Source organism: Globicephala melas, chromosome 14 (assembly GCF_963455315.2).
Source record: "Globicephala melas chromosome 14, mGloMel1.2, whole genome shotgun sequence".
Lineage (NCBI taxonomy): Eukaryota > Metazoa > Chordata > Mammalia > Artiodactyla > Delphinidae > Globicephala > Globicephala melas.
The window spans coordinates 58,780,104-58,924,282 of record NC_083327.1 but is presented as its reverse complement, the minus strand read 5'-3'; the positions used below and the strand labels follow the sequence as shown (position 1 = coordinate 58,924,282).

Below are 144,179 nucleotides of genomic sequence, written 5' to 3'. Positions count from 1 at the left end.
CACCTCTGGGAGGGAGCTGTGAAGGAGGAAAAGTTTCCACACACTAGGAAGTGGTGGAGACGGAGGGTGGGCGGTGGGGCGGGGGGAAGCTTCAGAGCCATGGAGGAGAGCACAGCAACAGGGGTGCAGAGGGCAAAGCAGAGAGATTCCCGCACAGAGAATTGGTGCCGACCAGCACTCACCAGCCCGAGAGACTTGTCTGCTCACCCGCCGGGGCAGGCAGGGCTGGGAGCTGAGGCTCGGGCTTTGGAGGTCAGATCCCAGGGAGAGGACTGGAGTTGGCTGTGTGAACACAGCCTGAAGGGGGTTAGTGTGCCACAGCTAGCTGGGAGGGAGTCTGGGAAAAAGTCTGGACCTGCTGAAGAGGGAAGAGACCATTGATTCTGGGTGCCCGAGGAGAGGGGATTCCTGCTCTGTGCACCCACAGAAGGCAGAGCACTGCCTAAGCGAGCTCCAGAGAGAGGCGCGAGCCACGGCTATCAGCTCGGACCCCAGAGACAGGCATGAAACGCTAACACTGCCGCCGCTGCCACTAAGAATCCTGTGTGCAAGCACAGGTCACTATCCACACCCCCCTGGAAGCCAGTGCAGCCCACCACTGCCAGGGTCCCATGATCCAGGGATAACTTCCCCAGGAGAACACATGGAGCACCTCAGGCTGTTGCAGTGTCACGCCAGCCTCAGCTGCCAAAAGCTTGGCCCGCACTCCAGTTATGACTACCGTACCCCTCCCTCTCCCAGTCCTGAGTGAGCAAGAGAAACCTAATCAGCAGCTGCTTTAACCCCCTCCTGTCTGGGCAGGGAACAGACACCTGAGGGCGGCCTACAAGCAGAGGTGGGACCAAAACCAAAGATGAACTCCAGGATCTGTGCGAATAAAGAAGAGAAAGATAAACTTCTCCACGCAGCCTTAGGAGCAGTGGATTAAATCCACACAGTCAACTTGATGAACCCCGCATCTGTGGAATACCTGAATAGACAACAAATGTTCCCTAAGCTGAGGAAATGGACTTTGGGAGCAACTGGAGACTTGGGATTTGCTTTCTGCGTCTGATTTGTTTCTGGTTTTTATGTTTAACTCAGTTTAGTTTTTAGTGTTTGTTATCATTGGTGGATTTGTTTATTGGTTTGGTTGCTCTCTTCTTTCTTTCTTTCTTTATTTTTCTTTTTTCTTTTTTTTCTGAGTGTGTATATGTGTTTCTTTGTGTGATTTCGTCTGTTTAGGTTTGCTTTTACCATTTTTTCTAGGGTTCTGACGGTTCGTTTTTTGTTGTTGCTGTTTGTTTGTTTGTTTTCTTTTTATGAGTGTGTGTGCATATGTTTCTTTGTGTGGTTTTGTCTGTTTAGTTATGCTTTTACCATTTGGTTTCAGGTTCTATCTGTTTCAGTTTTTTTTTCTTCCTTTTCTTCCAAGCTGTGTTGCTGGCAGGGTCTTGGTGCTCCGGCCGGGTGTCAGGCCTGAGCCTCTGAGGAGGGAGAGCCAAGTTCAGTACATTGGACCACCAGAGACCTCCCAGCCCCACGTAATATCAATCGGCAAGAGCTCTACCAGAGATCTCGGTCTCAAATCTAAGATCGAGCTCCACCCAATGGCCAGCAAGCTCCACTACTGGATGCCCCATGCCAAACAGCTTGCAAGACAGAAGCACAACCACATCCATTAGCAGAGAGGCTGCCTAAAGTCATACTAAGTTCACAGACACCCCAAAACACACCACAGGATGCAGTCCTGCCCACCAGAAAGACAAGATCCAGCCCCACCCAACAGAACACAGGCACCAGTCCCGTCCAACAGGAAGCCTACACAAGCCACTGAACCAACCTCACCCACTGAGAGCAGACACAAAAAACAACAGGAACTACGAACTTGAAGGCTGCAAAAAGGAGACCCCAAACACAGTAAGTTAAACAAAATGAGAAGACAGAGAAATATGCAGATGAAGGAGGAAGGTAAAAACCCACCAGACCAAACAAATGAAGAGGAAATAGGCAGTCTACCTGAAAAATAATTCAGAGTAAAGATGATCCAAAATCTTGGAAATACAATGCAGAAAATACAAGAAATATTTAACAAGGACCTAGAGGAACTAAACAGCAAACAAACAATGATGAACAGCACAATAAATGAAATTAAAAATTCTCTGGAAGGAAGCAATAGCAGAATAAAGGACAGATGAAGCAGAAGAAAGGATAAGTGACCTGGAAGATAAAATAGTGGAAACAACTGACGCAGAGCACAATAAAGAAAAAATAATGAAAATAATTGAGGACAGTCTCAGAGACCTCTGGGACAACACTAAATGCACCAACATTTGAATAATGGGGGTCACAGAAGAAGAAGAGAAAAAGGAAGTGTCTGAGAATATATTTGAAGAGATTATAGTTGAAAACTTCCCTAATATGGGAAAGGAAAGAGTCTGTCAAATACAGGAAGCACAGAGGGTCCCATACAGGATAAAACCAAGGAGAGACATGACAAGACACATATTAATCAAACTATCAAAAATTCAAATCAAAGAAAAATTATTAAAAGCAGCAAGGGAAAAGCAGCAAATAACATACAAGGGAATCCCCAGCAGATCTTTCAGCAGAAACTCTGCAAGCCAGAAGGGAGTGGCAGGACATATTTAATGTGATGAAAGGGAAAATCCTACAACCAAGATTACTCTACCCAGCAAGGATCTCATTCAGATTTGACAGAGAAATCAAAAGCTTTACAGACAAGCAAAAGCTAAGAGAATTCAGCACCACAAAACCAGCTTTACAACAAATGCTAAAGGACGTTCTTTAAGTGGGAAACACAAGAGATGAAAAGGACCTACAAAAACAAACCCAAAATAATTAAGAAAATTGTAATAGGAACATACATATCGATAATTACCTTAAATGTGAATGGATTAAATGCTCCAACCAAAAGACACAGACTGGCTGAATAAATACAAAAACAAGACCCATATATATGCTGTCTACAGGAGACCCACTTCAGACCTAGGGACACATACAGATTGGAAGTGAGGGGATGGAAAAAGATATTCCATGCAAATGGAAATCAAAAGAAAGCTAGAGTAGCATTTCTCATATCAGACAAAATAGACTTTAAAATAAAGACTATTAAAGAGATAAAGAAATAGTGATCAAGGGATCAATCCAAGCAGAGGATATAACAATTGTAAATATTTATGCACCCAACATAGGAACACCTCAAAACATAAGGCAAATGCTAACAGCCACAAAAGGGGAGATCGATAGTAACACAATAATAGTAGGGGACTTTAACACCCCACTTTCACCAATGGACAGATCATCCAAAATGAAAATAAATAAGGGAACACAAGCTTTAAATGACACATTAAACAAGATGGACTTAGTTAGTATTTGTAGGACATTCCATCCAAAAACAATAGAATACACTTTCTTCTCAAGTGCTCTTGGAACTTTCCAGATAAATCATATCTTGGGACACAAAACAAGCCTCAGTAAGTTTAAGAAAACTGAAATCATATCAAGCATCTTTTCTGACCACAATGCTATGAGACTAGATATCAATTACAGGAAAAAAAACTGTAAAAAATGGAAACACATGGAGGCTACTAAATAACCAAGAGATCACTGAAAAAATCAAAAAGGAAATCAAAAAATACCTAGAAACAAATGACAATGAAAACATGACAACCCAAAACATATGGGATGCAGCAAAAGCAGCTCTAAGAGGGAAGTTTATAGCAATACAATCCTACCTCAAAGAACAATAAAAATAGCAAATAAACAACCTAACCTTACACCTCAAGCAATTAGAGAAAGAAGAAGAACAACAACAAAATAAATTTAGCAGAAGGAAAGAAATCATGAAGATCAGATCAGAAATAAATGAAAAAGAAAAGAAGGAAACAACTGCAAAGATCAATAAAACTAAATCTGGTTCTTTGACAAGACTAACAAAATTGATAAACCACTACCCAGATTCATCAAGAAAAAAAGAGAGAAGATTCAAATCCACAGAATTAGAAATGAAATAGGAGAACTAACAACTGACACTGCAGAAATACAAAGGATCATGAGAGATTACTACAAGCAACTATATGCCAATAAAATGGACAACCTAGAAGAAATGGACAAATTCTGAGAAAGGTACAACCTTCCAAGACTGAACCAGGAAGAAATAGAAAATATGAACAGACCAATCATAAGCACTGAACCTGAAACTGTGATTAAAAATATTCCGACAAATATATATATATATATATATATATATATATATATATATATATATATATATATATATTCCGACAAACAAAAGTCCAGGACCAGATGGCTTTACATGTGAATTCTATCAAACATTTAGAAAAGAACTAACACCTATCCTTCTCAAACTCTTCCAAAATATTACAGAGGGAGGAACACTCCCAAACTCAATCTATGAAGCCACCAACACCCTGATACCAAAACCAGACAAAGATGTCACAAATAAAAGAAACTATAGGCCAATATCACTGATGAACATAGATGCAAAAATCCTCAACAAAATACTAGAAAACAGAATCCAACAGCATATTAAAAGGATCATGCACCATGATCAAGTGGGGTTTATCCCAGGAATGCAAGGATTCTTCAATATACGAAAATCAATCAATGTGACACACCATATTAACAAATTTAAGGATAAAAACCATATGATAATCTCAATCGATGCAAAAAAAAGCTTTTGACAAAATTCAACACTATTTATGATAAAAACCCTGCAGAAAGTAGGCATAGAGGGAACCTACCTTAACATAATAAAGGCCATATATGACAAACCCAGAGCCAACATTGTTTTCAATGGTGAAAAACTGAAACCGTTTTCTCTAACATCACGAACAAGACAAGGTTGCTCACTCTCACCACTATTATTCAACATAGTTTTGGAAGTTTTAGCCACAGCAATCAGAGAAGAAAAAAAAAATAAAAGGAATCCAAATGGGAAAAGAAGTAAAACTGTCACTGTTGGCAGATGACATGATAGCATACATAGAGAATCCTAAAGATGCTACCAGAAAACTACTAGAGCTAATAAATGAATTTGGTAAAGTAGCAGGATACAAAATTAATGCACAGAAATCTCTTGCATTCCTATAAACTAACGATGAAAAATATGAAAGAGAAATTAAGGAAACACTCCCATTTACCACTGAAACAAAAACAATAAAATACCTAGGAATAAACCTACCTAAGGAGACAAAAGACCTGTATGCAGAAAAGTATAAGACAGTGATGAAAGAAATTAAAGATGATACAAACAGATGGAGAGATATACCATGTTTTTGGATTGGAAGAATCAATACTGTGAAAATGAATATACTACCCAAAGAAATCTAAAGATTCAATTTAATCCCTATCAAACCACCAATGGCATTTTTCACAGAACTAGAACAAAAAATTTTAGTTTGTTTAGAAACACCAAAGACCCCAAATAGCCAGCACAATCTTGAGAAAGAAAAACGGAGCTGGAGGAATCAGGCTCCCAGACTTCAGACTATACTACAAAACTACAGTAATCAAGACAGTATGGTACTGGCACAAAAACAGAAATATAGATCAATGGAACAGGATAGAAAGCCCAGAGATAAACCCATGTACATATGGTCACCTTATCTTTGATAAAGGAGGCAAGAATATACAATGGAGAAAAGACAGCCTCTTCAAGAGGTGAGGCTGGGAAAGCTGGACAGCTATATTAAAAGAATGAAATTAGAACACTTCCTAACACCATACACAAAAAATAAACTCAAAATGGATTAAAAACCTAAATGTAAAGCCAGACACTATAAAACTCTTAGAGGAAAACATAGGAAGAACACTCTATGACATAAATCACAGCAAGATCCTTTTTGAAGCACCTCCTAGAGAAATACAAATTAAAACAAAAATAAACAAATGGGACCTAATGCAATTTAAAAGCTTTTGCACAGCAAAGGAAACCATAAAAAAGACGAGAAGACAACCTTCACAATGGGAGAAAATATTTGCAAATGAATCAATAGACAAAGGATTAATCTCCAAATATATAAACAGCTCATGCAGCTCAATATTAAAGAAACAAACAACCCAATCCAAAAGTGGGCAGAAGACCTAAATAGACATTTCTCCAAAGAAGACATAGAGATGGCAAGAAGCACATGAAAAGCTGCTCAACATCACTAATCATTACAGAAATGCAAATCAAAACTACAATGAGGTATCACCTCACACCTGTTAGAATGGGTATCATCAGAAAATCTACAAACAACAAATGCTGGAGAGCGTGTGGAGAAAAGGGAACGCTCTTGCACTGTTGGTGGGAATATAAATTGATACAGCCACTATGGAGAACAGTATGGAGGTTCCTTAAAAAACTACAAATAGAACTACCATATGACCCAGCAATCCCACTACTGGGCATATACCCTGAGAAAACCATAATTCAAAAAGAGTCATGTACCAAAATGTTCATTGCAGCTCTATTTACAATAGCCCGGAGATGGAAACAACCTAAGTGCCCATCATCGGATGAATGGATAAAGAAGATGTGGCACATATATACAATGGAATATTACTTAGCCATAAAAAGAAATGAAATTGAGTTATTTGTAATGAGGTGGATAGACCTAGAGTCTGTCATACAGAGTGAAGTAAGTCAGAAAGAAAAAGACAAATACCGTATGCTAACACATATATATGGAATTTAAGGAAAAAAATGTCATGAAGAACCTAGGGGTAAGGCAGGAATAAAGACGCAGACCTACTAGAGAACGGACTTGAAGTTATGGGGAGGGGGAAGGGTGAGCTGTGACAGGGCGAGAGAGAGTCATGGACATATACACACTAACAAACGTAGTAAGGTAGATAGCTAGTGGGAAGCAGCCACATGGCACAGGGATATTGGCTCGGTGCTTTGTGACAGCCTGGAGGGGTGGGATAGGGAGGGTGGGAGGGAGGGAGACGCAAGAGGGAAGACATATGGGAACATATGTATAACTGATTCACTTTGTTATAAAGCAGAAACTAACACACCATTGTAAAGCAATTATACCCCAATAAAGATGTTAAAAAAAAAAAAAAGAAGTTGCGGTACATATATACAATGGAATATTGCTCAGCCATAAAAAGAAACGAAATTGAGTCATTTGTTGAGACGTGGATGGACCTAGAGACTGTTATACAGAGTGAAATAAGTCAGAAAGAGAAAAACAAATATCGTATATTAATGCATGTATGTGGAACCTAGAAAAATGGTACAGATGAACCAGTTTGCAGGGCAGAAGTTGAGACATAGATGTAGAGAACAAGCGTATGGTCACCAATGGGGTAAAACCGTGGTGGGGTGGGGATGGTGGTGTGCTTAATTGGGCGATTGGGATTGACATGTATACACTGATGTGTATAAAATTGATGACTAATAAGAACCTGCAGTATAAACAAGCAAACAACAACAAAAAAACAACTAATAACAAACTTTCTTTGGGTTATTTGTATGGAAATATGTTAATATAAACGTTTCAGACATTACATGAAATTTCTAAAAATCTTATATGTTCTGGTATAATGTTATAAGTCATAATTCTAGTTATTACTCTAAAATGTGTATCTCAGAAATAATTAAATTTCCTTGTCAATTGCATTATTACGAACTGTCATCAAATCATTAACCATGGTCATTTTTAAGTCTTTTGTCATTTACAGACAGTTCTGGGTGTACTCTGATGCTTTTGCAAAAATGTTCATAAAAGGGTTTCATCTTCAAGGAATTCATGGAAAAGACTCTGACAAGTACAAGTTTCTGGTAACTGACTATACTGCTGAACTGAATGAATAAGCATTTTCAGAACTCTAATGGAAAACTGGTAAATTAATAAAAGTGCTAACAGAAGATCAAGATAAAAAAAATTAATTACATGGGACTGAGTGAACTGATGAGGATGATTATAATTTTTGTGACTTTCTGTTTGAATAAAAAAAAATTCCCACAAGGACTCAGAGGCAAAAAATATACAAATCAATTTTCACTGCAAAGTAAAGGAGCTGTTACAGTGGAGGATTACTGGACTGAATGTCAATATTATGACATAGTATGAGTGTGTTTCATGTTTGGTAATTGCAATCATTGTTGCTTTTGTTGTGGTCATCCATTTACAATGCTTGGTGTCAGTCTATTTATCTCTTGTAAAAATAAAATACAGTGTGTGTGTGTGAAAAAAAGTCATTTGTATAACTGATTACTTCCTTAAAAATAATGGAATTTTTGGGTCAAGGAATGTGTTTTTTTCTGCCTTATGAAATATATTACTACATTATCCTCCTGAAAAACAAAACAAAACAAAACAAAACTCAGGAAAAACAAACAACCCAATCCAAAACCGGGCGGAAGACCTAAACAGACATTTCTCCAAAGACATGCAGATTGCCAAAAAACAGATGAAAGGATGCTCAACATCACTAATCATTAGAGAAATGCAAATCAAAACCACAATGAAGTGTCACCTCACACTGGTCAGAATGGCCATCATCAAAAAATCTACCAACAATAAATGCTGGAGAGGGTGTGGAGAAAAGGGAACCCTCTTGCACTATTGATGGGAATGTAAATTGATATAGCCACTATGGAGAACAGTATGGAAGTTCCTTAAGAAACTAAAAGTAAAAAAAAAAAAAAAAAAAAAAGAAACTAAAAGTAGAACAATCATATGACCCAGCAATCCCACTACTGGGCATATACCCTGAGAAAACCATAATTCAAAAAGACACATGTACCCCAATATTCATTGCAGCACTATTTACAATAGCCAGGACATGGAATCAACCTAAGTGTCCATCGACAGATGAATGGATAAAGAAGATGTGGCACATATATACAATGGAAAATTACTTAGCCATAAAAAGAAACGAAATTGAGTTATTTGTAGTGAGGTGGATGGACATAGAGTCTGTCATACAGAGTGAAGTAAGTCAGAAAGAGAAAAACAAATACTGTATGCTAACACATATATATGGAATCTAAAGAAAAATGGTTCTGATGAACCTAGGGGTAGGACAGGAATAAAGAAGCAGATGTAGAGAATGGACTTGAGGACACGAGGAGGGGGAATTGTAAGTCGGGACGCAGTGAGAGAGTAGCATTGACATATATACACTACCAAATGTAAAAGAGATAGCTAGTGGGAAGCAGCCGCATAGCACAGGGAGATCAGCTCGGTGCTTTGTGACCCCTCTAGAGGGGTGGGATAGGGAGGGTAGGAGGGACTGCAAGAGGGAGGTGATATGGGGATATATGTATACATACAGCGGATTCACTTTGTTATACAGCAGAAACTAACACAACATTGTAAAGCAATTATACTCCAATAAAGATATTTTTAAAAATCTATTATTTCCTTATAGTAAATATTACTCTATACAAATGTGTGTATTACATAGAATATATTATAGGCTACCAAAAAAATTTAATACATATCATATTTGTAGAGATTTATTAACTGAGTCCCTGAGATATGGATTGGATGGTTTAACTCAATTGGGGGAAATTCTTGGTAAAGATATATTTTGAATTTTGATGAATTAGATGGATCCAAATTAGTAGAAAGATGAGACGAACTATTTAAACATGGGAGATAGATGCACAGATGTGAATAAAGAATATGAAATAGAAAAGAGAGTGTTCAATGCAAAGCATAGGGCAGGAGCATCCCTGGCCAAAGAAATGACAGATACGGCTGAAAGAATGAGCAGCATAGCTAAGTGACCACAGAGACACATCTAGTGCCATCATGAGTCAGAGTTACTCAAGTGACATCTTGGTAAGATGGCTTTTTGGAAATAAATTGCCCATACATTTTCAATTAATTTTTATTTATGTAAGGCAATTAGGTTAGAACCTTGCTATTCAAAGTATGGTCTAGCAGGAACCAGCCATATCAGAATCACCTAGGAGACTGTTAGGAAGGCAGAACCTCTGGCCACGTCGTCGACCTACTAAATCTCAAGGTGATTCTTGGGAAGCAGTGCACCTGTGTCCTAATGCTGATTTGGTTATTTCCTTAGCATGTAACTCTAGGCAAGTGCTTTCATCTCTAGACCTAAATTGCTCATCTCTAAAGTGGAAAGGATTCCTGCCACGTTAATTCAGGGGGTTGATAAAAGGATCAAATGCAATGAACTATGTAAAAGCACTTTGAAAGCTATAAAGCACCACTAGAAATCTCCCCTAAAACAGGCGTCTGTGTTCAAGGAAAATCCAAGGGGCCAGGGCTGGTGCCTGGAATGTCTTGGCCACGTCCCTCACAGCTGCCTCCACTATCCCTGTATATAAACAAAGCCTCAGAGAAACATCTCACTTGGTAAAATAAATACTCAGGTTTATGAAAGTGTCATGGAGCTGAGTTACCCCAGGAGATTCATAGGGTGATGCCTGACCCAGCTGCTCTCCAAATCAAGCCAAGGAATTTGCCCTCGTGTCAGTGCACCTGTCACCGCTCTGTGACGTTCCTGGTTACTCCCTTTCTATTTTTCCCATCTCTTATCATCGGAGGACTATGGGATGGCTGAGGAAACAAGGCAAGGCAGGAGCTGGGATCTTCTGAGGAGTAGCATGTCAGGTAAAAAGTTGACAGGCTCAGGGCGCTCTCCAACCATGAAAGCAAACTGTCACGCAGCAGATCTTCCAGTCCCCTGAGAACTGTCACTTGGAACTTTCTAGTTCAGCAAGTGTCCTTTAACAAAAGTTTTAAAGTTATTAAAAATGAATATTTCATTGTTAAAAATTGTTTTCCACAAGACCCTGCTCCTGGAGGTGTTTAAGAATTCTGAGCTCAGGTAAACTGGGGAGGCTGATCCCCACCCCGCCTCCTGGAGGAGGGGCACAAAAAGAATCCGATTTAAATTTGCCTAATCAGCATTCTCCAAACTTACTTGACTGCAGAACACTTCCTTGCAGTATTGCCTATTAATACACTGCAGTTTAAACAGTAGTTCCACTAAGAACGCATCTTGAAAATCACTGTCTTTTTTTGGTTATAATATTTAATGTAATCTTAATCGCATAGCACTACTTTTGTGGAAATGAAATATTCTAGCCTGGAAACTTCTTGACTACAGGAGCTGTTGTTTTTTACTCTCCAGCACTTAGCAGAGTACAAGGCATTTAGCCAATTCTCAGTGAATGTTTGTTAAATTTTAAAAATCAAAATAGAATCCATTTTTCTTTTTGCATGAGAAAAGCTATTCTCACTCTATACCAAAAGGATATGACGAGTTTTTATGTGTGTTTGTTTGTTGAGGAACAAGAGCCCAGTTTGTTTATTCGATCATTTCTTGCATTTGACATACTCCTCGGTGACATCCTTGGCCTGAGCCTCTTTGCCATTGTCCTTAACCACCACACAACTGCAACCAACCACTTTACGGGGTTTTCCCTCTCTGTCAGTTTTACAGAGGCCTACCCATTCCCCTAGTTTCTTGTCATCAACCTTAATCAGGTTGATTTGGTGCTCAGCACAAAGGGCCTCCACCAACTCGACATACATAGGCTCATCACAGTTGGATGCAAGCACACAGAGCTGGGCATGTGCTAGGCCATCGCGGATGAAAGCGGGCCTCAGCACCTCTTCCAGAGCAGTATTAACGTCCATTACACCCCCAGCAGCAATGCCTTCCTTGGCCATGGAGGTGGGTTACAGGTGGAGCTGAATCTTGAGTGCACCCGCGCCTCTGCCTCCGCGCGACTCCGCGGCGGCAGTGAAAGAGCTATGATGAGTTTTTTAATGGGTTTTATGTGATGGATATGTACATTCAAATAACTTATTTGGGCTGATTATTTGCTACTGTAAGTAACAAATAAGGAAAGGCCATCCTAAAAAGGAATTTATACATAAAAATACTGTCAACCATCATAGTTTTTCAACATTTATAACATATCATGTTTCAATTTTTCTAATGAACCAGAAGTTACTTTTTTTAAAAAGGCAGGAGCTAGTGTCATTCTCTATAAAATAGTGTGGAAGGTGAATTGTAAGCCTGACAGTCTACGGGGACTTGGAATCACCGTTCAAAGTTTATAGTCCTTAGTTATCAAACTGCTGGTAAAGTATAAAAATACATCCAGGGGGTCTTGATTGTTCTAAATCACCACTGGTGGTTCAGCATCACATCCCAGACCTCTGCACTGTGTCCTGAGAGAGGCATTTTGAGTCTGCAAAACTATCAGAAAAAAAAAAAACAAAAAAAACAACAACAACAACAACAACAACAAAAAAAACAGGAAGGGAAGGCTGAGTGGGGAGGAGAAATGAGCATTCTAAACTAAAAACAGAAATATGGATGCTGACGCTAACAGAGTTTCCTCAAGGAGAGAACCCTAGGTAAGCATGCGTAACTTTGAAGTGACCCACAAACTTCTCCCCTTCAAGAACCTTGTCCATCTTACCCAGATTGTATTTCCCATAACGGGAAATACAAGCCCTTTGGGTTCTGCTCAAGTGGATGATTTGCTGCAATCACAAGACCAAGTGACTAAATATTTCTAGCAAGCCCGTGTATTTATTGAATCTTGCTTTTAGAGATTTTTTTCAAACCTTGGCCTTAGAAAGATGAGAGAAATACAACCTGGGAGCAAAAATCTGGTCTTCCTGAGCTCAAAAAAGGATTTGACATAAATTGCTCTATTAACAAAATGCCCTTTGTTACAGCCCGAAGGAAAAAAAAGAGGTCATCCTGTGCAAAAGCATTTTCTAAAGGTTGTCCCAAGGACCCTATTGGTTTCTCACTAAATCTCAAAAACTGCCTGAGATTATAGCCCCTCTCCCATTTGTTTAACCTTCTATAATATTATTTTCAAATGTTTCTTTGATGCTACTAACAATTGAACAATATTATTTTTAGTCTCAAATTTCAAATCTAGCATTTCTTTAGTATTTTTATATGTTAAATCAGATTTTATACACTATTTAGGTAAGCATTTGTATGAATACACACACACACACACACACATATATTTACACAAAACCTTTCAAACAATGGTGTTGAGAACCGGTTTTAGATTTTTAGGTATACCTGTTATCACTGTAATATTCATACAAGACAAATAAAATGGAGAGAAAAAATCCAAAGGAGGCTCAATAAAATATGCATTAAGAACATGGCAGATACTTAACCTCTTGAAACCTCAGTTTCTTCAGCTGTAAAATGGAGATAATATTGATAACCTACAATCATAAAGTGCTTTAAGGATAAAAAGAGGGTATATTTAAAACAATTAGCCTTATAAATATTAGCTAATATTACTGATGTTGCTGTTGTTGTTTTTTATTATCACTATTATTTTAAACTTCTTAAAATTAAAATTATTTTTAGTGAATCCCTATAGATTGTTATTCAATAGAAATTTACCAATGCTAAATATGGAGAAGCAAAAGAATACGGCTAATGTTACAGCCTAAATTAGAACTAGGAACAAGGTTTTCTATCTGAGTTCTGAGCCTATTCTGAGTTCCATGCTGATCTCTTTTTAGAATTTAACCAACACCGACAAGTCAGCACTTTTGAAAGGCAAATATAAGGGAATCCACCAAAAAGTGAGTTACACAAGTTTCCTGGTGACCAAAATTGAGTCATTCATATATATATTGGATTCATCCAAACCATTGTTTGAATTTGACATTAAAATTCATATAAAATACAAAATTATTAAATATGTTGTATATTTATATTCATTGTACATTATTGTGACTTTCAAGCAGAAAAAAGACAAAAATAAAAGAAAAAATGTAAAAAGGAAAAATGTATATATTTCCTCTCATACATGATCTTTGCTTTATTCTGTTGAGAAAATCAAATAAAAATATTAACAATATTCCTAGAATAAAAGTTTCTCATTTTGTTTTGTTGTTCTGTATCTAAGATTCTGGAATATGAGAAACTTTCACACAATTATTTTGGTAAAATAAGCACAAAGAACTTTCTTAGAGGCTTTAACATCATATTTTACATTCAACAGGATTCTCCCAAGATTTTAGACAAAATATCAAATCTTCCATATAGTACACAAACTTGACACATAATAAGTTCTCAAGATAATATACTTGTTAAAATAGAGAATAACAATTTATTATGAAAGCGCCTATCAGAGCGCCTATACTCAATAGGCCCTCAATAATAAATGATTGTTGGATCCGAATGTTATCACTTCTGCACCAAAATGACAGCACAGAATTGTAATTAAAGGATTATAAAAAGGTTGACCATCCCTCAAGTGGAAAACCTTCTAAACTGTATTAAATTTTATGCTGTGATAGGAAGGTTCATAAGTACTCTAAATGGGCCTTGAAGGGCAAATTGGATGAAGTGGGCTTAATGGTATTTCTTTAGTGCAGAATGTTACATTAAGACCTTCCTGAAAACCCCTCTTTGAAATACACTGCCCCACCATCCTCATAATAATCTTGCATTTATCAGGCCTTGATTCTGTGGTGTAAAGAGTTACATTTCTTACCCCATATTACACATGACAACTTCTTTTGGCTAGAGACAAAAGTGATCTCAGGTATATTTAAAGCAAGTGTATAATGAGAGTGATAATGTACAACAACTGATAAATATCATGCCCAACACATTTATTAGATGTCCTTACATATCTCTTGAAAGTACTAATGTTGGAATGGGTGATAAATTGACTTAAGGTTGAACACTAGTGTGAAAATTGAGAAGTCCTGGATAGAACTGGAGAGCAGGGAGCTTTGAAAGACTAGAGAAGAAAGGATGAATGAGAAATACAAATATACAGGACTTCCCTGGTGGCACAGTCGTTAAGAATACGCCTGCTAATGCAGGGGACACGGGTTCGAGCCCTGGTCCGGGAAGAACCCACATGCCGCAGAGCAGCTAAGCCCATGCGCCACAACTGCTGAGCTTGTGCTCTAGAGCCCTCAAGCCACAACTACTGAGCCTGCGTGCCACGACTACTGAAGCCAGCGTAACCAGAGCCCATGCTCCGCAATGAGAAACCACCACAATAAGAAGCCCACGCACCACAACGAAAAGTAGACCCACTCGCCGCAACTAAAGAAAGCCCATGCGCAGCAACGAACTCAACACCGCCAAAACTAAATAAATAAATGTATATATTAAAAAAGGAAATACAAATATACGATGGAGTTTTCTAAAAATAAAGTAATAAGAAAAATATAAAACCTACAAAAGAGCTTGATAAAGTCAAAGGGATGCCTAAGGAGACAGAGTATCAGAAAGCTTCAGGTACCATCCTAAACTTGAGAGTTAGGCTTGCTCTCTACAAGCTATGGCTATCCGAATTTAGTAAAGCCACATGGTGGAAACGATCCTAAATCAACTGGCATAGTGGATATTGATTATAGCAAAACCCTTGATACAGTCTTTCAGGATAAATTTGTAGATGAAATAATGATCACAGACCATGTTTTATTTTTTCCCAAGACCTATCATATTGCCTGATATATAGAAGGCACTTAATAAATTGAAAGAATCAGGAATGTGACCTAAGGAATACAACGCTAAATGGATTCATTGCTGGCTGGAATATATTTATCAATCAGCGCATTACTAACATCCCTATTGAACTCTAAATAGGGCAGAGACCATGTAATATTCTTTATCTTTGCATCCCAAGGCTGAGCAGAGAATGCACAATAAGTATTTTCAGATCAGCTGAACTTTGAGGGAGATGCTCAGTGGCTCATCACAGAACTCAAATGCTCAATGTTTTTATCTGTGATGTGAATGAATACCTTAGAGGTTTAAGCTAGTCAAATGTGCAGATGATACAACTTTTGGATGGTTATCATTACATAAAATGCTCAAATACTTTATTATCAATAGAGCATCTTAATACATATTAAATATAGCAGTTAATGGGGTGGTAGCAGCAATATTAATTGAGTAAAGTCAGAACCATTAGAAACAACTAGATCCAAAGGTAAATTTAGGGAAAACTGTGTTACCTACTCTCAAACAAGATTACTTTATTTTCCCCCTCTGGATGCCATTTAAATAGGTAGTGAAAATTTGAAATAGAGTCTAATGTAAATATGTAATATATTTAATTATGTCTGATTTAAAATTTTGGGTGAGTTTGAAAAAAAGGTTTGAAAACTTGATCTGAAAGCATTTAAAGGAGCCATTTCATGACAGTGCCCAAAAAGTAATTTGGCAAAAATAACACTTATTGAGTGGTCACAAAAAACATGTGCTGAATGATCATCTAATTAAAAACAAAAATTGTTAAAATTACAGCATAAAATAGGTTGTGAATAGGCCCTTGGCTGGGAATGCACCAAATTAGAACACAGGGTCCATCTGGCAATCTCTGAACCTGAGCCAGGGCCATGAAAACCAAGAGACTCCGCCCTACATTTGGCGGCAGTTCTACTTCCTAAGCAAGAGGATCTCAGGAGGCCTCTGAATCTGTAGGGCGATGGGGACCAAGATGTGGGGACAGTGTTCCCGGGCCATGATTCAGCGAGGAGAGCCCATTTCACATCACACGAAGATCACAACAGTAAAGATGATGGTCCTAGCCTCCACATTTTTTTTTTGTTTAAACAGTTTCTTTCCTGCCATTTCCCACAAAATAAAAAGATGTATTCAGAGGTAAATTTCTATAGTAGAAATTTCTGACATATGCAGAAACGTGCACAGAGTTAGATTCTGACTGTGTAATTTTATCCTGTCTTCAGCAAGAAATTTGGAATTTTCTCCAAACTCATAATTTTTTGAGAACGCTGTCATCTCACCATGACAGCAACTTGAAGGAGTAAAAAAATTTGAGGGAAGGAAAATTAAAACATTATTTTAAAAGACTAAGGATTGCTATGGAGCAGTCGGAGGAGTTTAGAAAAATAGTCCAGTGACTAGCATTTTGCCAGATCATTTGCCAAAATGTTGACATGAAAGTTCCCTGAAATCTTTGTCTTAGGTTTCCGAAAATTTCTCTGAGGAAATTGATAAAAGAATAAACAATCAGTTCAATTGCATACAGTGAAGAATAAAGTCCACATCCAATGTGCATATTCTGTTTATAGCTGGGAAGAATTTAAATTACTTGCCTAGCACTCCTTTTTTCTTTTCAAGTATAAACTAACTCAAAAAATTAAGTAAAAATTGATGATCTAGCAATGTTTCTCTGGCTGCCATACAGTACGGGCAATGAGTTCTAGACTCCAATTTATAGGTTTGTCAGAAAGTTTGGTTATTTTCATCAATTTAGCTTTACATTTAACATTCCTCCACTTAATTGAAACCATGCGGACACATTTGGTTAGCATCCACATTCCTACAAAAGTAAAAAGGGTACTTTGTTTCAAATTCTGCACAGTTTACTAGTAAATTCTATTTTTCTTGCAGTAACAATTAAACACAGTTGGCACTTAATAGCGAAAGCCTCCTAATCCCTATTGTCAATGGGTACAACTCAGCTTTAGCAAATATCCAGTCAGGTGGAGGAAAAAGCATTATCCATAACTTTGTCTTAATAATTGAATAAATGATTTTCCAGGGACTAATCCCAGGGTTTCAAAGCATGGCCCTTGGAAAATTATAGCAGTTTTGAAGTTTATTTAACCCCCATTCTCTACTTCTTGCCCTCCTGGGATCCTGCACCAAAGTGCTAGCTGAAGGATGGGATCTGAAGGGTAAGCTAGTAAGTGCTACGCTTCTTTACTGACTGTTCTTTCTTTCTCAATCCCATTGTGGAAAATGACTCTGGATTGGTTTATGAAGCGAGTTTAGAGAGTAACAGGTTTCTAGGATTTGTACTTTCTCTGCTTTGGCAAAGTAATTCCAAAAAGCCCAAGATACAACAGCAGGATAACATGCATCGCTAAAATAACAATATTTTGAGGTTGACTAACTAATGAAAAAATGATGTCCAACCGCCTTTCCCTGTTAGGAAATATGCAAAGAATAAGGAGAAAAAAAGAGAAGAAAGTATGAATTAAAATGACTCCTAATTGACAATGACAAGGTTGTAGCAGTTAGAATTACCCTCGGGTATTTACGGATGGGTCCACTGTTGCAGGCAGAGCTCTCCTTCTTTCAGCAAGTATTTGCTGAGCACCTACTATATACTACTCCCCTAGACGCTATTGCTACACGTTGCCACTTCTGTAGCCACAAAGAGATGGACATGACCTGCCCTCTCACATCTTACATTAGAGTCACCTCCACCCTCTCCCTCCTCTTTCTCTTCTTCCTCAGGCACCCATGTGACCAGGCACTGAGACCAGTGCATCTTTCTTGCCAGAGACAGGAGCAGGGAGGCCACACCTGATGTGAAGAAAGCCAATAAGACCTGAGTGGCTAAGCGAGTCAAGAGAGGTCCAGGGGGTCAAGAGAGGAAGGAGTCAGGGAGAGTGCCAACTGCAAGAGTGAGGACAGAAGACAGGCCACCTGTCAAGGTAACAGTCTTCACTAGTGAACCCACTGGCTGGCCTCCTGTCTCTGACTTGCTGGACTTCTCCCCTTTGCACAAAACCAGAGCTCTTCCGGTGTGTGAATACAATCCTGTCACCCTTCCTTAAAATATGTGATTTCCTATTCATTGTCCCAAAGATAAAATAAAAATCCATGGCTTACAACGCCTTTATGACCAGAGCCTTTCCCGTTGCTTCCACCCTTGTACTCAGTACTGCAGCCGTTCTGAACTTCTCTCCCTTAACTTCTGTGCCTTTGCCCACAATGTTCCCTCTGAGAAGAATAATCTTCTACTCCATTCTGTTCTCTCCATCTCCTTGCCTACAGGAACTAGAATTTCACATCTTGGTTTAAATGTTACTTCTTCTAGATGACCTTCCCTGACCCTCCAAATCAGAGTTTCTCAGACAGCAGACCTGCAGTGGTTGTATAAAATATTTCTGTGTCCACTCCATGTTAACTGAATCAAACTCTCTGGGCTGGGGTCCAAGAAACCACATTTTTAGCAAGCATTCCACTTATTCTAGTGCATATTAATGTTTCAGGACCAATGATTTAGACTCTGGGATGATATAAATAATAATAAACAACCCACACAGCACAATTAATTCTCCACCAATCAAAATGGACATACTGGGCTTCCCTGGTGGCGCAGTGGTTGAGAGTCCGCCTGCCGATGCAGGGGACACGGGTTCCTGCCCCAGTCCGGGAAGATCCCACATGCCGCGGAGCGGCTGGGCCCGTGAGCCATGGCCGCTGAGCCTGCGCGTCCGGAGCCTGTGCTCCGCAACGGGAGAGGCCCGCGTACCGCAAAAAAAAAAAAAAAAAAATGGACGTACTGGCCAATCAGGACAGATGCCATGACCAGTCAAAGTGGACTCTGGCTATCAGACTCTCATATGTACTAGTCTGTAGCAACAATAATCGGCTGGCCCATGCTCTGCTTCACTGCACCCCACCTTTCCTCTGGGCTGGAATATATTAGCTGATACTTACCGAGTACTTCCTTTGTGCCAGGTATTGTTCTAAGCACTTTTCTTACATCATTTCAATTAACTTTCAAGATAATCCTATAAATTAGGTGCTATTATTATTTTCTTTCTTTAGAAACTGTTTATTTTCCATCAACCTGTTTCCATTTTGAGTTTGTGGAAGAGCAGCTTAAGACCACTCAGCGGTTGTTCCTGCCCATTCAGTGGCCTGAGCAGTGGTGGGCTGAGCACTGCAGTCTCCAGTGGGAACTGCAGAATAGGCCCAGAGGGCACCTGCACACCTTCGGACCCGTCCACCGCCTCAGGCTGAGGAGCGGTGAACTCAGGAGCTGGAGCAGCCCATTCACCCTGAAATTCCTCCTTGGTCACAGCCTTCTCAGCTGCCACCTGCTCTTCCTTTTCAACCTCTTCAGGATCTCTGTAGAAGGAGACATCAGGCATGACCTCCCATGGGTGTTCACGGGAGATGGTGCCACACGCATGCACAGAACCTCCCGGGCAAGCATCCACCACATCAGACCCAATGAGTGCGCTCCCTTGTTGTTGCACAGGATGGCAATGTCCACATAACACAGAGGAGAGTCTGTGTTACACAGAGCAATGGTAGGCAGGTTAACGTAAGAGGCCTCTGTGAGAGGCTGGTGGGCAGCCCTGGGATCAGTAACCACTGGAAGTCTTGGCTCCCGGAAGGCTGCCTGGATCTGGTTAGTGAAGGTTCCAGGAGTGAAGCAGCCAGCAATAGGAGTGGCTCCAGTGACAGCAGCAAACTTCAGCCCAGCTCGCTGGCCAGTATTCCTGGAGGATACGACACTGACATCAGCTGGGTTTTCAATGGCAACAGTGGCACGAGCTGCCAACAGAAGCTTCTCCCAGGTCCTCTTCAGATTTATGATGTAGATGCCATCACTTTTCCTTTTGTAGATGTACTGTTCCATTTGGGAGTCAAGGTTGGTGCCACCTAAGTAGGTTCCTGCTGCAAGGAATGAGGACATCCTGCTGCTTCATTTTCAGGACATCAAGAGCTCTGGACATTGTGAGAGCTTCCCTTTAAGTTACAATGAGAATGCAGAACAAGCCATGTGGACCCCTGTCTGGGTAGTGTGGAAAGGCGGTGCTATTATTATTTTCATTTACAGATAGCAAAACTGAGACACAGAGATGTTAAGTTACCTGGCCAACATTACACAGCCAGTAAGTGGCAGAGCTAGAGTTCAAATGCAGTCTGGCTCCAGAGCCCTAACCTACACTGCACCTGTCATGGTATGTATGAGGCTTTATTTTATTGTCAGTCTGGTTATTTGACTTTCTCACTACCCTGTGTTCTCCATGGGGGTAAACCTGATACATAATAGGCTGTCAATAAAAAGTTGGAGAATAAATGAGATCATGCTAATTTAGTTTAGGATCAAGAAGAGGGGACAGTAGAAGCCTGACCAATTGCTTACATTATCTCCTAGGGTTTTGAGGCTTGCTTTTAAAGAACTTCAAGGACAAGAAGCTTGGGAGCTTGCAGGAATTATGGTGTGGCAACCATCTGAGGCCACTGAAATCCATGCACCTAGAAAGCCCCGGCCATAGAATTGGTTTTCCTGCTCCAAACATTTTCAACCAAAGTGATGAATATAAAACTGACATGCATACTCTTGGCAAGTAAAATCATGTCAGAAAGATTAGAACCAACAGAGAGAGAGGTGACAGGCCTCAATATTCCATGGAGTTAATTTCTTAGAAAAACCTTTTCAGAATGCCTGTTAGTGGAGCCAGCTGGAGCCCAAAGCCTCAGTAATGAAACTAGCTGTGTCATGCAGATTCATCACACAAAACCAAGACACTGAGTTGCTTTCTCCAAATGTATAAAGTCGGTTTCTTCTCCCAGGGTGGAGCACTATGATGGTCACTCCCCAAAACCCAGATTATTTTTTTTTTTAATTTTTATTGGAGTATAGCTAATTTACAATGTCATGTTAGTTTCTGCTGTAGAGAAAAGTGAATCAGTTATACATATACATATAACCACTCTTTTTTAGATTCTTTTCCCATATAGGTCATCACAGAGGTTTAGGAAATTTACCTGTCTAGCAGAAATGCAGTTTGGCTTGGAGAGTAGCAAAACTGGAGTCAGGGAAGCCATTGAGGAGAAATCCAGGTAGGGTGACAAAGGCCTAGGGAAGGTAAGATGGGTAAGAGGATGAAGCGAGGTAGCACTTTTTTGGTGTTGCAGCAGTTTTGAAAGAAAGGTTCAACACAGGACCTCAGTTACGAATAATTGGGGAGGGGGCATACATATCCTTCTTACCTTCCCTAATTCAACGTGTAATGAGAATAAAACCGTTCTCTTAGTGGCCTCTTGCTACCTTAAAATTATTCAGGTATTTGAAGAAAATACGGCAGTATTTCTTGACTGTAATTCTTCTAATAAAAATCAGCATCTTGGCATCCATGTCAAGGGAGAAATCCAGAAATCAGTGTACAGAAGAATTATCTGGTAGACTTCTGGGGTTGCAGTGAGACATGGAAGGAGAGGAACTAACCATGGACCAGAATGAGGAGTTTTGACAATGTTCAGAAGTTATTGTATGTTCTTCCAGCTACCCAGGGAAGCCACATTCCTTCCTACCCATCCAAATACCTCATGGTTCCCACATTGTTATCCAAGTCACAAAACTTTGGGATTAGGTCCTGTTCTGTTTTTTTTTTTTCCAAGCTCAGTTTCCAAAAGAAATGCTTGAAGGATCCAGCTCTGCCTCTAACACTGAGTGCCCCTCACCTTAATCCTGGACAGCTCCCATCTTAGTCCTCTGAGTTTCCATTGTTTTCCATGGCTGGAGGGGACCTGGACTATTATATTATCTTGTCCCTGTTTGGATTTGGTCTCATAACTGGCCCTCTCCCAGAGTGGGGAAACAATTAGGAAGAGAGGAGATTTGGGGACATAAGAGTTAAAAGATTCACTTCCTTAATGTCACTTTGACCCGAGAGTCTATTAGCTCCCGGCTAATGGCCCATTTCTGAGCCTCCCTTACCCACTACCGCTGCCCACCCCTAATCCTCACTGTTGCTTGCACCAAGCTTTGGTGCCTGTGCCACCCAGAACTGGGATCTAAGGCAATGATGGAAAGGAGCAAAGGTGATCTAAATAGAGAACTTGAATGTTAGGAATAAACAAAATTCTTACATTACACTGGCATAAGCAAGTATCAAAACTATAGAAGTTTGTTTGGTTTTTTTTTTTGGTTTTGGTTTTGGTTTTACGAATGGGTTGCATTGCTTTCAGAAGTAGGAAGAGAGAAAGTGTTGAGTTCTAAGTGGAAAATTCCAGTTGGATGAAAAGACTAGGGAAGACTTGTAAGTAACACGGTGACTACCTAGAAAGATTCATTTCGATAGCTGCAAGATTTTTAGTCTGATGCTAAAGCACAGATTTCTATTATAATCCTGTTCACTGCTTTTAATGAGCTACTTGTTCATAGAACAAAGATTAACTGACATCTAGCCCATGTTTGAGTTGCCACAGATCTTTTATCCCCTGATCTAAATAAAAATTTTCACTCTGTTACCTAATGAATCAGAGAAACTAAAAACTGGTAGGAGGGACAATCAACAATAATTCCAAATGCCACTCTAGCCCTCTGGTGATTGGCCTTTCCTGCAATGTCCTCTACCACCCAGAGTTCACACCTCAAGATCATCTCTGGCCTACACTTCAGTATTTGGTTAGCCCTTTCCAGAAGGCAATTCTGTTTCACATATACATTTAATACAGATATGCCTTTTAAAAAGCAAATTATTATAATGAAAAACATATACACACTTAAGGAGTTCTTATGTGACTCAAGTTTTATCTACTTAGTGTTACTGACACTGAAAAACCACTCGACTTTGGGGATTTTTTCGTTTACAAGGTCATTAGGCAAGTTCAGTGGAAATACAGCCTATTTGTACAGTGGGGCACATTTGAAGATCCTTATAATTTGTCAATAATTAGACTCCTCCAAAGAAATATTTCACATTTCTTAAGGACTTGACTCCCCCAAATCTTCTGATTATATTACCTACTATAAGAATAAAATCTGGGCAGTTTATCATTGTCAATAGATTTTTCCCAGGAGAATAATTTTTCTGAAAAATAATATCACCCATTTATGTTGGTAACTTGGTTCTATACCAGATGAATTAGAATTTCTAATTTCTAAATTATCCATGTTAGGTAGAGATACAATTAAGAAAGTTTTTGTCAATTTGAAAACTCTGGGATGAGGGAAGAGGTTGGAATAAAAGTTAAGACCATTTAAAACCTAAAATAAATGTCTAATTAATTTATGAAAAAGTATGCAGTACACATTATTGCCACAGCCAGTCAGTATGAATACTTAAATGGCAGTTTCTCCAAACTATTATCTTCTGTATTTTTATTTGTGTTTTTGGCCACTTCACTCTCTACCATCAGGAAATCAGTTATAATGTTTAAAAGGATCATACAAAATACATTTCAAAGTTTACTTTCTTAAAAATATGACTCCCTTCGGGGAGTTGAATATGGCTTTCTTGGATTCTTGCCTTTATTGATATTTCCTGAGGGCTACATCCATGAGTGAGGTCTTGGAAATCGGGTAACCAACCCATTTTTCATGACACAGTGTAACTCCCTTAGCAACGTGGTGCTAAAACCGGGAAAGTGACATTTCCTCCATTGTCTTTGGCTGTAGCTATGAGTTTCCTTTCGAAGAGACCACAAAGCAGGACCCAGCCAGTTTAATAATCCTGATAGAACCAGCATGAGTGAAAGTTATAAGCACAGACGGAGAAGCTTGGGAAAAGTAAAACGGTAGGGAAGGCAGTCAGCACATGGAGGCAAAGACCATCAGTCACCAGCATCAATTTTCCACTGGTTTATAAACCAGGATATTGGGGAGAGTGGGGTTTGAGAATAGGAGCTGGGAGGAGAGTCGTTTTTAATATACTGTTTTTCCTTTCGGTTCTTCCTTTTAATCCTGTGGTGTTGAAAGCACAGCTTTCTCAAAGACAATCTGACCTATAGTCAACATTATAAATCACTCTCTAACCTCATAAACTGAGGGTCTGCAATGAAGATCTGTAATCAACACTGTAACTCATTCTTCTAACCACATAAGTTAAAAAAAACAGACCCTCTAACATCCTTATGGTCAATTCTAGAAAACAAATACAAAGATAAGGTAGGTGTTTTTTTTTTTTTCTCGGAAAACTTTTTATGCATCAACACTACTTGAAGCTACTACTTGTTAGTTCAGGGCTTAATATATTGAACATGGATCCCCACCAACACTTTCTGAAATCAATAAATGTAGGGTACACAGTAACGAGAATACTGTGAACAGCACAGTTAACTATTGGATTACCCCTCAAAATCTAAAACAGAATGAAAATCCTGCTTTTAAAATTCCAATTAATGTAATCAGAGTTTTTCCAGTTAATCTGGAACTATTCCTGGATGTAGCATCATATCAACCTACCAACGTACTAGTAAATTGGCTAATTTCTGCCTACCACTTATACCAACAAGCATGAATCTGTAGGATAGGATGTAAAAAACTCTAAGATACAGAGCAGCCCAAGCAAGGTGCCAGGCAAGTGCCAAAGACAACAGCTCCGAGCAAGAACATAAATAAGAAAATATATAACAGGACTGTGAAGTAACAGTATGGTTCCAGAGGTAGGAAAATTTTAGTGTCATTCTATTCTATGTGGATCAGAACAACACTCAATGCCTGGATCTGGGTGTTACATCTTTAAATAGACAATACAAAGTAAGTGTCTACTGGAGACCAATCAGTTTAGAAACCATTAGCTATGAAGAAAAGTTACACGAACTAATTTTCGTGACAACTTGGCAAAGAAAAGATGGTGATAGACTATGGTGATATATATCAAAAATTGGAAGAGTAGACCAGTCTCTGTAACTTCAGAGAACGCAACCGAGCAGTTTTGCTAATATATTTTACTCCACATAGAGCAAAAACGAAGTGGTAAAAAATAAATAGAGGTGGCTGAGTATTACTACTTCGAGCATCCAAGCAGAGATCGTGTGATCATGTGCCAAGGGGGATGATGAAGAAATTCTTAACTTTTCACCCAGCACTGTGATTTCATAGATCTCAATGCATGATCCTTTGCCAAACATAACTTTTTATTTAAAATTTTTAGAGATTAAAAAGCCAGAAATCACTTAAAAGTTTAAATCCAGCCTATGACAAGATGCATATCCATCCTTTAATATTCATTAAGTTTATTCTGGGCTTATGATACAGTTCACTGCACATTAGATACTGTTACAACTTATACACTTAAGATAAAATAATAAGGAAAGGCAATAGAGTCAACAGCACTTATATTTTGAAACATGTTGATAACAGCTTAGTAACAATACTTCCTAGCAGGTGGAGACTGTATTGCATGCAGTGTAAAATGAGAAAAAATTTTAAACAGTGGCACAGAATTTGAAGTTGGCAAGACTGATGCTATCACTAACATTGCATAGGAGATTTCCATATGCTATTTCTGCATATAAAAAAGGGTCACAAATTTGCTTAGATTGGACCACACACACAGAGGGATAATTCAAATTCCCTTGCTCTTTATAATCTCTTCTCCATGTCACTAATTAATCCACTTAGTCAACATTTATCTAAACATATGTATGCCCTCACTATCGAAGGGCATCATTTAAATCCATCTCCTTGGACTCCACATGCTTTAAAAGCATTAATGTCCTACTATATCAGGCCGTAATTTTAATAATATTTTCCACTGTATTTAAGGAATTACTTGGTGGGCATGGATTAGAAGTTTCAAAATTAGCATGTTCTTTTTGCATAACTTATTTGCAAAAGCCCCTCTGTCTTGTACTGGTGATTACATTCCCTGCACGTTAGTGAGCGCTCCCAGAGCTGGATGCATGCTGAGGACAACAGCAATCATTAATGTTTATGATCTACATAGCATTCCGTGTTTGTCTCTCATCCTTTTCCCTTGATAATTTTTCTTCATAGCGCTTAGCAACCCTGACCACAGATCTGTATCCCTTACCCAAAACCTCTGGGACCATCTATGCTTCCAAATTTAATTGTTTTAGAATTTTTAGGAAGGCTTTATGGCATACTCCCATCAAGTTTTGTGACAGCTCCTCATAAGCAAACATTAACATTTCTTCAATGCAGTTCACGGGAATTCATACCAAGAGGGATAAACAAAGACTACAAATAGCTTCATCTTTCCCCAGGTCACGTTCTGCTGCCAGAGAAGTTCAAGTCAGGTCAGGTTTTGCTGCCAACTGAGTTAGGAAATACCTTTCAGTTTGAAGAGCTTTTTGAATTTCAGAATTGCAGATAAAAGATTGTGGACTTGTAAATATTTATCCTTTGTCTATTTTCTGTCCAGATTTAAGAGCTGTGGAGACCTGAATATTTTGTTTATCTTCTTTGTTGTGTTTCCAAAGTCCAGAATAATGACAGACACAAAATCTCAGTAAACAGTTGTTGAATGAATGAATGAATGAATGAATGAGATGGTCTGGCACTAGAGCTCTGCCTAATGGAAGAACTCTATAATGTCTACCAGATCATCTCTTAGGGATTTTAAATAGTAATACACGGAGTGGGATACAGGCCGTGAACTATGCAGAACCTGAGAAACAAGACAAAACAAAACGAAACTACCAATGGAAAGGAAAGGCATTAAGCAAAAGCAGTTAGGCAAGAAAAGATGTAAGCAGAAGCCATGAGGTAGAAAGAGAGAAGGTCCTTCTTTAGTCAGAAGTATTAGAAATAACAGAGATAGTGGAAAAGATGCCAGAGTCCACACAATAGATTCTAAGACTTGGTATCAGTGACACCACACAAAATGTCCATTAACTAAATCGTTGTTTGACTTTGTTTCTTGCAACTTGAAACACCACCTTAGATGAACTATATAACTTCTCTGAGCCTAAATCTTTACCTATTAAATGACGAGTTTGGAGAGAGGATGCCAAAATTTCCTTCCAAACAAAATAATTGTGTACAGCGGTGGTTCTCAAACATTAGTATACAGAATCACTTGGAGGGATTGTTTAAACTCAGATCACTAGACTCCACCCCCAGAGGTTTTTTGTTTGTTTGTTTGTTTTCTTTGGCTGCGCTGCACAGCTTGTGGGATCTTAGTTCCCCCACCGGGGATCGAACCAGGCCCCGGCAGCAAAAGCACCGAGTCCTAACCACTGGACTGCCAGGGAATTCCCCAGGGTTTTTGCTGTAAGATGATTTGGGTGGTGCTTGAGAATTTGCCTTCCTCAGATGAAGGTGATGCTAATACACTGGTTCAGGGACCACAGTTTTGAGGGCTGCTGGTCTACTACACAAGCAGCATTTATTTTACAAAACACATGTAAGCCATTATCCAAATTCTGGTGCCCTCTGCAAATTGTTTGAGTTTGTCCATCTACAAAGCTATGTGCAAGCTTCCCATCCACTCCTGATATTCAATTTGATTTGCAGCCCTGAAATGCGAAAAACAATGACAGAATTTCTTTTCATCGTGACGGCTATTTAACCATAAAGTTAACGTTTTTGAAATTAAATGAAACTGATGTTTAATACTGTCTCACAGACACCCAGAGACAGGCTTGAAAGAAGAGAAATTTCAGTATTTTTATTCCCTTTGGACCTACTTGTGGCAGCTGCTTATTTTCTGGCATTCAGAAATTTTTAACTTCAAATGACACGGCACGGCCAATCTATGTCCGAGTTTAAGGCACAAAGTTGCTCACTTCCCTAGCAAGTTTTTATGAACTGAAAACTTTACAGAATAATTCTGATTACTCTTACCAGTGCAACAAAGAAGCTACACAGCTTGGTGGGTTTTTTTTGGTCAGATCAAAATTATCATTAGAAAAACGGATTTCCAGTGGGGCAGGTTCAAAAGTAAAGTCTCAGAAAATCTAGAGCCACCAAATTAATAGAGTGACTTCTTCGGGCACAATTATACTTCAAAGAAAGTAAATGCTATTACTCGCTTGCAAAGACAAGAAAATAGGTACAGACCGCTGTAAGTGCTCCACAGCTCACTAGAAAACATCTTGGAAAAATCTTTTATTACCAAATGACACCTTGGCAAAGCTATCCACCCTGCTGTCCTGGGGGAGGAAAATGGTGGTGGGGGCAGAGATAACCTGGGGCAGTGTTGTAGCTGACTGATCCATGCACGATTATCACGTACAAATATGGGTGTGACAAAGCATGTAAAAGGCACTCAAAGTGCACGTGTGGGTCACCTGACGCTCTTCCAGAAATGAACAATGGATCCCTGAAGACTGAACTATGCATGGTACCACAGTCAGGAAAAAGAAGATGGAAAAGGAAGGATTAAAAGGTTGACAATGATTTTTTTTTTCTGAAGCCAGTTTATTTTTCTTTGAGCTAAAAGTGTTCTGCCTCAAGGCTGGCATAAAGCAGCCTTTCCAGGAAGCCACATTTATCACACCAAAGAAAAGCACCACGAAGGAGACAGCATGATAAATACCTGGTTTGGGGATCCCAGGACAGTGTCCAGAAATGAGGATAAGAATTTATCTCCTTGAAGCCTGGGCTCTAGCTCAAATAATATTCTCAGCAAAATTTGCTTCAAAGTACCCAAATCTACTCATTGGTTTAAGACATTAGATATATTAATTACATGATGCTTCATCATATTCTAAAAAAGGTTTATAGAGTTGTCCTCTGATCTAAGACACACATGCAAGTTATTTGTTATGGTGACTGCTTGCTTTGCAGAGTCTCTGCCCTTGATCCAGTCCTATAGATCAATGTCAGGCCAAGTGAGATCTCCAGAAAGGGACAGCATGAACCCTCTCGCCAAGGTTAGGCTTTTGAAGCTAAAAGTTGGTCCCTGACTCTGGGATCAGGCTGACTTGGGTTTGAATTTTATCTCCAAACTGAAAGTTGTATGACTTTAAGTGACTTAACCTCTGGAAGTCTCAATTCCCTCCAGCGTAAAAGGAGGCTAATTATAAATCATGCCTCAAAGGATGTTTGTGAGTGAAAGTGAGGTGTGATAATATACATATGTGTTTATGTCTGGCACATAGTAAGTGTTCAATACATATCAGTTACTATTACTATTATTAACACCACTGTTTTTATAATAGAACTTCTCTCAATGACCTTCCATTAACTGATTTGCCAGATTAATTCACCATACTATCCATTCCTCCTGTTAAGCATAAAGACTGATGTCCACAGCACTCTGAATGCTCTCGACAGCAACCTACATCTCGGAAACCTGTACACTGAGTTTTATGCTTAACAAAAGCCACATAAACTTATTGCCAAACTTGATTGTGACCATTGTAATAGTTATTGGAATTTTGTAATTTAATAAATATTATGTAAACTTATAAAGCCTAAGAGCAAAAACAAAGAGTTGTTATCTCTGTGGAAGCTAAGTGAAATGCTTTGGAAAGATAAGTAGAAAAACAATTTCTGCCAAATTAAGTGACAAAACTACAGAAGGTTAGGGGAAAAGATCACAATAATCTAGAAAGTACTGCACGTAGATTGCCTCATATGTATATTTAAGATCATTCTACATTTTAAAGAAATACAAGTGGAAATTGTAAAGAAGGCATTTTGGATGTTGCTTGTGAAAGATACTGGAGAGCTCTAATCAGCAGACCAGTATGTCAAGAAAACACTCTGGCCCTACATCAAAAGATGACAATGGAATGTCCGTACATATGTTTTAAGTTAAAATGTTTGGTGTATGAATATATCATTCCCCCTCCCTACCCAGTTGCTATTTTTGAAAGCAAACAATACAACACCAAGAGTGAACTCTAAGGTAAACTATGGACTTTGGGTGATGATGATGTGTCACTATAGGTTCATCAATTAATTGTAACAAATGCATCACTCTGGTGAGGGACGCTGAAAGCAGGGGATGCGATGCATGTGTGTGGGCAGGGAGTATATGGGATATTTATGTCCCTTCCTCTCAGTTTTGCTGTGTACCTAAAACTACTCTTAAAAAAATAAAAGTCTTAAAAAAAAAAGAAAAACGAAAAGTAAATGACCATTGCTGGTCCCAACTTACTTAGATATATCATTATTCAAGTACCCTTACTCACTAAGCCGCTTTTCAGAGTTCTAAATTTAAATACATTAGGGAAAGGGAACTACTTCAGCAAGTAGGTAGGGACTTGTTTTTGTGATTTACCCACACCATATTCAGTCACACAAAATAGCATTTCCTGTAATACATGAGATCCAGGCCAAGAAGTGTTGCCCTGAGGTAGCAAAAGAGGGGCATTTGGAATAGAAGTTTACAAGTGCTGCTCTACTAACTGGCATCCTCAAAACTGTCAGGAGAGCTTTCTAAAAGTACAGATTCCTAAGACCCATGTCCAGTATTTGGAAATCGTAGGTCTGGGGTAGGACCCAGGAAACTGTGGGGTTTTTTTAAGTTTCCTAGATGCTTCTGATGGGTAACCAGGTTTGAGAAAGATTGATGTTGAGCAGTGCTGTCTAACCTAAATATAATGCAAGCCACATTTTCTGGTAGCTACATTTTCCAAAGGATTTTCTAATAGCCTCATTCAAAAAAGAAAACTTAAGACATTTTATTTAAATCAATAAGCTCAAAATAATTCAACATGTAATCAACATAAAAATTATTAATAAGATATTTTACGTCCTTTTTATTTGTACTAAGTCTTTGAAACCCAGTGTGTGTTTTACACTCAGTGCATCTCAGTTTGGACCAGCCCCACTGTCAGTGCTCAACAGCCACCTAGGGCTACCGGCAGCCACACTGGGAAGAACAGATCCGGGGTGTAAAGCGGCATTCATCTTAGCGATGTACGCTGTCTTGGTGATGGTACTATACTTTGATGGTTCACAACTACTAAGTGACGGAGGAAAGAAGGTGATTAGAAAAGTCAAAAAGGAGAATGAAACAGCATGAAAAATGAAGGATGAATATGACACTTAACTCTTTAACTGGGAGGGTTTTGTACTGTAAGTGAAGGAAGCACACATAAATATTCAAGGAAAAACAAACAGAACTGATGTCTGTGTACTCAAGAAGGGGAAAAGCTGGACAATTCAATTAGACAAGAGTAAAAACTGTCTACCACACAACTCCAGTTTTTAAGTCCAAAAATAGAATTCCTACGGAACTCATGTTCACCTTTCAGAAACCTGTGCGACAGTAGAGTATGGAATAAATACCTTTATGGAAAAAGTAAACTGCCCAGCATAAAAGTAATTTATAGAAGCATTTCCAAATGTTTTAAGCTGTGCACACACTTTTTCATCTATCACGCTATAATGTTAGTGAAAACACATTTTGGAGGCTGAAATCATAAATCTGAACAAAGAGCTTAACATAGAACTGATGCACATTATCCTTTGGGAATTTAACTAATTTTTTTTTTTTTTTTTAAGATTTCAACAGTAAAGTATTCTAACCAGGACTATCACAGCCAAAAATGCTGTAAATCAAACAAAACATTTGTGAAGGAAAGCTCCTTAATTCCTCACCAAACACTTGTATCAATGAAAAAATAATCAGAATAGAACAAATTCCGTGTCAGAGGTTAATGGGGACGTGTGAGGTATCATATTGCAGACTTTTATTATACACTATGTAAAAAATCTATGGGAGCCAAGTGTTTCTTCTGAAGCCTACAACTGCACTCAATTTACGTATGAATTTAACATATGAAATACATTTTTTCATTTTCCTCTTACCTAGTGACTTCAGATGGCACAAAATCAGCTTTTGGAGCAACCACAGAGGCAATGATAAAGTTCTAACAATTCAATTTAAAACTGAATTCTTTAACATGCCAATTCAAAAATACATAAAATGATGTTCTCCATCCTCCATTTGGAGACACATCTTTTACTCGTTCATCCAATAGAGGCATTGGATTTTCACTGCTCTGCCATCTATACTTTTGCTCAGGTTAGAAGTGGCCAAGGAAACTCAGGATCCAAATTATAAATAAGCAGTAACTTGACAACATGAGCATCTAGTTTGTATATTTATACACCTAAGTCACAATGGCTGTATTATTAACGATTAACAAATGAATAGATTTTTCTGTAACTTCTTTAGGGATAGATCCAAAAGGTGTTTGAAATCACAGCAATTAACTTTTAGCTAAGAAAACAGATATGTATCTCAATGTATCTCTTGGATAGGTTAAATTATTGACTATTAATTGACTATTTTCAATTAACAGATTCAATCAAGACAGCAGTTAAATAAGAAAAACATTACACTGATAACAAGTGTTAATTTATTAATATGCTGTAGTTTATGCTCATTTTTCAGTAGATTTTTATTCATTCAACTAGTGCTTGCATTTTTAATATGCAAAGCCCTTTGTTAGGTGCTGTACTAAGTTAAAATTATAATAAAGAACAATTTGTTCTTTTTAATTTAAAAAAAAATTTTGTACTTATTTATGGCATGCGAAATCTCAGTTCCCCAACCAGGGATTGAACCCGTGCCCCCTGCAGTGGAAGCCAAGAGTCTTAAATCACTGGACCACCAGGAAAGTTCCATAATAAAGAACCATTTGTTCTTTATGTCCAGTCTATGAGCACTGTGCATACTCGCAAATACAAACACAAGACCAACACACACATATTTGAAAAACTATACCTACTGATCCCCTAAGTGCCCAGCCTGCTGCTGTCCCTATCACAGGTGAATATGAGATTTTCTCCTGAATTTCCCTCTAACTTTGTAGAACTGATATAAAATTGCTTCCCAAGTTCTGCAGCATCTCAGGGTTTTTTTTTTTTTTCCCTTCTGTTTATTTTAGGTTCCTCTGGCCATGTAAGTGCCTCTCATTTATCCTCCACAGATGGCTTCTCCTTTAGAGCTATTCTGACACAGGCGAACTGGTGGTGGCCTGTTTGTTACTCCTATTTACAAATCAATATCATGCAATCATAGGACATGCTAAATAAATGTAACAATGAAGGAGATATTAAGGTTGGAGAGCGTAGATGCCAAAGAACTAGAAAAAGTGAGTTATTATCACCTTTCTGTGAACATTTGACTGGCTGGAGCTTGATATTGAGAAAAAGGCAACATCGGTCTATCAACTTCTCCAAAATGTATCCTAATTCCTGTTCCTACCTTTGTGATGATCAGCATGGATTTGGACCATGTGACATCTGGCTGCTCTATTTTCTATGTGAAGGGGTAAGAGATAACCACATGTTGACTGTATCTTGAAGGTAAAAACAGGATACTCTGACAGAACCGAATGTGGAGTATACAGGAGAGAGAGGAAGCAAGCTTGACTCCCAAGCTTTTATCTTGAGCAATTAAGAGGATAAAGTTGTGATTTCCTGCAATGGGGAGGAATCAGGAGCAGAGTAAGTTTTTTGAGGAAATATCAGAAGTTTGATTAAAGAAGCCTGTTACATATTCAAGTAGAGATGTCAAGTGAGCAGTTGGGTAAATGCTTTTGGAGTTCAAGGGAAAGGTCTGTGACCAAGATATAAATTGGAAGCCCTCCACATCTATATGGATGAGACCAAGAGAGTGGGTGGATAAGAAGAGATCCAGGGAATGAAAGCTGAGTTCTCCAAGACTGGGTCAGAGACAGGATGAAGAATTAGTAATGCAGACCAAGAAGGAAGAGCCAATGAAGTAGCAAAAAACAGAAGACCAGAAAGTACTTCAGAGGAGGGAGTGGTCAACTGTCAAATGTCACTGAAAAAAAGTTAAGGACTGAGAACTGACCATTAAGTTTAACAGCATGTAATTCACCAGTGCCCTTGACAAGAGACATTTAAGGGGAATTTTGAGTGATTACCTGATTGGAGTGGTTTTAAGATGAACTGTGGAAGCAGTACTGAAGACGGAGAGTATAGACAACTCTTGTGGGTAGTTTTGCTGTAAATGGGAATTGAGAAATGGGGACAGTATCTGAAGGGGATGTGGGATCACATGCTTTGCCCATTCACTCTGTCACTCTCCTCTCACCTCAAATCTTCATCACCGCCTCCCCTCATGCTGATTCTAGCTGGTAACTTTGCTTTCTTATTTCAATGAGAGAAAACAGAAACAATCAGGAAGAATTACACCAAGTTGCCACCACAATTTCTAACCTCCTACCTGCATCCATATTCAATATGAAACTAGTTGGTTTGGTTGTGTGCTGTTCTGTGATGGTGTTTAGCTATGTGGGTGCAGGGATGGACCAGAACTATTGTATTATCCAGGGTTGGGGTTTTGCTAGGGGAGAATGAAGAGTGCTGGGGACAAGAACAAAACAATTATAACTGATACATTATTTTTGATTCCTAAAAATATAAGAACTGTCCTACTGTCAAAGCCAGGGCCCTGCCAGTTTAATAGAATGACTCAATCTTGGCAGAAATGCCATAAGATGGCAGCAGCTCACATTAGCTTTAAAGTTCAGATTTCTTAAAACCCACAGCTTCCCTCAACTATTCCTTCTACATCTTGCCTCTACACTTAACCAAACTTACTCTTTTCAGCCCATATCACCTCTTGGAGTAACATGTTATCTACTCAATATGTAAAGTAGCTGTTTAATTTCTTTTCTAAATTAGCTGAAATTAAAGACTGTGTTTGTTAATCTGTACCATACATATTCCCTATCATAGTATTCAGTTGTCATCTTTCCAGGATCCTTGGCGGTGCTCACATCCCTAATACATAAAATATACAGTTCATATTCACATCCTCATTTTTTAAGCACTATTTGAACAAAACATCTTATTAGGCATTAGGGAAAGGACATAAGAAGAGTGTTTCCTACCTTCAAGAAACTCAAGTATGCAATCTATAAGCTAACATGGGCAGTGCAAATGGGCAACCAGAATGAAGGGCAGGGAAAGAATGATTATCTGACCTCATTGCTCCAAGACCTAAATTGTAGTTGAAAGAAAGCACAAAGGACCCAAAATCAAAGAGCTTTCAAGTAAGAAGACCTAGATTTTCAAAATACTTAAACTCATTTTGTTTCTTAGGTAAAAAACAACAACAAAGAGATTCTAACAATTAAAATGAACACATTGTGTTAAACATAGAGTATGTTAGCATAGTGCAAAAGTTTCCTGTTCGGGAAATACTGTTCAGGATAAAAGCTCCAAACGGCCACAACCAATGCTCTTAAATGAACATGCTATCTATGGAGGCACAAAGCCACAGTTGAGAGCTGAAGCCAAGAACAGGAGTCTGAACAGACATAAACTCCCACTGGGCAGAACAGTTTTCTATAATCTTTCTAAATAATCTTTAGACCAGCTTCGATGAATCCCGTAGGATTGGGACCCTAATAAAGTCCATGGCCTATGAAAGCTATTTATAAAACTTTCCTGAGAAGGTTACACATACATATTGTCTCAAGCACTGTGTAACAAAAAGTTGTAACCTATTCCTTAGGGGATACCTGAGTTTTTAACAGATCTTAAAGCTATCTTTATCTTTATGTAGGTTAGGGATTTGGAAGGAAAAAGTAGTCTGATTATACTTGCTGTATGTATTTAAATCTGCTGTGCTAATTCTATTATCACCATAATAACCACCATCATTTATGTTCTGGACAGTGGACTAAGCACTTTACACATTATCTCAGTTAATCTTCACAAAAACAAGAAAACTCTAAGACGGTATTAGTATTCCTATTTTAGAGAAAAAGAATTGGGATTTAAATAAGCTAAAAAGGGCTTCCCTGGTGGTGCAATGGTTAAGAATCCACCTGTCAATGCAGGGGACATGGATTCAAGCCCTGGTCCAGGAAGATCCCATATGCCACGGAGCAACTAAGCTGTTCACCACAACTACTGAGCCTGTGCTCTAGAGCCCACAAGCCACAACTACTGAACCCACGTGCCACAGCTACTGAAGCCTGTGTGCCTAGAGCCTGTGCTCCACAACAAGAGAAGCCAATGCAATGAGAAGCCTGTGCACCTCGACAAAGAGTAGCCCCCGCTCGCTGCAACTAGAGAAAGCCCGCACACAGCACCGAAGACCCAACGCAGCCAAAAATAAATAAATAAAATAAATTCAAAAATAAATAAATAAGCTAAATGACTTTTCTAGGGTCTCACAATCACTAACTGGCAAAGCCAGGATTCACACCCAAGGACTCCACCCACTCACCTGACTATAAAGCCAGTGTGGGCTGAACAACCACTACAACGTATGTGTCTCTGTGTGTGTGTGTGTGTGTGTGTGCGCGCGCACGTGTGTGCACCACTGCCATCCCCTTTTCAAGGGGATTGGTACAGACACTATAACAACCTTTAGTAACCAATCTGATGCCCAGCAGTCGGCCCTACAGACACACCAAAAACCTGTCAAATCCCATTTTGAAGTCCTTAGTATGTCAAAAGGGATGAAAATTAGTACCAGTGTCTTTGTTCACAATTATTTAATGAGACCCAGCATACTGAAAAAAGGTGAAATGGGTTTTAACATTAGATATTCCCTCCCTACTATGTATGGAGGCCAGGATAAACCTCTGACTGCATTGTGATTCAACATCTATGGTTTTCACTCATTCAAATTCACACTCAAGTCATTATTTCTGATGTAGTAACCCTGCCAGGGATATAAGCCACCAAGCGGTAGATGAAATTTCAGGTTCACCTTTGGATCTCTGCTGAATCCATAAGTGCTGTATTATGCATTTGTTAGCCAAGGATTTTAATGGAAAGTGAGCATATTAAAAATGTTCTGTTCAGTGCACAAAAGTCAAATTTATGCCATTACAAAAGGGTTGCTTTCTCAAATTGGTGGGGTGTGGGAAGAAACAGCAAGCATTGCCCAAAGCAGATTATATGCAGACATGAGGAAATTAAAGCTCAAAAGTTAATGCAAATGAGCAACAGAGATCCATATTTTAGAGGTCAGATTTTCGGAAATTATCTCCTAAACGAGATTTCTAAGAATATAGAATTTTTAAGTGAAAGTTGAGGCTGGAATGCAACTCGTCAATTTAAAATAATCCTTTGAATCTTTTCTTTCCTAACCAGGGTAAAGACATAACATAAGCAGCAAGAAAACTTTCATATTTAGGCCTTCATTTTCTCCTCTTTTTTCTTAAAGCCAATACATGTTGATTCTCCAGGAACTTTTCCAATAGCTGGTTAAATTTCCTGAAGGAAGCTAAGAAAGAATACAAGTTCTTTATACACATGCGTAAATTTATTTACACACACACACACACACACACACACACACACATATACACATATTCCAGCAAAATATATCCAGGTTGCACACTGCAGGTTTGTACTCCCTGGAAGCTGCCTCCTCAAGGAGAGGTACAAACTGGATGTTAAACAGAAGCTGAGGTCTTAAGACCTTGAGATCCATGGATTTACCAATCTAACCTTTTCTCTCCTGCACTAATACTACAACAAAACAGACAGTAGCAGTTCAGGTGCATATATGTACTTTTACTGACCTGAGATCTGGTTACTTATTATTATTAAAATTGGTTCAGAAATTTGAGAAGAAATAAGGAAGATGAGTGTCTAGTATTATTAGAAAATTACTACTCCATAAAAAAAATAGAGATCAGAAAACCCACAGCTGTAGAGCCAAGTTCTTTGTTAGGCATGTACAGCTTTCTAAATCCCATAAAAATCTCAACATCTGACCCATTTCATTTTTACAAGGGAAGGGGCTATTACTCTGGAAAATACGCGTAAAACTCCGCAGCATTCAGAGGCATTAAACAGTTTTACTTCACATTTGTTTCCTGTGTATCCTGCTTGATAGACACACTGCAGCACCTGCTGCTATAACTCTGCTCTTCATCAGCTCCCAGCCTTCTCTGTTCAGAAAGACTGGTTTGCACTGCTTTTCCAACAGCTGAGGTTATGCTGCCCTCTCCTGTTCACTGCACAGAATGTACTGAAATGACGCTCAAAAGGAACGCAAAGTGGTGTTGGATAAAACTAACAACTAGAGATTGTTCACTCTTTATTATAAAGGTTTTTTAAGCCAGTAAATCAAAACCAATTTTAATCAAGATGGCAATGCCATAGTAATTTTAAATTTGGTTTTAGATAGAAGCTATTCCAGAGAATTTCTGAAGTCTTTATTTAAACATTAAACTGGTAGTTGACTTTTCTGAATATTGTTTTCATATTACCTAAATTGTAATGATCTATTTTGTACAATAAAATATTTTAAAACATTAAAATAGAACATTTTAAACATATAAAAATAAAACATTTTAAAACATTAAAAATAACATATGTTAAATTTTAATATTAGCTAGAGAATTCTCAGGAAATCGATTTCTCTCCAATGAATCCAAATTTAGAAACACTCAAAAAGAAGCAAGTAAGGGCTTCCCTGTTGGCGCAGTGGTTAAGAATCCGCCTGCCAATGCAGGGGACATGGATTCAAGCCCTGGTCCGGGAAGATCCCACATGCCGCAGAGCAACTAAGCCCGTGCACAACTACTGAGCCCACGCGCCACAACTACTGAAGCCTGCGAGCCCTAGAGCCCGTGCTCTGCAACGAGAAGCTACCACAATGAGAAGCCTGGGCATAACAATTAAGAGTAGCCCCTGTTCACCGCAACTAGAGAAAGCCCGCACACACCAATGAAGACCCAACACAGCCAAAAATAAATTTGGTTAATTTTTTTTTTAAAAAAGCAAGTAAGTGGATGAGAAAAGCTAACAACAGAAATTAGTCTTCCTTTGGAATTTTACCGAAGCACACATACAAGAAGATAAAGGAAGTTTTCAAAAGGTTCTTTTCATCTCTAAATTTCAGAATCTGAAAACATACCCACCAGAATTCCGTATCTCCAAAAAGTAGTTTTTCTTCTGCTCTCAGAATCAACTATAAATCAGTAACACTGGCGTGTTAATGCAATTGTCTCCCCAGATTTTTGTGGACAGGAACTGCACTGTAGTCTAGGATGAGAATCTGCATCTTATGCTCATTCATCTTAAAGAGATCTTTAAGAAGCAGGTTCTTCTCTGCCAACACTATAGAATGGATACCTAATCCAGGATTATTTTTAAGGCCAATTCCCCTACCAACCAACTATAGATAACGATACTCCTTTAAAGTTATTTATAACTGCTTCTGAAAATTAACATTAATTTATTAACTTTAATGGCAAGGCAAAGAACTAGCTGCAATCTTTTGTAAAATACACTCATTATTCACTTTGAGACAGGTTTTCTTCAAATCACGTTCTTATGGACAAATGCCTCCCCTTGTCTTCCCTTCTCTTTTAAGACACATCCTCGGATCTGCTAGTTCACCTGTGTATTAGGGGCCCAACAAGGGTTCCGTGGTAGATCCCTAGTTCTGGAGACTTCATCGCTCTACATCACTGTTGGTGGCCTAAATTAATGGGACAAGTACAGATCAGGAAACACTGCACAAACTCAAAGTGCACAGTGCAAATGACCTGTGGGAGATGATGCTTGTGTATTCTGGCTTTGTATAAACATTCTTCCACATCTGTACACACCTCTTGTGGAAGCCAATATATTGCCCTTGTTAGCTTATTTTTCATGCACTAAAAAGTGTCTCTGGGGCTTCCCTGATGGGGGTCCGCCTGCCGATGCAGGGGGTGTGAGTTCGTGCTCCAGTCCGGTCCGGGAGGATCCCAGGTGCCGCGGAGCGGCTGGGCCCGTGAGCCATGGCCGCTGGGCCTGCGCGTCCGGAGCCTGTGCTCCGCAGCGGGAGGAGCCGCGGCTGTGAGAGGCCCGCGTAACTCAAAAAAAAAAAAAGTGTTTCTGGACTCATAGTACGTTTGTTTAAGTCCTCATCCCTGATATTCTTCACCAATACACCCATATCAATTTACAAAGTATATTCCTTCCACATATATTAAATATAGAATATTTTAATCTTCAACAAAATGACAAATCTTATAATCAGTTTACCCACATGTCCAAGTCTGCTTGGAGCATACCCTGGGATGTGGAGGCTCTGTCTTCTCAGCCGGAAAATGAGGGAACCAATCATTTTTCAGGTCCTTCCAACTGAAAAATTCAGATTCTAACTGCAAGTAGAGTCTGCAATGCGAGACTCATCACTTCAGGCCTAAACTCCCAGCCCAATTCTCTCTGGGCAAGAGAGAGCATCTTCTCCAGAAATACAGCAAGAAAGTAGCAAGGCCACATTTTGGTCAGGCCACAGTTACTTCTAGAAAATAACACAACCAGTAATGATACTACTAACTCTAGAAAGTAATTTACCACAATCATCATTAATAATTACTTTAGATGACAGTATTAAAGAATATCACTTGTGTTATTAAGTAGAAGACTGTAATCATTTGTTTTAATTCCCTAAATTTTGTATCATTTAGCAATAAACTAAGTTTGAGAGGTAATCATGTAGATATTATAGAAACATACTTTTTTTTTAACACAGAGCCCAGAATTACATAAGAGCCCCTTCCTGGTAGGGCCTCTTCAAAGGACTAAAATCAAACATGAAGCAGGTTGGGCTTCCCTGGCAGCACAGTGATTAAGAATACACCTGCCAATGCAGGGGACATAGGCTCAAGCCCTGGTCCGGGAAGATCCCACATGCCACGGAGCAACTAAGCCCGTGCGCCACAACTACTGAACCTGTACTCTAGAGCCTGCAAGCCACAATTACTGAAGCCCACGCGCCTAGAGCCCGTGCTCTGCAACAGAAGCCACCGCAATGTGAAGCCCACACTCACTGCAACGAGAAAGCCCATGTACAGCAACAAAGACCCAACGCAGCCAAAAATTAATTTTTTTAAAAAAACAGAAAACAAAAAACATGAAGCACGTTCATGCCCCGTGGGTGGGTTCAATCCCACCCACGGGGCGTGGGTTCAATCCCTCGTCAGGGAAGTTCTCCATGCCCCGTGGTGCGGGCAAAAACAAAATCAAAAACATGAAGCAGTTTGGGAATCGCATAGGAGAGCAAAATGTTAAAAGAAACAGCTGTATTTCTTTGCACAACTGTTTACCTTTCATTATCAAAGCATCAAAGCAAAAATCAAGAAATCAGAATTATAGGGTTAAAGGAACAGTTTACATGCTCTTCCACTCAACGCTACATAGGGGTTCTGTTTTTGTTACATATTGTTTATATGTTGGGGAGATTTTGCTTTGGTTATTTTCTAGTCTACATAAAGCAATATCAATCTTATTAAATATATCTTCTCCCTTAAATAAGAGTTTGCATCTCTTATCCAAAGAGTTTGCATCTCTTATCCAAACTGGCTGTTAATTTCTAAATGTGAATGCCTTACTAGGAAGACAAGAGTTAAACTGTATAGGTAGGGTAAAATATTTTACTTTGCTGCTGAGAAAAAATTTCAACACACAAGTACACGTCTGGGGACTGGCAATGATTACGAGCACTTTCACTTGATTAATATACCATTTCAGTTGAGACTCACCAAAGAAAATAACTACTGGGGTTCTACCCAATGCAATAAAAGATAACTGGTCAGCTAATATTCAACTCAATTATACTTATTTTCGACTGATTTATGTTAAGTGAATGCTCACCTTCCAAAATCAAAGGTGAATGTTCACATTTTCTTTAACTGAAGAAAATAATGTGTAGAATAAATCAATCCTTTGTACTAGTTTATAGGCAACTGAACGTCCTCTCTCCCTCCCTCCCCTCCCATCTCCCTCCTTCCATCTCTCTCCCTGTCTCCCTCTCCTCCCCCCACTCCTCTCCCCCACCCCTCAGAAATACAGCTTGCTTTTAAAATGTTGCCTTCACGTCCCACAAATGATCTGTACTCTTACTTGCAAATGGTCATTATGCCCCGGACGGTCCTGGGATTTATCAGGCAGGCAGGTTTCTGCTTCATTGAAGAAACTTGCTGCGCACTGTTACACGGCTCTGACTGTTACACGGCTCTGACGGGAGAAACACCCTCAGCAGTTTTACCAAAACACAGAAGTTTCTTGAAGAGCAGCTCATTTCTTACCTGCTTTATTTTTACTACCACCCAAAAGGAAAGTTTCAAACTGTAACTGAATGTTAGCTAAACCTCCATCTGCCCTGCAGTCTATTACCCGAGACTCCACATGGCAGCAATGCAACCTGCGACACTTTGAATGAGCCTCACTTCACAGGGCAACACTAGGCAACAATAAAGGTAGTAAGTATATTTATGCCTTGGTAAGTTATTTTAAAATGTAAAAAATTTCACATAAACTGTTTCCTCTCCACGTAGGGCTCTGAACTTTGCTTCTGCATGTTAATATCATCCACATTATCATTTTCATGTTTATTTGAAAATTAAATTTCTAGACTCTTTACATGACAGAAAATTGGAATATAAAATTTTGAACTGGATAATTTAATTTCAAAACCCTAGCTTGTGGGTGGGGATAGAAAAGGTTTTATTTCTGCTTAAAAATTATACATGTACTCCCTCCTGAAACTGGGGTAACTGCAACACTTTATGACGTGTGTGGGTAAACACCTCCCAGCAAGACACAACATGCACCTATTTAGCAAAACATCTGCTGAGCCCCGGAACTCACCAAGTATATGCAAGCATCAAATCTAAGAGAAGACAGAATGTTTAATTTGCAGCATTCTGTATGTCAATACTTCATTTTCCCCGTACGGATCTCATATTTATGTGCATTTTGCTCCTTTTAATCTGGTGGCAACACTGTGAAATATCACAGGTCTTTTACCCCACATTTCTCTAACAAGCCAACCAGGTACAAACAGGATTTTTTATCTGTTTGTAAATTTTAGTTGGGAGCAGTTGAGTTGAAAGAAGGAAAAATAAAAAGCCAAATACTACATTTGTGTAAGGTTTAGTTCACATCACTCATACAATACTGTGCTGCTGGCATGTGTCTCAATAAACAAGCTTCAAAGAGAAATTACTGCAGTGTAAAGAGTTTCCCTGAATTCACATGCTTTTTACTGTTCCCAAGCCTCATACTGGCTTTTAAATTTTCAGATTCTTAGAGGTGTGTACCCCATATTGTGATAGGATACGTTTCTCTACCCTGCTCCCCAGAGTAGAGCTGGAGGGATGGGAAGTTGAGACAACTTGGCACCATTCTAGTTTAGAAGAGGCCCAGCTTGAGGTTCACTTTTGTTGCCAGAAAAAAAGGAACATGAGAAATTAAAGTGTCAAAAGAGGCTGGGGAGTTTAAGCCCGAGAAGGAAACCCACAAATTAAATGACTAAACAAATAGGCAGGTCAAATCTATTCATCCAACAGATTATAAGAGTGCCTATTACACCAAGCACTACTCTAGGCACCAGAGATTACAGCACAGAACAATGTCAGTGCTTCCATGGAGTTATACTGTGGATTATAATCTCCAGAGTATGGCTGTTGCCTTGATGCTCTCCAAATTATGCCCATTTTTCCAGAATACGCCTGCTCTGAAACCTTTTAGTCTTCAGGTAGCTTCAGACAAATTCTCATTTAGTGGAAGAGAAAGGGGCCTAACATACAGTCCACTATCACAGAGCAAAACCTTTTCCTCTAGGAATATGTTGTAGTCTCTATTTCTTAATTGTATATAAAATAACTAGTCACCTCTACTGACAACCTCCCAAAGCACAAGTTGAATTGACCTCACCAGCTGGGGAGTGTGGATTCTACAATATCAAGACAAAGAGCAAGAGCAACGAGAAATAGTAAACTGAAGCCCAACAATTTTCAAGGAGCGGAAGGAGAATCTTTTCCTAAGGGGAGCCTGCTGTACAGTCTGTGCTTATCTCCACTTCTTTTACTGATAGGTCCCTCTGACGCTAGCTTCTTACTGCCCTCTGCTGGGTAGGTCTGAACTCCCTCTCAAAGCTGCCCTGTCGTATCCACGTGCTATTTGACAAGTAAATTCACATGTTCACAAAACATACAAAAATGTTTAGTTTTATATTAATGCTACTTAAAATTAATCCTAAGACTATCTTGTTCCATTCTTTCATTTCTTTAAGAATGTTTTCTTACTACAAAAGCAATACATATTAAAGAAAAAAAAAGGAAAACCAAAATACCCACCTTTCCAGACGTAACCATTAAAACCTTAATGTATATCCTTCCAACCTTTCTTTTCTCTGAAGGCATCTGCCTTTTTTTTTTTTTTTTTACAAAATGTGGTCTTACTGTACGTTTTAACTATTGCTTTACGAATACATTGACAAATACCCTCCCATTCTGTCCATTTATACGGCATCATAATACCCCATTATGTAGATGTATCACATTTTACCTAATTGTTCCCCTCCTTCAACCAACAAGTCCTACCAAGAGTTCTGTAGTAAGCATACTTACAGCTATAACCATTCTTTCATTTGTAATTGGTCAATGAATGGGTTAACTAAATTGATGCTTTATAATTTTTCTCACCCTTTATCAGAAAATGAAAGGTTAACAGAACCTCCCAGGTTGGTAGGGCCACAAAATAACCACCAGTCTCCACCTTCACGTTTCACAACTGAGTTTAGTTCCCAAAGAGGAAACCACAGACTCAGCTTCTACCTATAAAAGCACTTCTCTACTCGTTTATCCCCTTCCCAAAGCCAATTTGCCACTGGAAACAAATTAGGAATGCGGTGATGAAAGTGGTCAGTGAAAAAGGGGCAAAAGAAATGTCAAGAAACGACACTCTTAAGGCATGTTTCATAAGAGAGCTTAAAAGATTGCCCCTTTAGTGCAGGTCTTAATAATTCCTAGGGTCACCCACCTCCCTCATTTCTAAGCCTTTTCAAACAAAAGCCAGGTTGTAATGCAACTTCAATCAGCAGACTCGGCCCTGTTATGTTTTGGGTAAAAAAACTGGCTGAGACATCTCACTTGTGGTATGATAAAGCTTTAATTTAGGTGTGCTTATGCCATTTGAAGTGTAAGCCGCTGTTGTTTAAAAAGGACTGATTTCTGCCTGGGGAGCACCAGTACCACCAATCCTTCTGAACACTGATGTGTTAATATTTATGTAGCCCAAGCCCTAAATACCTGATCACCCTCTGTACAATTATTCTTCAATTCTGACTGTGACCATCCCCCCTCTGCCCCCAGCACCTGGCCACGGGCAACGAGTCAGACTTCATCCAAGTTTCTCTCTGGGAGGCTGGGGAAGCCTGGTGGCATCTCTTGGGTACCTGCATAGCCCAGCCATGATGCCTCCATTGCTCTTGCTAGAAATTACTCCTGAAATTCCATATTGCCTTGTGGATTGGGCTTTATGAGGACCCCAGCTGGGAGGACAATGCCCTACCCCACTGAGCCATCACCCTGCCCCACCCTCAGCTTGGAATGAAGGCTGTGATCTTACTTCCCCTCCTTGGTTAAATGTCCTCTCCTTCCTCCTCTATGAAGAGGGCAGGAAGACGCAAAGCTTGCCTGTGCTTAACATATTCCTTGATCCCAACTTTTTGCACTCTCATCCATAAAGAAAAAAGAAATTCAAGCTCCATTTAAAGGGCTAGTCTTCAGTAAGACAGATGTTTCCACATTTCTAGGGTTCCTAACACCTCTGCCTATGTTTTCATTGCCTCAACAACCCAGTTTAAGATAAATTCTTGTTTTTAATGGACACCTACCTAATACAGCCTTTTTACAATTTTTCTATGGATGTCCTGATTATTTTTAAAAGAATTTAAAGTGGTTTACCAAAAACACACATAATAGAAATTTTAATAAAATCAGGACCAGGCAAAAATTTTTTAAGTGTAAGAGTTAAGAACAAAGAAAATGGATTTGGCTTGGAGGTTTTCTTGCAACCCAGTGAAAGGGTAGTCTCATGAGGGATGCCCTCAAACTATTATTTTCCCCAGTAAGAGAATGAAGACATCTGCTTCTGCCCTGGCACCTTTGCATGGATGGCCTCCCTCATGAATCCCATAGAAGCTATAGACAAGTCACAATTTCAAGGCTAAAGCTATGTTCCTTTGAGCTGGGTTTTGAAGACTGCCAGGTAGACAAAAAAGAAAGGTACTTCAGGCAAAGAGAGAAAGACCTAATAGATTTAGTCATGAGAAAAAGGATAATCACTTCACTGCAACTGAGCAGTGCGGATGAAAAACTGGGGCCATTGCCACCTGGAGTCTACAGGCTATAAAAAGGCAGAGGTGGGGCAGAGGACATCCGAGGGCTCTGGCTTGGGAAATCGACAGAAGTAACACAAAAAAATGTTAACACTTGGTGCAGAGCTTGGCATACATTAGCAGGTCAACAGCTCTTCCCCTTCCTCTCACAAAAAGCACTGACCTTAAGGGGAAGATAAAATTCACTGAGGCACACAAAACTTGAAGGTTTTCACAGGGTGCTGTCTAGTGCGCACCATTAGTGTACTGCTGATCAAAGACAAACAAGTGGAAACTGTCCCAGGCTGGCCTTAGAGAAGTAAATAGGACCAGTCTGAACTCTGGAACTATTACAATAGAAGGCGTGGGCAGAGGGAGAAACAAGGGACTGAGGTACAGCATGGCAAAGGCCAAAGTAGACCACAAATAAAATTTTCTAAAAAGTCAGGAAGAGGGCAAAAGAAAAAGGTCATTAAGAAGCTAGTTTGACCATAAGTGTCTTGGTGACCATAACATTCTAGCAGACAGAAGCCAGAAAACACACTGAAAGTTAATTTTCAACAATGGACTTAGCCAGGTAGTATCTACAGTAAGATAGGGTCAAGGGTAGAATATTTCTTTAAGTGTGTTTTGTAGCTCAGCTGACAGCGAATATGGAAATATCGAAAAACCAATGCTGATGTAATCCCAAATCAGAGTTAACATTCAGCAAACAGATTAGCTTCAAAAAGTCTTCCCAGCACTAATTTCAAAAAGGGGTGAATATGAAAATGCACTTTGCTGTAATCCAACAGTTTTCCCTAGCCTGAATTACACAATTTCCCATAAAGGATCAAACAAAAATATGGTTTTTCCACTGCATCAACAGACTCAAAACAGCACCAAATACAGCATAGGGACTCAAAATGCTAAGCAGACAGTGATATAAAGAAATCACAATTAAAAGCAAACTAAATTCATTTTCCCTTCACATGTGCCCTATAACTGTATAGTAGGACAGGCAAACCAGGGGAGAGAAACTCAGAAGTACCCCAGTTGGCAATTTACGAGGGATTCCAATTTTAAGACTTCCATTAGTCCTACCTGGCTCAACATTTCGTACTCACACAAACCCAACTTGATCCAGGCTTGAATGGGTCACCATTCAATGGGTCACCATTACTTCTCCCTACTGAGTTTCTAGAGGGACTAGAAATACATAGAAACACATCTTGTTTGTGGCTAATATTTAGGTAAATAAGACACTCTGACCTTCCCTAATGGGCATGTGCATAAGCGCACCTGGACTTCATGTACCTTCTAGTGTCCCACAGCCTAAATCCAATCCAGCTTTAGGATTTTAAGTTATTGACACCCACACTTGACTAGCCTCAACCCATTTCTCTTGGTCCTAGGATGGCCTCGTCATAGTCGTGATGAATGTCCACACCCAAGAAACCCTGTCACCAATACCTCACTATAAGCCTATCTTCACTTGGGCTCTTCTACTTGCCAACACTGAAGTTACTTACTGGTTGGGAGAAAAGGCTTTCACTTAGAACCAGGCGACAGAGAGCATGCTTCCAGTTATTTTGCAATGAATATCTTTTGTTCTTCATTAACAGGGACCTTACTTTACTGCCCCAAATAAAAAACCAGAGATGAGGAACAAGAGCCTAGTTTTTTTATTTGATCATTTCTTGCATTTGAAGTACTCCTCGATGACATCCTTGGCCTGAGACTCTTTGCCATAGTCCTAAAAAAAACATATGTGATTTTACTAAAATTTAGAAACTCAACTAAATTGTTAGCACTAGTTATAATGAAGCTTTAAAAAAAATCAGCACGTCTCGTGAAAATGCTTCCCACCATTAAAATGTCTTGTAGCCATTTTCAGGGACCTTAAAGACTTCAATGTCTTTAAGGCTCGTAACACGGCTTTCCTATTGCCAGCATTTTCTAAATTTCTGCAGAAACACATTCAGATAAGCAGATTCATTGGCTGGCTTAATTATGTCTTATTTCCCTTTTCTGCAAGGCAGAAGGCTTTTTCTAAGTTTGCTGAGGATTACGCGTTTTTTGCTTCGAAGAGATTGACTTAACTCACAGTGAAGCGCATCTACCCAGCGCAGCCTTGACCCCGCACACCGGTACCGACTTACCTTAACCACCACACAGCTGCAGCCAACCACTTTACGGGGTTTCCCCTCTCTGTCAATTTTACAGAGGCCTACCCATTCCCCTAGTTTCTTGTTGTCATCAACCTATCAGGGGGGAATAAAAACAAAGATCACCACACTCCAAGGCTTTAATGCTATTGGTAACACAGTACATTATATGAAAGGGAGCTGTAGTCAGAGAGGGTGACATGGCAGTTTCCTCATATCAGTTCAGTAGAGGGAGCCAGTTGTCATCATGCACAGCACCAAGACCCCCTATCAACACCCTTCCTATCTTTTGTTCTGTACCAGCATAAAATTAGCATTTAATTCTGCAGGAATAAAAATGTTTCTAGAACTAGTTTTATCATAGCCAACAATGCCAAATTTGTGACGCTTTTCACAGCTGCAGAAAACAAAGAGCTCGTTACAAAATTTGCTCCGGTATGACAAAAATCATTATGGATAGCATTTATGTGGACACATGTCCCTAACTGGCCCAATTTCCATTAAGCTACTTTGGCTTTCAGAAAAACCAAATTCAATGAGAAACTTACCTTAATCAGGTTGATTTGGTGCTCAGCACAAAGGGCCTCCACCAGCTTGACATACATAGGCTCATCACAGTTGGATGCAAGCACACAGAGATGGGCTTGGCGCCTGAAATGCAAATCCAACAGTAGATGTTAAAATTCACATCTAAATCCACTACTGTGCTCTAGAAAAGTTATCTTTGCACTGGCTACACTGGCAAAACATAAGCAGCCACTGAAGAATATAACTTTAGTTTGACGTAGGTACCACCAGGCATATGTTCCTTAACTTCATCTACAGAATCACCCTGTCTTCAGTAACTCTTAAAACTTCAAATGTTATATATAGGAACTAGTTTACTAAATTGTTACCTGTTACTAGCCCAGACCCTTAATATTGCAGAGTATTTTCAAGGTACAAATAGTAGACTCGTATCAGGAACTTTCCAACAAGTGCTGTCTTCACTGGATTCAACTGGCCAACCTACACCAAATTGAATAAACTTAAATTTACCTAACTTAATAACCCTTTCACAACATTTTTCAGCTCTAATAGTTAACAGCTGTTTTGCCAATGTTACCCACCCAGAGACCTCACTGAGTAAATTTACAATTATCCCACACCCACATTGGTCTCCACAGCTACTGTACAAAGTTCATACCAAAACCAGATGTTTCTGCCACTTTAATATAATGGTTTTAATTTGCAAAGTGCTAAATAAAAGTTCCCACCTATCCCCTAAATAACAGTGAAATTAGCCCCAAAAGCTACAGGTTTGTCAGACTGCTAGTTTTCACTCATAAAAGGAGTGAAGGGGTATCCGACAATTTAAGTCATCATTCAAACACTGTAGTTTCACTTTAGGAATCAAGTGCTCATCCCCATTCCAAACCCACACACTTTAAGTGGGTCATTAGAGATCTGAGTTCTGATACCTTTTCCTAGGTTTCCTGTAGAACGGATGCCATTCAGAACCTCTGTGCTAACACCATGAACTTCACGCTTTCTTCCCTCGGCTGCAGTTTTGTTCCGGTTCCAACACCCCACCGTATTGAGACTGATACACGTACTTGTCTAAGGCTTTGGCAGCTTCGCGAATTCCACGTGCTAGGCCATCGTGGATGAGGGCGGTCTTCAGCACCTCTTGCAGAGCAGTATTAACGTCCATTACACCTCCAGCAGCAATGCTGAAAGACAAAAAAATTAAGCTATTAATAAGTTCCCGCACACCATCTAACGCCTTGCACTTGGCAGTCATCAGCGAGGTAGGTCAGACGCGCTTAAGGCGCCACGGCCGACCCAGAGCCCGCACTACCGGCTCGAAGCCCACGCCTGGGCCGCACCACCACCCCGGGCCCTGGGCTCACCCTTCCTCGGCCATGGCGGTGGGTTACGGGTGGAGCCGAATCTTGAATGCACTACAATACAAAAAGCAAAAAAGTGGTTGATAAATAGATTCAACTTAGGTGCAAATATTTAACGTCAATCCCTGGCAAAAAACAGCGAGCCACGCTTCGTAAACACCACCCTAGCTTTCCTCCACTCACCCCGCGCCTCCGCCTCCGCGCGGCTCCGCGGCGGCAGGGAAAGAGAACGAACGTACCCTCAAGACGGTATTTAAGGGTTTCCCAGGACCCCTAGGCGCATGTGCACTCCCTTCCGTGCAAGAGCTGGCTCTGGCAGTGCCGGTCTCGAGAATTTCTGTTTCCGGACTGAGGTGGTTCTGAGACAGGGGTCCTGCTAGCCTTCTAGCAGGACCGGTCATGACTCTGTTCGGCGGTCATTGGACCGCACAACAGGCACTAACGCGGGCAGCCTCCCAACGTCATTCCCAGCCGGCGCCCGCGGAGGCCCAGAGAACTCGTCCTACGGAGCGCGAGAAGGGCCAAGCTCTCCTGTCTGCGCGATCTTGTAAGTCCCGCGGAGCCCAGGCTCTGTCGGAACACCAGTTTTAACCCCTTCTGACACTATAATTGTAATTTCCTATCGACCCCACCAACTGGGCCTCCCTGAGCTGCACACTCTCTCCCTTCAATTTTAAGTCATTCTGAATGTTCTTGAATTTTTCATTCTGTGGGTGATCTTCGCCCGCGCGCGCGTCTCTCTGTTCTCATGAAACGAAAGCTCGGTACTTCTGAGCGCATTGCAAATTCCACTTTCCCGCGACTGTTAGTTAAGTGGAACCTCTGGCCAGCCCGGTGGTTGGTTACGGTTTCCTAATATAGTTCGTTTTAAAAGAAGGTTTCTTTGTTTGTTTTCTTTTTCTTTTTAACACTAAATTGTCCCCTGGATTCGTAACCCCGTCCAAATCGGGATTTAACAGGTGCATTGAAACACCTGCGATGTTTCAGGTAGGGACAGGGACAGGGTCTGGAAATACAGAGATGAAAACGTAGTCTTTGAGAAATCCGGCGTTAATTTCGCCTTCCAGGACTGACGGAGTTAGTGCAATCTGAGAAGTCAGTTTTAACTCTGATTTTCCCGGGAAGCAACATTCTGAATTTTGCATTTATTGGCCATTCCCCTACCAGCACTTGCAACGCAAATACATGAAATACAGCCAAATGTAATCAGTACCGTCCTTTTTCTAGTGTTTTGTCTTCCTCTTCTGACAAGTCGCCAAGACAGCAATTAAGCAGTTCCTAGGTGCCAGCACTGTGCATACAGTGAACAGCGAAGAGCAAACAGGTAACGTTAGATTCTTGAGTGCTGTGAAGAAAGCAAAAATGAGTAACGTGGTAAGAGTGTGAGGTAGAGTTAGCCAGAATAGTGATATACTGGAATTTTAATAAATTAATATCGTTCATTTTTAACTATTAAGTTTTCATTTTAAAAATGTTGAAACTGCTTCTTTTCATCCATGACTCATCCTAAAATGTTGTTCACTTTACTTATTCATTTAACTATTGAACTTTTCCTTTAAAAAAAAAAAGTACTGCAGGGGCTTCCCTGGTGGCACAGTGGTTAAGAATCCCCCTGCCAATGCAGGGGACACGGGTTCGAGCCCTGGTCCGGGAAGATCCCACATGCCGCGGAGCAACTAAGCCCGTGCGCCACAACTACTGAGCCTGTGCTTTACAGCCCGTGCGCCACAACTACTGAGCCTGTGCTCTACAGCCCATGAGCCACAACTACTGAGCCTGCGTGCCACAACTAATGAAGCCTGGGCACCTAGAGCCCGTGCTCCACAACAAGAGAAGCCACCACAATGAGAAGCCCGCGCACCGCAACAAGGAAGAGTAGTCCCCACTTGCCGCAACTAGAGAAAGCCCATGCGCAGCAACAAAGACCCAACGCAGCCGAAGATAATAAATAAATTAATTTTAAAAAATACTGCAGAGTTTATGAAGATGAGAATGTTTATTTCTGCTGCTCTCATGTTTGTGGTGGGATTAAGATTTGAGCCAAAGATGAGGATACGTAAAGGCCTCAGGGGATGTACAAAGTGGGAAGGTAAGAAGGCCTTTAGGCTGTGGCAGCGTTAGAAACTGTCTAAAAAAAAAAGAAACAAAAAAAAGAGAAAGGATTTCAAACAGGAAGGGTAGAAGGAAAGAAATTATTCTAAGTGAAGAAAAGAGTAAGGCCAAAGGCATGGATACCCCCTTGTCTTTTTTACCTTAACACGTATTTTTTTTTTTTTTTTTTTTTTTTTGCTGTACGCGGGCCTCTCACTGCTGTGGCCTCTCCCGTTGTGGAGTACAGGCTCCGGACGCGCAGGCTCAGCGGCCATGGCTCACGGGCCCAGCCGCTCCGCGGCATGCTGGATCCTCCCGGACCAGGGCACGAACCCGTGTCCCCTGCATCGGCAGGCGGACTCTCAACCACTGCGCCACCAGGGAAGCCCAACACGTATTTTTGAAAGGAAATGTGATAGTGTTTCAGCAAATTTTTCATCTAAAGTTAATAAAAGTTAATATGCTAAGCATATTAGTAGATTTCTAACCCACCCACCCCCAAAAAAATCTTAAGGAGGAGGCACGGAATTTGGTAAAGACATGGGAAAATAATCATTGCCAAACAACGTATTTATGTAGGGGAAAAATGATTAAATACCTTTTAGACTCAGGTATCCTGGGCGTTAATATTTCACCTTAATAAATGCTTTTTCTATCAGTTTGAAACTTCCCTTCTTAGAACTGGAGCTGCATTTTTGTTTTGATGTCCTAGTTATATAACTGGTTCTAATCTCAGGGATAAAGTTAAAGGACACACTAGTGATTCAAGGATTCTCTAATATAGATTCTCCTACTTCACTATTTTAAGGTCACGCCCTCTCCATTTTAGATATTGCCAAAGGTGAAAGACAAACCAAATAGAACATAATAGGTAGAGTCACTCTCATACCAGCAGATCATAATACTTACATAATGTACACAAATGTGTATCTGAAATACATATGAGAAATAAATTCTAAAGTTTATTTTAGAAACAATAATGATAATAAGTAATTTTGTTTAGTACTTTCTACATGCCAGTTTGTGTGCTAAATTATTATCATATATTTTCTCCCTTAATCATTGAAATTCCATGTGATAGTGGTGGTGTTAGCCCCCTTTAACAGGGAAAGATCATACAGCTAGTAAATGTGGAAACTGATATTTGAGCCCAATGGACTTCAAAGCTCATGCTTCTAACCCTTCAGCCATTTGGATGATTGCCCAACTGTGGGAGGGAGATCGTAGATTTCAAAGATAACTCTTTGCACCTCACATTTGGCAACGGTATGACTGGTTCTACCTTATTGTGCTAAAAAGTCATGCAGTTGGAGAAAGGGAATATTGGAGTGTTAGAAAAAGAGAGAGCAGTAGAAATGTGGGTTTCTGAATCATCCAAGTGTAGATGTATTAGTTAGCTAGGGCTGCCGTAACAAAGTATCACAAACTGGTAGCGTAAACAGCAAAGTTATCCTCTCACAGTTTTGAAGGCAGGAAGTTTGAAATTAAGGTATCTGCAGCATTGGTTACCTATAAGGCCGTGAGGGGACTCTGTTCCATGCCTTCCTCTTTATTTTCTGAGGTTTGCCAGCAAACTTGGTGTTCCTTGGCTTGTGGCAGTGTAACTCCAATCTTCACCTGATGTTCTCCCTGTGTACATATCTGTCTCTGTGTGCAAATTTTTTCCTTTTTATAAGGATACCATTATACTAGATTAGGGGCTCACCCTATGCCAGTATGACCTCATCTTAATTAATTACGTCTAGAACAATTCTGTTTCCAAATAAGGTCTTGATATGGGGTGCTGAGGTTGGGACTTTAAGCTTTGTATTTTGGGGGGACACAATTCAACCCACGACAGATGTGAAAGAAGAAGGGGATGTAGAACAGATTAAATGATAGGAAAGATCTTTGAGTTGAACTGCAAAAAGTTTAGTTGAAAGACTAGAGCTGGCACTATGGAAAACAGTATGGAGATTCCTTAAAAAACTAAAAATAGAACTACCATATGACCCAGCAATCCCACTATTGGGCCTATACCCTGAGAAAACTATAATTCAAAAAGACACATGCACCCCAATGTTCACTGCAGCACTATTTGCAATAGCCAGGTCATGGAAGCAAACTAAATGTCCATCAACAGAGGAATGGATAAAGATGTGGTACATATATACAATGGAATATTACTCAGCCATAAAAAGGAATGAGGTTGGGTCATTTGTAGAGATGTGGATGGACTTAGTGTCAAACAGAGTGAAGTAAGTAAGAAAGAGAAAAACAAATACCGCATATTAATGCATATATGTGGAATCTAGAAAAATGTTATAGATGAACTTATTTGTAAAGCAGAAATAGAGACATAGACATAGAGGACAAATGTATGGATACTAAGGGGGAAGAGGAGGGTGGGAGGAATTGGGAGATTGGGATTGACATATATACACTATTGATACTATGTCTAAAATAGATAACTAATGAGAACATACTGTATAACACAGGGAACTCTACTTAATGCACTGTGGTGACCTAGATGAGAAGGAAATCCAAAAAAGAGGGGATAGATGTATATGTACAGCTGATTCATTTTGCTGTACAGTTGAAACTAACACAACATTGTAAAGCAACTATACTCCAATAAAAGCTAACTTAAAAAAAAAAAGAAAGAAAGACAGACCAGCACTGGTAACAGAAGCTAAACCAGTACACACGAAAGATTTTATATCATGGGGTGGTGGGGTCCAGTTGAGCTGAGTTCCAATTCCAGCCCTCTCTGTGGCCTTTGGCAAATGACTTATTTTTCCGAGTCAGTAAAGTGGTGATAATACTAGAATATCGTGAAGAGTAAAAAGAGATAGTTGTTGAAAGTGTTTGCCACTGTGCCTGTTAAGTAGTTACTTACCTTATAAAGAACTTCACATGAGAATATATGGAAAGATTCTTAATATTACCTTCCTCCTGTCCTAAAGCATCTAGCATTTAATACAGTGACTTACATATTGGAGTCATTAAACCAACATGTACTGAATGAATTCATGGAATGAAATAAGATTAAGCATCTGTGTAGTCGGCACACCAACAATAAAACCATGTTGGCAACTGTTGTCATAAATGAGTGCCTGTTGTGAGTTAGCTGGAGGCTTTGGGCATCCCAGAAAACCACTTTTCATTTGAAAACTTTTAAAATGTTCCTACCTTTGGGGGTAGAAATAAATATAATGGATGGAAATGGAAGTTAAGAAACATGAGAAAACTCAAAAATATTATCCTGCTGCAGCTCCAGAACATATAGGTCTAGCCTTGGCTTATGTAGCATATGGTTTTAAACATAGTGAAGAAAAATAGTTGTAGCTGAAAAAAGGTTTGGGCCAAAGAAAAAAGAATCCTATTATATCAAGAGATGAATCAAAGGAAAAGGAGAAAGTTGGTGAGAGGGAAGAGAATAAAAAATAAATAAAGTAGACGAATAAGAGTGGAATAGATTAATAAAGGCTGTAAGTAGTAGTTTGGAAAATTACTATTTAAAGCCTTCCATTGAAAACCCAGTTTATTAAAGGAAAAAAAAAAGGTTGTGCGGGACAGTGGGGCTAATTTATTGTATTGCCAAGTATGAAGCCTATATATTTTGAGGTTTTTGTGTAATTCTCACCTAAGTGTTCTTAAGTATTACTAACATTGTTTCCTCAGCCCTTGTTTTTCTTGCTACCGGATGCTACGCAGAGCTCTCTGGGCACCATGGCTGCTCACTACAGGGCTGATTCGGGACGTGTAGGAACAAAACGTACCGAGGAAGATAATTAGAGGCAATACTTAAAGTTTATGTATAAACTAATTATAAACCAACAACACAAGCAATTTATAAATGAAGTAAATAGTGGCTAATAGAGCAAACCCTAAATTAACATTAAATTTATTCACTTGGGGTACAAGGAGAACCTGGGTGTGCAGGACTCCGGATCCCAATGCTACTTCCTGTAGACCAGCTCTGCTGTTATCTGTGTAACTTTTTTTTGAAAAATGGGTCCTTATGATCTAACATGTGTTTGACAATTGCAGTTCTTATTGCAGAATCATTGAAATGAAGCCAGGACCACTGCTGTGCTTAAAACTAGAGCTATATTAAAGAAAAAAAAAAAGTCCTAGTTCCATAATCACTCCTCTACCGTTTTCTGACTCTGTAGTTCTGGTCAAAACACTTCTAGTCTCTGCCTCTCAAGTGCTTCATCTGTAAAATGAAGTAGAGAATTGAATGAGATGCTTTTAAACACTCTTTTGGTTTGGATATTCTGTGTCACCACTTTGAAACAATAACTTTTTAATTAATTAATTTATATATTTATTTTTGGCTGTGTTGGGTCTTCGTTTCTGTGCGTGGGCTTTCTCTAGTTGCGGCGAGCGGGGGCCACTTTTCATCGCGGTGCGCAGGCCTCTCACTATCTCAGTCTCTCTTGTTGCGGAGCACGGGCTCCAGACGCGCAGGCTCAGCAGTTGTGGCTCACGGGCCTAGTTGCTACGTGGCATGTGGGATCTTCCCAGACCAGGGCTCGAACCCGTGTCCCCTGCATTGGCGGCATATTCTCAACTACTGCGCCACCAGGGAAGCCCTGAAACAATAATTTTAACTTTTAGTAAATGTTGAACATCTGTGTGGTCTGCCATAGTCATTTTCTGATATCATATGACTTCAGCCACAAGACACTGAGCTGTAGCTGATGCCAGCTTCCCTCCTGTGTCTCCAGGTTATAGGTGATTTCTTTATTTGTAAGTACAGCTGTTCCTTTTTTTTTTTTGGCTGTGAGCGCATCATGGGGATCTTAGTTCCCTGACCAGGAATTGAACCTGCACCGCCTGCAGTGGAAGGGCAGAGTCTTAACCACTGGACACCAGGGAAGTCCCAGCTGTTGCTTTTTTATATTAGGACAAGTAAGCATGTTCATTATAGAAAACTTGGATAATATTGTATCAATTATAGTCCTTATGTATGGAACAGAATAACCTATGGTCAACATTAAACAAACAAAAAAGTGGCTCAGGAAATAAAAGGGTTTGCTGAGCAATCAGGTTCAGGGAGTGGTAGAAACAGGATAGTTCCAGGGATCTTGGTTACAGGAACTTTTACAAAGTCTCTTAAGTTAGTGCTTCTCAAACTATCTGACTAACTGTTTGACTAAATGAAGATTTTTCACCCAGTCCGTAACAGATAATTTAATAAAATACAATAAATATTAATTACTAGTGGTTCTGCAAGACTAACCCTCTTGCAGATAATAAATGTAAGCCTAAACATTTTAGAAACAACTTCCTGAAGATACTGGAGAGTGACCAAAAGCAGACAGAACTGGAGGGCGGGGAAAAGGAATGGCACTGGCTGAATTCCCATTTTTATGGCTTTTAGTATGAGGGGAGCCCCCAGTGCCACATGGAACAACTAATAGTCAGAGGTCCTCAGTTTTACTGCCCTGAAAACCAGAGGACAGAGTTTAGAGCAATTGCAGCTGCTGAAAATGGAGGGCAGGGGGGAAATCCCAGAAAGGAGAGAGCCAGAGAGGGGCAGACCGATATTCTGTGTATAGACCCAGCTAAATCTCTGACTGGCCCCAAGCTACACATGCATGGGGTAAACTCAAAGCAGCACAATTAAAGCTAAAGAAAATACACAGAGATTTCAGCTACTTCCCATCACTGGAGAAACAGATTATAAAGTTTGAGTCAAGGTGGATTACCTCTGCTGAAATTTAAAAAGAAAAAAAAAATCAATATTCTTTGAAAGAATAAAAGAGAATCCAGAGTCTCTGCAATGTATCATTCATGATACATTATTTTTCTTATTAATTAAAAAATACATGTAAACATTTAAAGCAAAAATTATAACATTTTATTATGGACTTATATCATTTCTAGATATAATGCTTATGAAAACTAGAATATAAATGATTAGAAGCTGGCACAGCATAAGTGGACCTATATGGGGGTAAGGTTCTTATGTTTTGCATGAAGTGCTACAATATTAACTCAAAATAGATCAGAAACGTTAGAAATGTGTTTTGTAAACCCTAAGCAAACACTAAAATATAATTCAAAGAGACATACCTAAAAACACAACAGATAAATTAAAATGTAATTCCAAAACTTGTTTTCAATTAAATAAAAAGAAAAGAAAGAAGAAATTAATAAAAATAACAGATGGGGAGATATAAAACAGTAGCCTTAAATCCAACCATGTCAATACTCATCTTAAATGTAAATAGACTATCTGCTCAAATTAAAAGACAGAGATCATTAGAATGGATTTTTAAAACATCAACTATATTCTGTCTATAAGAGATGCATATTTATTTATTTGGCCGCAAGTCTTGTGAGATCTAAGTTCCCGGACTAGGGATTGAAGATTGAACCCATGCCCTTGCAGTGAAAGCAGATGGCCAGGACTTTCCCTTTTTTCTTTTGGAAGAGATGCAATTTTTTAAAATTTAATTTAATTTTTTTATACAGCAGGTTCTTATTAGTTACCTATTTTATACATATTAGTGTATATATGTCAATCCCAATCTCCCAATTCATCCTACCACTTTCCCTCCTTGGTGTCCATACGTTTGTTCTCTACATCTGTGTCTCTATTTCTGTGCTGCAAACCAGTTCATCTGTACCATTTTTCTACATTCCACATATACGTGTGGAATATTTGTACGATATTTGTTTTTCTCTTGCTGACTTACTTCATTCTGTATGACAGTCTCTAGATCCATCCACGTCTCTACAAATGACAATTTTGTTCCGTTTTATGGCTGAGTAATATTCCATTGTATATATGTACCACATCTTCTTTATCCATTCGTCTGTCGATGGACATTTAGGTTGCTTCCATGACCTGGCTATTGTGAATAGTGCTGCAGTGAACATTGGGGTGCATGTGTCTTTTTGAATTATGGTTTTCTCAGGGTATATGCCCAGGAGTGGGATTCCTGGGTCATATGGTAATTCTGTTTTTAGTTTTCTAAGGAACCTCCATACTGTTCTCCATAGTGACTGTATCAATTTATATTCCCACCAACAGTGCAAGAGGGTTCCCTTTTCTCCACACCCTCTCCAGCATTTGTTGTTTGTAGATTTTCTGATGATGCCCATTCTAACTGGTGTGAGGTGATACCTCATTGTAGTTTTGATTTGAATTTCTCTAATAATTAGTGATGTTGAGCAGCTTTTCATGTGCTTCTTGGCCATCTGTATGTTTTCTTTGGAGAAATGTCTATTTAGGTCTTCTGCCCATTTTTGGATTGGGTTGTTTGTTTCTTTAATGTTGAGCTGCATGAACTGTTTATATATTTTGGAGATTAATCCTTTGTCCGTTGATTCGTTTGCAAATATTTTCTCCCATTCTGAGGGTTCTCTTTTCACCTTGTTTGTAATTTCCTTTGCTTTGCAAAAGCTTTTAAGTTTCGTTAGGTCCCATTTGTTTATTTTTGTTTTTATTTCCATTGCTCTAGGAGGTAGATCAAAAAAGATCTTGCTGTGATTTATGTCAAAGAGTGTTCTTCCTATGGTTTCCTCTAAGAGTTTCATAGTGTCCGGTCTTACATTTAGGTCTCTAATCTACTTTGAGTTTATTTTTGTGTATGGTGTTAGGGAATGTTCTAATTTCATTCTTTTACATGTAGCTGTCCAGTTTTCCCAGCACCACTTATTGAAGAGACTGTCTTTTCTCCATTGTATATCCTTGCCTCTTTTGTCATAGATTACTTGACCATAGGTGCGTGGGTTTATCTCTGGGCTTTCTATCCTGTTCCATTGATCTATATTTCTGGTTTTGTGCCAGTACCATATTGTCATGATTACTGTAGCTTTGTAGTATAGTCTGAAGTCAGGGAGTCTGATTCCTCTAGCTCCATTTTTTTCCCTCAAGACTGCTTTGGCTATTCGGGGTCTTTTGTGCCTCTATACAAATTTTAAGATATTTTGTTCTAGTTCTGTAAAAAATGCCATTGGTAATTTGATAGGGATTGCATTGACTCTGTAGATTGCTTTGGGTAGTATAGTCATTTTCACAATATTGATTCTTCCAATCCAAGAACACGGTATATCTCTCCATCTGCTGGTATTATCTTTAATTTCTTTCATCAGTGTCTTATAGTTTTCTGCATACAGGTCTTTTGTCTCCCTAGGTAGGTTTATTCCTAGGTATTTTATTCTTTTTGTTGCAATGGTAAATGGGAGTGTTTCCTTAATTTCTCTTTCAGATTTTTTATTATTAGTGTATAGGAATGCAAGAGATATCTGTGCATTAATTTTGTATCCTGCAACTTTACCAAATTCATTGATTAGCTCTGGTAGTTTTCTGGCTTCTTTAGGATTCTCTGTGTATAGTATCATGTTATCTGCAAACAGTGAGAGCTGTACTTCTTCTTTTCTGATTTGGATTCCTTTTATTTCTTTTTCTTCTCTGATTGCTGTGTCTAAACCTTCCAAAACTATGTTGAATAATAGTGGTGAGAGTGGGCAACCTTATCTTGTTCCTGATCTTAGTGGAAATGGTTTCAGGTTTTCTCCATTGAGAATGATGTTGGCTGTGGATTTGTCATATATGGCCTTTATTATATTGAGGTAGGTTCCCTCTATGCCTACTTTCTGGAGAGCTTTTATCATAAATGGGTGTGGAATTTTTTCAAAAACTTTTCTGCATCTATTGAGATTATCAAATAGTTTTTATCCTTCAATTTGTTAATATGGTGTATCACATTGATTGATTTGCGTATATTGAAGAATCCTTGCATCCCTGGGATAAATCCTACTTGATCATGGTGTATGATCCTTTTAATGTGTTGTTGGATTCTGTCTGCTAGTATTTTGTTGAGGATTTTTACATCTATACTCCTCAGTGATATTCGTTTGTAATTTTCTTTTTTTTTGTAGTATCCTTATCATGTTTTGGTATCAGGGTGATGGTGACCTCATAGAATGAGTTTGGGAGTGTTCCTTCCTCTGCAGTTTTTTGGAAGAGTTTGAGAAGGATCGATGTTAGCTCTTCTCTACATGTTTGATGGAATTCGCCTATGAAGCCATCTGGTCCTGGGTGTTTGTTTGTTGGAAGATTTTTAATCACAGTTTCAATTTCATTACTTGTGATTGGTCTGTTCATATTCCCTATTTCTTCCTTGTTCAGTCTTGGAAGGTTATATCTTTCTAAGAATTTGTCCATTTCTTCCAGGTTGTCCATTTTATTGGCATAGAATTGCTTGTAGTAGTCTCTTTGGATGCTTTGTATTTCTGCGGTGTCCGTAGTAACTTCTCCTTTTTCACATCTAATCTTACTGATTTGAGTCCTTTCCCTCTTTTTCTTGTTGAGTCTGGCTAAAGGTTTATCAATTTTGTTTGTCTTCTCAAAGAACCAGCTTTTAGTTTTATTGATCTTTGCTATTGTTTTCTTTGTTTCTATTTCATTTATGTCTGCTCTGATCTTTATGATTTCTTTCCTTCTGCTAACTTTGGGTTTTGTTTGTTCTTCTTTCTCTAGTTCCTTTAGGTGTAAGGTTAGATTGTTTATTTCAGATTTTTCTTGTTTCTTGAGGTAGGCTTGTATTGCTATAAACTTCCCTCTTAGAACTGCTTTTGCTCCATCCCATTGGTTTGGATTGTCATGTTTTCTTTGTCATTTGTCTCTAGGTATTTTTTTATTTACTTTTTGATTTCTTCAGTGATCTCTTGGTTATTTAGTAACATATTGTTTAGCCTCCATATGTTTGTGTTTTTTACACTTTTTTCCCTGTAATTGATTTCTAATCTCATAGCGTTGTGGTCAGAACAGATGCTTGATATGATTTCAATTTTCCTAAATTTACTGAGGCTTTGTTTGTGACCCAAGATGTGTTCTATCCTGGAGAATGTTCCGTGTGCACTTGAAAAGAAAGTGTAATCTGCTGGTTTTGGATGGAATGTCCTATAAATATCAATTAAATCTATCTGGTCTATTGTGTCATTTAAAGCTTGTGTTTCCTTATTAATTTTCTGTCTGGATGATCTGTCCATTGGTGTAAGTGAGGTGTTAAAGTCCCCCACTATTATTGTGTTACTGTCGATTTCCTCTTTTATAGCTGTTAGCATTTGCCTTGTGTATTGAGGTGCTCCTATGTTGGGTGCATATATATTTATAATTGTAACCTTTTTTATTTTAAAGTCTATTTTATCTGATATGACTATTGCTACTCCAGCTTTCTTTTGATTTCCATTTGCATGGAATATCTTTTTCCATCCTCTCACTTTCAGTCTGTATGTGTCCCTAGGTCTGAAGTGGGTCTCTTGTAGACAGCATATATATGGGTCTTGTTTTTGTATCCTTTCAATGAGCCTGTCTTTTGGTTGGAGCATTTAATACATTCACATTTAAGGTAATTATCAATATGTATGTTTCTATAACCATTTTCTTAATAATTATAGGTTTGTTTTGCAGGTCCTTTTCTTCTCTTGTGTTTCTCACTTAGAGAAGTTCCTTTAGCATTTGTTGTAGAGGTGGTTTGGTGGTGCAGAATTCTCTTAGCTTTTGCTTCTGTGTAAAGCTTTTGATTTCTCCATCGAATCTGAATGAGATCCTTGCCGGGTAGAGTAATCTTGGTTGTAGGTTCTTCCCTTTCATCACCTTAAGTATATTGTGCCACTCCCTTCTGGCTTGTAGAGTTTCTGCTGAGAAATCAGCTGTTAACCCTATGGGAGTTCCCTTGTATGTTATTTGTCATTTGTCCCTTGTTGCTTTTAATACTTTTTCTTTGTCTTTAATTTTTGTCAATTTGATTACTATGTGTCTCGGCATGTTTATCCTTGGGTTTATCCTGCCAGGGACTCTCTGCACTTCCTGGACTTGGGTGGCTATTTCCTTTCCCATGTTAGGGAAGTTTTTCACTATAATCTCTTCAAATATTTTCTCGGGTCCTTTCTCTCTCTCTTCTCCTTCTGGGACCCCTCTAATGCAAATCTTGTTGCATTTAATGTTGTCCCAGAGGTCTCTTAGGCTGTCTTCATTTCTTTTCATTCTTTTTTCTTTATTCTGTTCCGCAGCAGTGAATTCCACCGTTCTGTCTTCCAGATCACTTATCCATTCTTCTGCCTCAGTTATTCTGCTATTGATTCTTTCTAGTGTATTTTTCATTTCAGTTATTGTATTGTTCATCTCTGTTTGTTTGTTCTTTAATTCTTCTAGGTCTTTGTTAAACATTTTTTGCATCTTATCGATCTTTGCCTCCATTCTTTTTCCGAGGTCCTGGATCATCTTCACTATCATTATTCTGAATTCTTTTTCTGGAAGATTGCGTATATCCACTTCATTTAGTTGTTTTTCTGGGTTTTTATCTTGTTCCTTCATCTGATACAAAGTCCTCTGCCTTTTCATCTTGTCTGTCTTCCTGTGAATGTGGTTTTTGATCCACAGGCTGCAGAATTATAGTTCTTCTTGCTTTTGCTGTCTGCCCTCTGGTGGATGAGGCTATCTCAGAGGCTTGTGCAAGCTTCCTGATGGGCAGGACTGGTGGTGGGTAGAGCTGTGTGTTGATCTGGTGGGCAGAGCTCAGTAAAACTTTAATCCACTTGTCAGCTGATGGGTGGGGCTGGGTTCCCTCCCTGTTGGTTGTTTGGCCTGAGGCGACCCAACACTGGAGCCTACCCAGCTCTTTGGTGGGGCTAATGGTGGGCTCTGAGAGGGCTCACGCCAAGGTATACTTCCCAGAGCTTCTGCTGTCAATGTCCTTGTCCTCACAGTGAGCCACAGCCACCCCCCGCCTCTGCAGGAGACCCTCCAGCACTAGCAGGTAGGTCTGGTTCAGTCTCCCCCGGGGTCACTGCTCCTTCCCCTGGGTCCCGATGCACACACTACTTTGTGTGTGCCCTCCAAGAGTGGAGTCTCTGTTTCCCCAAGTCCTGTCAAAGTCCTGCAATGAAATCCCACTGGACTTCAAAATCTGATTCTCTAGGAACTCCTCCTCCCGTTGCCGGACCCCCAGGTTGGGAAACCAGATGTGGGGCTCAGAACCTTCACTCCAGTGGGTAGACTTCTGTGGTATAAGTGTTCTCCAGTTTGTAAGTCACCCACCCAGCAGTTATAGGATTTTATTTTATTGTGATTGCGCTCCTCCTACCGTCTCACTGTGGCTTCTCCTTTGTCTTTGGATGTGGGGTATCTTTTTTGGTGAGTTCCAGTGTCTTCCTGTTGTTGATTGTTCAGCAGTTAGTTGTGGTTCCGGTGCTCTCACAAGACGGAGTGAGCACATGTCCTTCTATTCTGCCATCTTGAACCAATCTTGAAACTGGAAGAGATGCATTTTTAAATAGTTTAAGAGTAAAAGGATGAGAAAAGATATACCATGCAACCAATAAACAAAAAGGCTGTAGTGACTATGTTAATATCAGATAAAATATACTTCCAAACTATTACTAATGATAGAGGTATTTCACAATCAGAAATGACAAATGAGCAAGTTCACTGGGGAGACATAACAAATATATATATATATATATATATGCAGAAATTAAATGGTATGAGAAACAAACTCAAAATTATGGTTGGAGATTTGAACATCTCCCTCTTAGCAATTGACAGAAAAATTAGACAAAATAAGTAAGATCATAGAAGGTATGAAAAAATCTATCACTCTGACCTAATAACTTTTATAAAATACTACATCCAACAACAGTAGAATATTATTATTTTCAAGTGCACATGATACGGTTTACAAAGATGGATGCATGCCATGCTATAAGACAACTTTCAATAAATTTTAAGAGATTGAAATTTCCAGGATAGAAATATTCCACAATAAAATTAAATCAGAAATCAATAATATAAAGATATCTGGAAAATCCCCCAATAATTGAAAATTAGAAACACACTTCTTATTAATCCATGGGAAAAATAAATAAATAAGGAAAATTAGAAAATATTTCAAATTATATGATAATTTGCAGGATGTAGTGCATAGAGAGAAATTTAAAACCTTTTGTGCTAATATTAGAAAAGAAGAAAGGGCTAACATCAATGATATGTTTCTAAAGTATAAAAAATAAGGGCAAAATAAGTCAAAAGAAAGTGAAAGCAGTGGTTTCGCTGGTGAATTCTATCAGACATTTAAGGAAAAAATAACACTAATCTCATACAAACTCATCCAGAAAATATTGGGAGTAGGCAAAACTTCCATCTTGTTTTACAAGTCCAGGATTACCATGATACCAAAACCTGACAAAAGAAAAGAAAATTACAGGACAACATTACTCATAAGCATAGGTAAAAAATCCTTATCCAATTTAGCAAATTGAACCCACCTTATATAAAAAAGATAATACTGTATGTCCTAAATTGGGTTTATCCCAAGAATGCAAGGTTGGATTAACAGTAGAAAATTGATCAGTTTATCATATCAGAAAAATAAATAAGAAAAATTATTTACAATAAATTCAAAAGACACTTCTGATAAAAATCCAACACCAATTCATGTTAATGTCCCTCAATACATTAGAAATATGAGAATTTCCTCAATCTGATAAAATGTACATATGAAAAATCGACAGCTAGCCTCATACTTAATGGTAGAAGACCTAGTGTTTTCTTCCTAAGATTGGGAACAAAGTGAGTATCTCCATTCTCAACCCTTCTATTCAACATTTTCCTGGTAATCCTAGTCAGTGCAATAAAGTAAGTGAAAAATGAAAGCATACACTTCAGAAAGGAAGAAGTAAAACTCATTCATATATGACATGATTATGCAGAAAATCTAAAAGAATCTATAAAACAACTGTTTGAACTAATGAGGAAATTTAGCAAGATTGCAGGATACAAAATTAATATAAAAATTAATTTACTTTTATATATAATCAACAAGTGATTGGAAAAGTTAATGTAAAAAAAATCCATTTTAATAACTTCTAAAACCAAAATATTTAGGAATAACTTGACGTGAGGCATGTCATAGATACCTCTACAATGACAACTGCAAAACATTTCTGAAAGAAATTAAAGAAGATTGATGTCAGTGGAGAGATATATCACGTTCATGAATAAAAAAACAATATTAATTGGATGTCAGTTCTCTCTAAATTGATCTATAGAGTCAACAAAATCCCAATAAGAATCCCCCCCAGGTTTTTTTGGAGAAATTGAGAGCTGATTCTAACATTTCTATTGAAATTCAAAGGACCCAGAATATTTAGACTGCTCTTGAAAAAGAGCAAAGTTGGAGAATTTTCACTCCCTGACTTCAAACATACCAGATTTTGACACGTGATGGAAGCAAGTAAGTGGAAGCAGATGGCCTCACCTGAAATCCCCCCGGTGCAGGGAGGGCAGCATTCCAGGGGAGTAGGGATGAGATTCTGACTGTAGTGTCTGGTGCCTACCTCCAGCAGTGCTGACGCAGTCTGGGTACTGGGCCGCTCCTGTGCTGTGATTTTAGGCACGTAGCCTCTAAGTGGTGTGCATAATCCTCCTGATAACCCTGTGCCTTACCTAATAACCTGTGATACATTCAGTGTCTGCTTAAATGAGCAAAAGTTGTTTCTTTTAATAGCAACAGGGAACCCTGATTGCTACAAATGCTAGGAAGAAAAATAAAGAAGGATTAAGGGACAAAGGGTTATGGTGTCCCTTAATCCTTCTTTATTTTTCTTCCTAGCATTTGTAGCAATCAGGGTTCCCTGTTGCTATTAAAAGAAACAACTTTTGCTCATTTAAGCAGAAAATGAAGGGTGGGATTGGGAGGGTGGGAGGGAGACACAAGGGGGAGGGGATATGGGGATATATGTATGTCTATGAATAGCTGATTCACTTTGTTATATGGCAGAAACTAACACACATTGTAAAGCAATTATACTATAATAAAGATGTTAAAAAAAAAGGTTATGGGTCTGTGTTTTGATATGGGGTAAGAATGAACTCTGAGGAAGTGACATTTAAACAGAGACGATATTATTCCATTTTAGTTTGTAAAGAAAAAATGTTTCACATGTGTATATATGTCTACATGAACACATAAAAATATGAATAGGTGATTGTGGTAGGCTGATAATTGATCCCAAAGATATGTCCATATCCTAATCCCTGCAAGTTATAAATGTTACCTTATTTGGAAAAAAGGGTGATTAAGTTAAAGATCTTGAGATGAAGAGATCATTTTGGATTTTGGCTCAGTGAAATTGATGTTGAACTGCTGGCCTGCAGAACTGCAGCTTATTTTAAGCTCCAAATTTGTGGTTATTTGTTATAGCAGCCACAGAAGACGAATGAGATAATATTTTCGACCGTAACACTAAGGATCTGGAAGGAGGATGGGAAAGAGAGGTTAGATGTGAGAGGAAGATAGGGGTATGAATATGTGTACCACAAAATCTTATTGTAAATTAAAAGTAGATGGATGTGGGCTTTCCTGGTGGCGCAGTGGTTGAGAGTCCGTCTGCCGATGCAGGGGATGCGGGTTCGTGCCCCGGTCCAGGAGGATCCCACATGCCGCGGAGCGGCTGGGCCCGTGAGCCACGGCCGCTGAGCATGCGCGTCCGGAGCCTGTGCTCCGCAACGGGAGGGGCCACAGCAGTGAGAGGCCCGCATACCGCCAAAAAAAAAAAAAAAAAGTAGATGGATGCAAAACAAGAACATGCATTTTATTAAAATATATAAAAACAAAAAATTTGTATTAAACATGCAAGAAGGATTGCTGATGGGGAGGGAATGGGAATGAAGATAGAGGGAAACACATGACAACAGAAATGAAAAATTCAGTTGAAGGATTGGAACATAAAGTTAAGGAAACTTCCAATAAGATGAAGCAAAGAGAGAAAGAGATGAAAAGTAGAAGAGAAAAAGAGTAATAAGTAAGAGGGCCCAATAGTCTAGCGACCCAATAGCTACATAAAGAGCAATCCAGAAAGAGAGAAAAAAAAAGGGGGGTGTAGTCATCAAAGAAGTAATTCAAAAAAATTCTCCTCTATAACTTGATGTTAGACTGGAGTGAGAATGCAGAATAAAATAAGATTGGGGAAACAGGCAGGGATTAGATCATAAAGATTCTGGAGGCCGCTTCAAGGAAACTTTGCTAGAGCTAATCCTGTTTAGAATGGCTCTAAAACCTCTTCTAACCTGCCTGCTCACCCAGGAATTTTTACATAATCTTCAAGACCCACTGTAACATCACTTCCTCAGGAAGCCAGCCTGGACTCATTTAGCCAAAGTAAACAGTTCTTCCAATATGTTTCTCTTATAGAACTCATTGCATTATAATAAATTGTTCATCAGTGTCTGTTTTATCTGCTAGAAGGAGGTATGTATGCTTAGGGGCAGAGGCTGGATGGGGCTCACTTATCTTTGAACTTGCAATGCTTGGCACTAGGTAGTAACTCAATGGTCTTGAGTTACTTTATTTCACCTTGGCCCCAAATTAAGAATTTCCCAGTCTTCAAACATTAACCCTTCCCAAATAGTAAATAAGTTGAAGATAAGGGAAGCCTCTTATTTTTTTGTGCCAGAAAATTGTGAGGGTGAGAGTAACATAGCAGCCGTCATGTTCGAGTGCCAAGCCCTTCACATAGTTTATCACCAGTGCTCACAGCCATCTTACAAGATAGGCATTATAATCCCAGTCACACAGATGGAGAAACTGACCTGTGGTCCAAAGTCACATACAGCTAGTACAGTCATCCCTTGGTATCAGAGGGTATCGGTTCCCCAGTGCATATGCTCAAGTCCCTTATACAAAATGGCATAGAATTTGCATATATCTTACAGCACACCCTTCCATTTGCTTTAAATCATTTCTAGATTACTTATAATACCCAATACAGTGTAAACGATGTATAAATAGTTGTAAACAGAATTTAAATGATATGTAAATCGTTGCTACTGCTTGGCAAATTCAAATTTTGTTTTTTGGAAATTTCCAAAAAAATTAAAAAATATATTTTCAGTCCCCTCCCTCCTTGGTTGAATTCGAGAAATGCAGAAGCAGGATACAGAGGGCCGACTAGTGCCTTGAACTGAACCTCAAGCCTCTGCCTCAGGGGGGATACTCCCAGCCACTCCGCCATGCGTCTTCAGCACTCCCGCAAATATTTTTCTAATCCGGGTACTTCACATCAGTTAATTCATTGCCATGTTACTAATGTCTGGCTTCAGTGATTACAAACACCACATCGTTTACCCACTACGAAAAATAACACACTTTAAATAAAAAATCTGGGCTGCTCTTGCCTTCTGAGACGGACTGCATTCTGCCTATGGAATGTGTATCTCTCTAAATAAACTTGCTTTCACTTAAAAAAAAAAAGGGGGTCGTTATGAACCTAATTTTCTAATTCACATTTGTGTTTTTAAGTTTAGGTGTTCCCTATCTTTTCTGTGTCTACCTAGCTTCCTTTCTTACTCTTAGTATTCCTAAATTTTACTCATTTTAAGGCAGGGGGTTCAACTATATGAAATATAGACTCATCCTTTTTTTTTTTTTTCCCTCTCATACAGAGAGAAAAAGTACAGCACATCCTAAGTGGTGGACATAAACAGCCTATGCCTTAAAAAAAAATTCCTTGCTCCGCCCTCCGCCCGCCCTCGCCCCCCCTCCCGGAGCTCCTCCCTATCCTCTAGGGCCGCGTGGAACTCCCGGGGGCGCTTCCCGTAGGGAATCTGGGATGCCTGGGCCCGGCTGAGCAATCGCCGCCCGCCTTTCCGCTCGTTCAAGGTCGAGTCCGAGGGTGCGGGCTTGGACCCGGGAGCTGCGGCGCAGGAGTCCGCGCACTGCCCATGGACTCGTCGGGGGACCCCGAAGGCCCACGCCCCCCAGGAGGTTACAGAGAGCAGCGAGGCCGGATGTACCTCTGTGGCTTGGGTCGTGTCTCTTTAACAGCAATTCAATTAGCTTTAGCGTGCTTTGTTTGCGAGAGATTCGAAAAGGAGGGGCCTGGCAGTGGGGCTCGGGTCAGCGTGTTTTTTCTCTCTGGAAAGGGTTAAAGTTTGCGCACTGGGGTGGTGCGGATGTGGCCTCTAATGACTTTCTCTCTGTAGCTCTACTTTTAAGTACTATGTGTTTAAGAATGCATTCAAATAAGTGTGCCTGTTAGACAAACGAAAACGAGCCCCACTGTTGTCCCTCTCGCCCCTTTAACTTTCTCTCAGTTCCCTTCCTCATCCACTACCAGAATTTTTAAGTCTTAAGACTTCTTCCTGTTGCACAGATTTCTTTTTCTAGACAACAATGGCAACCTCTGAAAAAATAGAGCAATTCAAATATACTTTTCTTACTTAAATTTCTTTTATCTCAAAACCATTTAATTTAAAAATAGCAAATAGATTTACTGGATGTTTGGAACTGAGTAAATGACCTCGTGTCTTTAAATTAAATGGAAATTTAGCCCTGGGAATAAGTATTAAATTAATTGATGCAGAAGACCTGTAATTATTGTAAAACACTGATTTACAGATTCATGGCACTTGTCTTTCCAGGAGCTGCCATTGTAAGTATTAATTCTCCAGTTGAATGATTTAGCTTATTTTCTCCTACTTACACTTCACTTGACTTCAATAGTACCCTCTTAATAAACCGCTAACATGACATGCTTAAAATGTGATTGAGTCCATGTAGCATATGAAGCTAGTAACTTGAGAAAGCACACTATACTTCAGAGAACAGTACTCTGGAGAGCACCCTGTGGCCTCATCCTTCTTGAAGGAATCTATTAAAGGTGAAAGAAATAGACCTTATGGTGAAGGCAAAACAAAGCAGATGGTTTGATAAATTGTGCACTGAAATCCTAATAGGGAACAGTATGTAAATGAAAGTGATATATTTTGAAAATTGCAGTGATATACAGGGATTATGTTACATTTGATCAAATGTGCTGTATTCAAAATAGCCCTTAGCTCAGCAAATGTTATCTTGAGTGCATTTCTGTGCACAGAAGTGACATTTCTGTACTTTGATCAGTAGCCCCAATTACATGTCTGTAATTACAGCATGTTTGCCTTCAAGGTGATGGCCCTCCAGGAGGTGCAAGGGAGACATCCAGGCAGCTTTCAAGAGAACAGATTTTTGTACTGATATCAGCAGCTTCCATTAACTTAGGTTCCATGATGTGCTATTCTATCCTTGGACCTTTTTTCCCCAAAGAGGTAAGACATTTTTATATCCTTATGAACTATTAGTGCTTTTAAAAAGCCTTTGAAATATTTCATTTGGGGGATGTAAAAATCTGCATATGGCAAAGACGATGTATAGAACTTCAGCCAACAGAAGACTTCTTAGAGAATATTTGATACCAGAAAAAAAAAAATTCAGTAAAAATAACATCATCTTGGGAAGTAATTCACCTAAGTATAATTGACCTTCTGAGGATTACTTTGCTTACCATGTAGTCTGATTCATGTGTTTGGTTTCTGCAACTGAAAAAAAAAAAAAAAGGAAGTGCACTGAATAACTGAGATTTTAACGTTATTGCAAAAGATCTACGTGAAGACAGTGTTTCCTGGAGTTTGGGTTTATTAATATTTTGGAATTAGGAAGGCATGGTCCACTAAATGCCCTTTTCTGACTTGAATTTCATATGGAATGTAGTGGCAGTGTTTGTGCCAAGGAGGAATTCTGATTAGTATTGATTAGGTCCTTCTAATCATAGTGTTTTATGTGGTGTTAGGGTCTATGGATAATGGCACAGACTCGAATGAATAACCCCTAGAGAATCCACCTGGAATCTGGAGGTTGGTGAGGTATAGTATGGAAGGAATGGTACTGACTTGGCTGAGTGGAGATAACCTGCCCATGTGTTTTGCTTCATGCTCTTTGCCAAAGCCTCATGATGCACGGTCCCCTCCCAGTCCTCTGACTTCTTTGATAACATGTGGTCCTTCCTTCTGTGTGCTACAAAAGACGAGAAACATGGCTTCTCTGCTAAAGGAGCAGTACAGCTCTGTAGCCATAAGTGCTTTTTAGTTTTCAGTGTACTTTCCCACACATTATCCCATTTGGTTTCCATAGCAACTCCATAAGATAGGCAGAATAGCCAGAATCTCATAATGTTGCAAATGAAGAAACAGATTCCGAAGTTAAGTGACTGGCCCAGTTCAATTCCGTTTACTGAACGGGAATGGGAGGTTTAATGACTTCCCACCCTAGAGTGTGCTAGGCGTTGGATGTGTTAGGGCTGGAAAAAAGATGAGGAAAATGTCCCTCTCTCGTCTGTCCATTGGGAGTGAAAAAGTATGACAACAAAAAGTTGCAGAGGGGCTTTCCTGGTGGCGCAGTGGTTGAGAGTCCGCCTGCTGATGCAGGGGACACGGGTTCGTGCCCTGGTCCGGGAGGATCCCACGTGCTGCGGGGCGGCTGGGCCGGTGAGCCATGACCGCTGAGCCTGCGCGTCCGGAGCCTGTGCTCCGCAATGGGAGAGGCCACAACAGTGAGAGGCCCGCATACCGCAAAAAAAAAAAAAAAAAGTTGCAGAGTATTTGGATCTCCTTGAAGAGGATGTCCAAAATGTTAGGAGACTCTAGGGAAGGGAATGGTTAATTTTGCCACGGGAGAGGCTGGCTGGTGTGGAAGGGAGGGAGAGAAGGAGTAATACTGAAAGGGGCTTGGCGGAATAACCCCAAGATGAGTCAAAGAGGTGTTCTAGGTTAGAAACCCGCAGGGGATAGTCACGAGATTAGCAAAGTAAATAGCGTGTTCTTAGGGAAGCACGGACGAAGGTGGGGCTTAGGCCTGGGGTTCAGTTAGGTCCGATGGGAGCAGAGGATCTGAGAAGGCAGGTTGGTGCTCGAATGCAAGGGTCCTTCCATGCAGGCCAAAGATGTAGTCAGTAAGAAGTCATCAGAGGTGCTTGGGCAAGACAAAGTAAGTAGACTGAGTAGATATCGGTTTTGGAAAAAAATAGTGATGGATGGAGCCTGTAGAATTACGATGGAGAAGAACGGGAGTAAGTGGGCCATCAAGTTAGAAGGGTATTTCCCTGTTCAGCTGGAACTCAGCAAGGGCACCTAGTGTTAGATTCCTCTTAGTGGAGTACAGACAAAGGGAAAGGAGGCTGTTGCTGTGTGCCTTTTTTGTTTTTTCTTTCTCAAAGTTTTTGATTTAGTTTATTGCGTCCAAGAGGCAGGGGAGAGAGCATTCTAACTTTAATAGGTGTAGATTTGAAGAGTGGGCTCTTTTTCATTTTTAATAACAGCCTTAGGGTTGACAAATGCACTGTCAAAACTTGCTCTTTCTCCTTCGTATTCTGTTAACCTTCCTATTAGCTAGAGCCAACTAGGTCAAGGGAGAGCAAGGCCCTTCTTCTTTTTTTTTTTTTTTTGCGGTACACGGGCCTCTCACTGTTGTGGCCTCACCCGTTGCGGAGCACAGGCTCCGGACGCACAGGCTCAGCGGCCATGGCTCACGGGCCCAGCCACTCCACGGCATGTGGGATCTTCCCGGACCGGGGCACGAACCCATGTCCCCTGCATCGGCAGGCGGACTCTCAACCACTGCGCCACCAGGGAAGCCCAAGGCCCTTCTTCTTAATTTCTGGCACAGGATTCTTATTTCTACTCATCCTTTTTGTGGCCCCCTCCTTCTTTGGCAGAGGATTATAAGTGAACTAGAAGTTGCTTTTAATAGCTGTTCTTGCTGTCCTAATGTGAAGCAGGATCCGCATGCCAAAAGTGGTATTCAGTTACTGCTGTGGTATGTGATTCTAGGACATCCTAAGTCACCATCCTGCTTCCACAGAGAATGTGGGAACCCGTGCAAGATGGAAGCTGACATGACTGCTGGGACCATGACACAAGTAACTTTTGCAAGTCTGTGTTCTCATCTGTAAAATGGGGCCAGCTAAAAATACATCCCTTATTTAATTGTTGTTAGAAACCATATAGAACAGCGTGGCTCATAGTGAGGGTTCAATAAATGTTAGTTGCTGTGACTATTATATATTTTCTGCCAGACTCTAGAATTAAATACCTTTCAGAGCTATTAAGCAAAGAACATGGATGTGATTTGACCAATGAATGTTCTTTGTACATCTTAATTCACCCCTTTGTTGATACCTTCCCTTCAAGGTACCTGTTTTATGTTACTAGGGCTGTTGTAACAAAGTACCACAGACTGGGGACAACAGAAATTTATGGTCTCACAGCTCTGGTGGCTAGAAGTCCAAAATCAAGGTGTCATTGGCAAGGCTGGTTCCTTCTGAGGGCCGTGAGGGGAAGATCTGTCCCAGACCTCTCTCTCTGGCTTGTAGATGGCCAACTTCTCCGTGTGTCCTTTCATACCATCTTCCCTCTACACGTGTCTCTGTGAAGAAATTTCCCCTTTTTACAAAGATATGAGTAATATTGGATTAGACTCCACCCTTAACAACCTCATTTAAACTGATTACCCCTGCAAAAACTATATCTCCAAATAAGGTTACGTTCTGAGGTACTGAGAGTTAGGACATCAACATAAGAAGTTTGAGGGACACAATGAACCCCGTAACACCACCTGACCTTTGTGTAGTAGAAATGTGGACTCTGTGTTCCTGTCTACACACAGTGTAACCTTTTGCTAGGATACCAATGAAGGCATCGTTCATAGTGAGATCTCTCTTTTCTCCACACCATTATCTCGTGTGATGATTAGTAATGGAAGGGGAATGGCTAATCCTGAGTCTCATAGAATTATGGGCTGAAATCCTGCCCAAGCAGTTTCTACAATGCTCTGGGTTCAACTTCTCCACTGTCTCCCACCACCAGGCACTTAGGGACCACACTTCAGGGGTGGGGGGTGCTTCCTAGAGTGAGGGGACCTTTCCTGCCTATAGTTTAGCCATGAAAAGTAGAGTTCACCTATCTGATTTCCTGTGGTATGCTGCTTTGAGAACTGTAGGGTTTATTTAGAGACATAATAACATAAGAAGAACATTTTCTTTAAAAGACAAGGTTTGAATGATGATCATAACTTCGTATGGGAAGCAATAAAGTAAATTTTTATCTTAAAATTGTAGTTAGGGAGAAAAGGTAAAGAAATAGAATTATGGCTGTTGTCGAGGACGGATTTTAAAGGGAGTGTGTGTATGCACATGCATTTCTGTATTCAGAGTAAAGTGATTTGTGGAAGAGCTGAAGCTCTGGCAGAAGGATGAATCTAAGTCGGATCTTCTGACCATAGCTATTCACTGCTGGCTCCTGGGTACCACGCGTGATGCATAGAAGGTGCTCGGTAAATGATTCCTGACTGCCTGAGAGGACAGATGTGTGTTTCAGGCTTAGTGCTTCATGGTATGCCAAGTTGCCAATCTTATCTTTAAGAAATTAAACTCATATTTTAACCCCTTACATGGTTATAGCTAGAACCTGATCTAAGGATCTACCATAGTTCCAGGGTTTTAAAAAGGTTTTCAAACCTTTTGTCTATTCATTTGTACATCACAACTAATAGTAGCATTTGAAGTTCAAAAGAAGTAGATTTAGAATAAATACTATATCATCTGTAGCAAATTTAGGAGCTCACTGATAGAATAGGCTACAAATATTAATAGGGATCATTGATGGGCAATAAACTACTCCAAATGTTTCAGGAGAACAGAGAGAATGTCGGGAGCTGGGGGAGCTTCTTTCATCTGTGTTATTGATGTCAGGAAAGGAAACTTCATCTTCTCTGAACTGTCAGGTGGTTGAGAGTGGGTGTTAGAAACAGAACCACACTGAACAGTCTTTGGGATGACTCATGTGCCAGCTTAAGGAGCTTCCTGTTCTTGAGTTTTTTTGACCAGCAAAGTGATTTTTTAATTTATTTGCACTCAAACCTTCCTCCTGTGTGTTTCTCCTTTTTTAAAAAACTTTAATTTTATCTATTTATTATACAGCAGGTTCTTATTAGTTATCTATTTTATACATATTAGTGTATATATGTCAATCCCAATCTCACAGTTCATGCCCCCGTCCACTTTCCCCCCTTGGTGTCCATACGTTTGTTCTCTACATCTGTGTCTCTATTTCTGCCTTGCAAACTGGTTCATCTGTACCATTTTTCTAGATTCCACATATATGCATTAATATACGATATTTGTTTTTCTCTTTCTGACTTACTTCTCTCTGTATGACAGTCTCTAGGTCCATCCACATCTCTACAAATGAGCTGATTTCATCCCATTTTATGGCTTTATATATTCATCTGTCAGTGGGCATTTAGGTTGCTTTCATGACCTGGCTATTGTAAATACTGCTGCAATGAACATTGGGGTGCATGTGTGTTTTTGAACTATCGTTTTTTCTGGGTATATGCCCAGTAGTGGGATTGCTGGATCATATGATAATTCTGTTTTAGTTAAGGAACCTCCATACTGTTCTCCATAGTGGCTGAATCAATTTACATTTCCACCAACAGTGCAAGAGGGTTCCCTTTTCTCCACACCCTCTCCAGCATTTGTTGTTTGTAGATTTTCTGATGATGCCCATTCTAACTGGTGTGAGGTGATACCTCATTGTAGTTTTGATTTGCATTTTCTCTAATAATTAGTGATGTTGAGCAGCTTTTCATGTGCTTCTTGGCCATCAGTATGTCTTCTTTGGAAAAATGTCTATTTAGGTCTTCTGCCCATTTTTTTTTTTTAGAAGATGTTGGGGGTAGGAGTTTATTAATTTATTTATTTTTGCTATGTTGGGTCTTCGTTTCTATGTGAGGGCTTTCTCTAGTTGTGGCAAGCGGGGGCCACTCTTCATCGCGGTGCGCGGGCCTCTCACTATCGCGGCCTCTCTTGTTGCGGAGCACAGGCTCCAGACGCGCGGGCTCAGTCGTTGTGGCTCACGGGCCCAGTTGCTCCACGGCATGTGGGATCCTCCCAGACCAGGGCTCGAACCCGTGTCCCCTGCATTAGCAGGCAGATTCTCAACCACTGCGCCACCAGGGAAGCCCCAAGATACTTCATATAAATGGAATCATGTAGCGTTTGTTCTTCTATGACTGGCTTACTCCGCTTAGCATAATTTCCTCAAGGTTCATCCATGTTGTTGCAAATGCCAAAATTTCCTTCTTTTTGAGGCTGAATAATATTCCATTTTATGTGTATACCACATTTTCTTTATCTATTCATCAATCAATGGACATTTGTGTTGTTTCTATATCATCTTGGCTATTTCGAATAATACTGCAGTGAACATGGGAGGTGCAGATATATCTGAGACCCTGCTTTCAATTCTTCTGGATATATACTCAGAAGAGGGATTGCTGAATTATATGGTAGTTCTATTTTTAATGTTTTCAGGATCCTCCATATTGTTTTCCATAGTGGCTGCACTATTCTGCATTCCCACCAACAGTGTATAAGGTTCCAATTTCTCCACATCCTCATCAACACTTGTTATCTTTTGTTTTTTTCAATAGTTGCCATCCTAACTGGTTTGAGATGATATCTCATTATGATTTTAATCTGCATTTCCCTGACGATTAGTGGTCTTGAGCAGCTTTTCATATATCTGGTGGCCATTTGTATCTCTTTTATAGAAATGTCTGTTCACGTTCTTTGCTCATTTTTAAATCAGGTTCTTTGTGGTGGTGTTTTGGACTATTGAGTTGTAGGAGATTCTTACATATTTTGGATATTAACCCCTTATATAGAGGTGGTTTACAAATACTTTCTTCCATTCTGTAGGTTGCCTTTTCAGTCTGTTGATTGTTTCCTTTGCTGTGAAGATTTTTAGTTTGATGTAGTTCCATTTGTCTGATTTGTTTTGTTGCCTAAGATTTTGGTGTCAAATCCAAGAAATCATTGCCAAGATCGACGTCAAGAAGCCCTCACCCCCTGTTTTCTTCCAGAAGTGTAACAGTTTCAGATTATATGTTTAATTTGCTTTGAGATTATTTTGTGAGTGGTGTAAGATAGGAGTCCAATTTCATTCTTTTGCATGTGGGTATCCAGTTTTCCCAACACCATTTGTCGAAGAGAATATCTCTTCCCCATTGTGTGTCCTTGGCACACTTGTGGAAGATCAATTGACCATATTTATGTGGGTTTATTTCTGAGCTTTCTATTTTGTTCCATTGGTCTATATGTCTGTCTTTATGCCAGTAACACACTGTTTTAATTACTGTACCTTTGTAACTTATTTTTGAAATCAAAAAGTGTGATTCCTCCAGCTTTGTTCTTTTTTCTCTCAAGATCGTAAAGCTAACAATTTTTTATAGGCTCGGTGAGTGAATTACTTTCATGTCAGAGACTAGGTTTAATAGTGTCCTTTCCTTCCTCACTCTGTTTATTTTAAAATAATAATCTTTGAAATTACTCTACAGGTAAAGGTTACAAGAAGATGATGCTCTGATCTAATAGCTCCATTTTTCTATATTGGTGCTAATTTGCCTTTCAAACTTTGTTTTCTTTTCTGTTTCTTTAAAGGCTGAAAAGAAGGGAGCCAGCAATACAGTTATTGGTATGATCTTTGGATGTTATGCTTTGTTTAACTTGCTGGCATCTTTGGTATTTGGAAAATATGTAAGTATTAATTTTTTAAAATTGTGTAATGAGTTATTCTAATTTACTAGTCTAGAACTTCCACTGATACAGAAATAACCACCATTATATTTTATGAATCATGCTTCAGTTGACAGTTCCATTCTTAAAGTTGATTGATTTTTAACTTCTTCCATGTTTGTAAGCAATGCATGTTGTCATTCCATTAAAGACTTATAATGTTTTGTTAACTGTACATATCTTCCCCAAATCTTTTGTTTCCTGATACAGTGGATTTGTTTATGTCACTATAGACTTGTAGCAGTCATCAATTTACACTTTTCTTTGACATTTATTATAGCTTGTACATATTGGAGCAAAATTTATGTTTGTAGCAGGAATGTCTGTCTCAGGAGGAGTTACAGTTCTCTTTGGGTAAGTCATGTTCTGATATGTTTGGGATCTTGAAGAGATTTCATAATTTATCTTCAGTTTAAAATGTTAATGGTTTATGTAAATCAGTCAATACCATGTGACTAATGTTGAAGGGAGTTGAATGATACAGTGAATGGAATGAATGACATTGATCTTAAGAAAGGAGTCCTCTAGGGGATCACCATTAAGCCGGCTGCTGAATCTGTTCTTTAGGACTCCTGTGATCGTGAGAGACAGAAACTTAACTCCCTTTTCTGAGTCACAAAAACTTTTTGGCTTAAGCAGAAAGGTGAATTTCTTACCTAAAAAATCAGCTGAAGAACATAAGGATACAAATGTTAAGATAATGTCATCAGAAATCTTTCTCAGGTTCCTGGTTTTGCTTTCCTCTTCCTGTGTTTTTTTTATGTTTGGGGGGAGACCTAAAACTAAGAAGGCTTTCTACGTATGTTCTTATCAGAGTGGCTCTACATTTTTCAAAAGGCCTACTTAGGATTATTATTTAGGGCATCAAATATATCAGTAAAAAAGCGCAATGAGGCTGTCATTATGACTCAGATTCTTCCTACTAAAAATATAACAAAGAAACTCTTAAAAAATTTGTATTCTGAAGAGATTTATTTTAATAACTGTGGTTGAGGTACTACTGTTTTCAGTGAGTACAGTTAAAAAAAAAATCAAAATCAGTTTGGCACTTGAGAGTCATCTTATTCTTTTTTTAGTGTATTGGACCAAGTTCCAGAAGGACCCGTGTTTATTGCTATGTGTTTTCTAGTGAGAATAATTGACGCAATCAGTTTTGCTGCAGCAATAACCGCATCTTCTTCTATCCTTGCAAAGGCTTTTCCAAATAACGTGGCTACAGTAATGGTAGGTATTTTATACACTTTTCCTTTTAGTGTAGGCTAAAATATTTATTTGGCCTTTCAAGTTAAACCTGGGGCCCATTCTTCTAGACCTGCCTTTTTTCTACTTTCTGTTTTTGTTACCTTTTACCCCAATTTCTGCCTGTAGCAGCAAGCTGTCAATAAATATACCCTTAGTCTACTTAGGTGCTCTTCCTGGGCTTAGAAGCCCCTGAATGGGCAAAACCAAATGTTCTTTTTACCCCTTAAAAAATGAAAAACCCTCTCTAGTAGTATTTTGTTGTCTCTCTATAGCCTAGATTGTAGCTAGGCCGCCTGAAGCAGATTTATACTAGAGTCCTTCCTCCACTTTTCCCAGGTTCACGGAAAGGACCTTAGAGATCATTCTGAAGTCCATAACTGCTTATGTGCAGTCAGTCTGAGGAGCGCCCTCTTATTTTACCAAAAAAATCCAGAGCCTGGTAGCATCGTATTGGCGTACATTCTCATATATTGCCTCCGCGCCTCGACACCAGGTATTAGAGACATACCAGGTTCCTGTCCTAGCTCTTGGCTGCTGTCTCCCTGATCCCAACTAGCCTTTCCCATAGCTCACTCCTCTGGACCCAGACATCCCCGAAGGACTCCTGGTTTGCATCACAGAGCAGGCACCACCCTCAGAGACCTCAGGGTCTAATCAGCTCAGTACCAAGGATTCTCCCATTTACCCATATTAATACTACAGTTTGAAAGTTTTGACACTCAGGTAAACTGTTTGCTGTATAAATATAAATCTTCACACTTTTATTAAATATATGTACACATATATTTATACACCCATGTAAGTATATATATATATATGTATGTATATATATCTATATAGATTCACTTTAGGTTCTGTAGTCATTTGCCATGCAATGGTGGCCACTGTAACAGGTGTGCTCTTTACATTTCTCAAGAAGGATTCAGAAGGATGCTAATCCATTGACATGCTCTGTAAGACAAGGTTTTGTGGCTAAACATGTTTGGAGTGTGCCTTTGCTGTCCTGCAACTTAGAGATGGCCAGTTCACGTTAGAGCTAGTTGTATTTCATTTTATGTGTCAACAGTCTATTTACAACATTTTCCCATAGGATTGTGTTTTTTCTTTTCTCTAAATTTTTTTAAATGTTTATTTATTTATTTGGCTGCATTGGGTCTTCGTTGCTGCACGCAGGCTTTCTCTAGTTGCGGCGAGCAATGGCTACTGCTTGTTGTGGTACACGGGCTTCTCATTGCAGTGGCTTCTCTTGTTGCAGAGCATGGGCTCTAGGTGCGTGGGCTTCAGTAGTTGTGGCATGCGGGCTCAGTAGTTGTGGCTCGTGGCCTCAGTAGTTGTGCCGTATGGGCTTAGTTGCTCCACGGCATGTGGGATCTTCCCGGACCAGGGATCCAATCCGTGTCCCCAGCATTGGCAGGCAGATTCTTTTTTTTTTTTTTTGCGGTGCGCGGGCCTCTCACTGCTGTGGCCTCTCCCGCTGCGGAGCACAGGCTCCAGACGCGCAGGCTCAGCGGCCATGGCTTACGGGTCCAGCCACTCCACGGCACATGGGATCTTCCCGGACCGGGACACGAACCCGTGTCCCCTGCATTGGCAGGCGGACTCTCAACCACTGTGCCACCAGGGAAGCCCGGCAGGCAGATTCTTAACCACTGCACCACCAGGGAAGTTCCTCCCATAGGATTGTTGATTTTTCTCATTGATTAGTAGTTGCTCTTGTGATGCATTTGGGAAATTAGTTCTTTGTCAATATTTTTTTCCCCATTCTTCATTTGTCTTTTGATTTTTTTTTGCCATTCATAGTTTTTCATATTTTCATGTAATCAGATTTATCAGTCTTTTCTTTTGTGTCTTCTAAGTTTTTATGTCATAATTAGAAAATTTACCTCACCATAAGGATTAGAAAACAAAAAACTCTCATTTTTAATTTTTCTAGTACTTATATGATTTTAATATGTATGTTTAAATTTTTGGTCCATCTTGGGGGTGTGTGTGGTATGTGTATAAATTGTAAAGTGGATAGAATTTTTTTCAGATCCTGCCCATTAAATCTTTGTTCATTTTTCAAACAAAACATATTAACTCAATTTTCTTTCGTTTTCCCATTTGTAGGGAAGTGTTGAGTCTTTTTCTGGACTGGGTCTAGTACTAGGGCCTCCTTTGGGTGGCTTATTGTATCAATCCTTTGGCTATGAGGTGCCTTTCATTCTTCTGGGATGCATAGTTCTGCTGATGGTTCCCCTCAACATGTGTATTTTACCTAATTATGGTAAGGCCTCATATATTACTCACTTTAAGAACCTTAAATTTAAGTATTTTTATGCTTTTGTAGGAGACCAATATCTCCTCCCTCTTGCCTTTCCCTCCCATCCTTCCTATCCCACCCCTCCAGGTGGTCACAAATCACCGAGCTGATCTCCCTGTGCTATGCGGCTGCTTCCCACTAGCTATCTATTTTACGTTTGGTAGTGTATATATGTCCATGCCACTCTCTCACTTTGTCCCAGCTTCCCCTTCCCCACACCCTGTGTCCTCAAGTCCATTCTCTACGTCTGCATCTTTATTCCTGTCCTGCTCCTAGGTTCATCAGAACCATTTTTTTTTTTTTAGATTCCATATATGTGTTAGCATACAGTATTTTCTCTTTCTAACTCACTTCACTCTGTATGACAGACTCTAGGTTCATCCACCTCACTACAAATGACCCAATTTCGTTTCTTTTTATGGCCGAGTAATATTCCATTGTATATATGTACCACATCTTCTTTATCCATTCATCTGTCTATGGACACTTAGGTTGCTTCCATGACCTGGATATTGTAAATAGAGCTGCAATGAACATTGTGGTACATGACTCATTTTGAATTATGGTTTTCTCAGGGTATATGCCCAGGAGTGGGATTGCTGGGTCATATGGTAATTCTGTTTTTAGTTTTTTAAGGAACATCCATACTGTTCTCCATAGTGGCTGTATCAATTTACATTCCCATCAGTAGTGCAAGAGGATTCCCTTTTCTCCACACCCTCTCTAGCATTTGTTGTTTGTAGATTTTCTGATGATGCCTATTCTGACCGGTGTGAGGTAATTCCTCATTGTGGTTTTGATTTGCATTTCTCTAATGATTAGTGATGTTGAGCATCCTTTCATGTGTTTGTTGGCAATCTGTATATCTTCTTTGGAGAAATGTCTATTTAGGTCTTTTGCCCATTTAAAATGGTTTGGCAAACTTTCTGTTTATCTAAAGAAGGATCTTCTCTTTAGATTGAATGGAAAAATCTGGTATTTTTTTTAAATCTCAAAAATTGATAATGTTAAGGGTATAAATATTGATTTAGGGGTTCCCATTGAGTACCTTTAAATATTAATGTTTTAGGAAAGCTTATAGATAGAAGCTAGAAAATTAAATTTCCTTTTATTTTGATGATATTGGCAGAATTTTGTTCTATAGGTTCCACCTCACTCATTTAACTGCTTCTAGACCCATGAACAATGTAGCTTTAGGTTTGGGTGTCTAAGAGTCAACTTCGGTCCCTCCCTCTCTCTCATCCTTTATATCTGCTCGCCAAGTCACCTCTTCCATACTGCACTAAAGAAATATTTTTAAAACACAGTCAAGTACATGACAATCCTCTTAATAAAAATCCCTAAATCCATGAAATGAGAGCTTTATCCTGAAAGCCACTAGGAGCTGTTGTTAGGTGTCAGCAGGGGAGTCACATGAGTTGAACTATCTCCCACTTCTACTCTACCTAACTCCTACTCATCCTTCAAAACTTAATTTGTATGACCTCTTCTGGGAAGTTTTTCTGAACCTTCTCAATCAATGATCTAAATGCTAAGTCACTAGTGCCACAGTGCTCTGCATTTTTCCTGCCCCTTCACACCTGAGGGCCACACCACTTCCTCATCTCTAAGAGCAGTTTCCTGTGGCAGGCATTGTCAACCATGGAGTTCTGTCCCTCCAAGAAGAATGTATCAGAATTGGAGGAAGCAGAGAGAATACCTGAGTAGCTTGGAAAAGCTTCCCAGGTGATTTTGTCACGTGCCTCTGGAAGTAGGTATCACCATAAGTTTTCATTGCTTGGGCTTCATCAGCAGCTTAGTTAAACTCATTATGTGTTCATTTTCATGTATGTTCCTGTATGTTCTTATTGCGATAATCCCCTTTCCCACTGGATTTAGAGAAAGGGACCATTTATGCCATAATAATTTGTCTTATACCATACATCCATAATACCTTCTATATGCATAATAAATGTAATTGATTACAGTTGATCTTTTATCATTTATATTTTAAAGGTGACTAATAAACATCTGTAATATACAGTCCAAAATCCATACCCAATGAAGTCTCCCTGCTGGCACGGCCACACTGAGCCACATGGTGGTGCCTATCCCCGTTCTAAGTCAAATCTGTAGTTAAACATCCTAGGCTGGGCTCACAATTGGTTCATCATTGAATATTTGGCTAATAGTTAAGAAACTAACACCACAGTTTAACTTTATCCCTCATCTCCTGACAAAGTCCAAGTGTAGTACTTAAAATAGTTGAACCACACTTTATGCTTTTCTGGTACTTTGCTCCCTACTGGATCATTATTCACCAAGAATTTATTGAGTAATGAACTGTGGTGGGTGCTTTTGGAGAAATGAGGATATGTCAGTGCTGATTTGGCCCTCAGAGAGCTTCCTGGCCTGGCTCAGTGCACAGTCTCCTAACTCGTCCCCCTGTCTGCATTTCCCAGGAGACCACAGAGGGGTCTCTTTAAACCACAAATCTGATTCTCAGTCTTTGTTTGCAGTGTCTAGTGATTTCCCGGGCTTCTTAGCCTATTTTACAAGTGCTGCATAATCTTATCACTACATCCTTCTCCAATGTGATCTCTCTTCCCTACCCTCCAATTTCCATCCTCCACCTTTGCTTCTGCTCTTTCATTTCCTCAAACAGAATAGTTTTCCCTCACTTCTGAGTCTTGGAATGAGCCATTCCTGGATAATATGCCTGGATTATTCTTTCCTCCTTCTTTGCTTGTTCATCTCAAGCTCATCTTTTAGGCAGCAACTTAGATAGTACTACTTTTGGAAATTCTTTCCTAAACAGCTTTCCCTGTTTTTTTAAGGCAACCCTCTCATATGCTCCAATCCATACCCTCCTAGCTCCATCCTAGCTCTCTCCACACGTTACTGTATCTTCTCTGTGAGGTCAGGGTCTGGGTTTGTCTCCTTTGCCTTTGTCTGCCCAGGATTTTGCATGGTATCTGACTCAGCATAGATTTTGTTCAGTAAATTAGTTGGAAGATAGGAAAGTCATCAAACAGTAGTAAACCACGTAAAATGAAATACAGTTTAAGTGCTAAATTACATGGTGTAGATTAGAAGTGCAGTAGGAAACAGAAGTAAAATTTGTGGGGTAATTAGGGTCACAGCCAGACTTTACAGAGTGAATAGAACTTGAAAAATTAGCAGGGGAAAAAGAAGGGAGTTGTAGGATATGATTGGCGGCTTGGGAACAACCATGCCTGGTGTTTGGGACGGTGCAGAAGTTGTGTTGCTGTTGGAATGGCAGGACATGAGGTTGCTGTTCAACTGACCTTTACTGCCAAATGGAAGGTACACATGATTCAGTAGCATCTCATTCTTTTTTTTTTTTTTTTTTGGCCATACCACACGGCATGCAGGATCTTAGTTCCCTGACCAGGGATCGAACCCATGCCCCCTGCAGTGGAAGCAGGGAGTCCTAACCACTGGACTGCCAAGGAAGTCCCGAGCATCCCTTTCAATCCAGTGTTTTTTTTCACGAGCAGAAAAAAGTTCTTTTGTATTCTTTGATTAACTCAGATTCCTCCTCAGCACACACACATTGTTCCCTGATAAAGCGTCTGGCTTTTACTATGCACCAAATCAAACTTTACATATTCTCTACCCCATCTGGGAAGGCCTCACTGACTTCTAGGTTATGACCCGTAACCAAGACTGCTTCTTCTCATACTCTGATTCCAGTTGATTCTTTTTGAATTAGAGAAATTATTTTTAAGAACACTGAAATGGCCTCTAGGTTTGAATAACTCATATGCAAATTTTAGGCAAACTCAAAAGTGTGGTTATTTTGATTACTGGATAAAGGTGACCTTACCAATTTTACTTTTCAAAATAGATTGAAAGATAAAGTTAAGCAATTTTCTTTACTCTAATTTCTTTTTTTATTTTTACCCCACAGAGTCTGATCCAGGGAAACACTCATTCTGGAAACTCATCATTTTACCCAAGGTTGCCTTTATATCCTTCGTCATTACCTCACTCAGCTCAGGTTTTGGCTTCCTTGATCCTACGCTGTCCCTCTTTGTTTTGGAGAAGGTGAGTAGCCTGGTGATGCAGACCTCCCCATTGTAGCGGGTGGACATATTTGCTTGCTCTTGGGCCCTGCTTGATGGAAAATCCTAGGAGTGGCTTCAAGAAGGAGGCAGAATGAGAGCTACTCACCAAGACAGCCTGTACCTTCCCTCTGTGATGTCCCTATAACTAGGGGTCTGATTTGGTGTAAATGAAAGAAGCCTTTCATCTGGTCTCCTTTTTCCAAGGCCTTGCTCGAGTCATCATAGGTCTGGCTTGGGCAACATCCTGGCTGCTTAATAAGGATACTTTCCTCTGTTTTGATTCCAGTGAGGCATTTGGGATACTTAGTGGCTCATTTAATGTGAGGTGTCCCTTCTTTTCTAGCAGATCCCCTCTGGGTCCATTTACTTTTTAGTCTATTGCATACATATTCAAAAGACTGTGGGCTATATTAATCTGAGATGAGAGAAAGGAACCAAGAATCTCTCTCCATCTTTTTTTTTTTTCGGTATGCGGGCCTCTCACCGTTGTGGCCTCTCCCGCTGCGGAGCACAGGCTCCGGACGCGCAGGCTCAGCGGCCATGGCTCACGGGCTCAGCTGCTCCGCGGCATGTGGGGTCCTCCTGGACCGGGCCACGAACCCGTGTCCCCTGCATCGGCAGGTGGACTCTCAACCACTGCGCCACCAGGGAAGCCCTCCATCTTTTTAATGCTGAAAATTATATACTGAATTTTAAAGTTTGATGTTATAGCAATTTGTTCTTAGATATTTTTGAAAAAAGATTATTAATAAATAATGCAATAAATTACTAAGTCTGATAGTTAATTATCCTGGAGAATTAATCTATGTTTATAGAGACAGAAATCTACTAGCTGCAGTCCATACTCACTTTATTTGAGGCCCTAGAATGAAAAAAGCACTGTTACCAGAAACACAACCCCTTCAAGTCAGTAAAGACAGTTTTGGGTATTTCACAGGTAAACTTGGGGACTGTTATTTTAGTGCCGGACCCAAGTTTTAGAAAATAATATAATATCACACTTAAGAAGTAAGCATCTATGAGGTAATGCATAAGAAAAATACTTTGTATTTATGGTGACACATTCCATTCACATTATCAACAACGTGTCTCTTTTTTTTTAATATAAATTTATTTATTTATTTATTTTTGGCTGCATTGGGTTCATTGCTGCACGCGGCTTTCTCTAGTTGCAGAGAGTGGGGGCTACTCTTCATTGCGGTGCGCGGGCTTCTCATTGCGGTGGCTTCTCTTGTTGCGGAGCTCAGGCTCTGGCTGTGTGGGCTTCAGCAGTTGTGGCACATGGGCTCAGTAGTTGTGGCTCGTGGGCTCTAGAGCACAGGCTCAGTAGTTGTGGCACACAGGCTTAGTTGCTCTGCAATATGTGGGATCTTCCTGGACCAAGGCTTGAACCTGTGTCCCCTGCACTGGCAGGCACTGAACAACCAGGGAAGCCCAACAACGTGTTTCTTTAAGTCATTTTTCTGTTCTTTTAAGAAGTGTGTCCAAACAATGAAAAAAAAATTTGTAACCAATCTCTCATAAACCCAAGTTGCTCGTGTCTAACTTATTAAAAAATCCTTAGCAATGTACTTTCTGGTTTTTCTATCACATTTTTGTTCCTGTTGCCCTTCTTCTGCCTTCTTAACAGTTTTTTGTATTGGCTGTTTGCTATCCAGTCGCTCAGCCTTTTAGGGAAGGAGGGTTCCACCCTGTCTCCCCCGTTGTAAAATCAGAAAAGGACATTTCTGACTTTTGTATCTTGCTACTGTCTTTAAAGGGCTGATTTTTAGCTTGAGTTATGTCATTAAAATTATTCAAACATATACTGATGTATAAATGGATCTCATGGGCTTAATTAAGGATTAGTTAAGGAAATTAAGGAAAATGAGAACAACTCAGATAACCAAGAAAGGCATGTATATCATGTTGGTAACAGGAACAGCAGCAGAGTTATGAGGTAGCTTACTACTTTAGAAGGCTTTTAAAATGTGTCATACCATCTAATTCTTTAATTAGAAATTTATATCTCTTTGAGATGGATAGAATAGATATTCTTGTCAGTGTTTTTGACACCAGTGCACTTCAGTCTGCGGGCAGTGAGCATCACCTGGGATTTTTGTTAGAAATGCACATTCGCAGACCTCATCCCAGACTTTTTGAATCAGAAATTCTAGGGCTGGCGTCCAAGAACCTCTTATAACAAGTTCTCCGGACTTCTCTTGTGGTGCAGTGGTTAAGAATCTGCCTGCCAATGCAGGGGACACGGGTTCAAGCCCTGGTCCGGGAAGATCCCACATGTCTCGGAGCAACTAAGCCCATGCACCACAACTACTGAGCCTGTGCTCTAGAGCCTACGAGCCACAACTACTGAGCCCGTGTGCCACAACTACTGAAGCCCACACACCTTGAGCCTGTGCTCCACAACAAGAGAAGCCACCACAATGAGAAGCCCACGCACCTCAAGGAAGAGTAGCCCCCGCTCGCAGCAACTAGAGAAAGCTCGGGCACAGCAACGAAGACCCAATGCAGCCAAAAATAAATAAATAAATTTATTTTTTAAAAAACGCACAAGTTCTCTAGGTAATTTTTTGTGCATACTAACGTTTGCAAAGCACTGATTGACATGTAAAAATGCTATGATTCATAGAAGGATAATTATACTATATTTAATGTCAAATGCTACAAATCAAAAACATCCAGGACTTCTGACCTGTGGTTAGGTTTTTTCCCCTATAGAGAAAATGTAATCCGTTTATAAGAGTAAGACAGGGCTTCCCTGGTGGCGCAGTGGTTGGGAGTCCACCTGCCGATGCAGGGGACGCGGGTTCATGCCCCGGTCTAGGAGGATCCCACTTGCCGCGGAGCGGCTGGGCCCGTGAGCCATGGCCGCTGAGCCTGCGCGTCCGGGGCCTGTGCTCTGCAGCGGGGGAGGCCACAGCAGTGAGAGGCCCGCGTACCGCAAAAAAAAAAGAGTAAGACAAAAATTAGGAAGGTTGCTGACTGTTAGTAGTAGCCTCATGGCAGATAGTAAGAGCTGAAGAAATGGTAGAAGGAAAAGATAGATATTTATTGAAAAAATGACTTAACCATGTAACTTTAACACAGGATTTCTTTTACAGTTTAATTTACCAGCTGGATATGTGGGACTGGTATTCCTGGGTTTGGCACTATCCTACGCCATTTCTTCACCACTGGTGGGCCTACTCAGTGATAAAATGCCAGTATGTATGCTTTAGCGATATTTAAGAGTTACTTTTGTATGTCTAGACTGGTGGTTGTCCAACTGTACTTCCTGAACTCTAGAGGTCCACTGATTAGAATTAAAATATTCAGTTTTTAAAAAATTTTATCTTTATTGAGGTATAGTTGACAAATAAAATTGTAAGATATTTAAAGTATACATCATGGTGATTTGGTATACATACACCCTGAGAAAGGATTCCCTCCACCTGGTTAATTAACATATCCATCACCACAGTTACCTTTTTTGGGGGGGGGTGGAGAGCAGTGAGAACATTTAAGTTTTAATATATTCAATTTTTTAAGCTGATGGAGAGGTTCCAGTGTGAGGTCTCAGTATGTGCCAACCTGCCATCACCCTGAACAGGTTCACTTTTTAATTGCTTCATCTGGGAAAAGAGGAGGAGTCTTATGCTAAAACTGTTGAAAAACTCTTGGACTTTCTAAAGGAAAAAATTCCCTTGATGCAAAAAAGTGGTTTGACCTTAATAAGTAGGGCAGAGCCCCCAAAGTAGTTAGGACTTGACCAAGTTGAGAGGATAGAATTTAGTTTTTCTGTGGGAGTGAAAGGATTGGTCGTGTAAATATGCCTCAGTTATCCCATAGCCATCCTGACAGAAAATCCTTTCTAGTCTCCTTTAACTAGGTCTAAACCACTCAGTCCAGATGACTAGTATACAGAGCTAGTACTGTTAGCCAGGTCTCAAGCTTCTATGACTTTAGTGCTTATTTTTGTGTTTCCCCTCTTAATTAGATGTGGGTATATACTTATGAAGACTTATCACATGGAGATTACTTGGTAATCCAGGTGGAAAAAAACAAGTGTCTTAAACAGTGTTTGTAACTTAGTGTTAAGGCATAGCCTAATATAACTGAACAGATACCGTACCTCTATAACTGTTAGCCTGTGTTTGAGTAGTTTATAAGGAAACATTTTATTTGGAACTTTTTAATAATGTGAATTTTCTAGATAGTGCATCTACTTGGTCATTCCTTGTGGTGACTGCTTTTTAAATTGTTATATTTGGAACAGTTTATCATGTGCAAAATCTACAATACAATCCCTTTCCAAGGAATACTTGTCCTTTGCTCAACCCCTGTCTTGGGGTATATTGCACTTGCTTTTGTGTTTACCATCTACCTGTTTTCTCTTACATGTAAAATTTTGTTTTCTCCAATGTATTTGGATTTTTTAATATCATGACTTGTGTTCTTCAATGATTTCTTTATTTTCCTGAACTATGGAAGATCTTTACCTCTAAGAGTTTCTGTGGTCTTTCTTTATCAGCATCTAAGGAAATGGCTTCTCGTTTTTGGAAACTTAATCACAGCAGGGTGCTACATGCTCTTAGGACCTGCCCCATTCTTGCACATTAAGAGGTAATTTTTTTTCTTCTTTTGAATTTGTGGCAAAATAACATTAGGAATTATTTTAAAAATTTTTGGTGTAACACTGATATGCTTAGTATCTTTGAATCTTATTTAAATAATTACCAGATTTAGGACTATATTGAATTGTTTGTTTTACTGACAGTATTACTGGATGCTACCAGTGATCTAGGCAAACAGGAATGCATAAAATCTGAATCAAATGATAAAAATGCTTATTCTCCCTTTGTATTTCAATTGCACATTTGTACTTTATTTTAGTTAATTTTTTTAAAATTTATTATTTATTTTTGGCTGCGTTGGGTCTTTGTTGCTGCACGCGGGCTTTCTCTAGTTGTGGCGAGCATGGGCTACTCTCTGTTGTGGTGTGTGGGCTTCTCCTTGCGGTGGCTTCTCTTGTGGCGGAGCACAGGCTCTAGACGCACGGGCTTCAGTAGTTGTGGCACATGGGCTCAGTAGTTGTGGCTCGTGGGCTCTAGAGCTCAGCCTCAGTAGTTGTGGCGCACGGGCTTAGTTTCTCCACGTCATGTGGGATCTTCCTGGACCAGGGCTCGAATCCGTGTCCCCTGCATTGGCAGGCGGATTCTTACCCACTGCTCCACCAAGGAAGTCCTGTACTTTATTTTAAAAGTAGCATTTGTTATCTACCTTTAGCTGATAGTTCTTAGAATATACTTTTGTTTTTTCTATTCCTTCTTGCCCCTTGAGGAGGGAACTAGATCATTTTTGTTTCTGTATCATCCTTAGCATATGGTAGCTACTTAATAAAGCTTGTTTATTTTTTATTTTTTTTAACGAAGATGTTGGGGGTAGGAGTTTATTAATTAATTAATTTATTTTTGCTGTGTTGGGTCTTCGTTTCTGTGCGAGGGCTTCCTCTAGTTGTGGCAAGCGAGGGCCACTCTTTATCGCAGTGCGCGGGCCTCTCACTATCGTGGCCTCTCTTGTTGCGGAGCACAGGCTCCAGACGCACAGCCTCAGTCGTTGTGGCACACGGGCCTAGCTGCTCCACGGCATGTGGGATCTTCCCAGACCAGGGCTCGAACCCGTGTCCCCTGCATTAGTAGGCAGATTCTCAACCACTGCGCCACCAGGGAAGCTCAAGCTTGTTTATTATCATTTATTTTCTAAAATAAAATGAGCTACTTAGAGCTTTTTAGGTACCTCTGGGACAAAACATGATATGGATAAAGGAATGATTTCAGAGTCTTTCAGATTTGGGTTTGTATTTGGGCTTTGCCCCTTCCTTGGTATGTGAACTTGAGCAAATAATTTAACTTCCAAGAGCCTCAGTTTTCTTATCCACCAAAAAAGCCAATAATAGTACTGTTGAAATAATTTTCTAGGCTCAAGATAGAGTGACTGCAGCCCAGGGTGCCATGTCAGCAAACCAAAACTTAGAAAACTTTCATGTCCCTGTAAATGCTCCTCTTGACCAGAAAAGCAGCCTATCCCGTCACCCAGTCACCCCCAAACGCCAAGCCACCAACTGTGGGCCGCTCACCCCAAACAAGATGGACTGCGTAGCCCCAGACAATCAGATATTACCTGTTTTTCTCTTCCTTGTTTTTTTTTTGTGTGTGTGTGGTACGCGGACCTCTCACTGTTGTGGACTCTCCCCGTTGCGGAGCACAGGCTCTGGACGCGCAGGCTCAGCGGCCATGGCTCACGGGCCCAGCCGCTCCGCGGCATGTGGGATCTTCCCAGACTGGGGCACGAACCCGTGTCCCCTGCATCGGCAGGCAGACTCTCAACCACTCCGCCGCCAGGGAAGCCCCTCTTCCTTGTTTTTTTTTTCCTTATCCTGTCAAAGCTTCCTGCCTTCTATCCCATTTTTCAGTTCTCCAAAATGAGACCATCCACTTCATGAAGTGTTAAATAAAGTTTGTTTGTATCACCTAGATTGTCTTCCTTAATCATTTTTAACAGACTTACATGGCAGGGTTGCTGCAAGCATTCAGTAGAATAATGGATATGAAGTAACTGACGTAGGGCCCGACATGGAACACGTAGCAGGTTCCTGTCACTTCCTTTACCATTTTCCGTCTCTGCCATTTTTCAGTCAGTGGAATTTCAAAGCCAAGTGCTTGAAGGAGCAACATTGACATTTTAACCAACTTTGAAAGGCTTTTACATGGTGATAAGAAAGCAGGTCGACTCTGGGCATGTGACATGTGTGACCAAAGATATTGGGATAGCAGGAGAAATTGATCGTTGGCCCCCCTCAAAAACGTAAGGAGTTAAAAGGTGCTTTCACTGAACAAAATGGGATCAGATGGGGGTAAGGACCAGACTAGTCATGTCATCCGTGAAGCGAACTTGTCTGAGATCCTGCCCGCCCTCCTTGGCGTGAAGCTTTGCTGTCTCTTTAAATGTTAATTTTTCTCCCAAACTCTCTTGCAGTCAGCTCTGGTTGTTGGTGCTGATATTAGTCATAAATGGTATCTCTGCTGGAATGAGTTTAATTTCAACTTTTCCAGAGATTCTCAGCTGTGCACAGTAAGTTACTTCCATGGCTTGAAGAACTGTATCGTGATTAGCAATAAACATCACAAGCTTCCTTGACTTTCTCAATGTTGTAGGATGTTGGATATTTTTTTACAATACTAAATCTTCATGATTTCGTGTCATGCAATATTGTGATATAAATAGTATAAGCAAAAGTACAATAATATAAATGATAATATATAGTAATGTTAATACAATGGTAGGTAAAATGGGTTGTGGCTAGAGGCTTGGCTTAGTTTATACCTCGGTACAGGTATACTTCTGAAAAGCCAGAGCATATGTATGTATAACTGAAGCACTTTGCCGTACAGTAGAAATTAGCACAGCATTGTAAATCAACTATACTTCAGTAAATTAAAAAAAATAAAGGCAAAGCACAGTGGGAAGCCCTCAGCATCATTTCCCTCTCATCGAGGAGGTCCACACACGGGCACAGAGCGACCAGGTAAATGGATTCTAGTAGCAATTCCAATTCCCTCACACCACCAAGCTGGGTATCCTGCAATTCAACTAATTCTGACACTATTTACCGGGAGATAACACCAGATCCCACAGGTTAAGGGCTCAGTCCCACGAGAGCGCCCTCTGCTTCAGATGCCAGTTTCAAATGCAGGTTGTTACCTATGTTTCTGACCGACTGGCTGTAAACCAGAGGTTCCAACGACCCCCTCCGTGGGTTCTCTTCATTTGCTAGAGCAGCTCATAGATCTCAGGAACCCAGTTCACTCGCTAGCTACTGGCTTACTGCAAAGGATATTAAAGGATACAGATCAGCGGCCAGATGACAAGATATACAGGGCGATAAGGTCCCAAGCAGCAGAGCCTCTGTCCTTGTGGAGTTTGGGGCCCAGCACAATGGCATATGGAAGCATCTGGCTTCCCAAGCATCACTACATATGCATGGCTGGTTAAATCATTGGCCATTGGCGGTTGATTCAACCCCCACCCCCTCTCTTTATGGGGGAGGGATGTGTGGGCCTTGAAGTTCCAGCCCTCTAATCATATGTTGGTTCTCCAGGCAACATGGGTGCTAGTCCCAAAGTCATCTCATTGACATAACAAAAGACATTTTTTTTTATGGCTTTCATCACTTAAGAAATTCCACGGGTTTTAGAAGCTGTGTGCCAGAAATGGGGAAGAAGGCCAAATGTATCTTTGTCACTTGGCCATCAGTCTTTTGTTTAATAGGCATAAAGATGAAGAACACAAAGTGAACTTGAGCAGGGAGAACCCTGATGGCTCTGCTGTTGTCAGTTCAACAAGCCTCAAAGCAATGCGGAGCTGCCTCTGTATTTTCTAAAGGTTGCCCATCGTTCTCTCTACCTGTTCATCTCATTTGAAGAATTTCTTAGTTAATTATATACTTTAATAAACATTTAATGCAAGTGGGTCACGATTCTTAATATTGTATCCTATATATGCAGTAGAAGTATTTTTAGAAAACCCTGGAGGAAATATTACTAGAGTAATATCTTCAAATGAGATTAGCTTTTTATTTTAGAAATGGAGTATTCTTGCTGTTGGGTTTATCCAGATTATCCCTGGTTTATTTTTATACCATACACTATTCTTTGTTTCACGCAGGTTTCCCTTTTAACCACAGACACACTCGTTTCTCTTTGCAGTGAAAATGGATTTGAAGAAGGATTAAGTACCTTGGGACTTGTGTCAGGTCTCTTTGGTGCACTGTGGTCAGTTGGGTGAGTAGCTATTGAATTTCGTTCACACCTGCAAGTTGGAAAATGCTATCCCCATTTTACAGATGAAGAAATTGAGACACTGAGAGGTCAGATGAGTTGCCAGAAGGCACGTAATTCATTTAGGGCAGAGCTACAGTTCTAATCCAGCTGTCTGACTTCAAGATCAATGGTTATACCAGCAGTTTTAATACATAATCAGAATGGTCTCATATACTTTGTCTTATTTAAGTGATATTTTAAAGTTCCTTTAACAGGAGCCTGTCTCAGTTTTGAAAATGTATTCATTTATTCATTCATTTGTGTATTTATTTTTAACTCTCTATTATACCAGAGGGATAACTGTATGCTGGCCATGTAGCTATCATCACTAAGTATGTACTGAGTTGTTTTAAATACAAATATCTAGAAGAGTAGAGAGAATAATATAAAGGTTCTTTTGAATGCATATCATCTTTTAAAAATTTTCATATAAGGCACCAACTTTTCAGAAGCAGTTATAATTTTAGAATTGTTTAAAAATTTTAAACATCATCACTATCAGGTAGAATTATTTTCTTAACCTAATGCTCTGTCCAGGAATTGGCTTTTTTCGTTAGTGTTTATAGTTTCAATATAATGAATTGAAGCAGTCATGCAGCCTATAAGGAGTAACTTTTTTTTTGCACTATAATCCTCTTTCTTCTTTTCATTGTTAGTGCTTTTGTAGGACCAACGCTGGGAGGATTTCTGTATGAGAAAATTGGTTTTGAATGGGCAGCTGCTCTGCAGGGTCTCTGGGCTCTGACAAGTGTGAGTAATTAGTCTTTTACTTTCATTTTCCTTATGTTTATGGAGAAATGTGACTTGGATAATTGACATTAACCAGTACCTTTCATTGTGTTCAAGGGACTAGTGATGGGCTTGTTTTATCTATTGGAGCATTCAAGGAGAAGAAGGAGGTATGGTCAACTCTTGAGTTTTTTTCCTCCCTTTAAAAGTTGGCTTGTGGGAGTGGAAAAAAGACACCATTTTACATCCATTCTTCCACTCTGGAGATTTCTGGGCACTCTGAGCCTCATCACTTGATAGACACATTTACGGAAATAGTTGGATAGAGATGTAGGTACTGAGTTTTTTTTTAAGGTGAGAAATATTGAGGTTGGCCTCTTCTTTCCTTCAACGTAGACCTAAACTTCAAAATAGCCTCGGCACAGAGGAGGAACGGACTGCTCTCTTGCCTGATGAAACGTAGCCTTACCTTAGGGATCCCTACTGATACGGGGCTGGGAGATGGATGCTCCTGGCCTTGAACTTCATCGCTGGAAGGATTTTCCTAATTTTTACACACAAAACTCCATGGACTCCACACCAGCATCCTGAAATTGTTAACATAGTTTTGGATGATCCTGTGTTGGGCTGCACATACTGTTGTCCTGAAGAGCTGGCCTGCTGAACCAGCCGTATTTGAAACCTTAAGTATGCGAAGAGTTGTTGAAAATCAACAAAAGTTTTTGGTTTTGAGTGACCAGATTTGGCTCTGAGGATGTTACTGACTCTGGGTGTCCTGTTTCCTCTGTTTACTTTTTATTCTGAGGGCACTGATTCTGTGACTGTACCCTTTTTATTAACAGGGAAAGAAATGAATTGATTTGATATGCTTAAAAATAATATAAAGATAACTCAAAATATACATAATAATTACTGTGAAATCAGTTTTTAAAATATTTGTTTTCTCTGTGTCCTAAGATTTTTTTGTTTTTGTTCAAGAGGCAAAATTCCAGCCTACCGTGGAAAAGCTCTATTGCATACCCTGGCCATCAGCTTTTCTAAAACTATTGTTTGTGTGAAAGATACAAGAATAATATTACTTAACACTTCCAATTTTGTAACATGCTGTGAATTAGGATCTGGATTTATAAATAATGCTTTGTATAATATTATTCATTTCCCTTAATGTCTCTGTTTTAGTTCTATCATTTAAAAAAAAAAAAAAGTACTCCCAATAGTTGTATCCCATTTCCAGAGCAAGTGAGCCCCCAGGAATGCTTGTTCTATGTTAGGGAAGGGGTTCCTCTGACTTCAGGTAAAATCCATGCTGTCGTTTGAAGTGAGTGAATCTCTGCTGTACAACTCTCATACCTCCTGGTCCATTTTCATGCTGTAGTAGCCCCATTTACCCACCCACCCCTTTTTAGTAGAAGAAATGTTTTTTATCTGTTTATTAATTCAAAAATATTTATTGAATGCCTTCTCTGAATTGACATTGCACTTGATCTTACAGATTTAGCTGTGATCAAGATAAACAGAGTCTAGTCTTTATGGAACTAATACTCCAGTGGAAGGAACAAGCAAGAAATAAATACCAGAATCTCTATCTTGCAGAGATGCTATGATGAAAAACAAAAACCTGGTGATATGAAAGAGTAATTGGCTGGAGCTGATTAGGTGTGAGGATCCTCATTTAGGTAAGGCCTTGAACTGAGCTCTGAAGGATGAGAATGAGGCAGCCATTCTGAGGGGAGAGCCCTCCCTAGCATGTGCAAAACGGCTTGACATGGTCAAAGAGAAGGCCGTGGCCCACATGGCTGGAGTCTAGTAAACAGAGGAATTTGGGTGGGGGAGAGGAGCTGGCTTTTGAATGGAGGATTCTAGAATTTGATTCATATTTCAGGAAGGTCATTGTGTTTGCATGGCCAAGGTGAGTGGGGATGCAGATTACCAGGGGTGGAGGGAAATCTTTGGAAGCTTTGAGAGAGACATTAATGGTTTGGATCAGGAAGGTGGTGCTAAAGTAGAGAAAAGGATGTGTTTGGAAGTAGAACCAACAGGGTTTGCTGATAATGGACAGAGAAGGGGAGAGAAATTCAGGAAGACTCCTAGGATTTGGCTTGAGGGCATGGGTGGTCAACTGGTGCCTCTTAGTGAAACGGGGAAGAATGGGAGAGAAACAGATCTGGAAGAGGCACATTAAACCATGCCCTTTCACACCACCATAAGGAAAAATAAATAAAATTTAAAGGATCACAATACCCAGGTTGGAGAAGATGGACAGCAACGGGACCACGGACTGTTTCGTTAGACTGTTTGGCATTAATTCCCCAAACTGAATATTCACAGTTCCCATGAACTCTTCACTCTCCTCCGCCCCGCAAGTCCCTTCGCCCTGAGAACTCCAGAGGCTGGTCCCTTGCCTGCCAAGCACAAGTGGCCTGTCACCCGCTTACCGGAGCGGCACCAGGACGAGTGTGACCCCAGCCCCCTGCACTCGTGTGCACTGCGGAAAGGGCCAGGCCTCGATCTCCCAGGTTAAATCGTCCTGGCCCCTCTCCAGGGCTTTCCTTCCTTGGGCGCAGGATGCAGGCTAATGCGGGGCCGCCCCTCGTCCGCCCAGTGGCCGAGGAAGCCGCCGAGTGCCTGTAGTTCCCATTTGTACCACGTGGGGCCGCTATTAAAGCACCGCGGGGATCCAGCAGCTCAAAGCCGGGCCGCGGCGCCCGAGCTCGCACCGTTCCCACCCGGCGTCCCGGCGTCACTCAGGGCGGTCAGCCTATTACCGTTACCAGCGCTGTTGACTGTTGAGACTAGTTCAAGGTCAACGCAAAGAGTCCAGACTTACTGACTAGAGAACTTTTTGTTCCCCCTCCCAACATGCCGCTGTCAGTACCTACTGTGGATACCAGTGTATTTAAAGCCGCTTTGTACAAAAACAACTTTGCCCCTTCCTCATTTTATGATTTTGAAGTATTAAGATAAATGACAAAAAAAAGTTAAAAATATGAGAAACAATAGCAGAACTTTGAACCTTTTGAAACCAAAAGGTAGGTCAAAATTATCAAAGGAAACCTGTGTATGTGTTTATAGTTATATATATTTATATTCATCTAAATGTAACAAAGTGCCCAATTTAAAAGCACTTTTTAAAAAATGAGACTGAATGTAGAATATAATAAATTAAAAAGTATCTTTTATGTTAAGGTCACGTTGCAACCTATACATATATGACATACAGACTAATCCCAAGGAAAAATAAAAAGGACAAATTTTTTAAATCACAAATCGTTTTTTCAATTAAAACTTTTTAAAAATGTTTGAGATAATTGTTGATTCACATGTAGTTGTAAGAAATAATACCCAGAGATCATCTGTCCTCTTTACCCAGGTTCCCCCAATGGTAACATCTTGCAACACTTAACAGTACAATATTATAACTAGGATATATTGGTAGAGTCGAGATAAAGAAAGATTCCCAGTCTTCAGTTGCCCATGGCCATACTTTTCTCTCACCCTCACTCCCTCCTTACTCTCTGGCCATCACTAATCTGTTCTCCATTTCTGTAATTTTGTCATTTCAAGAATCCTGCGTGAATGGAATCTATTGTATGTTATTTTTGGGGATTGCCTTTTTCATTCAGCAGAATGCTCTTGAAATCCACCCACACTGTTGCATGTGTCCATAGTTCATTTCTTACTGAGTAGTATTCCACGGCTTGGTTATTCATCCATTGAAGTGCATCTGGATTGTTTTCAGTTTGTGGGTAAAACAAATTAAGATGCTATGAACATTCATGTACAGGTTTTTGTGTGAAGATGTCTTCATTTCTCTGGGATAAATGCCCAGGAATACAACTGCTAAGTTGTGTGGTAATTGCATGATTAGTTTTTTTCCCCAAATAACCCATATATTTTACAAGGGAAATTTGATTTGGACAATAAATATTAAATATCATACATCAATGCAATATTCTATTGTTTATTAAGTTATCAAGATTTAAATATGTTAAACATACCTTCTCATATCTAGCTGGCAAAAGAGGTGGGTAATAAATACTGACATAGCCAACTAATTTTCATTAAGTACAATTAATAAGTGAGAAGTAAAACCGATATCTTTTATTTATATACGATCATAGCAAAAGGGAATGATCCAAAGACTATGATAGTTAGCTTTCCTTTGGTCTCACTGTCATATGTCCTCAACTTGTGAAATAAACACGCAGGAGAGTAAGAAACAACATACTTAAGACAGAAAAAGTAAAATGTTATCCAAAGTACTAACAAATGAAATAAAAGCCTACTTATTCAGTTTTTCATTAGGAACAACTAGCAACTCTTAAAATACTTGCACTAGTTTCTTTCAGAAAATCCGCAGCTCCACTTCGAATCCCAGTTTATTTATAGGTGACAATCTGAGAAAGCATGATGTTCAGTAATAACTTCTGGTTTATAGTTTAGTGCAATTGCATCAACAGTACTAAAATAAGCCAAATGCATTTCTGGTTGATCATGGTCAACAGTAGCACAAGTACAAAAAGCAGTATATTATTATCATTTTTTAAGTTTTTGTCATTTAAGATAAATTTGAATACCAAATCAGTTAAGTCACATTATTATATGTTTCAGAAATGACGCCGTGAGGGACTTTCCTGGCCGTCCAGTGGTTAAGACTCTGCGCTTCCACTGCAGGGGCACCAGTTCGATCCCTGGTCGGGGAACTAAGATCCCACATGCTGCCCATTGAGGCTAAAAAAAAAAAAAAAAAAAAAATGACAGCCATGAAATCAGTTGTTGGATGAATATGAATAGGGGTTTTTTCTTTTGAGAATTAAAACCAGTGTAGGTATATATTTCATTTGAACATATTGACCTGAAACAAATAGACAGCCAGATATTTCTTCAACAAAGATGGGTTTATTTAGAATCAATAGAGAATTGCAGTTCAGGGTTTGTACAAGTGCCCACACAACAAGGGAAGGAGAACACTTTTATAGATGGAAAAAGGAAGTTGGGAGGGCTCTGGTAAAAAAACAGCCCATGGGGCTTCCCTGGTGGCGCAGTGGTTGGGAGTCCGCCTGCCGATGCAGGGGACGCGGGTTTGTGCCCCGGTCCGGGGGGATCCCACGTGCCGCGGAGCGGCTGGGCCCGTGAGCCATGGCCGCTGAGCCTGCGCGTCCGGAGCCTGTGCTCCGCAAAGGGAGAGGGCACAACAGTGAGAGGCCCACGTAAAAAAAAAAAACAAAAAACAAAAAAACCCCCCAAAAAACAGCCCATGGTGTTTCGTTGGCTGAGTTCTTGCCAGGAAAGAAGATGAATTTTTCTTTTCCCTGTTGGGCTCTGCTATCCTCGCAGGGTGTGAGAGCTTCCTCTCTGGTCTCCCAACTTTATTGAGATTTCTGTTTATTAATTTTTTGCAAACATCACACTAATACTTTTCACTTTCAGAACTTAAGTGAAATGAGTGGCTATATTCATTTCCTCTGTTTTTTTCTCTTGCTGTTACTGGTTTGCTTTTGCCTCTTTTATTTACTTATCTGATAAAGATCAGAGTTACCTGGTTGTCGATGTGTCCATTCCTAAGAGCTGGGTCCAACCTCTAGATCTGGAACACGAATAGTGTGAGGAGAGGGATGTGCATTAAGTGGCACTGCCGTCTGGTAGTAAGGAAGCTGCAGGATTTAATGTCATGCGTGTCACTAAAACTCTCTGAAAGAGCAAATATTCTTGAGGTGAAACAGCATTATTAATTGGAAAAAAAAACTGCATAAGAAAGGAAGATCTGCCCACACTTTTCCATTTCTGTACCTGGTGAATGTGTCTTAATGCAGCTCTCAGGACTTTGGTTAGTTGATTCAGAAGAGCAAGAAATCCCAAACAGGGCTTCCCTGGTGGCGCAGTGGTTGAGAGTCCGCCTGCCGATGCAGGGGACACGGGTTCGTGCCCCGGTCCGGGAAGATCCCACATGCCGCGGAGCGGCTGGGCCCGTGAGCCATGGCCGCTGAGCCTGTGCGTCCGGAGCCTGTGCTCCACAACGGGAGAGGCCACAGCAGTGAGAGGCCCGCGTACCGCAAAAAAAAAAAAAAAAAAAAATGTCCCAAACAGATGCTGCACATTAATTGATCTTCCATATTAACAAATTCCATTTAACAAAGCATAAGGTTTGGATTCTGGGTGGTCAAAGCAGACAAATGCAGACTTTGGCTTTTCTTCTCTGTCTTTGAATATAGCCACTTTGGTTAATGGCCCAGCTTATAAGAACCTGCAGAAGTAGCTCATATAGAAATTCCCAAGCTGGTTTCCAGAGTGGCTGTATCATTTCACAATCTTCCCAACAGCAACGCAGAAGTAACCCAGTTTCTTGGTAAATTTTGTGTGTGTGTGTGTGTGTGTGTGAGAGAGGTTTAAAAAAATAGAATGATGTGTGAAATAGGGAGAGCTGTTGATCAGAGGGCGAAACTGTGGGACTGCTGGAGGAAAAGCCATCCAGATCAGCTCGTAGAAATGGACTTTAAGTTAATAATCCCTGGAGAAGCCATTCAGGTCAGATTGACATAGAAGACAGGAAACATGAAGGACTTTGCGGAAAGCGACAGAACAATGAGAAAATAGAGAATGTGAACGAATTGACATTCTTTTAGTGAGTTAGTGGCCAAGAACAGGTGAGCATCTGACCAGAGAGATTTAAAGACGTGGGTCCACACTGCACTGGGCGTTGCCCTCACAATAGGGCCTCCACCTTGCGGGCGTGAGATAATAATACCAGCCAAAACTATTCAGCACATTTTAGCACCATTTTGCAGGTGAGGGAAACTGCAGCCCTGAGAGGACATATAACTTGCTCATGGCCACACAGATAGGAAGTGTTTCAAACCCAGGCATTCTGGCTACAGGGTCCATACCCCTAACCATCACCCAATATCATCTTAGTTCAGGCTGCTACAACCGAATACCATCAACTGGGTGGCTTAAAAACCACAGAAATTTCTTTCTCACAGTTCTGGAGGTTGAGAAGTCCAAGAACAAGGTGTTGGCAGATTCAGACCTGGTAGGACCCAGTTCCTGGTTCGTAGATGGTGGTCCTGTGTCCTCACATGGTGGAAGGGGCAGGTGGCTCTCTGGGGTCTTCTCTCTACGGGCAGGAATCGCATTCAGGAGGGCTTCACCCTGAGGATCTAATCACCTCTCAAGGGCTTCACCTGCTAACACCATCACACGGGGGATGTGATTTCATTGCATGAATTTGTTGGGGGGGGGTGGACGCAAACGGTCAGTTTATGACACCAACTAACAGACATTTCAGAAGTTCCTGTTGGTGAAGTCAATGAACTTTGGCAGAGTTGGATCCGAACAAAATGAAGGATTTGCAAGTGAAATCATCAGGAAGAGAGCTTGTTCCTATTTTTCTTTTGAGGAAGTGGGGACCTTCAGACAATGGGGGAGCACACTGCCAGTTCAAAGGGGCTTCTGCAGCCCGGCAAACCACGATCCTAAACTTCTAACAGCAGAAAGTAGAAGGGTAGTTTGAACCACATGAAATCACTGTTGCCGCAGGTCCAAAACAGGTGGCGATTAGCAACTTCCTGTGGCACAAACCTTTCCATCCGTTTTGGGAGCAGCAGGCTGTGATGAATCATTACTCTCAGATTCTCTCTTGGTTTGAGTTGCATCAACTGTCTGAAGAGCTGAACACCAATCCAAGTCCAGAGCTGGAGGAGCACCTCACCTGGGCTGGAATGTGGTCCCAAAAGATGGTTAAAGCTCAGGCTGGTTCTGCTCAAGCAGCCATTTCCTTTCTCAAACGCTAACTCAGACAGGCTTGCTAAAGACCAATGCAAGTCTCCGATGCGGACAGGGACAGAAACATTTTTCTTTACCACCAAGTACTTTTGGGGGGGGGAGGGGTACAGTATCATCCTATTTTTGGTATACAGTATCAAGAGAAAATAGTTTTAAATGTAGGGCCTGGAGCTTCCCTGGTGGCGCAGTGGTTGAGGGTCCGCCTGCCGATGCAGGGGACACAGGTTCGTGACCCGGTCCGGGAAGATCCCACATGCCGCGGAGCGGCTGAGCCTGCGCGTCCGGAGCCTGTGCTCCGCAACGGGAGAGGCCACAACAGTGAGAGGCCCAAGTACCACAAAAAAAAAAAAAAAAAAAAAAGTAGGGCCTGGATTTTCTCTTTTGCTTACTTATTTTTTGATGTCATCTTTGCTGCTTATGAGGAAACGCCATCAGTGACTGTACATGCTATTTCCAACTCTTTGTTAATGTCATTTCACACCTGGGAGAGGAGCCAGACCAGGAAGTCCTGAGGCCTGAATCAGAGCCGGGAGCCACCCCTTGCCTTTCTGGGGCCTTGGTGCTCTTACGATGCCTTCGCCATGCCGAGGATGTACGTCTGCCAGGCCCAGCTGGGCATGGTCCAGGAGTAAGTGCCCAGGGGCTGTGTTCCCCATCCCATCCTCAGCACAGTGCCGCAGATAGACCAGATTTGTCCAGCTGAACAATAGTAGCTCTGTGGACCTAACGATGAATTATGGAGTCAGGATCATTACATTACTAAATTGTCTCCCCTTTTTGTTAATTATTGTCATCCCATCATAATCTTGCAGAGGACTTTCATATGTCTTTGACTCTCAGAATAACTTTGTGAAGGTGATGGAGCAGGTATGATTACCTGAACTTTTAGGTGAGAAATAGGGTTTCAGAGAAGTGGAGTGCAAAGCAGAAACTACACTTCTACTCTTCTTACTTATTACAGCTAGAAAACCAAGTCCAGTTGAATACTATTTTAAGAGATGATCGGATTCCCAGTTAGAAACAAATATTTGAACTATGTCTATTTTTTTTATAGTGGCCCTTTGACCATATAATTTTGAATTGATTGGAATTTTCACCCTTGTAATCAAGTCTATTAATCACAAATTGGTAAATTAGTAAATAGGTCCTATTAGCAGTGACTAATACTTAATCAATGTACCCTGTGGCCAGGTAACATTATTTTATAACAGAGTTAAAGAAGTTAATTAAGCCTTACTTAATCAACCACCTTTATGAGCATAAAAATGTAAACTCTTAAAGTTCTATGTCCTGAATTTAGTCTTTTACCTCTGAAGATTTAAAACAATATCAACTGCTTCTATGACAAATGTATGTAAAAAAATTCACTTTTTTCCTTATGTCTTATGGATTTTTCCATATTTAAATTATTGTTTCATTTACTAGCTTCTGACTCTTCCATGCCATTGTCTTTGTTACTCAGATTCTCAGTTTTTATGACAATTTCAAAACGCTGCAGAGAAAAAAAGGAGCTTAATCACCTTGCCTTTGCATCAGAAACCATTTCCCCTTTCGCCCTCCAGCCAAAAAACCTGAATAAACACGACACTATTTCTCTTGTTTATAGCCACAAAGAGAGAAAAACGTCCAGGAAATTTGGGGACACTGAGATACGAGAGACATATATGATTGTTTCTGTTCTTACCCTGCAAAAGTAAAGATGTTAGCTTATCTTCACCAGCTTACTTAACTATTTACGAGCAAAAGAGATAATGAAGTATTACTAATTGGTGAGATTAAATCACAAAGAAGTAGATCATGATCCAAATTATATTGATACTTGTAGAAATGAAAGAGCTTACAGTTCTCAATTGCATCAAGTACTCACTCAGTATTTAGATTTATCTGTGGTCTTCCTAAGGTGGTCATTTTGAATGGGGTTCCTTAAAAGATACAAGTGAGGGACTTCCTTGGTGGCTCAGTGGTTAAGAATCCTCCTGCTAGTGCAGGGAACGCAGGTTTGAGCCCTGGTCCGGGAAGAACCCACATGCTGCGGAGCAACTAAGCCCGTGCACCACAACTACTGAGCCTGCGCCCGAGAGCCCGCGAGCCACAACAAGAGAAGTCACCGCAATGAGAAGCCCGCACACCGCAACGAAGAGTAGCTCCCCTTCTCCACAATTAGAGAAAGCCAGTGTGCAGCAACGAAGACCCAATGCAGCAAAAAATAAATTAAAAAAAAAAAAGATGCAAGTGAGTGTCCAGACACTTGGATGCAGACATTAAACCAGAGTACAGACTCGTGCATGATGTCTTGGGTATCGGGGAAGATTCTGGAATCAGGAGTGAAAAGTCCTACGCCCTGCTCTAAGTCACTCTGCCTCTCTATGCCTCAGGTTCCTGTCCTGTAAAGTGTGGGCGTTTGCGTTACATGCTCTGTAGATTCTAAAGGCACTCATAATCTACTATATAAAACTAGATTATAAAAATCTCTTTCCCTTCACACTATCCACTAAAAACCTTGACCATTTTTCTAAAAATTATTTTCAGTTTTCTATTCTATAGAGGTAAGAAGTTATTTCTTTACTAAAAATTTCTATTCAAAGCAGAAAGTTTGAGCAGACCTCGTTTATAGCCCTTAGATCTCACCTATATCAAGACTTTTATCTCAGTATGAGAGAAAATATAAAAGAATTTTATTCTTTTCTTTCTACTCTTCTATGCCGTCTAAAAGCATTTGAATGAAGAGACTCAGATTAAAAAACAAAATCAAAAACCGAAAAACCCCACTAAACTCTTGTGTGATAGGATTGGGACTGGGGAAGGGAGAATATGGATGTCCTAGGAGGTTATCAGAGGTCACATAACATATGCGTTTTTTTTTAAAGTTCATTTATGTGGTTATTTGCCTCTAACAAAAATGAAAATTACATTTTATCTGGGTTATAATAGAGATGATCTTTATAATCACCAACCGGAATGAGATGCTTCCCTTCCCTTCCATCTATCTCCAAAGAAAGGAAGGAAGGGGGGAAGGAGGGAAGAAAGGAAAGAAGGAAGGAAGGAAGGAGAGAGGGATGGGGCAGAAAGGAGTGGGGGAGGAAGGAGGCTTAGTCCCCGGAGGGCTAGGGCCCCCTTAGCAGAAGTACTTGATTTCTCCTCTGGCCAAACATCAGGGACCAGCACCCGGAGGATCAGTTCTTTGGGTACTAAGGATGCAGCAGTGAGCAAACCGGACACAAAATCTTGTTTTTATGGAGTGCAAGTTCAGAGTCTTTACTAGGTAAGTCAGAGTGTTGACTTGGGTGAATTTTCTTCCCAATATTGCCCTGTATTGCATTTTCCTAGTAGCAAATATTTTTAAATTTTTTCTTCTCTTCTAAAAATAAACATGATGTAGATCTGTCAACAGAACAGAAAAAAATTATTATCTAGTTTTTGTAATTTAATAAATGAGATTTGTTGTATTATGGTTTTTCACATGAGAGTTAATTTAGTTACTATTTTCTTTCTATTAATAAAAGGGTACAATTGTACTACATTTGAATTTTGTCTTTTTGAAATTTGACATTAAATCTTATCAATAGTACATGTACAATCCTTGTAATACTTTTTTTTTTTTTTTTTTTTTTTTTTGCGGTACGCGGGCCTCCCACTGTTGTGGCCTCTCCCGTTGCGGAGCACAGGCTCCGGATGCGCAGACTCAGCGGCCATGGCTCACGGGCCCAGCCGCTCCGCGGCATGTGGGATCTTCCCAGACCGGGGCACGAACCCGTGTCCCCTGCATCGGCAGGCGGATTCTCAACCACTGCGCCACCAGGGAAGCCCCTTGTAATACTTTTTGATTGTATTCAGGGAACTGAAATTTTTTTCCTCCAAAATGATCAGGCATAATATTCATGAGATTGTAAAATAAGAGCTGGCAGTCATGTTACCTAAATGTTCCTTCCTTTATAAATACTACATGAATGTTACTTTCACTTGCAGAACTCACTAGACCTTGACCATGATCATTTCCTCTTTTCAAACCTCCGTGGCAGTTTTTGCGCTAATTATTCTGCATGTCAGTGCTTTGGCTACTTTCAAAGCTGCAGTATATGAACATGCTGTCATATTGCCAAATGACACAGAAACACCCGTTTCTCAGGATTATGCCTTGCTCCTCATGAACAGGAATATAGATATTCTGGAGAGAGCAATTAAGCAGGCTGCTGAACAGGTATTCTTTTATTTCTGCTAATCATAATTTATGAGGGGCATGAGAGCTGGTGAAGATTGGAGTGTTGAATTATCTACATACATAGGGAAATAATTTTGATTTAACTTGTTTTGAACAGGGTGCTCAGATCATTGTGACTCCGGAAGATGCAATTTACGGATGGAAATTTACCAGTGAAGCCATTTTCCCTTATCTGGAGGATATTCCAGATCCTCTGGTGAATTGGATTCCATGTCAAGACCCACACAGGTATTTGAGTTATCCTAGGTGTTTGTACAGAAGTGCTGTGGTTCTCTAAAATGTACACGTTCACTTCAGCAAAATGATAAATTCTGAATGATCACATATGTGGTGTATGTTATTGTTTTATATTTATATATATATCTTGGCATTCATTAGATTTTTAAAAATTGTACCTAGATGCCATTTAACAATTATTTATAATCTAGTATCTTTATTAAATTTGGAGAAATATAAAAATATTTATTACTGGGATTAGAAACTAAGGGGAACACGATCTCATGAATATTAATTTCTCATGAAAATTAATTTCTGAAGTGGACACACGGGGTTGTGTTTGGAAAATATTCCAAGGTCTCTATTGAAGGTACTATATTTCAATTCATAGTCTCTCTGCTCTAGAATCTGTTTCCCAGGCAGAAAGACCTCACTATCTACTTTCTAGTGAGACTTTATGTTTTGAAACTTTGCATTTTCCTAGGCTCATAAAGCTAACTTTCCTGGGAAAAAGTAACCTAGAAACTTTCTAATGTAAAATATTTAATATACGTGTGTATATTTAATATATAACTCCTACTATCTACTAAGGCTTGAATTATTGAGGCATGGATTGCACAATTCCATACTGGCAGTAAAAAGTCCCTCACTCTTTCACACTCGTTCTTGCACTTTCTTTCACCCTCTTGCACTTTCTCTCACTCTTGTACCTCAAATTAAGTTTGTTAAACATCCCTTTGCCATGTTCCTGCTGGAGGATTATGGATACCACGCTTTTTGAGGTACTCGTGGTTAGTGTAAATTTTATATAAGGGTTATCAGAAAACAGCTTTTCTCAGCCTTAAAGAGACTAACCGCGCAACGAGGAGAATATCAGGTTACATGACAGTCAACTGCTCCACTTGCCAATCATTCCTGTTCTGAGCTGATGCTTCCTATGATGTTTGTAAGAAACACTTTTGTGGAAGAAGAGGGGCAATAGCTGGACAGTCTTTCTTTTTTTTTATAAATTTATTTATTTATTTTTGGGTGTGTTGGGTCTTCATTTCTGTGCGAGGGCTTTCTCTAGTTGTGGAGAGCGGGGACCACTCTTCATCGCGGTGTGCGGGCCTCTCACTGTCTCGGCCTCTCTTGTTGTGGAGCACGGGCTCCAGATGCGCAGGCTCAGTAGTTGTGGCTCAGAGGCCTAGTTGCTCCGCAGCAGGTGGGATCTTCCCAGACCAGGGCTCAAACCCATGTCCTCTGCATTGACAGGCAGATTCTCAACCACTGTGCCACCAGGGAAGTCCTGGACAATCTTTCTGCCTAGAAGTTTTGAGAAAGGGGACAACCCATTTGTTTTCATCTCACAGTAGGATTGTAAGATGGACTTCCTGTTAAAAACAACATATGTTGCAAATTTATGGACTAGTCAAATATCACAGTAGCTTTGGAAACTGGTGAAGGTTGGGAGAGAGGTCTATTCCATATGGTTAGTAAATACCTCTTTCATAGCACTACGCTAGAAAAAAGAAATTTTGTCAGAAAATGGGCTTGCGTTGTCACCCAATACAGTTACATTTAATTCATTTAACTATTACTTATTGAGCATCTACTGTGTGCCAGATACTATTTTAAGAATAGGAGATATAGCACTTATTAAAACAAAGTCTTTGCCCTCCCTGTGGCTTATGAATATTCTAGTGGGAGAAGATAAATGTAAACAAAAACATTTATTATATAGAATGTCATTTGGAGATAAGAATAGGGATGCTGACTGAAAAAAAAAAGCACAACCTAATAGTTGACAATTATGTTTTCTTTGGGGCTTTACCAAGGACTTTAGCCTGGGATACAGCCCCTCAGATACCTCTTCGGACAGTTCCAAAGAGGTAAGGTAGGAGCCAAGATATATAGGAGTTTTTACAACCCCCCCAAAGGAAAAAACAGACAAGGTAGCCCAACATCAAAAGATTACTGCTAATGAGACGTCCCCGGCGGTCCAGTGGTTAGGACTCCATGCTTCCACTGAAGGGGCGGCAGGTTCAATCCCTGGTCGGGGAACCAAGATCCCATAGGCCACTCGGCACGACCAGAAAACAAAAGAAAACAAACAAACAAACAAAGAGGGACTCCCAAGTGTTTGGCCTGAGCAGTTGGAGGCGTGGAATTGCCATTTACAGACATAGGGAGTGTTACTGAACCAAACTTGGGTCCACTTGCCCAGGCACAGCAAAGCCTACCTACTGACACCGGGCTGTGGTGAAGGAAAGTGCAGGGCCAAGCAAGGCATACAGGCAGCTCATGCTGAAAAGACCGAAACTGCCCGATGGATTTTAGGGAAGGGTTTTTAAAGGCAAGGTGAGGGAGATAGTGGCAGGGTGTGTGATCAGCTCTTGCAGTTCTCTGATTGGTTGATGGTGAGGTAACAGGGTGATGTCACAGGGGTTAACATCATCTATCCTCAGGCTCCAGCCAGTCTGGGGGTTATGTGCTCATGGTCATCATGCAATTAGCTTCTTCCATCTGGTGGGGATTTTAGTATCTGCAAAACGATTGAGGAATGTGTGTCAGACTCTGTTGTTTATGTTCTTTGGGGAGGAACTAAAGATTCTGTGACTCTGCTGTATAGCTAATCTATTATTTAAATTGTTACCAGTTCTTCCCGCCCAACTGCTTTTTTTTTTTACTATGTGTTTACATCCTTCCAATCATTAATTCTTGAGCCAGTTTTTTGTGACTCAGGGGAGGCCTGGAAGACTAAAGCTTTTCCACAAAAAAAGAGGCAGGTAGAGGGCATGGAGGTTGGGGGGAGTCTGTCCTGGGAAGGTCCCATAGGGTCCTCTCGGTTACAGGAGCACTGAAGGAATAGAAAGTCTGGGATGGAACTCAGGAAATCAGTTTTGTGCATCTGAAGTTTGAGCTGTGATTTAATAGATATCCAACTGGAGATGTAACCCTGGCAGTTGCATATTCGAGTCTGGCATGAAAGAGTCTGGCAAGGTCAGTGTTGGAGGGAGAAAGTCAGGGAGAAAAAATTTTTAAATCAGATTTACTAACCTGGATAAGAGTAACTATCAATCCATCCCTTTTCATGCATTCATTCACGCATTAACCCATGTAACCAGCAAATGTATAAAGAGCTGCAGTAAGGAAGCAGGAGGTGCAGTCATGATAAAGAAGCGTCTGAGGTTTGAATTCAGATTGCCTGTTAAATGCAAGCTCCAAAACACATAATTGTGCTGTAAAAATCAAAGGTGAACCTTACTAGATTCTCATTGGTGAGGTCGGGGATGTGCTTTAGCAGTGGCAGCTCAAATGAGGAATCATCTATAAATATCTCCTAAGTAAATCTAGGTCCACAGTAATCTTCTCACATACAGGTCTTTTTTTTTAATATAAATTTATCTATTTAAATTTATTTATTTTTGGTTCTGTTGGGTCTTTGTTGCTGCACGTGGGCTTTCTCTGGTTGCGGCGAGCGGGGGCTATTCTTCGTTGCTGTGCGCGGGCTTCTCACTGCGGTGGCTTCTCTTGCTGCGGAGCACGGGCTCTAGGTGCACAGGCTTCAGTAGTTGTGGCACCCGGGCTCAGTAGTTGTGGCACACGGGCTTAGTTGCTCAGCGGCATGTGGGATCTTCCCGGACCAGGGCTCGAACCCATGCCCTTACATTGGCAGGCGGATTCCTAACCACTGTGCCACCAGGGAAGCCCAATACAGGCCTTTTTTTCAAATCACATTGCTCTTAAAAATGAAACTAATGTAATAATGTAGTTTATAGGATGGATAAGTTTATCATCATTCTATTCAGACACTCACATTTATAAATTTCCTCTTGTTTGCCTTCTATAAATAAACTCCATGTTCAAACCTATTAAGCTTTAGGAAATAAAACACAATATCTATCATCTATGCAAGAATAATAAAGTTGCATTTTTAAATATTGATAATCATATTTAGTTTTAAAAAGATACCCTAACATGGCTCTCACTCTGTTCCTTTCACATGTAGTGTGACTATTCTCAAGTAAGGTTAATAACTTATCAATAAGTATATTGCCACCTCCACATTGGTCAGTAATGTCAAAGAGCAAAGAATCTTGGTCCTCAGTGGAAGCAGAAATGTCTCAAAGAGTTACCTATTCACAGATGAAACCACAAAAATAAAAAAACACTCTACAAAATTCTTTATTCAGGGTAAAAATAGAGACCTTTCAAGCACATTTTAATTTTTATTTTTATTTAGAGATTACTTTGTTAGTTTTTGTAATCAAACCCATGTAGATGAGACCTTACATATTGAATACAGTGTGTTACCCCTGTACAAATGGAAAAAATTATGTGTTAACGTTTCTAGACCAATATAGGTGTTAATTTCTGTACAGTGCCAACCCAACACAGTACAACTGGGATACTTTTTCCAAAGTTGACAGCACAGCTAAAGTTTCCAAAAATTCCAATTTTATGTATATACATATATATGTGTATATATATATATATATATTTATTTATATTCAAAGACCAAGAGCAGTATTTTATACGTCACTAACAGCAACAGCGTTTCCAGGTTCTGCAGGCATCTGAACAAAATTATAGAGACATATAGCGCACTCCATTCAAGAAAAAAAGGTAAAAAAACAAAACCTCAGAAAACAGCAAAGTTCTGTTACTGTTGTGGTACCTGGCACCATTTTCTTTATTAGCTTCTCAATCATCATCTGGAAAGAAGACATTCTAGAATAACATCATTATAAATAGATCTGATAAAGCATGGTCACTACTATGTATCATAAAGCAGGTACAAGATATTTTACATTCACAGAGGTATGATACAGTACTGTCCTACATCTGTAATGCTATAGGATATAATTAAAAAGACATTATTTGAAACTTGATTCTACTTTTCCAGCAGAGGGCCCAAAGAATGGTTACGACACAGCTCTGGTACAGAAATGTACCTTCTTAGATAGGATTTCCCTTCTTTAGTGTCACAGTTCTAGGCACTCACTGTCAAGCACATTTTTATGTCCTTAAACATAAACTTTTAAAAAGTATTTCTATAGTAGGAAAGTTAGTTTTATCATATAAAGTTATTCAATTCATTGTAAAGACACAGTAGTCAAATTTTCTATAAGACCTGCAAACATTTCTGTTCATACTCCTTTCATCTCCAAAGATAAGAATTATAGACCGCTTTGCATAACATAAGGCCACAGAGTTACAGCTAAAAAGAAAGTCACAAAGGTAAGAATAATGTCCCTTCTGTTGTAGTCTGCTATTTATTTGTCAGTTATCTTGGTATCTTCAGAGTATGGACTTCCAAAGTTCAGGGCACTCAGAGCTGGCCTTGGTCTAATGGCTCACAGCACTACCATTTCTAGGGGAATTCCAGTGGTGTTCCATTCCTGCACTACCCAGGTAATACGTCTGCATTTCGGATTACCACAACTAACACACTGAGACCACTACCTCTGCCCTCACACCAGAAGGAAAGCTCATTTGGCTATTCCCTAACTACCAAGAAACAAATTCCCAAATACATCTTAAACTTCAAGACTTTAGGAGCTGGATTATTTTTGGAAATAATAAAAGAATAAACTTCCTTTATAAAAAGAAAAGAAACTTACCGCTAAGAGGGAGAAAACAATTTTTAACACCGTGATGAGTTCACCTGTGCAGTGAGTTACAGAAGAGATCTAATGCTTGAGCTATAAGAAACTACAGTGTTTAGACTCAGTGCAGACGAGGAGGAACCAGAAAAGGAGATGGAGAAAAGCACCCAGTGAGTAGGAGAATGAGAGCATGGGGTCCAATAAGCAAGGTGAAGTGTTTCCGGGAGGAGGGTGTAAGTAACTGTGTCAACTGCTGCAGGTAAGTAGCACAAGATCACAAGATGTCACATGAAGATGACATCATGTGGATGTCATCATCAGTATTAGTGAGAGTTGTCCGGTGGGATGATAGCGATGAAAGCTGATCTGAGCGCTTCTAAAGAGAACGGGAGAAGATGGGCTGAGGATTGCAAAATGTCCAGCTCTTCCAGGGAGTTTTGTTGTAGGCTGGACCTAAGGTATGGAGCATAAAGTAGAGGGACATGGGGGACAAGAGAGGTTTTTATTTTATTTTGATTAAAGAAGAGAGGTACTAGAGCATATTTGCATGCTGATGGAATGAACTAGTAGAGAGATGACAACCGTTGGTGCAGGAGAGTGAATAATAAATTGCTGGAGCAATAGATACAATGTGGAAAAAAATTCATCAAGGTTAGGCACAATTTGTGACTTCTACGTATAATCTCTATCATATCACATAATTATCATTTCTTTTTTGTATGAGAACAATTAAGATCCAGTTTCACAGCAACTTTGAAGTTTATCATGCAGGATTGTTGACTATAAGTGCTATGTTATACATTCAGTCTCCAGGACTTATTTATCTATTCGTTGCAAGTTTGTACCCTTAAACTTCATCTCCCCAGTTCCCCACAATCCAGCCCATAGTAACCACCATTCTATCTTCTGTTTCTCCAAGTTTGACTTTTAAAAATTCCACATATAAGTTATATCAGACAGTATTTGTCTTTCTCTCTCTGACTTACCGAAATGTCTTAATTCAAACTGGATTTAGATTTGGTCATACACCAGTACAAGCAAGACTCAGCTGCCTGGCCAAGGACAACTCTATCTATGTCGTGGCAAATATCGGGGACAAAAAGCCATGTCATTCCCGTGACTCCGCGTGTCCTCCTAATGGCCATTATCAATACAACACCAACGTGGTGTATGATGCAAATGGAAAGCTGGTGGCACGTTACCATAAGGTAAGAGGGGGTGGGTGTGTAATATGGAGCCTGCTATGAGGGGGTGGATGCTGTGTTTAAGAGTTAGAGCGTCATTCTCTTATAACACAATGTTACCAAGATTTTTTTAAAGTGAGCAATAAAGAAAATGACACTTTAGAAACGTGGAAAAAATTGTAGGCAGAGACCTCTAAGAAAGGTTTGGTAATAGTCCAGGATTGAGGTAAAGTTTTTGCATATATAAAACAAGTAATTTTAATATTGATATAAAAGATACTGAGATGACTGTAGTCTGGATACCATTTAATTTTGAAATGATAAAAGATGTTTCCACATTGTATGACTCAGTTACATGGAAATTAATTTCCCTGCTTTCTATCAAGTCACAAAAATGATCTTTCTCTTTTAGTTTCTATACCAGTTAACTTAATTATCCTCTTGTTGATTTAAGGTCAAATCATAAGATTTTTACTTTAAAATCTGAATTGAAAGAGTAAAATAACCTGAAGTCATAATTTTGTACTAAATTGGACCGGGAGAGAGGCTGACCTTTTAAATGGTTATGGGATGTGCAGGTCAGTGTGAATGTTCCTTTTCCTCTCCCATATGTTTTCTAAGCATCTTAATTGTGGCTTCAAAATCTTCTGACTGGAGAAATTATCTCCTGGAACTCCTAGTGAAAAATAAAAATTACTCAAGAAGAGTGATATTGAGCCAATGACTTTCAAATGTTTTTGATCATATACCTCTATATGGAAAAAAATTTTAACGTGAGTCCTCAAAATAAAATATATTTATGTTTACTTGTGTGTTTATTTGTGTATTTATAAATAAAACACAAAACTTTCAAAAAGTTTTCTTCATAAACTTGTGGGTTTCCCAACTTGTTTTTATATGTAATTAAACTTCTGTGTTCTCAAAAATGTCTCAGACTGGAAATAGAAATGTCAGTACTTCCATTTTCCTTGTTTCAGAGACTGTGTTTGCATTGTGAGTATCATTTTTAAAGGCTCTTTCTTTGCAGCTACTCTTCCATTCTGTAAGTGTTGACCTAGTTAAACTGGTAGCATAGTTGGTCAATCCATTTATCTAGGCCCAGTAAACGGCAGGATGGCACAGTGCACTGGATGTGGACAGCTAATGAGGACCTGGGTCATCCTAAAGTGAGAAGCTCTCACTCTTCCATCAGGGTACCTTGGAACAGTTCGTGACCCACACTCTCTGACATATGGATCTGATAAGAGTACTTTTGTCAATCAATTCTTAAAATGCTAGTAAATTTCAATTAAAAATTTTTTTTAGGTAGAAAATAAATTTAGAGAGAAGTTTTAATAGTCTGGCTCCCAACCCTCAGTTTTTTCTACTTCGCAAATCATTTTATTAACCTGTTGACCCTGATTATTAAGTTAGAGTAGGTTCATTTCTCAAGTTTACTTGGAAGGAATCAGAGAGAATGAAATAAAATATTTATTTTTAACAACAATTTTGAAAGCTGGGTAAGAGTCCCTGAAATTACTTTGGATGGGACACTGTAAAGAGGGAGAGGGCCTCCCTCATCTGATTAATAGATATTTATTGTGCATCTATTATGTTTCTAGGTATCAGGGACTCAAAGAAAAATGATGTATGTCTTCAGCTTTCAAGAAGCACATAGTGTTTAGGATTTATGGGGAGGTATTTGGCTCCTCATTGAGAGAGGGAGGAAGATAAGGAGAGAGAGGGAGGGAGAGAGGGAGAAAGAGAGGGAAAGAGAGAGAGAGAGAGAGGGAGAGAGGGAGTGAGAGAGACTATATTTCTTCGTATTTTTCTTTGGAAATTAACTTCCACTCACCAGAGTCATTCATCTTCTATAGATTTCCTGCTCTTGAGCATTGCCAAATCTCAAAATTACTAACTTGGAGAGTTTTCATGTGTCACCTTTTCAATAAAAAAGCCGTTCCTGGTTTCATCCTGTGTGTTTGTTATAGTACAACCTCTACTCTGAGCTTCAGTTTGATGTCCCCGAAAAGCCAGAGCTGGTGACTTTCAACACCTCCTTTGGGAAGTTTGGCATTTTCACATGCTTTGATATCCTCTTCCATGATCCTGCTGTGACCCTGGTGAAAGATTTCCACGTGGACACTATATTGTTTCCCACAGCTTGGATGAATGTTTTGCCCTTTTTGACAGCTATTGAGTTTCATTCAGCTTGGGCAATGGGAATGAGAGTTAATCTTCTTGTGGCCAACACACATAATGTCCGCCTAAAAATGACAGGTAATTCATGACCACATGTGGTTTGCTGATTATATTTCTAAATGCAGAGAAATTTGTGCCTCAGATATGACCTGTTGTAATTTTTTGGTTCTTTGTTGAGACTTCTCACTATGTTTGTATCCTTTTATTAAAAAAAAAAAAAAAGGAAGAAGAAAACAAAAGCTACTGCTTGATTATAACAGCTATGGCTGTGTTAAGACTTTTATATGTATTATTTCATCTATCCTCACAACAACTCTATGTATGCACTGAGTACTAGCATTCCAATTTTGCAGATTAGAAAACTGAGACACACAAAGATGCAAGTAACTTGCCAAAGGCCACGAGATAGTAGGGGGCAAAGCGGGGAACTAAACAAGATATGCTCTATAACTGGCAAGGCAGAGTAGTGTATTATTGACATGTTGCTGTATAACAAGTTGCTTTAAAAGTAAAAAGTGAAAGTGGCTTAAAAACAATAAACATTTATTATCTTATACTTTGTGTTGGTCAGGAATTTGGGAGTAGCTTAACTGGGTGGTCCTGGCTCAGGCCATCTCTTCAGGCTACATTAAACTGTTGGCTGGGCTAAAAGTCATCTGAAGCCTTGATTGGGGCTGGCAGGTCTGCTTCCAGGATGGCTCACTCATATGGCTATTGGTAGGGTTCCTCTCTTTCTCAGTGGGTGTTGAGAGGAGACCTTCATTTCTTGCACATGGGCCTCTCCATAGGGCTGTGTGATGTATCCTTATGACATAGCAGCTGGCTTCCTCCAGAACAAGTAATGGGAGAAAGAGGGAGAGAGAGAGAGGGAGATAAAGAGAGAGAGAGAGAGAGAGAGAGAGAGAAAGAGGAAAGCTGCATTGCCGTTAATGACTAGTCACAAACCATTATTTCTACCATGTTCTATTGATTAGGAGTATGTCACTAAGGCAAGCCCACACTCAAAGTGAAGGGAATTAGATCCACCCATTGGAGAAAGGAGTGTTGAAGAATTTTGGAACATATTTGAAAACCACCACAATGGAGAACAGGAGGGAATTTTGCATTAACTTCCCTATCTCTCAGGAACGCCTGAGTACAACGATTTTAATATTTGGCTTAATTTTCTATAATGCTAGTAAATTATATTCAAAGTTTATTTGAAATGAGACCACTGATCATATAGTTTAATCTCCTCCAGTAGAGAATAGGAGAAGTATTATACTTAGGTGTTCAGTACCTTGTGCTTTCTCATTGTGACTGATATTGTGACATGATCACATGCTCAATTCTGATGGGGAAACTGGTGGTGTTGGGTTTGCTTTTTGTTTTTAAAAGACTTGTCTTCCATTCACAGGCAGTGGTATCTATGCACCACACTCTCCCAAAGCGTACCATTATGATATGGAAACAGAGTTGGGAAAGATCCTCTTTGCAGAGGTGGATTCGTATCCCCGAAACTCTCCAACCTACCCACCAGCTGTGAATTGGAGTGCCTACGCCACCACCATCAAACCATTCCCAGGACAGAAAAATTCCTTTAGGGGCTTTATTTCCTGGGATGAGTTCAACTTCACAGAACTCTTTGAAAATGCAGGAAACCTTACAGTCTGTCAAAAAGAGCTGTGCTGTCATTTAAGCTACAGAATATTAGGAAAAGAGAATGAAGTGTATGTTCTAGGAGCTTTTGCTGGACTTCATGGCAGAAGGAGAAGAGAGTATTGGCAGGTAATCTCAGCTCAAGAGAAAGGGAATGTTTGGATGTCAGTAAATTCCAGGGTTAAGTTTTCATATTTGTCCCAGGGAACCAAATGCTTTTCCTTGGCATGACTTCATGCATTGCCAGTGTCACACACACACACACACACACACACACACACACACACTTTGGGATTAATCATGTGATATTTGCAGGGGGGCTAAGTATCATTGATTGTTTGCTTTGAGCACATTAAAAGAATACCTTAGCCTGACAATGCTGATTTTCTATTTGACTAATGAAACCAGTTTACATATTGAAATGAACTTCAAGAAGGCTTCTTTAAGTAGCTTTGCTGACACATCTGAATATAAAGTCTTGTTTTAACTTTTAAAACCAACAATAAGTAGGGATATCACTTTTATTTTAACTTCTCTTGTAACCAAATGTCCTGATCATTTAATGCCCTTCCAGTGACAAATTTTTTAAACTTTTTATATAATGTTGGCTATGCATTTGTTTTTTCTTATTTTACTCTGTGCCTCACTGCCTTCTCCTAAGGAAAAAGATATGAAAAAAAAGAGAGATGGTCAAAATTTTAATCATCCTTTTGGCTTTTGTACTCCTGTTTCCCAAATACCTCTACTTTCTTGGGCCAAATGCCATCATCTGACACGCCAGACTAATGGTTTATATCTGTTACCAAGTCCAAGCTTGTACTGCTTGCTGTATGACAGACCAATACATTGAAAGATGAGTTGTTGGGACAAGAAATAGTGACTTTATTTGGAAAGCCAGCAGACTGAGAAGATGGTGGACTAGTGTCCCAAAGAACCATCTTCCCTGAGGTAGAATTCAGGCTTCTTTTACACTAAATGGGGAGGGTGTAAAATCCTAGTTCCATTCAGGCTCTGGAGGGGATGTGTTTATTTTTTTCCTTCCTGCAGCCATTCATAGGTATGCCTGGTCTGGAAGTTTCCTGTGAGCTAAACAAAGGTATTTTAGCTCATTACATGAAAGGCAGGATTCTCAGATATGGTTCATTATGTATAATTTAAAGCTTCTAGGCAGCATGCCTTTAGTGATTAACTTGTAGCAAAAGCAGTAGACTACAAAGGTTTAAATAAAAAGAAACAGATCCAATATGGAGTGGATTTGTTCTTTCCTATTACAAATCTAGTTTTAAACTGGCTTCTTTCTTTCAATCCCACTAGTTACCCAGGAAGTGGGAATTGGTTCTTAATCATTTGCCATTTTCAATAAAGCAGGTAATTATATGATCCAAATCCCTTTATCAAATGGTGAAAATATTTACTTTGCTACGTTTGTAAACTGAGTCAACAGTTCTAGTACAAGTAACTTAGATGCAAGACATTGCATTTTATTTGTGTCTTTTCTACACAGGTATGCACAATGGTGAAATGTAAATCTACTAATCTGGCAACTTGTGGACAGCCAGTAGACACTGCTCTGACAAGATTTGAAATGTTCTCCCTAAGTGGCACATTTAGAACGGAGTATGTTTTTCCTGAAGTGCTACTTACTAAAATCAATCTGGCACCTGGAAAATTTGAGGTAGGATAACTTTAAGAGTGTCTTCATTTTATCTGTTTTCTGAAGTCAAATAAAACAGTCTATGACAACTGTATCTGTTAACTTTTGCTGTGTAAGAGACTCCTCAAAATTTCATGGCTTTACACAATAACTATTTCTTTAGCCCTGATTTTGTGGTTGGTGATGTGAACTGGGTGTAGCTAGGCTGTTCTTCTGGACTAGAAGAGGCTCGGTTGATCTTGGTTGGGCTCATTCATGCATCTGCCGCTAGCAGGAGGGTTGTTTGGGGCTGGCTGATTTGTGATGGCATAGTCTTGGAGAGGTGAGATGATTGGGGCCACTCTCCCTCTGTGGTCCTTCATCTTCCAGAAAGCCTTGTCTTGTTCACACGTTAGATTAAGGAGTCCGAGAGCATAAATAGGGAAAAACACAATAGGCCAGTTCTTTTCAAGTCTCTACTTGCAACATGTTTGCAAATATCTCATCTACCAAAGCAAGTCACATGACCAAGGTAGATTCAAAGGGTGGAGAAATAAATGCTGCAGAACTCTCAATGGGAAGAGCTGTAAAATCATACTGCAAAGGGTATGGATAAAGGAGGGGAAATTTTTGTGACCATTTTTGCAACATACAGCAACTAATTCTAAAGTGATGACACATTGTTGGAATAACACCATAAGATACCTAGACCCTATAAGCCTGAGGCAACATTCATTGCAGAATATTTACTTACAGATTTTTAGTTTCTTTTTGTCACATGTGGAGACAAACAGAAAATCAAATATTTATTTCATAAACCATAGTGACCATAGCCAATTAATCCACAAATTAAGCTAGTCTCAAATTAAAATTAAGATTCTGTAGGTTTGTATCTTCTAGTCAGTACATGGCACATATACACATGTACATACACATACTCTACAAGTTTGGCCCTTAATGTCTTCACTGAACTGTGACAAACAGTGGCAGAGTTTCAGAACCTAAAGTGAAATCACTGCATTTTTTTTATAAAAGAAAAAATAGGATGTAAGTTAATTAATCCGAAACATCAAGCAAGGAAATCTTTAAAATTGCAGATTGCTTATGGTCATATATCTGTGTCTGCCTGTTTTATCAGATTGGAATTGGTCATATTTATAAAAATATTTAATTCTGTGATACCAACAGTTCAACATACAGTGCAGCCTTAAGGCTGGGAAACCCAGAGAATGGGAATCCTTGGCTGCCATAGAACCCAGTTAGGCAGAATCTCATCAGCAAATTGAGGCTGGAATAAAAGCTTAAATGCCAACTACAGAAAATCTTGATCAGATCTGAAGTAAGGGGTCTGGAACTCAAATCCAGTAGTTGAAAGTTGGCTAGAGTGGCACAAATATGTGTAAATGAACTGAAAGTTTCAGGGGCCAATTCAAGGAAGTCAGAGATGGGAAAGTACGGTTCACCCAGGTAAGCTTAGGTATGGGTGCACTATACCTTGTAAGCCCTGCCATTTACATTTAGCACACAATCTAATTTTCTGAGTATGATTTTAAAAAATAGATCAGCGGCGGCATTAGATTCTCAGAGGAGGCGGAGCTCAGGCGGTAACACGAGTGATGGGGAGCGGCTGTAAATACAGATGAAGTTTCGCTCACTTGCCCTCCACTCACCTCCTGCTGTGTCGCCCGGTTCCTAACAGGCCACGGACTGGTACTGGTACCAGTCCGTGGCCCGGGGGTTGGGGACCCCTGCCATAGATGACAAGATTTTTACATGAGTCACACTGACCATGTCTTCCTGAGTATTTCCCCAGTTTCCTTGACTAATGGACTCTCCATCAACACATATTTACACGTTATCTTTGAGGATCACTTCTGCAGAGATTCCAACATATTCATTGCCTATCTTTTCCCCATCCTTAGTTCTGCGCTAAGAGCATGAAGTGTTACTGACCATCACCACAACTGTGGGAAACATCTTGCTTTAACATTGTAGGTTAACTCTGGTATATTATCAGAAGTGTGGCCTCTGCAACTAACTAGTTATGTAAGTTTGTGCAAGTCAGTTAACCTCTGAATTTCCTGCCTGTAAAATGGGGAGAATATCTTCCTCACTGATTTGGTAATGCATGTGAAAGCACTTTGTGAACAGTGAAGCATTATACAAGCATCAGGATGTATTTTTAGGTACTTACCTCAAAAGGTTTACCTAGTTAACCAAGTTCATCAACAACTGGAGGAAAAGCTTGCCAGAATTAGGCCACGTGTACTGAACATCATGTAAGTACACATCAATGTGCAGACAGAGTGGGGGAGTAGGAGGCCAGGTTCCACTGTAGATACAGTAAATCAGAATCTCTGAGGATGAGACCTATATTTTTCATAGTCCTACAGGTGATTTTGATGGGTAAAAACTACCAGTTTAAGGGAATAGTCAAAAAGGTCAAATTATCTTGAGTGTGTAACTTAGAAGGCCAGCTATATAGTATACTATTATACTATTATATAGTATATTTTAGGAAAATTTGTAACAAGAAAACAGTAAAAAGCTAAGTTCTAACTAGAACCCAAGGTACAATCACCGATGTGGAACAATTAATTCCAAGAAGGTCAAAATAGACAAAATTTTACTATATTGATGAAAAGTCACAAGAAAACTAAATATTTGTGTTTAACTTGTTTCAAACTTTCACCCAAATGTAATTTGAAATATACCTCTGTTATTTCATTTTTGTTCTTTAAGGAACAATTTAATAAACAAGGGACTATTTAGAAACAATGAACACAATAAACAATGAAGATTTAACATTTTATATTTGTTCATTTAATTACCAACAGGTTGTGTGTTTGACGACTTGTCAGTGAGCTATGTATTTGTGTGTATGTGTCACCACAATAATCATCTTTGAGGATATTTAGTTATTTTCTACTTCTAGTTATAAAGTATCTAATTTCTCACCTTCTAAGCTCTTCCCCATCCAAACTGTCCTTCTCACAACTTATGATGAACTCATTTTCTTTAATTCTTGTTCTATCTGTTGTCTATTTGTGTTTTTTTCTATTCTTGTTCCATTACTTTGCATACATTGCTCCCTTACAGAGAAGCCTCTTGCCTTCAGGATATAGATCTGCTCATTCATGGCTTTCACAAATCCGATCCCTACAGTTCTCTTTGACCATATGGCTTAGTCTCCTCTTCAATAATCTTCAACTCCAGCTAGTGATGTGCTGTAAATTGTAACAAGCCACTCTCTGAGGAAGAAAAAGAAAAGTTCAGATTTGTGGCATTTGCCAGTTATCATGATGTAAATATTCTCACCACCATCAATTTCAAGAACAGCCATGTTTAACAACCAGCTGTCAAAGTTCCTGGAGATTTAACAGTCTGTTGTTGTGAGCTTACACACCACTGGCTCCAGCACACAACTTGTTCTAACCATATTGGAGTGAGAAAGCACATTGCCTAGATCTGTCACATACATTCCTGTCTCAGAATGAGCCTTTGCTGCTTGATTTCCATTTGGCACAAAGTCTTCCATCATACAGCCCCAGGGAGAAATTCCTAACTGCTCCTTGTAGCAGACTGTATCCCACCTTGGGAAGCAGAGCAGTTCAGCTATTCCTTCTCAGACCTCCTAAGCACATACCTGTTTCTCTCTGCAATATACTAATATACTGATTTCTCTCTTTATATGTGGGATCTTCTCAGTTTCACCATTAACTTTTAAGCTTCTTGAGGGAAGGGTGTTATTTGTGTTCCTCTGGTTCCCGGTTATCTTGCATATAATTGGACTCAATAAATTTTTGCTACTGATGATTTCTGACTTTTCATTAAGGGTTACATCTGATTGTTTAAACTCAATTATTGAACCCTCTAGAATGGCTCTAGTCTTCCTTACATATAAAATAGCTGTTTCCTATCTTTCCCATCTGTTCCCCAACCCCCAACCCCAGCCCTAGCCCCCTTACCTACCATGATATCTAGGATGGTTTCAAAATCATGAGTCTGCTTGTAATGTATATTCTAATCAAGTTGACTATACTTTTCCCACTTTTTCTTTAGGTACTAAAAGATGGGCGTTTGGTAAACAAGAATGGATCATCTGAGCCTATCCTAACAGTGTCACTGTTTGGCAGATGGTACACTAAAGACGTACGTTCCATCTCAGGCGGGACCAGCAACTCAGCAACGACTTACCTGATAATATCCACATTATTAATGATCATAGCTTTGCAAAATATTGTGATGGTGTAGGACATCGCTTTATCACATTCATTGTTGCATCCCAAGTTTACTAAGAAACTTCGAATGGCTCGCTCCCCAGTATAGACCAAGGATTTCCAAATATATATTTTTTCTCATCAAGGATTATATTTAAGTGTTATGGTAATTTTGCCTCTTTTTTGGCTACGCTGAAATAATACAGTATGGTATAATGGTATAATTGAGGTTTGGGTCATGTAAATGAGGATTAATCCTGGCTCCAGCCTTATTAGCTGTGTGTGTGAGCATAAGCAGAGTGAAGAGCTTCAGGGACATTGTAAATATAGTGGTAGCCTTGGGAGAGAACAGTAATGATGGGAATTGAGACGTTTATGACTGAATTCCCTTTGACATTAAAGACAGTTTGAACTCATCTAGTTTTCTGTGCTAATGATTGGGGAGGATTTGCTTTCTAATCAGATGGAAATATAAACTCATTGGAGTTTCACTGGAAACATAAACTCCAACGTTGATGTTTATCTTAACAATGAAAGTTGTTTTGAGATGTTCTAGAAGAAATAATAGCTAGTCCAGGTTAATGGGTATTCATAGCTCCAAACAGCCCTGCCTAAAGGCTGTGGTGTAATCTAACAGGCACAAATCCCATAACACAAAGACCATGACTGTTTTTTGTTTTTTGTTTTTAATTTAATTTATTTATTTATTTTTGGCTGTGTTGAGTCTTTGTTGCTGCGCGCGGCCTTTCTCTAGCTGTGGCGAGCGACGGTTACTCTTTGCTGCGGCGCGTGGGCTCCTCATTGCGGTGGCTTCTCTTGTTGCGGAGCACGGTCTCTAGGCACGTGGACTTCAGTAGTTGTGGCTTGCAGGCTCAGTAGTTGTGGTTCGCGGGCTCTAGAGCACAGGCTCAGTAGTTGTGGCATACGGGTTTAGTTGCTCCGCAGCATGTGGGATCTTCATGGATCTGGGCTCGAACCCATGTCCCCTGCATTGGCAGGTGGATTCTTAACCACTGTGCCACCAGGGAAGCCCCACCATGACTGTTAATGGTAACACTATTTTCAACATTGAGTATCTGCTTTTTTAGTGATGATGAACGTATATGTATGTAAATAGTCCAAAATCACATAATCATCAAAATTGTGTGTTCTTTTATCTCTTCATAAAATATAGAACATTTCAGATTTGCCAGGTTTCGCTTGAGGAAGTTAGACATTATGCAATGGTTTTGCAATGTGTTCTGTGACTCTTGGGCAACGGTATTTCACTTCCAGTCGACTGCTGAAACTAAACCCACAGGTTTGAGAAAGATACAAGCAAGGATATCCTCACAGATTCGAAGGGACAGTTCTTCCCTTCATTCACACTTAGAGCTGTCAGCTGTACTTCAACTCATTAAAAATAAAAACAAAACAAAACAAAAATTGCACAAGTCAAGCAAGGAAAATAAAGAGTACTTAATTGCAAAATTGCATCACAATGTTTAAACCCATATCTCATCAGTGGTTTTCACACACCCACTGTGTTTTATCAAACAACTCAAGTAGTTTCATTTGGCATTGATTTAGGGAAATACACCTGAGGGAGTAACTCTTTAGTTTCTAACGAATCTGATGTTAGAGTCCAGTTTCTGTGATAAGCGTCTTTCTGTCTCACCTTAAAATTTGTTAGTTCTCGAGTCTCCTGTGGTTCTGGAGGGAATAAACAAGGTGCTGGTTTCCACCTATCCTGAATTTCACCAGGATTCTTCCTAAAATGCGCTGTCACAGCTTCCCAGTTGCGGGCACCTGTACTGCAAAGCTGCTCCTTCAGCTTCCTTCCCTCAGGGCTCACTCTCTGTCTTTTGTTCTTTCATTCACATAGCATTTGTTGATTTCATACTATGTTCCAGGCACTAGGTACTGGGACATGGTCTATGCATTCTCTTTGATCTTTTTACCATTCATTCTGTGACACTGCCCCTGTCATATCTAGTCCAGTAATTTCTGTGATATATTCGCAGCCTACTCTACAAGGATCACTACCTCTACTTTCTACTTTTTTATTCCTTCTTTGCATTTTGACCCATCCTCATGGTGTTAGCATATTCATCTACATAAGTGATTTCCACTGGCATTTTTTTCTCAGTTTTGACCTCTCTTAAATTCCATTCACATTCTTTAACTCCATTCTGACCATCTCTCTTAGGTATCTCATAGATGATAATGTTCTAAAAATATCTTAGGGCTGATGCCTGCTTAAGTAAATATGGTCATAACACACACACACACACACACACACACACACACACACACACACACTCAAGCACTTAGCCACACACAGATACCTCTAACAAAGGCATTCTTAAAAAGATATTTGGATGTACTGAATAAAAACAGTAACAACTGGGAAGAGGATTTCTTGAGTTACTGGACCTGGAGACATGAAGTAGTACTTGGAGGAGGAAAGAAGATATTTTAACAATCTCCTAGAGACTTTCCAGGTCACTTGATGATAAGTCAAAGGAGAAAAATAATACGGGTGAACTGCATGATATTAATTTACCTGTCCTCAAATATCTTGTGACACCTCATATAAATATGGATCGAACAACCCTGATGATAGCTTTGATCAGTTATAAGAGTTGTGAGCCCTTGTTTCCCTGCTCCTCTTATGTACTTTTCATTTTTCTTTTTATCCCAGATGTTAATTTTTAGAAAGATACGCTACCCTTCACTTCTTCCTGTTGAACTCTCAAAATTCAGTCCATTAGCTGGAGACTCAGGAATTCTTATGCTAAGGTCATTTTACACTATAATTTCAATCTTTTTAATAAAATAAATAATAAAGAATGAAAATGTTTTAGGAGATTGCTAATATTGAGTTTTTCATTATACTGTTTGAAGATGAGTTTCCTAAGAGAGTCTGATTTTTATGAACAAAGAGAAAAGAGGCAAAAAGGGTCAATACTCATTTTTTATGATAAAGAAAAATGGCCGTTTATATATCTTCTAGAATCAGAAGTGCAAACTTAAATGCAGTTACCCAGGATGACTAATGAGCCAGAAGGGCTTTATAAATGAAGAGCGGGTATAGCAGACATATAAAATATTTGAATTCCAGAAGGCTAAAATGGGGGTTTTCATAGACAACTTTACAAGGACATTCACGTGGTTACCAGTGATAGGACAGGAATTTAATGTTTTGGACATCAGACCTTACACAGAATACACTTCAGGTGGCTTTTTTGTTTGACTTTCATTCCCCACCCACCTGCATTTAGCCTGCCCTTCTCTTATCTGTAATTAGGAGGTCCACCATAGCAACTTCAAGATTACAGGTAAGGTTCCATGTGCTAGAATTGAAAAGCCAGAGCTAAAGAAATCTAAGACTTATTTAAAAATATAAGAAATGGTAGATTTTAAAGCAAAGAATGTGAGGCCTAAAATAAATTATTCCTACAAGACTTTACATCCATTTTAAATTCTTACAACCCTCATGGCATTGGTAAGTACTAGTAACACTTCATGTTATAAAAAGCATCACATTTGATATATTTACCACTGAAATGAACTTCTCAGGGACAGAAATCATGCTTACTCACCATGATGTATTTCTAATGTATGGCACAGTGCCTGAAACAAAGCTGCTGAATGAACTAAAAAAAATTACTAAGAACAGAGAGAATGGGTGCCCAGAATGGGTGTCTGTTTGTATTTAGGACACGATGGTTCTGTAGATCCTACTGTACAAGATATAAATCTTTCACTGACCAGATCACGCTTCCAATATGACCATATATGAATTTAGATTTAAGTATCTTAGCAATTCATAGAACATATCAGTGAATTGTGAGAGCACTGTCATTTGGACATGACGGAAAAGCAATTGCTTAGAATATATTCCTGCTGGGAGACATCTAGTATAAACATGCTCTTGACTACATGAAAATAGAAGTACGAAGCATGTAGTTGGAGGGCAAATATGTGCCTTACTATTAAGTCCTAACTCATGCCTCATGGCTAGGAACCTATTCATCAATTAAACATCTAACTAATTTGAAAGGAATCCAAATATACTAGAAAAGATGATAAAGTGATAGTACAAGAAATTAAGTGAAAGAATATGTACCCTCTGCTCCGTTTATGGAATAAGGTGTTATGAATAGAATGGGCTCCTTTTGTATTTCCTTCCAATTGCATTCTTCTCCTTTCCCTGTTTGCTTTTATTAGAGGAAGTCATTATCCTAAGGTTATTTTAGATCATTCCCATGACTTCTTGGTAGTTTATTACATATGTACATAAATACCTTAGTACTATTTCGCATTTTTTAAGATTTTGTATACGTGGCATCAAATTATACATATCATTCTGCATATTTCTTATTTTTACAAGAGAAACTTTGAGCTTTATCTATGCAAACAAGCATCAACCTACCTCATGCATTTTCACAGTGTACGTTGTACAGTTGCCTTAGTGTGCCAGTTATTCAGCTATTGTCTCTCAGCTCCAAACCCACCTTTCTGTATTCTTCTTTGTGATGATGAGGCTGGGACTAGGCAAACATATTTCTCCTTTGTCACCTGGCTCCCTGTTAGGTTCTGCCAATAGAGGACGCTAGAGGGAAACAGAAGATTGGACGAGGAGTGGAGAGACTTCCGTTTGCTCACCTATCAGTGTCGTCCCATCATCAGTACCGTACCTGACAGCAGTAGTTTGTTCCAGTAGCACTTGGTTCTAGTTTTCAGTTTTTTCCAGACTTTCAGAACCAGCGTCATTACCCTCCCTCAAAAATACCGGCACCGGGGCTTCCCTGGTGGCGCAATGGTTGAGAGTCCGCCTGCCGATGCAGGGGACACGGGTTCGTGCCCCGGTCCGGGAAGATCCCACTTGCCGCGGAGCGGCTGGGCGTCTGAGCCATGGCCGCTGAGCCTGCGCGTCCGGAGCCTGTGCTCCACAACGGGAGAGGCCACAACAGTGAGAGGCAGGCGTACGGCAAAAATACCAGCACCAACCAGTGTCTCCTCAAGGGATGAGTCCCAGCTCTGTGGAGGCCCTCCTCTGAGGTGCTGGCTTATCGGCAGCAGCTGAAGAGCACCCTCTCCCTAGGGCTCTGAGCCTCAGCTCCACAGGGCCCCCTGGAAAGCTTCTAGCTCCTGCACTGTGCTCTTCCCTTTGTTCACGTATATAAGGAGTGGTAGTTGCTTTCCTCAGTTATCCTGTCTGTGTTACTTCAGTGTTCCTTTTTTGTCCTTCATTCATCAAATACCTGTTTAACCAAATCCCTATGTTAAATTCTCTTAAAATAACTGGTGTGGATTCCGTTTTCCTGGTTGCATATCGTCTGATACAATGGATAAGACAGTGTTCATTTGTCTTCTCTCCTACTGACGAATATGGTGGGCATGGCCAAACCCACTGCACTGAAATCTTGGGTAAGCTTGATAATATAGTAAAGGACAAAAAGGGGAAGCAGTCAACTGTGACGCAGTGGTGGTCCCAGGCATGTTGTCATGGCCTCTCACACAGACATCAGTGAAAAAGCAGCAGGCCCATTCTCTGGCTTCCTCTGAGCTGCTATGCTCTTCACTACAGGAGGGCTGCTGAAACCATAAACTCTGGGTGCACCTCTGGGAGAAGAGGCTTTGTGGACACGTATATCGTTGATCTCAAATATATACTTTGTGGAACTTACGTGAATTCTCAGTGACAAACTGAATCAAACGGTAACATCAGCTGACTCTGAATCACCCGTTTCAACAGTCTTTGTCCCTGTATTTGTTTCTGTGGTTTAGTCCAGCTCAATGGATGCTTAGGTCTTTTACTTTTGGGATTTTTACCTATTATGCTTATTATTAATATTATTTCCTATTATAAAAGAAGCTTCTCTGAGCATTCTTGTACATATCTCCCTGTGCATCTTTAGAAGTCCAACAACTTATTTTTGATTCCTACAACTGGTCAGGAAGGTCTTGTGCTGGATGGTGATGATGAATAAAACAAAAGTTTCTTTTCTAAGAATCTCAGTCTAGGAGACAGAGCACCACCATCATTATTGTCACTCATTATCATAATAATCAAATATCGAGGGCTTCCCTGGTGGCGCAGTGGTTGAGAGTCCACCTGCCGATGCAGGGGACACGGGTTCGTGCTCCGGTCCGGGAGGATCCCACATGCCGTGGAGCAGCTGGGCCCGTGAGCCATGGCCGCTGAGCCTGCGCGTCCGGAGCCTGTGCTCCGCACGGGAGAGGCCACAACAGTGAGAGGCCTGCGTACCGCAAAAAAAAAACAAAAAAAACAAAATTGAGTAAGTAGAATATGCCTTACACTGTCTTATGCATTTTCAAGTATCTCATTTAATACATGTAATGAACATCACAGAATACTATAATGGGTCAATTTTGCCTTGGAAGACAAGAGAGTTGTCAGAGACCAGTTGGGTAAGTCAATCAGAACATCCTAGGTAGAGACAGTCATGCATACAAAGACATGGAAGAATGGCATGCTGCAAGTAGAGACCAATATATTGAGGCTGGGGGAGGGTAAAAGGAAGAAGGGTAAGGAGAGACAATGGAAAAATATGAGGCCAGAAAGATAGGCGAGGGCCAGATCGTTGAAGCACAAATGAAGTCTGGACTTTATCCTGAAGCTAAAAGACCCATTGAGGGATTTTAGAGTCAAGTATCATGATGAACTAAATAGTTTTAAAAATTACTTTGCACTTTTATATACAGAATGGATAAACAGCAAGGTCCTACTGTATAGCACAGAGAACTATGTTCAATATCCTATGATAAACCATAATGGAATAGAATACAAAAAAAGAATGTATATATGTGTATAACTGAATCACTTTGCTGTACAGCAGAAATTAACACAACTTTGTAAATCAACTAAATTTCCAGAAAAAATTACTTGGCTAGTAGGTTGGAGGATAGATAAGAAGGGAAAATTCTAAATGTAGGGTAGCCACATAGGAGACGATTCTAATAGTTCCCTCCGGGTAGTGGTGGCAGAATAACACATTGAGGAACATCAAGGAGGCCAAGGCCAATACAACTGGAGCCAAATGAACATGGAGGAAATCACTAGGAATTGATGCTAGAAGTAACAGAAGGCTGGATCTTGCAGGCATTGCAAGAACTTGGCTTTTTACTCTGAAAAGTGAAGTAGGAGGCCTTTGGAAGTTTTTGAGCAGATTGACACCATTAGTTTTACATTTTAATAGGATCACTCTAACTGCTGTTGTGCAAAATATAAGAAGCGGTGCCAGAAACGGGTAGCAGGGTCTTGGAATAATCCAGGACAGAGACGATGGTGGGCTTGGACCAGAGTTGCAGCAGTGAAAGACCTCCTGACTGAACATGTATAGAGTGAGAGACAAAGACAGAAGGAAGGATAACTCCAAGGGCTTTGGCCTCAACAACTGGTAGTTTACAGAAGCCGTTAACTGAGACCTGAAAGACTAACTTCAGGAATGTCAGAAACGGAAGGTCAAAAGCTCAGTTTTGTTTATGTTGATCTGAAACGCCTTTATATATCCAACTGGAGATTCCGGGCAGACAAAATTTTTAGGACACAGAAGTCTGGAGTTCAAGGAGACGTCTGAGATAGAGATAGAGATCTTTGAATCTCTAACATATAAATGGCATTTAGAGCCACAAAATGGATGAGTGTAGATAGGAAGAGAAGACTTCTAAGAATTGGGCTCCAAGGCAAACATCGTTGAGAGGTTAGGGATGATGAGAAGGAAGCAGGAAGAAAAAAGCCCACAAAAAACTCTGAAGGAAGTAAGTACAAAAACCAAGAAGAAAGAATGAGGAAAACCAGGAAATTGTGGACGAAGAAAGTATCTCAAAAATGACACAGCTGTGTCAAATGCTGCCAGCATGTCAACTAACTTAGTAACGCAGAGATCAGTGGTGACCTTGACAAGGCGGTGAAGTCATGGGGACAAAATCCTGATGGGGAGGAAGGAATTAAGACAGAGAGTATACACAACCATGTAGAAGAGCTCTGTTGTACAATAGAACAGAGAAATGAGACAGGAACCTGAAGGGGCTGTCAGATCAAGAGAGGGTTTTGTTTTGTTTTTATTTAAGGTAAGAAATACAACAGGATATTTGTATGCTGATGGAATTAACCCAATAGAGAAAGAAAAATGGATGATAAGGAGGAAGAGAGAGAATTTCTAAAGCAAATGTCTTTGGGATCTGGTGGACAAGGATAGGGAAACGACATAGAGAGGCATGAGCAGTCATTGACACTGAGAGGAGGGGAGGTGGACTTCATAGGCATGGACGCTGCCAAGTGGATTGATGCTTTGTAGGAGCTCGTGGAAGTCTATTTAGTTGGATAAACAATCCTGGAGTTCAGGAGAGAAGTTTGAGCTAAAGATAGAGACAGTAGTTTTCAGTTCATAGAGGGTAGTTAAAGGTATGAGATAGAAAAGGATCTGCTATGGGGGCAAGACGGTAGCATACAGAACGAAAAGTAATGAATAATGTGGCTACTGACCATAAGTGCATTCAGAGTTCAGAGAAGTGAACAGCAACAGAGGTGAGAGGTGAGAAACTTGAGTTGGAAGGTCAGGATTTAGCGAGGAATCAGCCCAGGATCAGAGCAGTAGTAAGTGTATTAAAATATAATAAGAAGGGTGGTCTTAGCTAAGAACAGGAAAGATAAAATGGGACTGAGTGGGAGAAGGCTCTGATTATCTGCCTTGATTTGATATACACATGGGAAGCATTTCACTTAATGAGAGCAAGGGTTAAGGGAACTCAATAGTTTGAAGTATTGATTGAAGATTAGGTTGGGAGGAGTGAGATCACAAGGGCTGATGGAGGGCCTGTAAGAGTAACTCTTGGCCACAGAGTCAGGACTCTGATGGTAAAAATAGAAAGCAGGTTTTATAATGGATATTGGAACTAACGACCTGGGGAGAGCCAACAAACTTAGAGATTTTATTCTATGGGCCCTTCTCTCATTTAAAATTTGTTGCTTACATATTTAAAGGCAGAATTATATTTATTTTAATACAAAACTTTAGACTCTAAACTTCCTAATCCCACAATAATTTTGAATTGTCATTCAAATTATGTACGTGAACGTTTATGTTCAAACCTCGTTTAAATAATTTGCATCCACAATCCCTATTCCTTATGTACAAATGAGGCAAAGGCATTACTAAGGACACTTGCTATCGAAATAGTTAATGCAAGTTTCTATTGATTTCAACATAATAAAAAGTTGGTATACTTCCTGATATTAGGGAGAGTGAAGGGAAATTCCTTTGTTTCTTTTTGCTTCTATTCAGAAAGTCAGGTCAACTGAAGCAACAGGTAGAATTTCAACTTGACATATGAAAATAAGTTCCTTCTCATTCTAAAGCAATTTATCTGTCTTACACAGGTCTCATCTTGTCCTCGAATAATTTTTTTCTGAAATGAATTTGTGTCTGATGGATATTATTTCATAAGGACCCATGGAAACTCACCAGGGGGTCTGGGAGAATAAAGGCATATTCAGATAATGAAAAAAAGTTATTAGAATTAAAGGGCTTAAGGGCTTCCCTGGTGGCGCAGTGGTTGAGGGTCCGCCTGCCGATACAGGGGACGCGGGTTCGTGCCCCGGTCCGGGAGGATCCCACGTGCCGCGGAGCGGCTGGGCCCGTGAGCCGAGATCGCTGAGCCTGCGTGTCCGGAGTCTGTGCTCTGCAACGGGAGAGGCCACAACAATGAGAGGCCCGCGTACCGCAAAAAAAAAAAAAAAAAAAAAAAAAAAAAAAAAGAATTAAAGGGCTTAAAATTATAGAACTGAAGCAACCAAAGGCACAAATATCCCAAACCTACCGGTTTCCCTACATCAGACGAGGCATAAGGAAACAACCTCTTGAAAATTAGATTTTGAGCGATGTGCTAGTATATGTATTTAGGGAAAAGGGGTTCACTTGAAAAATGAGCATATTCTATAAAGATGAAGAAATTGTATGATCCCAGAGCCTAGCTCCCTGGAGTTATGTTTTCTGCACATGAACTCCACAGCATTAGCTGGGTTCCCAAGAGGTCCGGAGTTTTAACCTGTTGGGCACTTGCCATCATTGACCACACTATCATCTATCTATGCTTTGCACAGTGTTCAGGTAAAGTTCTAATATCTCAGATTATTAGGCAGTCTTTCCTGTGTTTTCTGCTGATAGCTTCTTATAAATGCAAGCATTTACGATCACTGGTCATGAACATTGAGTTCAGTCATTTGCATGTATATTTTGTGAGCCATTTTGTGAGTTCTGTTAAAACCAGGGCTTGCCTAACACTCTGTTCTGTCTCCTACAGCTAAATATGTAAATTTTCACAAATTGTTCCTATGATAGCTCTTACTACAGTGATCCCATATTGGCCCTATTAATGGAAGTATTGAACTACCAGGAAAATATATTTTATTAAAAGAAAAGAGTTTAACAGCCAGTGTGTTTTGGAATGGGGTGGACTAATCTGTCTGGCTCATTAACTTCACTTTTAGAGTTGGGTTGACCTCTGAACGATGCCAACAACAGCATCGCACACTTGAGTCAATCTGATGATGTACTTCTTTCACAATATTCTTTCTCAACCCGTGCTGTGTAATCTATTCACGAGAAAGTACAGATAGGTGGTAGCAGACAGGAAGGTCTTTAACATAAAAGTTTTTCCAGTGATACAAAGTACAAGAATCTGAGTCTATCAAAGCGCACTAAGTTTTAGCTATGATTATATCATATTTTCCAAAATGTGGTACCATTTTAGCTGTTTTTGTCCTGAGTGTTGGTGCACTGGACACTCTTATCGCTGCAGTGTATGAGCATGCTGTTATGTTACCAAACAGAACAGAAACTCCTGAGCCAGCACTCCGGTGCTGGCTCAGTAGTTGTGGCACACAGGCTTAGTTGTTCTGCAGCATGTGGGATCTTCCCGGACCAAGACTCGAACCCGTGTACCCTGGATCGGTAGGTGGATTCTTAACCATTGCGCCACCAGGGAAGTCCCTATTCCCATTTTAAATATGAAGAAAACAAGGGAGGGCTTCCCTGGTGGTGCAGTGGTTGAGAGTCCGTCTGCCGATGCAGGGGACTTGGGTTCGTGCCCCGGTCCAGGAAGATCCCACATGCCGCGGAGCGGCTGGGCCCATGAGCCATGGCCACTGAGCCTGCGCGTCCGGAGCCTGGGCTCCACAACGGGAGAGGCCACAACAGTGAGAGGCACGCGTACGGCAAAAAAAAAAAAAAAAAAGAAAAGAAGGGAGCTTAAGGTTTCACAATTGGTAATTAGTCTGGCTGGAATTCAAGCACAGCCATTTCCACTGAGCCACACTAACGGAATGGACTTCTGAGTGCCTGGAAGCACCATCTTATACTTGAAATTTCCAGTGACTAGTGAATCCACTTCTTAGCGTGTTCTGGTTGCTAGAAATTTTAATCTTATTTTCCACTGAAATCATCTATCTATAACTTCCTTTGGTGTTCATACTGCGCCTATCGTATATTAAGATACGTGACTCATCTTCTTCAAATTAGAATCTTTCAATTATTTGAAGCCAGCTATAATCCCAGCTATTTCCTCACCTCACTCCCTTCTTATTTCTAGGGTAAATATCCCCAAGGTGGGTGGTTTGGGCATTACTCCAAAAAGCAATTTCATAGTCTGTATTTATCCCAGGGTTTCACTCAAGGGCCCTCTAAGATAGAAGGGAAGCTATTGTGTTGCATTGACAAATGGGGACACGGAGACTGCATAGTGAAATTCTTTTTTCCTTTTCTTTTCTTTCCTTTTTAAAAATATTTCTGGTACCTAATGCTGCATTTGTTCTCTGTAGAAGATGATCTGCCTGGGCCCAACTCTATACTGCCTCCTAGTAGGACTGTGGCTTGGATTATGGAAAGGGTCCTCCCCATTAGAAAAGTGTTAAATTTCAAGCCCTTCATTTGTGCTCCTAGAAGAACATCATAAGAAAATGTGTTGCTTCTCTTCTTTCTCGTCTTCGCCCTCAGTTTGCTCTGTGCTTCAGTCTTGCACTGCCATCCTGAATCTGTCAGTTAAAAAATAGGTTAGTTTTCATAAAGAAGAAGATTGTATTACATGTGAGTTTTTAAATCTTTACTGTTGATTCTTAACCTAGAGCTGTTGTGTGTTATAGGTAACGGGCAAATGAAGTATCACTTTGGAAGTTCCCAAATCACTAACACACAGTGAGTTTAAGGCAGTATCTATTGAATTAGGTTTGGCCGCAGCCCAGTGCAAGAAAGGCTCAGCTGTCTGGCCAAGGACAACTCTATCTACATTGTGGCAAATATTGGGGATGAGAAGTCATGCAATGCCAGTGACCCTCAGTGTCCCCCTGATGGTCGTTACCAATACAACACTGATGTGGTGTTTGATTCTGAGGGTAGGCTGGTGGCCCCCTACCACAAGGTGAGAATTACTTGTGCCTTAGCTAAGCTCGATTTACTTCTCTCTCTCTTTTTTTTTTTTTTTTTTTTTTTTTTGCGGTACGCGGGCCTCTCACTGTTGTGGCCTCTCCCGTTGCGGAGCACAGGTTCCGGATGTGCAGGCTCAGCGGCCATGGCTCACGGGCCCAGCCGCTCCGCGGCATGTGGGATCTTCCCGGACCGGGGCACGAACCCGTGTCCCCTGCATCGGCAGGAGGACTCAACCACTGCGCCACCAGAGAAGCCCCTCGATTTACTTCTTTTGTTTGTGATATCTAGGTATATTTGTCTGTGAATGCTGGTGAGGGAACTGTGAATGCTTTTCTGAATTATTACCTTTAGTTGAAAAAGGGATATAACTTACTTTGATTTCGTATAAGCGTTCTGAATTTGAATTAGTCATAAAATAGAATCTACCAGACTATTTATTTATTTATTTTTATATATTTTATTGTTGGCTGTGTTGGGTCTTCGTTTCTGTGCGAGGGCTTTCTCTAGTTGTGGGGAGCGGGGTCACTCTTCATCGCGGTGCCCATGCCTCTTCACTATCGCGGCCTCTCTTGTTGCGGAGCACGGGCTCCAGACGTGCAGGCTCAGTAGCTGTGGTGCACGGGCCTAGTAGCTCCGTGGCATGTGGGATCTTCCCAGACCAGGGCTCGAACCCGTGTCCCCTGCATTAGCAGGCAGATTCTCAACCACTGCGCCACCAGGGAAGCCCAAATCTATCAGACTATTAAAGCAGATGTGCTAATAGCTGCACAAGGATTTTAATATTCACTGAGAAAGGAGAAATGCTCAGTTTCATCACAAGATTTAGTACTAGAGTTAGTTTTTTGACCCAATTTTGTAACACTTGGTATTAAGCTGTAGTCATTCATTTCATTGGGACTTTTTTGATTGCAATGATAGAAAACTCCCCCAACTGAAATTGGCTTAAAAAAACAACAACAGCACAGAATTTCCTTGCTTAGGTACCTGAGAAAATATAAATCATAGAAAGGGTAGGTCTAGTTTCCGATGCAGTCTGTCCCTCAGAGGCCCAGAAGATGTCATCCATCCCTCTAGCTCTCTTATTCCTTTGTTACAACTTTTTCCCAGGATGACTGTCCTTTCAGAAGCCACATGGCTGCTCATCACAAAGTACATATCCTAATAGCAACAAAATCCAGAGGAAGACTGCATTCCTCTTTCCTAGAAACCCTGCAAAAACCTTAGCCTTCCTTGACTCCAAATCAGCCACATGCCGCCTTCAAGTCGATCACCTGGGGATGAAGGATGGGCTACCCCCTGAGCCGAGGGCCGAGGAGCTTGGGATGCTCACTGGTCGGGTGGGGGTGGGGTGTTGCCTGAGCACATATGCACACATCAGGCCAAATAGAAACGTGAGCAGAACATAAGGCTGTTCTGAGCCCAAGGTAGTTGGAGTTTGGTAGCAATAATCAGGCTGGAAAAAAAATTCTAATGGTTTACTAATTAACAAGGTTTAGCTATTACATTGTCTAAATTAAGTTCCAATCTACGTCACCTCACTTATATAGACCTAGCAGTACCATGGGGAGACATGACAAAGTTTATTTTATTACCGTGTTAGACTTCACATGGACAGTGCTGTTGGTATTTAAAGAATAGAGTGGAAAACCATCAGAAATTTGTGAGGTTCAAAATTTCAAGTGATTTTAAGACAAATATTCACCTTTTAAATGTCATTTGTAGGGGCTTCCCTGGTGCCACAGTGGTTAAGCATTCGCCTGCCAATGTAGGGGACACGTGTTCAATCCCTGGTCCGGGAAGATCCCACATACCACGGAGCAGCTAAGCCCATGCACCACAACTACTGAGACTACGCTCTAGAGCCCGCGAGCCACAACTACTGAGCCCACAAGCCACAACTACTGAGCCCACGTGCCACAACTACTGAAGCCCACACGCCTAGAGCCCGTGCTCCACACCAAGAAAAGCCACCTCAATGAGAAGCCTACACACAGCAACAGAGAGTAGCCCCAGCTCACCACAACTAGAGAAAGCCCGTGCACAGCAACGAAGACCCAACGAAGCCATAACTTAATTAATTAATTATAAATAAATAAATATCATTTGTAGATATGAACTCATTGGTTGATTCATAGGCTGTGGGAAAATGAAGTGTTCTGATGAATGTCACAGTGAGAAAACTCACAGACAGTGGTATACTGGGTATAATTTACACTAATTTATGTGTAACAGTTTTAAGTATGCACACCAACATGCGCGCGAGAAAAGATTTTGAAGATACTGATCACTTCTATTTGACAGTTTTCTTACTAATCTTCCCCTTCTTTGCATTTCGCTTAACAGTACAATCTTTTGCACCTGAAATTCAATTTGATTTCCCCAAGGACTCAGAACTTGTGCCTTTTGACTCTCCCTTTGGGAAGTTTGGCATTTTCACTTGCTTTGACATTTTTTCTCATGACCCAGCCCGAGCCCTGGGAGTCAACCTGCTTGCTACCAATACCCACAACACGAGCATGCACATGACACGTACCTCACCCTGGTTCTGCCCCAACAGGCAGCCACAGTCTTGGGAAGCCTTCATTCATTTTCAAGCCACGCTTTTCTTTAAAGATTCTTCTATCAACTCCAACGTCCCAAAATTAATAAGAGCATGGGCTTCTATACCAACATTATTTAAGGAACATTATTCCTGGGAGTAAAGAAGGAGGCAAACATTATATTCTCAGTTTCACGCGAGGGGAAATTGGAGTTAGAATTCAAGTTACAAAAAAAAAGCAAAGCCAGAGCTAAAGAACGCTGCAGCTAACATCCACGAGTAATATTGAAATAAATCTTGCTGTTGAGGTGATAAAATCACTTTAGACTTAATCAGGTTTTTAGAGTTCATCCTTTATAGTATCCACTTTCAAGGTAAAGCAGCCTCCCCTCCACTTTCAAGGTAAAGCAGCTTTGTTCTTCATTGATCCAGGTGAAGAATCTCAAACACATAAATTAGATAGGTTAGTGGAGAGCTAAAATTGTTCTTCATGTTTGAGAGATTTTCTGGTTTACTGTTAAATTGGCTAAAGAAAGGGGAGTTTAAGCTAAAAACAAAAAAAGCTATCTAAGTCATATAGTTTCAGTGTAAGCAGTCCCATACGGAGGACTCAGAGTCAAATTGGAATTTAGGTCAATGTAAAGCTCTCTCCCTCCTTATCTTGAAAATGCTTATGCTTCCATAACTTTATATTTCAGTTCTTAGGGAAGTCATTCTATTAGTTTGTCACCGTGCAAAATTTGAAACCAATATTTGTGTTTCTTTATGTCACCCGTAGAAAGTGGAATCTGCTCACCGGAGGCTGTCAAGGTGTATTACTATGAAATGGAAACAGAGAGTGGCCAGCTGATGCTCTCAGAATTGAAGTCCCGGCCTTGAAGAGAACCCAGTTACTCTGCAGCTGTTCACTGGAGTGCTTATGCCAGAGGTGTCAAGCCATTCTCATCTGAACGGTTGAATTTTCCAGGGATGATTTATTTTGATGCGTTCACCTTCACCAAGCTTAAGAGAAACACAGGAAATTACACAGTTTGTCACAAAGACCTGTGTTGTCACTTAACTTACAAGATGTCTGAGAAATGAAACAGTGAGGTGTACGCACTAGGTGCCTATGACAGCCTGCACATGGTAGAAGGCCAGTATTACTTACAGGTAGAAACACTCAAATATGTTAGAATGGCTCTTCTACTGATTTGTCTTCTAGGTCATCATTGCATTTCTTTAAGAATTGTGCTGGATTCAGGTAATTGGAATGGTGTTACATTTGTCACTGAACTTTTCTCCCTAGAACACATTATTTGTTCAGTCTTAGTGAGAACAGAATTAGAGCTGCAAGGTAAAAACAGGAAGCAGATTGATTAGCTCTCAGCAGACTGGGTTCAAGTTTAAAAAGCTACAACCCCCATTTACTCTCTTTTTCTGTCAGGTTACTTTACAGCTGTGTTTTGCAAACTGTCTTCATCTAGAGTCCAGAGCAAGAAGTCCATTTCACATCATAAATAAGCACAGTCAAGATGTATGACTGAGTTAAAAGAGATACTTAATTGAAACAAACATTTTATAAAATAATTCAAATCAGGGCTTCCCTGGTGGCGCAGTGGTTGAGAGTCCGCTGCCGATGCAGGGGACACGGGTTCGTGCCCCGGTCAGGGAAGATCCCACATGTCACAGAGTGGCTGGGCCCGTGAGCCATGGCTGCTGGGCCTGCACGTCCGGAGCCTGTGCTCTGCAACGGGAGAGGCCACAGCAGTGAGAGGAGGCCCGTGAACCGAAACAAACAAACAAAAATAATAATAATAATTCAAATCAGAATTAGAAATAGCTATAATTATAACCAACATACTCTAATTTTGAAAATTCTAGTCTACTCCATTTTGCTTCATTGAAAAAAGGGCTAATCTTGACTCACTAAATTAATTTTAGGATTTACTAATAGATTATGAGCTGCAATTGAAAAAAAAACTACTTAAGAGGCAGCCTAACAAATATTCTTCTATTCTTTGAAATTGGATTTTTAGCTGAGAAAATATTTCCAAGATTTCCAACCACTTTTCTTTTCCTACACAGGTATGCACATTACTGAAGTGTCAAACCACTGACCTGAGAACTTGTGGAGAGGCTGTGGGGTCAGCTTTTACCAAGTTTGAAGAATTCTCCCTCAGTGGCACATTTGGAACGAGTTATGTTTTCCCACAGATCATTCTTAGTGAGAGTCAGCTTGCCCCTGAAAGACATTATGAGGTAGGAGATTTTCAGGGGGATAAATTCCTTTGAACAGATGCAGTAGACTGGCATAATGAAACTCGTTGAAATAATGAGACAACATGGCAACATTGTCGTTCACCTTATTCAAGCAACTTATACAAAGAAGCTATGATATGGAAGACAAGTTGTGGTTCTAGACTGTCCTTAGGCTGTGGTGGAGAATTTGGGGTTTATTTTTCTACATAAATGTGATTTTGATATCCAAGGGAACAAGGAGATTATGGAAAAATTAAAATAAAAATATTGATTGCCAATGATAGCCGACAACTAATGTTTTCCTTTTTTGCATAGTGGAGAAGGTCCAAGTTGAATACATTAAATAATGCATCTATAACTTATTTCATGGGTGCATTATTCTACATAGTTATAATAATGATAGTAATAATTGATACCTTGTATAGTGTTTCATGAATTAAAAAAAAAATCCTCGTTTTTATACATTATCTTACTTAATCCCCAGGGCAATAGATTTATTTGCTACACGTTCATCCAAAGTCCCTCTGATACTATTAGACATGTAGAGCTGAAACAGGGGTCTTCTGACTCCAAATTTTGTGTGCTTTTGACTATTTCATGTTGCTTTTAGAGTGATGTTGTCAGAGAAGGCTTCTGGGCTGGAACCAACTCTGCATTGAAGTTAATCCTTTGCTTTCTTTGATCGGGTTTCAGGAGATGGACGTCTGCAGAGCCGAGGCGGAGCCCCTTTGCCTTTCTTGGTTCTGGCCCTGTATGGAAGAGTGTTTGAGAGGGACCCTCTGCGCTTAGGGCAGGGAACTGGGCAACTGCCATGATCTCCTTCACCGCCATCCTTTCAGGATTAGCCTGGCAAAGAGAGAGGGAAAAGAGAGAGTCTTTAGTGTCTGTTTAGAAGAGATGTCATCACTTTGCGGAAACAACAAACTTAAGAAGATTTAAAAAGCGATTGGATGTGTGTGCACGTTTTACATATTCATTTCTGGGAGCTGCATGCATCTTCTGTGTGGGTGCACTTAAGTATGTGTCAGTATGGCTATGTATAGTGTATTTATGGGAGGGGAGCCTAGAAGAGTCCTTTTGTGGTAACTTCTCTAACGTATGCAAATATTGTGTCTCTCATTTGTAAATGCACAGGGTAAGCGTTGAAAATGCGGAGGGTATTTGGTCCTAGTCTTTAGGATACAGGAAGTTAAAAAACAAGGGTATCTTTTAAAGTAATTATGAATGACTTTTATAACAAATTAAAATTGTTCCATTATCTCTTTATTCTATCTTTATGGAGTATTTGTATGGAAATTAGATACTTGTGAAGGGAAATTTAAAAAGAGATAAATGAATAAATGATCTCCTTCAGACCACACGCTGTTTCCTTCTGAAATTATTCTTTCCTAAAATTTACCCACTCCTGGTTAAAGCCCCTCATACTCATGGATTTGTTGCAGCCTGTGCCAGACAGGAACTTCCTCAGACAAGGCTACCCTGTTACCTTTCTCCCAGTTACCTTTGTTCCCTTGACCCTGGCGCCCTGAGTCCTTTCCCTGGTTTGTCACTTATTAACTCTGGGAAGAGACACACATGAGAATAGCAGTGCTCTCTAGGATGTGTGGGAGAGGTTGAGGATGACTCTGAGTTTGGGGACACCTTTCCCTTCCCTTAAAAGATATGACAGCTGGGCTTCCCTGGTGGCGCAGTGGTTGAGAGTCCACCTGCCGATGCGGGGGACACGGGTTCGTGCCCCGGTCTGGGAAGATCCCACATGCCGTGGAGCGGCTGGGCCCGTGAGCCATGGCCGCTGAGCCTGCGCGTCCGGAGCCTGTGCTCCACAACGGGAGAGGCCACAACAGTGAGAGGCCCGCGTACTGCAAAAAAAAAAAAAAAAAAAAAAGATATGACAACTGCTTTCCTAATCTTTTCTCAGGTGTTCATTTCTACTCGGTTTAATTCAATCCAGTTCCAGGAAGCTAGAGACATTCTGGGCAGCAGAAAATGCCCTTTGTCTCTCTGTTTCCATTTT

General features: G+C 40.0%; 5 protein-coding genes, 3 non-coding genes and 1 pseudogene across 13 annotated transcripts; 3 read left to right on the top strand and 6 right to left on the bottom strand.

Annotated features, from left to right (window-relative positions):
- Nucleotides 1–11,315: 11,315 nt before the first annotated feature.
- LOC115851439 (small ribosomal subunit protein eS12-like) lies at nucleotides 11,316–11,672 on the bottom strand. Its single transcript, XM_060283868.1, has one exon. It carries the CDS (start codon nucleotides 11,670–11,672, stop codon nucleotides 11,316–11,318), a length of 357 nt encoding a protein of 118 aa, XP_060139851.1.
- A 7,939-nt stretch (nucleotides 11,673–19,611) lies between these two features.
- On the bottom strand, nucleotides 19,612–20,474 carry LOC115851437 (small ribosomal subunit protein uS2 pseudogene; annotated as a pseudogene).
- Nucleotides 20,475–48,143: 27,669 nt separating this feature from the next.
- On the bottom strand, nucleotides 48,144–50,827 carry LOC115851438 (small ribosomal subunit protein eS12). The gene is made up of 6 exons (XM_030853424.2): nucleotides 50,722–50,827; nucleotides 50,542–50,592; nucleotides 50,245–50,361; nucleotides 49,198–49,300; nucleotides 48,644–48,745; nucleotides 48,144–48,237 (listed from the first exon to the last, which is right to left on the bottom strand). Exons 2-6 carry the CDS (start codon nucleotides 50,553–50,555, stop codon nucleotides 48,175–48,177), a joined length of 399 nt encoding a protein of 132 aa, XP_030709284.1. The 5' UTR covers nucleotides 50,556–50,592; nucleotides 50,722–50,827; the 3' UTR covers nucleotides 48,144–48,174.
- Nucleotides 48,361–48,490, bottom strand: LOC115851576 (small nucleolar RNA SNORA33). Its single transcript, XR_004038853.1, has one exon. It is a non-coding gene; the product is annotated as a small nucleolar RNA SNORA33 (small nucleolar RNA).
- On the bottom strand, nucleotides 48,829–48,905 carry LOC115851577 (small nucleolar RNA SNORD100). The gene has a single exon (XR_004038854.1). It is a non-coding gene; the product is annotated as a small nucleolar RNA SNORD100 (small nucleolar RNA).
- Nucleotides 49,948–50,020, bottom strand: LOC115851572 (small nucleolar RNA SNORD101). Its single transcript, XR_004038849.1, has one exon. It is a non-coding gene; the product is annotated as a small nucleolar RNA SNORD101 (small nucleolar RNA).
- Nucleotides 50,828–51,058: 231 nt separating the features above from the next.
- On the top strand, nucleotides 51,059–100,200 carry SLC18B1 (solute carrier family 18 member B1). 6 transcript variants are annotated; one of them, XM_060283867.1, is made up of 14 exons: nucleotides 51,059–51,085; nucleotides 51,766–51,862; nucleotides 71,583–71,722; nucleotides 78,952–79,047; nucleotides 79,367–79,440; nucleotides 80,163–80,310; nucleotides 82,438–82,594; nucleotides 86,544–86,680; nucleotides 89,802–89,903; nucleotides 91,211–91,302; nucleotides 93,715–93,810; nucleotides 95,445–95,519; nucleotides 96,215–96,308; nucleotides 96,405–100,200. In XM_060283867.1, exons 3-14 carry the CDS (start codon nucleotides 71,681–71,683, stop codon nucleotides 96,582–96,584), a joined length of 1,293 nt encoding a protein of 430 aa, XP_060139850.1. In that variant the 5' UTR covers nucleotides 51,059–51,085; nucleotides 51,766–51,862; nucleotides 71,583–71,680; the 3' UTR covers nucleotides 96,585–100,200. The 6 variants fall into 6 exon arrangements, with proteins under 6 accessions (XP_060139850.1, XP_060139847.1, XP_030709276.1 ...); XM_060283864.1 differs by lacking the exons at nucleotides 51,059–51,085; nucleotides 51,766–51,862 and adding an exon at nucleotides 70,197–70,400 and having other exon boundaries at nucleotides 96,405–96,457; nucleotides 97,780–100,200; XM_030853416.2 differs by lacking the exons at nucleotides 51,059–51,085; nucleotides 51,766–51,862 and adding an exon at nucleotides 70,197–70,400 and having other exon boundaries at nucleotides 96,405–96,457; nucleotides 96,684–100,200.
- Nucleotides 100,201–108,054: 7,854 nt separating this feature from the next.
- On the top strand, nucleotides 108,055–125,283 carry LOC115851440 (pantetheine hydrolase VNN2). The gene is made up of 7 exons (XM_030853426.3): nucleotides 108,055–108,267; nucleotides 108,386–108,516; nucleotides 115,111–115,303; nucleotides 117,250–117,538; nucleotides 118,857–119,227; nucleotides 120,603–120,773; nucleotides 124,794–125,283. The coding sequence occupies exons 1-7, from the start codon at nucleotides 108,055–108,057 to the stop codon at nucleotides 124,983–124,985; spliced, it is 1,560 nt and encodes a 519-aa protein (XP_030709286.2). The 3' UTR covers nucleotides 124,986–125,283.
- Nucleotides 125,284–135,675: 10,392 nt separating this feature from the next.
- LOC132593351 (vascular non-inflammatory molecule 3-like) lies at nucleotides 135,676–142,980 on the top strand. Its single transcript, XM_060283519.1, is given in 6 exon segments — nucleotides 135,676–135,821; nucleotides 137,185–137,390; nucleotides 139,729–139,914; nucleotides 140,703–141,076; nucleotides 141,992–142,164; nucleotides 142,851–142,980. Coding segments are annotated over 6 exon segments (1,215 nt in total).
- The last annotated feature ends 1,199 nt before the right edge of the window (nucleotides 142,981–144,179 follow it).

Bases quoted from the DNA above. Each gene is read 5' to 3' on its own strand.
- LOC115851438 (XM_030853424.2), bottom strand. The intron at 49,301-50,244 runs GTACGTGTATCA...TTTGCATTTCAG, and splicing joins GCTGCCAAAGCCTTAGACAA to GCGCCAAGCCCATCTCTGTG. The intron at 48,746-49,197 runs GTAAGTTTCTCA...CCCCCCTGATAG, and splicing joins ACCAAATCAACCTGATTAAG to GTTGATGACAACAAGAAACT.
- LOC115851440 (XM_030853426.3), top strand. From the start codon at position 108,055: ATGATCATTTCCTCTTTTCAAACCTCCGTGGCAGTTTTTGCGCTAATT. The intron at 115,304-117,249 runs GTAAGAGGGGGT...TGTTTGTTATAG, and splicing joins TGGTGGCACGTTACCATAAG to TACAACCTCTACTCTGAGCT. The intron at 120,774-124,793 runs GTAGGATAACTT...CTTTTTCTTTAG, and splicing joins TGGCACCTGGAAAATTTGAG to GTACTAAAAGATGGGCGTTT.
- SLC18B1 (XM_060283863.1), top strand. From the start codon at position 70,358: ATGGACTCGTCGGGGGACCCCGAAGGCCCACGCCCCCCAGGAG. The intron at 71,723-78,951 runs GTAAGACATTTT...GTTTCTTTAAAG, and splicing joins GACCTTTTTTCCCCAAAGAG to GCTGAAAAGAAGGGAGCCAG. The intron at 91,303-93,714 runs GTAATTTTTTTT...ACTCTCTTGCAG, and splicing joins CCATTCTTGCACATTAAGAG to TCAGCTCTGGTTGTTGGTGC.
- LOC115851439 (XM_060283868.1), bottom strand. From the start codon at position 11,672: ATGGCCAAGGAAGGCATTGCTGCTGGGGGTGTAATGGACGTTAATACT.